The 144,179-nt window shown below is 45.2% G+C and overlaps 1 protein-coding gene across 8 annotated transcripts; it reads right to left on the reverse strand.

Annotated features, from left to right (window-relative positions):
• Positions 1 to 24,080: 24,080 nt before the first annotated feature.
• RBBP8 (RB binding protein 8, endonuclease) lies at positions 24,081 to 94,839 on the reverse strand. Of its 8 annotated transcripts, none has more exons than XM_075585164.1 (19): positions 94,656 to 94,839; positions 78,667 to 78,878; positions 64,304 to 64,346; positions 62,139 to 62,234; positions 61,081 to 61,193; positions 60,425 to 60,503; positions 59,063 to 59,247; positions 55,444 to 55,542; positions 54,739 to 54,845; positions 53,140 to 53,237; positions 51,542 to 52,391; positions 50,410 to 50,536; positions 44,103 to 44,194; positions 41,718 to 41,826; positions 40,522 to 40,695; positions 37,677 to 37,749; positions 33,896 to 33,992; positions 29,804 to 29,945; positions 24,081 to 26,271 (listed from the first exon to the last, which is right to left on the reverse strand). In XM_075585164.1, the coding sequence occupies exons 2-19, from the start codon at positions 78,782 to 78,784 to the stop codon at positions 26,174 to 26,176; spliced, it is 2,700 nt and encodes an 899-aa protein (XP_075441279.1). In that variant the 5' UTR covers positions 78,785 to 78,878; positions 94,656 to 94,839; the 3' UTR covers positions 24,081 to 26,173. The 8 variants fall into 8 exon arrangements, with proteins under 8 accessions (XP_075441279.1, XP_075441282.1, XP_075441254.1 ...); XM_075585167.1 differs by having other exon boundaries at positions 40,522 to 40,698; positions 54,748 to 54,845; positions 94,656 to 94,838; XM_075585139.1 differs by having other exon boundaries at positions 40,522 to 40,698; positions 94,656 to 94,838.
• Between the last annotated feature and the right edge of the window lie 49,340 nt (positions 94,840 to 144,179).

The following is a 144,179-nucleotide window of genomic DNA, read 5'->3' on the forward strand; positions in this document are numbered from 1 at the left end:
ATCTCAATTTTAATGTATGTCTGAAAAACTTGCCGTGCGACGGCGGCCCCTCGCAGCAGGCCCGGCCCCATTGAGGGGCAGCTCTTGTCCCCGCGGGCATTGCTGCAGCCATCAGGGACCAAGCCTAAGAAAGCACAAGCGCGGCTCAAAACTTTCCTGCTCATTGTCAGGAGTGTTCAACAACTGAGACTATCTTCTCACTCTAGCAAACCTAATAGTTAAAGTTGAAGACAATGTTAAGGTTTCAGAATTTAACATTAACTATGACAAATCTGAGGCACAGAACCCATCCCTTAAAAAAAACTACACTGTTTAGCCAATTGAACTTCATTTCAAATATATATTTAAAAAAGTGGTTATCTGTACGTTTATGTAATGCCCACACATAATACACTTACCGTACTGTATGTGTACATTTTATATTACAAATGTGCATATTTTATTATTCAAGTTCTAGAAAAATGAGACAACCACCCATATCTTGCATACTATTTTTTCTTCTAGAATTGTATACCTAGCAAATGATTTCCCTTTCGATATCCCAAGCTGTGCACTTTAATTAAAGTATTTTGCCTGCATTACGCAAATGAGATGTTACCGAACATTACAACCTATTTCCTTACTCTTACACTTACACTTACCCTTGCAAACAAAAATACTTGGGTACAAAATGTAACCATTCCCCAGGAGGATTTGTCCTCCCAAATCTAAGTGCTTTCTAAGTTGACAAAATTGCCAAAACATACAGTAATATTTCTCCATAACCAAACAGACATTAAAAAGTCTGGGACACATTATATTATACTATAGTAAACAAAGACTGGGTACAGCATATCCCTCTTCACATACATACTTCATAACAACAGAAACATTTCCCTAGGGCCAGAGTCTGCAGGATTTAAAACTTAACCACAAGTTTGCTGAATGTGCAGGCTCTACACTTTAACATAGTAGTAAGTTTGAAGCCTATCAAGAACTAAACTCAGAACACCATTTCCAGACTAAGGATTTCTTTATATTCCTGTAGCTATCCCAATACACAAACGGAAAATAAATTACATGTGGAGTCACACTTCTGCCTCTCAACCACATCTGAAAGACACACCACTGCTTCCCAACCACATCTCAAGGGCATACCACTGCCTCCCAACCACATCTGTGAGGCACACCACTTCCTCCCAACAACATCGGCGGGGCTTACAATTACCTCCAACCACATCTCAAAGACACACCACTGCCTCTCAACCGCATCTCAAAGACACACCACTGCCTCTCAACCGCATCTCAAAGACACACCACTGCCTCTCAACCGCATCTCAAAGACACACCACTGCCTCTCAACCGCATCTCAAAGACACACCACTGCCTCAACCACATCTCAAAGACACACCACTGCCTCAACCGCATCTCAAAGACACACCACTGCCTCTCAACCGCATCTCAAAGACACACCACTGCCTCTCAACTGCATCTCAAAGACACACCACTGCCTCTCAACTGCATCTCAAAGACACACCACTGCCTCTCAACCGCATCTCAAAGACACACCACTGCCTCTCAACCGCATCTCAAAGACACACCACTGCCTCTCAACCGCATCTCAAAGACACACCACTGCCTCTCAACCGCATCTCAAAGACACACCACTGCCTCTCATCCACATCTCAAAGACACACCACTGCCTCAACCGCATCTCAAAGACACACCACTGCCTCAACCGCATTTCAAAGACACACCACTGCCTCTCAACTGCATCTCAAAGACAAACCCCTGTCTCTCAACCGCATCTCAAAGACACACCACTGCCTCTCAACCGCATCTCAAAGACACACCACTGCCTCTCAACCGCATCTCAAAGACACACCACTGCCTCTCAACCGCATCTCAAAGACAAACCCCTGTCTCTCAACCGCATCTCAAAGACACACCACTGCCTCTCAACCGCATCTCAAAGACACACCACTGCCTCTCAACCGCATCTCAAAGACACACCACTGCCTCTCAACCGCATCTCAAAGACACACCACTGCCTCTCAACCGCATCTCAAAGACACACCACTGCCTCTCAACCGCATCTCAAAGACACACCACTACCTCTCAACCGCATCTCAAAGACACACCACTGCCTCTCAACCGCATCTCAAAGACACACCACTGCCTCTCAACCGCATCTCAAAGACACACCACTGCCTCTCAACCGCATCTCAAAGACACACCACTGCCTCTCAACCGCATCTCAAAGACACACCACTGCCTCTCAACCGCATCTCAAAGACACACCACTGCCTCTCAACCGCATCTCAAAGACACACCACTGCCTCTCAACCGCATCTCAAAGACACACCACTGCCTCTCAACCGCATCTCAAAGACACACCACTGCTTCTCAACCGCATCTCAAAGACACACCACTGCCTCTCAACTGCATCTCAAAGACAAACCCCTGTCTCTCAACCGCATCTCAAAGACACACCACTGCCTCTAAACCGCATCTCAAAGACACACCACTGCCTCTCAACCACATCTCAAAGACACACCACTGCCTCTCAACCACATCTCAAAGACACACCACTGCCTCTCAACCGCATCTCAAAGACACACCACTGCCTCTCAACCGCATCTCAAAGACACACCACTGCCTCTCAACCGCATCTCAAAGACACACCACTGCCTCTCAACCGCATCTCAAAGACACACCACTGCCTCTCAACCGCATCTCAAAGACACATCACTGCCTCTCAACCGCATCTCAAAGACACACCACTGCCTCTCAACCGCATCTCAAAGACACACCACTGCTTCTCAACCGCATCTCAAAGACACACCACTGCCTCTCAACTGCATCTCAAAGACAAACCCCTGTCTCTCAACCGCATCTCAAAGACACACCACTGCCTCTAAACCGCATCTCAAAGACACACCACTGCCTCTCAACCGCATCTCAAAGACACACCACTGCCTGTCAACCGCATCTCAAAGACACACCACTGCCTCTCAACCGCATCTCAAAGACACACCACTGCCTCTCAACCGCATCTCAAAGACACACAACTGCCTCTCAACCGCATCTCAAAGACACACCACTGCTTCTCAACCGCATCTCAAAGACACACCACTGCCTCTCAACTGCATCTCAAAGACAAACCCCTGTCTCTCAACCGCATCTCAAAGACACACCACTGCCTCTAAACCGCATCTCAAAGACACACCACTGCCTCCCAACACACATCTCAGGGACACACCACTGCCTTCCAACCAAATCCCACGTGCACACCTCTGCTTGCCCCCTGGTCATATTTTTCAGAAGCTCTCCCACTCACTTTTTCAGTGTCTGCGAATCTCCAGAGGCGATATTCCTCCTGTGTTCCTTTCATCCCAGTCTCCCCCATCCCTTAGCTTGATTTAATGCAGCAGGAGGATGGGGTATGTCATGTGTCACTGAGGAGGGAGTAAGATAGGAGGAAATTATGAGGGCAAGAGTGAATGATAGGGTGTGAAGAGAGGTGGGATATGAGGGGAGAAAAATGGGAGGGGGAAGGAGGTGAGGAAAGCACAAAATAGAGAGATAGGGATATTAGGGGTGGGGGGGAGGGGAAGAAAGGAGGATGTGAAGGAGAAAGAAAGATGGGGCAGTGGATGAAAAGTGGTATATAGAAGTGCAACAAGGAAAAAGGAGGGATAGGGTGAGAAAAGGAGAATTGAGAGGTGCGTGAGAGCATGGGTGCTCAACTCCAGTCCTTAAGACCCCCCCAACAGGTCAGGTTTTCAGTATATCCCTGCTTCAGCACAGGTGGCTCAATCAGTCCCTGCTTCAGCACCAGTGGCTTAATCAGCTCAGCCTGAACCTTTGATTGAGTCACCAGTGATGAAGCTGGGATATCCTGAAAACCTGACCTGCTTGGGGGACTTGATTGAGGACTGGAGCTGAGCACCCCTGGGTTAGAGGACTGGGGAAAAAAAGAGGTACATGCTCAAGATGAAAAACATTATTCTAGAGGCAGCTATCGTTGCTGTTATCCACACTCAACTGAGCAAGTAAGGTGCAAACACAGATACTTGTTCAAGTACAAATTCCGCCTGCCTGTTTTTTTCACCTATTGATTTTTTTACAGAATTCAAACCCAGGGGTCCTCCGTAGCGATTTTTAATTCTCAGTTCCCGAGATACATACAGTACCAGTTTAGTTGACAGTGTTTTCTGTTCTTTAAAAAAAAAATGGCTGCCAAACTTTGCGAGTACCCCGGGCAAATAGGAATCTACAATGGCTGCAGCTTCCTATTGCACGACTACAAGCGCCATATTTGAAAATGTAGGAAGTAAACTGGCAACTGAAATTGTAAGTATCTGGGCAACCGGTGGTTCAACTCCAGTTTGAATTGTGTAGAAATTATCAGTGGGTAACAGGCAGGGTCGCCACCTTGAACTGAAGGCCAACCCGAAGAAAATAAAAAATTTAAAAATTCACTTACTTGGCGGCGTTCTCCGGCGACGTCTCCTGGCATCCTGCTGCAACTGCCCCTCCAACTGCAGTGAACATGGCTGCGCAGCATCAAATGACGCTGCGTTGCCATGGCAACGAGACGCTACGTGACGTCATGATGCGACGCAGCCTCCCGTTGCCATGGCAACGCAGCCCCATTTGACGCTCGCAGACGTGTTCCCCACAATTGGAGGGGGGATTGTGTAAGAATACCGGAGACGCCACCACAGCACGCCGCACCCCGCCACCACCCAAAGATTGACGGGCTAAACCGTAGCCCGGAGGTAAGTGCCTGAAACTCAGAATCTCCGGGTCAAACCCGCAGAGGTGGCAACCCTAACAGGGGAGGGATTGCTGCTTGAACCTTATTTTTTGTTATTAGAAATGTAAGATGGTCTGTATCTTCTGGGCTATCTCTCCTCCCTGTCATGTAACACCTAGCAGTCTAGGTTATGACAGGTTAATCTATGGGATTTTTGACCCCCCTCATGCCCCTCTTATGAGTGACAGAAGTGTGGTGGTGACTCATGGCCTGTGTAAGCCTATCTGGTATAGGTATAGACCATGAGCCCCCATGTGGTTCCTCCTAGGAGGGAGTGGCAAATTTAGTCAGACCTGCTCTGGAGGAGTAAGAGAGCAGTAGAGCTGTGAGTCTCTCCCATCGCGGGATGAGCATGCTCCCCCCCAGCCCTGTGGCTGGGGGAACATATGACTTGAACCACTGATGCCCTGTAAGATATGGGGCAATCACTAGCCAGAGACCTGGGACCTCTGAGACTCTGCATCGCTGTATGGAACCATCTGCAGTGGGTGCCTGCCAATAAAGACCCTTGTTCATTACACTCCTGTCTAAGTATAAGTCCTTGGGCAGGAGGGAGACGTGTGCAATAGTGGGGGCTGATCTCTGGACACCCTGGTGCCCACTACGGCTGGAGGCGCTAACACCATGAGAACTACAGAGAAAGAACCTAAGCCTGTCCTGATCTCCATACCAACGCAGATCAAACGCAGCTCTCCTGATCCTAATAGGTATCCGCACCACACACAAGGTAGCAGAAGCTGTGCATCTCCCACTGGGAGTAAAGCTGACCTTGGAAAGTAATGCTTTAATGATTTTAAATACTTTTTTGGAAAGTGCTACATTACATCCAGAAAATATAATCTCTCAACGTTCTGTTTGAATTGTTCAAAGAAATCATATGTATTCTGAAATAAAATTAAAATATTTCCTCTTTTTACTCTAGCTTCAAATAGTTTCTGTAAGCACTTTTGCAGATAGCACTGGGGCTGAGCTAATCTCCCAGTGGACATTGAACAGAGTGATCTGCTAAGTGTCCTTTACACTGCTGGTTTAATTTATACTTTACAGCCTTCGTAAATAGCACTGTTTTCTTTTACTTTGCAATGACACTTTTTCTAATGTTCTTTTCAGTATATAGTTACATTCAGTCTTACACGCATACAGTATTCTCCAATTTTACCAATTTCTTTCACACAATAAAAAAGGAATATTATTTTATTTCTGATTAAATATCCATATATTATATTGAATATTAGAATAATTACTCTGTATGATTCAACATCTGCTTTCTCTTTATCACTCACGACTCACGATAAGTGCACATTTATTTCCCCAAAACAACCAGCATTGTGGTTGGTGATGCTCGAATGTGGGGGTGGTATAACTGCATGAACTCTGCCGTCCTCTGTGTGACCTAGGGCTCTATGCAGTAAGGCCCGAAAAAGTGCAATCGCCAAGGGTACCTTATTGGCATGATTTTTGCGATTTCTCCTCTCCGTATGCAATAAGTGCCGAATCCCTTCTGATTGAAGCAGAAAACATTTGCGCCCACTCTGCCGTTGATTTTCCGATCACACACAGGTGTATCGGCGTGCATGGCGGGGTGCTGTTAGGTTCGCCAATTAAACTTCTTGCTAAATCTGCCGAAGCAAGCATGTTTTGGATTGAGCGGCCCATTTAAAGGCAGCGTGTACTGTTATTCTGTCTCTGTGTTGTTGGGAGAGAGAGAGAGACACACAGAGCTGGGCGATTTATATATTTCTGATTGACTGACAGAGTTGTTGTGTATTGTGAGAGGTTTGTCCTTTGTTGTTTTGTTTACATCTTTGTCTTGTTTTCAATTTGTAAGTGTTCGGTGCGATTGACTTTAAATTTCTTTTCTGTTCTTTGTGAGTGCTAGAGGTATGGCCGCAAGACGTGGGAAGAGTGATGCTGGTGTGAGTGGTAGTGGTAGTCATGCGAGTACGCGTCTGAGTGAACGTAGGGTTCCGGGGAGTGCTGTTGTTGCGAGTGCGAGTGGTGATGCTGTGAGTGCGAGTGGTGTTGCTGGGAGTGCGAGTGGTGTTGCTGGGAGTGCGAGTGGTGTTGCTGAGAGTGCGAGTGCTGCTGGTGGCTCTGTTGCTGGTGCTGCTGGGGTGTCTGGTGGTGGGGTGGTTGCTGGTGACCCGCTTTTGGAGTCTCTTCCATTGGAAGAAGGAGAGTCCAGTCAGCAGCAGCCAAGCTCTGGGCTTGCACGTATTCGGAAGAAACATGTGGAGCGGCCACGTAATCCTCGGTTCAATGAGCAGGAAAACATAGTTCTTGTCACAGGGATTCTGGAGCACTATGACTGTCTGTATGGCCATTTACTAGGTAAGTCTATCTTTGCATTCATTCTTCAAATACATGTTATCCTAGGTCATGTGAGGTGTCTTAATATCAAAATATTATTCCATAATATCTTTAAATTCAACTTAATTGTTACACACATATTCATTCATGCTTTAGAACGACCATAACAATCAGTCGATAAATGTTGCCAAAGTTCATACAATATTCATGCAAGCTTCCTTACATTTCTATGTTTACACGTAAATGCTCATGTGGTACACATATTACACCTAAACCAGCATGTTTGGTATCTCTTGGAACAGCTAGCACTTTAGGAAACTGTTCGTTTTTATAATAAGAATTAAGGTCATATATGATGTATGTATTTCTAGGGCGGACAAGTTCAGCATCAAAAAAAGAAATGTGGAATCAAATAACATTTGCTGTGTCTGCGTGTGGGAATCATGTCAGGGACAGGAAGAATTGTCGGAAGAGATTTGACGATATCAGGGCAACATTAAAGAAAAAAATACAAGCACAACGAATGCATGCTTCTGGCACTGGAGGTGGGCCGCCAGCACAACCTCTCATCTTAACACCATTGGAGGAGCAGCTCCGGGAAAAATTCCTTCCCGTCGTCGTGGAGGGTTTGGCCGGGGACAGGGATATCGGAATTTATTCGTCTCCATTTCCACCAGGTGACAAATGTTACTGTACTAGGCGTGTCGTAGGTTACAATTCTTATCTATATTTCCGCTGCTACTTATACTTTCTTCCCAATATAAGCATACCTACATATATATCTGTATATATGTCTCTCTATATCTATCTATCTATCTATCTATCTATCTATCTATCTATATATATTAATATCTAGTTGTCCTACAAAAATAACAACTTAATATATAAGGTGGCATAGAGTGCTCATTTGCATGTCATTTCCCACAATCCCTTGCTGCAGTGGAAGTGCTGTATGTTGGCCGATGATGGGGAACGACAGGGTTGCACACCTTTCTACGACATGCAAATGAGCATACAGTAATATGTACTCTTGCTGTAAAAATATATATATAAATAATTGTTTGATAATCTAAATAACACCTATAAACAGGACATTACTGCCTCATCAACTCTTGTATGGAAGATAGTGCATTTAAAAGCGAAAATACGTCAATTGCAGTAACACATTTCGTTATGTTTAATAAAATTTCCTTTTTTGTTTCATTTCATATACAGAGAGCATAATTAGGAACATGTAGCATATGTTATTTAATTGTGCTCATATGTAGCTCACTTCAGATTATTTTTTCGCTCATGTACCAGTGTGTGAAACCTGCTGCAATTAATATGTAATCACAGCATACACGAGAACACAGGGGGTGGGGTTGGGCACCCAGCCAGATAACAGGGTCATGTTACGGTCAACTTTTGGAGACGCCATACAGCTGCTATAAAAAATATATAAGCTCAGGGTGCTGTCACGTGTTGGGGGAGGGACTACAGTTCGTACAAGCTGCCAAGCTAAACATAAGTTCATCACATTCATTTGAAATGGTAACTCTATGAAAACTTTCACCCACCAGGCCACTATGTATGAAAACGTACGTAACTCATTCGTTCACACATATGTTCTTAGAACCTTATATGATCGGCACATTATCACACCAGTAGCATCTGTGAGCGACACACTGCATGTGTTGTTGAGTGTCAGCCACATTGAGCGCTACACCTGCTTCTATTAATTGTTCACACATATCCATAAAAAAAACATGAAACATTTCCACTATTACGTACTGAATTTTACGCATAGTCAACTTTGCTGTCATGGTAGGGATGTACATTATTATTTTTATATTACTACACAAGATATGCAGTGGATGTCCAATAGAACACTTAATTGTACAACGCATTCCTGCATAAAAATTGTATGTTGTATGGTATTTACCAAAAAAGTGCCAAGTAGCCTCACATGTACATTGATGTTTAAATGGATAATGTGCAGGTTGCCAGAAAAATCTTTTCTTTTCATTAAGTGCTGCTGTTATTTAGCCATAAATACTCCAAATACACAAACTCTATGTTAATTATGTACACATGTCAATTAAAATCTTATGTTATTCTTCAATATAGTTGATCCTGGAGCTCATGTGTCACCTCACACTGAACAAGTCTCCTCACCTGGCTCATCCAGCTCCTCATCAAGGCTGGAAGGTGAGTGTATGAGGTGCAGGACATCTAATGTGTACATTTCTAGATGTTAATTTGCCATGCTAAATAAATGCCTTTCACATGTATTTAACTTCACATCAGTTATTGACACAGAAAATGTAGTTTCTAATGACAACATGTATTGTGTGTGATGTAAACTATCAGCTAGGAGTTGTGAGGTTACAACAAACTTTCATTCATTCTTCTTTCACAGTGAGTCGAAACATAATTTTTACTTCAAGGTACATTTTAATTTGACACAACAGAAAACTTATGGAAACATGTTATGTGTTACACTGTGAGAACAACTCTCATTATATTGACAAACAACAGAAAGTTCCATGGCAGGTCATACTGTCTTCATTTATTTCTAGAAGCTGATGTTGCCAATGAAAGACAAATTCAATCAAGTGTCCATGAAGATGTTCCCACTCGACGAGTAACACAGCATCCAAGTCCTCCTGCTCGTGACACCTACTCAGCTATTGCAGCTTCTGAAGAACGAATCTTGGGTGAAGAAAATCATCGCCATTCAGAAATGATGTCAGTGCTTGAAAGGATGATGTCACTGCATGAAAGGATGCATGAAAGGTCAATATCAGAAATGTCACAAATTAAAAAAGTCATCATCCAAGTTCCTAAAGAAATCCAAAATGTAAACAGGACATTACAGTACAAGCATGTCACGCTGCGCTCACCACAAACAGGACGGAAGACCGCGGGGCTGAGGTGGGGATAGAAAGACACCGACCCACAACCACGCAGTCCTGTCCGGAATGCGTAGTCCAAGTCATACCGCGTCGTAGGGTTGGAGAGGTCAGGGTAGTCAGGGTACTTGCCGTGATCCGGGATTGGAGAGTAGAGGATAGTAGATTTCCGTAGCCAAGGTCCAGGGTAATAGAAGGTAGAATGATCGAGGGCGAAGCCGGGTTCAAAGTGCTGGAGAAAGTAGGAGTCCAAAGAACAGCCAGGTTCAGGTATCAGGAAACAGACAGGTCAGGCCAAGCAAAGTTCAAGCAACACAAAACAGCAGCGGTGAGCACAATGCATAAACAGGAGTTTATGCTCAGCAAGGAATGCCAGACAGGAGCAGGTATATATGCAGGGAGGATCCAATTACATTGCAGGGGTGTGATCCGGTCCTCCAATGGTGTCCGAGCAGCATAATTAGCAGCATAATTAGAAACAGCCTGCAGGTCATGCTTTCCTGGTGATTGCCTTGGTTGCCGAGCAACCCGCGCGCGTGCGCGATGCGCGTCGCGGAGCGCTGACGTCACGCGGGTGGACGGCCGAGTTCCCTCCCAGTGGGAGGTGCTGGCAGCTTCTCACTGAGCGTGCGTGTACTGCCCTAGCCGTGCGTGTGCGCATAGGAACGCCGTGTGACGCATCAGCGGGGCGGTCCGTGACCGGAGTAGCTGCGGATGTGACAGTATCCCCCCCTTGAGGGGAGACCTCCGGGCGACACAGAGATGGTTTTTCCGGGTACCTACGGTGGAAGGCATAAATGAGACGGTTGGCATGTACCTGACGATGAGGAATCCACTCTCTCTCTTCCGGGCCATAGCCTCTCCAGTGTACGAGATATTGCAATCCTCCTCTGGACATCCTAGAGTTGAGGATAGTCTGTACCTCGTATTCTTGTTGACCCTCTACCAGTATAGTTTGTGGGGCTTTAGGTTGCCCCTTGGAGGAAGAGTCTTGTAGGTATGGTTTTAGAAGGGAGGAGTGAAAAACAGAGGGAATTCTCATAGATTTAGGCAGTTCTAGCCGATAGGCTACTGGGTTGATCCTTTTAGTGATGCGGAAGGGGCCAATGAAGCGTGGTGCCAGTTTGGGTGAAGTTACCTTTAAACGAATGTTTTTGGTGGATAACCAGACCCTTTGTCCTACAGAGTACCCTGGGACCTCTCTTCGGTGACAATCCGCTTGTCTCTTCTGTAGTCTACCAGCGTGCTGTAGGTTTAGATGGATCTTCTGCCATAAGTCTTGTAAGTGAAGGATCTTGTCCTCTGCGGCCGGGACTCCAGACTTCGAGATAAGAGAAGGGAGCGCAGAAGGATGGAACCCGTAGTTGATCATGAATGGTGATTGTTGAGATGATTCATTCCGAAGATTGTTATGGGAGAATTCTGCCCATGGAAGAAGTTCTGCCCAGTCGTCTTGAGTATCAGCAACAAAACACCTTAAAAATTGTTCCAGAGACTGATTGATGCGTTCAGTTTGCCCATTGGTCTGGGGGTGATAGCCTGACGAGAAATGTAGTGTGACGTCCAGACTCTTACAGAACGCTCTCCAGAATCGTGAAATGAATTGGGATCCTCTGTCAGATACTATGTTCCGGGGAGTACCATGTAACCTGAAGATCTCCCTGATGAAAACGTCAGACAACATAGATGCGGTGGGTAGGCCTTTCATGGGAATGAAGTGTGCCTGTTTTGAAAACCTGTCCACCACTACGAGTATGGTGTCCATGCCTCTAGATTTAGGCAACTCAACAATAAAGTCCATAGATATGTGTGTCCATGGACGTTCCGGGATCGGTAATGGATGAAGAAGACCCGCAGGTCTGTTGTGTGGCGTCTTGTTCCGTGCACAAATAGCGCATGAAGATACAAAAGCTTGTATGTCCCTCCGCATATTGGGCCACCAGAGCGTGCGTTCGATGAGCTCAGTAGTTCTTTTGGTGCCAGGATGACCAGCTGTCTTGGATGAATGTCCCCACTCCATGACTCTCCTCTGGTAAAGAAGTGGAGTGAACAAACGATCTTCTGGAACCTTGAGTCCTGCTGGGATGTTGTTTTGAGCCTTGGTAATATCAGGCAAGGCGCTGAAAGTACTGGCTGCCACAATGCAAGTGGATGGAAGAATGGTCTCCTGCTGTTCCACCCTGCTATCCTCTACCAGGAACTGTCGAGACAACGCGTCGGCTTTAATGTTCTTAGAGCCTGGGATATATGAAATGAGGAAGTTGAAGCGTGTAAAGAATAAGGACCATCTTGCCTGACGAGACCCGAGTCGCTGTGCTCCCTCAATGTACAATAGGTTCTTATGGTCTGTTAATATTGTGACAGGCGTTTCCGTGCCCTCCAGTAGGTGTCTCCACTCCTCCAAGGCCAGTTTGATCGCGAGGAGCTCCCGGTTACCCACGTCATAATTCCTTTGGGCGGAGGAATTTTTTTTAGAAAAATACGCACAGGGGTGAAGTGGAGCTTGAGGATTCTTTCTCTGGGAGAGTATAGCACCTGCTCCTATATCGGAGGCGTCAACCTCTAAGGAAAATGGCAATGAAGGATCCGGGTGTACCAAGATTGGTGCTGAGGCGAATGCTGTCTTTATCCTCTCGAAGGCCTGGAGAGCTTCGTTAGACCAATTAGTAGGGTCAGCTCCTTTCTGAGTGAGCGCCGTGATGGGTGCTACTACCGATGAGAATCCTTGAATGAACCTCCGGTAATAGTTGGCGAAGCCGAGGAACCTTTGGATAGCTTTGAGGGAGAGAGGACAGGGCCATTCGAGTACAGCTTTGACCTTGCTGGGGTCCATAGCGAGTCCAGTGTCCGATATAATATAGCCGAGAAAGGAGGTAGATCTTTGGTGGAAATGGCATTTCTCAAGCTTAGCAAATAAGTGGTTCTCTCTTAAGCGCTGCAAGACTTGTTTGACGTGAGTGGTATGTTCTGGCATGGATCTGGAAAAAATCAATATATCACCCAGGTATACAATCACATGATGGTCCAGAAGGTCTCTAAAGATGTCATTAACAAAGTCTTGGAAGACCGCAGGAGCATTGCACAACCCAAACGGCATAACTCGGTACTCGTAATGCCCGTCGCGAGTATTGAATGCTGTCTTCCATTCGTCTCCTTGTCTGATTCTAACCAGATTATAGGCGCCTCTGAGATCCAGCTTGGTGAAGATCTTAGCTCCTTGGAGTTTGTCAAACAATTCTGTTATTAACGGAAGAGGGTAGCGGTTCTTTATGGTAAGCTTGTTGAGACTGCGATAGTCTATGCAGGGTCTGAGAGTTCCATCCTTTTTCTTGACGAAGAAAAAACCCGCCCCTGCAGGTGATGAGGATTTACGAATGAACCCCCTCAGAAGATTCTCCTGGATATATAGTCTCATAGCCTGAGTCTCAGGTATGGACAATGGGTATGATCCTCCTCTCGGGGGCATGGTACTGGGTAGAAGATCGATAGGGCAATCGTACGCATGATGTGGCGGACGTTCCTCTGCCTGGCGTTTGTCAAAGACGTCGCAAAACTCTTCATATATCTCCGGTAGCTGTATCCTGTCAGGATCCGTGAGTTCCAGACCTGCCACCGATTTAGGAGTAGCGATGCAATGTTCCAAGCAATAGGAACTCCAACGTAGAGGCGTGGACTCTGTCCAGTCGACGACTGGATTGTGGATCCGAAGCCATGGGAGTCCCAGAATAACGTCCGTGGAGGGAGTGTGGATAATATCCAGTGTTAAGGTCTCGGAGTGAGCGTCACCGGTCGAGATTTTAAGGGGCACAGTTTGCAAGGAAATGTACGCAGGTTGCAAGGGTCGTCCGTCGATGGCTTCAAGGGCTACCGGTCGATCTTTGGGTACCAACGGTATTTTATTCTTGATTGCGAAATCTTGGTCAACGAAGTTTCCCCCTGACCCCGAATCCAGAAAGGCCCGTGTCTGTACTGTGAAGGTCTCACCGGATATGGAGATGGGTAGGTAAATCCTAGTAGAGGGTTGAGGAGGGGGAAAGGTTGCAGTACCCAGCGTGATCCTCCTTATACTCACTGGGCTTTGGCGTTTCCCGGTTTAATGGGACAGTTGAACACCAGGTGTCCGTTATTGCCACAGTAGAGGCACAAGCCTGCTCGTCTTCTCCGTTGCCTCTCAACAGGTGAAAGAGTAGTCCCTCCTAGCTGCATGGGTTCGTCTAGGATGGGAGTTGTGGAGAGTAGAGGGCCTATGGTGGAAAAAGAGGAAGATTGTATACCTCGAGGGTGTTTGTTCTTTTCCATCTTTCTCTCTTGTAGACGCTGATCCATGCGGATGCACAGGCTTATCAGATTCTCCAATCCAGCAGGGCGATCAAGAGATGCCAGTTCGTCCTTCAGATGTTCGGACAGACCCTGTGAAACCCAGTGATTTAGAGTGGCGCTTTAACACAGTGCAAGTGATCTAAAAAAATATAAAAGTGGTGAAACTGAAAAAACTCTCAACCTTCCAGGGAATATACACTGATTCCCTCGCAAAACGTATGGATCCAGGGGGGGGGAAGGGAGCAGGATCGTCAGGAACACCCAGAAAAAAACATATACATACAGATCATGGTGTGGTATGAAAATAAATATGAGTCAGAACTCTGGAAAAACGTGGCTCTTATGAATAACCTACTTACAAGAAGTAGGAATTTAACCAGCGTTTGTATAGGTAAAGATGAGTATATTGGCTCTTCTACTTGAGATCGCAGACTGCAGCAGACTAGTAGTTTAAATGGTATGCCTGCTGGGACTTTAACTTTCACAGTACAGCAGTCGCATTCGTTCAGAGAAGAGAGGGAAACATAGTGTTTTACCAGGTAACACCAATTTTTATCGTAGTAGCATAAAAGATATGTACTCACAATATATCATGTGAACACAGTCACATAAAGGTATCTTGAGGGCAACGGCGGCTCGGCAGATGGAAAAAACGAAAAGGGTCCTCCACTCCACTCAAACTTCCCTCCGCGAGGGTGCCCCCTCGTCCGGTGCCGATGGATGGCGTCTGTCGTCACTTCCTGGCCTGGTGGTGACGACTTCCGGTACGGGCGGGAAGATCGGAAGGTTGGAGGGCTCGCCTGACCGCAGCTGCACCTCTGGGGTAGGAGCAGGTTGACAGACTGCTTCCTTCCTTGACTCGGCTCAACGCGTTTCACTGCATCCGCAGCTTCCTCTATTAGGAGGGAGAAAGACCACAGTGGGTCTATATCCAGCAGAATGAGGCACTTGCAAACTAGGGAAGTGGGGAGGGGCGGGCTTAAAACCTGGGAAGGAGGAGCCACTAACCTCCACCAGCTGGAACATTTCCAATATATATACGATGTCTTTTATACTATTATATAAATCTACTATATATTTCTGAAAGTGTCCTATGTGTCCGGGTCTGTATGTGTCTCCCTGTGCCCCTCCCCGTGTCCCTAGCGGCAATCTCATTGGACCTTGGGCCAGGCCAATGAGATTGCTCCCTTGGGCCGCCCGCCCCCGCACACCTCTCATTGGCCTGAGGCGGAGTGAAGGGCACACACACACACACACACACACACACACACACACACACACACACACACACACACACACACACACACACACACACACACACACACACACACACACACACACATCACTATACACACACACACATCACTATACACACACACACTCACACACACAGACACACATCACTATACACACACACACATCACTATACACACACACACACACACACACACACACACACACACACACACACACACACACACACACACATCACTATACACACACACACACACACACACACACCACTATACACACACACACACACACACACACACACACACACACACACACACACACACACACACACACACACCACTATACACACACACACACACATCACTATACACACACATCACTATACACACACACACACACATCACTATACACACACACACACACACACACATCACTATACACACACACACACACACACACACACACACACACACACACACACACACACACACACACACATCACTATACACACACACATCACTATACACACATCACTATACACACACACACACCACTATACACACACACACACACACACACACACACACACACACACACACACACACACACACACACACACACACACACACACCACTATACACACACACACACACATCACTATACACACACACACATCACTAAACACACACAACCCCCCCACACACACTGTGTTACATACATTAGCGGGGCTCACAGTGTTAGCAGCACATCTCCCGCTCTCTTCCCCACCGGTCCCGATGGCTCCGCCTCTTCCTCCGCCTCTCCCTGTTTCCCGCGCTTTCACCCCCCCCCCCTCCACGTGGGAGCTGCCGGACGGGTGAGGGAGCGGCCGGACGGGTGAGGGAGCGGCCGGACGGGTGAGGGAGCTGCCGGACGGGTGAGGGAGCTGCCGGACAGGTGAGGGAGCTGCCGGACGAGTGAGGGAGCTGCCGGACGGGTGAGGGAGCTGCCGGACGGGTGAGTGAGCGGCCTTCACCTCCCCTCACTCCACTTCCCCTCCCTTCCACCTCCCCTCCACCCCCCCCCTTAACCTCCCCTCCACCCCACCTCCCCTCCACCTCCCCTCCACCCCCCCCTTAACCTCCCCTCCACCCCCCTCTTAACCTCCCCTCCACCCCCCTTCACCTCCCCTCCACCCCCCCTTCACCTCCCCTCCACCCCCCCTTCACCTCCCCTCCACCCCCCCCCCTTCACCTCCCCTCCACCCCCCCCCCCTTCACCTCCCCTCCACCCCCCTCCACCCCCCCCCTTCACCTCCCCTCCACACCCCCCCCCTTCACCTCCCCTCCACCCCCCCCTTCACCTCCCCTCCACCCCCCCCTTCACCTCCCCTCCACCCCCCCCTTCACCTCCCCTCCACCCCCCCCTTCACCTCCCCTCCACCCCCTCCCCTTCACCTCCCCTCCACCCCTCCCTTTCACCTCTCCTCCACCCCTCCCCTTCACCTCCCCTCCACCTCCCCTCCACCTCCCCTCCACCTCCCCTCCACCCCCCCTTCACCTCCCCTCCACCCCCCCCCTTCACCTTCTCTCCACCCCCCCCCTTCACCTCCCCTCCACCCCCCCCTTCACCTCCCCTCCACCCCCCCCTTCACCTCCCCTCCACCCCCCCCTTCACCTCCCCTCCACCCCCCCCTTCACCTCCCCTCCACCCCCTCCCCTTCACCTCCCCTCCACCCCTCCCTTTCACCTCTCCTCCACCCCTCCCCTTCACCTCCCCTCCACCTCCCCTCCACCTCCCCTCCACCTCCCCTCCACCCCCCCTTCACCTCCCCTCCACCCCCCCCCCTTCACCTTCTCTCCACCCCCCCCTTCACCTCCCCTCCATCCCCCCCCTTCACCTCCCCTCCATCCCCCCCTTCACCTCCCCTCCACCCCCCCTTCACCTCCCTTCCACCCCCCCCTTCACCTCCCCTCCACCCCCCCCTTCACCTCCCCTCCACCCCCCCTTCACCCCTGCTTCACCTCCCCTCCACCCCCGCTTCACCTCCCCTCCACCCCCCCTTCACCCCCGCTTCACCTCCCCTCCACCCCCGCTTCACCTCCCCTCCAGCCCCGCTTCACCTCCCCTCCACCCCCGCTTCACCTCCCCTCCACCCCCGCTTCACCTCCCCTCCACCCCTACCTTCACCTCCCCTCCACCCCCACCTTCACTCCACCCCCACATTCACCGCCCCCTTCACCCCCACCTTCACCCCCACCTTCACTCCCCCCTTACAACCTTCCCACCACCTCCCCCCCTTCCCACCACCTCCCCACCACCTCCCCCCCCCTTCCCCCCTTCCCACCACCTCTCCCCCTTCCCACCTTCCCACCACCTCCCCCCCAGCCCCCCACCTCCACCCTTCCCACCTACCCCCTCCACCCCCCCTTCACCTCCCCTCCGCTCCGCCTTCACCTCCCCTCTGCCCCCCCTTCACCTCCCCTCCGCCCCCCCTTCACCTCCCCTCACCATCCCCCCCCCTCACCACCCATCCTCCTCACCTCCCCTCCGCCCCCCTTCACCTCCCCCCACCACCCCTCCGACCTCCCCTCCCCTCCTTCAATGCCTTTCGTCCGCCCTCCTGCCTCTGCCTTTCGCCCACCCGCACTTCTGCCTTTCACCCGTGCACCGCTCACACCCCTGCGCCACACAGCCACCGCACGCACTCAACACACACCCGCCACTCGCCACACACCCGCCGCCTCACACCCTAGCAGGACCCCGACCCACAGCCAGCACTCACTACCCATGCGCCACCCGTACTGAACACCCACCTGCCGCCTCACACACGCTCACACCCTAGCAGGACGCACGCCTCACATTTTCACATCACTTATGTCACCAAAATATACATTGTACTGTGGTGTGTTTACAATAAACCATTTTTATACAACATCGTATTACATTTTATTCCATCTTTCTTTTCAACATTATTATCCAACCTTTCCAACAAATAGCCACCATTTATAAATAATACTACCTATTACGCATTTACATCCCGGGCAACGCCGGGTCTCTCAGCTAGTATATATATATTTTCACTTGTAAGATCCCTGCGTGGAGACCTATGTGGATGTTTCCCCCTAATCCCCACCCCCCATTCACCCTTTTCATTTTCTGTAGCCTCCTTCCCCTTCCTTTTAAGTTTTGAAAAATAATAAAACACAAGTTTAAAAAAAAAAAAAAACAATACAAAAATATTCTTAATATCCACTAGAGGGCCCCAAAGATTTACAAAATCAGCCTTCACAGTTCTTTACAGTAAGGGCAGTTAAAATGTGGAATTCATTACCCATGAAGACTGTGATGGCAGATACAATAGATTTGTTCAAAAAAAGGTTGGACATCTTTTTAGATGGGAAAGGTATACAGGGATATACCAATAAGTATACATGGGAAGGATGTTGATCCAGGGATTAATCCGATTGCCAATTCTTGGAGTCAGGAAGGAATTAATTTTTCTCCTTAATGGGGTTTTTTGTTTGCCTTCCTCTGGATCAATAAGTAAGTATAGATATAGAATAAAGTATCTGTTGTCTGAATTTAGCATAGGTTGAACTTGATGGACGTACGTCTTTTTTCAACCTCATCTACTATGTAACTATGTAACTATGTAACTATGTAGTTAGTTGCAGGCTTAAATTTTGTTGTTTTTGTATTTATATGCGTTGTTTTACTGAACTGAGTTTTGTTTTGGAATATTGCACCTTCCATTTCTATTTATTCTAATTGGAGTATCTATTTTTGTGTGCACTACCACCCTTTTTGAGTAGACAATGACTTTAAGGTATATATGTTCAGGGTTGTCATTTTCTTTCGGAGTGTTGAGGCTAAAAATTCTATCTGCCTTTTTTCCCTTGTCATAGAAGAGTTGGTTAATCCTCCTCATAGCTTTCTCCGGGTCCACTATTAGGACCTATTAAAGTTCTAGTCTAGTAGTATCAATAATGGTGCTTATGGAGGGGTTGGGGGAGCTCTGATCAGACTTCTTCTTCAGGTTTTGTCAATTTATCATTTAGGTTTCTGACTTTCATCTTCTTCCTGTGTTGCTATACTTGCCTCTCATGGTAGCTTTGTGTACCGCATATACAGTAATGTGCCTAATGAAACCTAATTATTATCGTTCAGGATAAAGTATTGGATAAGGGCATCTTTCACGGAATTGCTGCTCTTGAGGACTCCAAGTAGAAGATCATTAATACGCCACCTGGAGCTTTGATTGCTTATTTGATACCTTTTAGCAATGTAATCACTGGTACATGGTTTGAACAAGAAAAATGGTCTATGTCGGCTTTTATGTTACAGGCTGATTCAAATGAGTATATAATCAATACGTGTATATTGTTTGAGAGGAGCCGAGTAGGTTGGCTATCTTCTTGTCGTGGGATTTGCTAACCTACATTAATCAATGAGAGCACAGTCCTTCAGAGCTCTCCTCATAGTTTTTGGTCGAGGTTACGCTTTCACAGATCAGGTAATTTGACCTCTTGCATGATCTAGAACAGGGGTGCGCAAACTTTTGGCTCTGCGCCCCCCCCTTACCTTGTATCAAGCATCAAATTACACCGCAGATCATGTGATGTCACGTGACTCTGCGGCGTCATTTGATGCCACGTTGGCTGAAGCCATCGGAGTCAAGGTAAGTCAATTACAGAGGCCTTGCGCGGTCCCCCGGCATTTAATTTAAATGCTTTGGGGAAAAGCGTGGGGGCCTCTATAACCGCCTGGTGACGTTCATTCACCCTTTCACACCGCCGCCCCCTCCAACCCCCCCCCCCCCAAAATCTCATGCACCCCTGGTCTAGAATAGTGTTTAGATCCCTCCTGAAATGAGGTGACCTTTCCTGTGCTGCTTTCTAATGGGGAAGACCTTGTTGAAATAGTGGGACTGGCGTATAAGCTCACTAACGTGATCTCTTCTGGATCTACCTTCCCCACCATGATAACATTCTGACATCTCTATCCACTTTCATGTAATGTAAATTGAAGGATATACTCGAACTTAGAAGAATAGCTACTCTGGCTTTATGTATTGCAGGAGCCTTCTTCTCATGGGGTGAATTCAAAACGTTTACATTCAGAGTCACCACAGTTACATATGTATTTCTAGGCATTAGTCTAAGCAAAATGAGTCTGTCAGATCAGCACTAGCTAGAAAAGCTTCTCCTGGTGAGTTGGTCGCCTATATGCAAACAGTTACTGTATCCTACCCATTCGGTATGGATGAAACGGAGAGGAATTGGTAAAAATAAAATAAAAAAGGGAATTAATGAAAGGGAGTGTGAGACCCGAGAACGTGTCGGGCCTTCAACTCTGCACTTGGGAAGGGATATTGTTTGTATACTTTAAAGGGCAATTTGGGGCCCATAACAGATGAAGAAATCCAAAATGTCGCACAGAGAGGTTGGCTTACATACAAAATCATAATGTAATTCTAAGGCTCCTTTGGGGTTAGAATTGAAGTTTACAGGAGAAGCACAAAAATACCGATTTCTGCGTGAACTCACACGTGGCCATGTGAGTATTAATGTTATATTCCCTTTTATTTACTAACCACCCATTCTCATCATTTATTTAGAACATGAGGGTCTTTTTCATTGAGAGTTTCCTTATGTGAAGAGGACAAAGACACCTCCTTAAAGATCACACTCACACCTGCCCGTGAGAGTGTTTGCAGTCTTTTTCTGCTTTTGATATATATACTCTCAACCATTGGAGTCAGGCATTGTTATAATTATTTGTATTGTCCCTAAACATTTGTTTTTACTCTCATTCATTTACTCTGAGGGGGACACCGCAATTGTGAGTTGCTGGTAAACTGAAGAGGCCATTATCTGGATCAGAAGAGAAGAAATACCACCCCAGGAGAACATAGAAGGAAAAAAAAAAGAAACCTTGATGTGACAGCATTTGCACAAGGCTGTGTAAGTGTTTGTTATTATACACTCCACCATCCCCACGTTTACCAGTTCGGGAACTTATATTGTCGAGCTCAATCACTTTGAATTTGTTACCCCTATCATCCCTCAACCTGTGCTCCCCCTTTTTTCTTGTATTTCTGCACCATTAAGGATCCTGGATAGATCCTATTGGGGTTTGAGTCATAGGAAGAGACTACGAAGCAGATGGGAACCTTATATACTTTATAAGGTCGTGATGCTCTGAAAATAATTTGTTATTTTTCCCATATATTTCAGTTTGTGGTATCTCTCTTTGCCACTGTCCTGTGAGCCCAGCAGGAATTTACAAGCTGACAAACAACTTTTGTAAAACAGTTAACACCATCAAACTCCTCAAGTATACACTTAAAGGAGCAATCCATGCAATATCCTACTTGTGTGATTAAAAATAAAAAAAAATCAGTTCTGTAGTATTAGAGAATAATTAATGCATTTTTAAATGAGTTTTAATATACCGAGCATCCTTTGATTTCTATAGCAGGTTTAGCACATCTCCCCAACAGTGCACAAGATCTTTGTAACACTTTCCTGTTTGTGATCATTTGTTGCTAATATTCCCAGCAGTTTGAGCTGAAAACTGTAATAGATAATGTTGCTTTAGTAATATAAGAATACATTGTAGCTGCTGAGTTACACTGACTGAAGGATTGATTTGAAACAAAGGCAGCCATTTAGTGAACCCTGGGAAGCAGGATTTTTCTCATCGATCACATGGAAAATCAATCGATAGGCAGCTTAGGAAATTAGTTTTCAATAAAAGATAATCAAATGCTGTATATATTAAAACAAAAACCAAAAAATATATATATATATATATATATATATATATATATATATTAACCTCGTTGAATTGCTTCTTTAACAAGATATAAAAGAACGTGAACAGTAGAACCCTGTACCAGGCAAGGCAGGTGTCAGATGTCCCGGCAGTGAGTGGGAAGTTGGTGCAGATGGTCATGCCAGGGTCAAGAGTGTTCATTATTTTCAGGTGGGTACTTGGGCCGCTGCTTTCCACAGATTCCATTCTCACGTTTTTGGCAAGGCGGTTTCATCCCCTTAACTTGGATAAAGCCGGGTCTGTGTTGTGACGTCTGAAGGTGTCAGGTGGGTCCTCCTGCCCCAGGAGAGATCTAAAATATGGGCCTTCGTTCAGAATCCTCATGGTAACGGATTTGCCATTATGCGTGGCCTTGAGACGAAACAGGAAGCCCCAACAGTATCAGACACCTTTGCTTCCTCAGGGACCTTGCGAGATCTCTGAACTTTCTCTGCTTCAGTAGTTACAAGCGCAATTTTGCTGAAAGTGTAGTTTCGTGCTCTTGATCTTATTTGTAGTTGCAGTTCTACTTTTATTCAGTATCTCTTCTTTCACGGAGAAATAATGTTGCGCTACAATATCTGAAGACCCATTTTGAACAAATGATTTCCCCTAAAGTTCATCTGGCAAAGACAAGTACTAACCGTTAAAGTATTCAAGACCAGCGTCCTATATGAGCAAAAAAAAAAAAAGAGATCACTGAGGCTACGACTCTGAATAGCTGGGAACGGTGAGGCACCCAGTGAGAATAACGCCATGGGGCCGATCAGCTGTTGGAGATTTCCCTGTTTTGGGTGGATGGCCCCCTTGCTTCGATGGTGAGCGGCATAGAACGCCGACAACAGCGGGTGCTTTCCAGCACACAAGCCATCGGCCTATGGAGAGGGACGCCTGCACCATCCGAGAGGACGTCCAGTGTGATTAACAGACGTGGAAAGTCTATCATGCCACCCAGCCTCCTGTTTATTATACCCAAATCCTTATATTCCCTTTTATTTCTGTACGTGCACATCTCCCCATCCATTTTTACCAATAGACTTGCTCAAATTACTATGCTGTGAGGTCCTGCACTTTTTCTTCTCTTTTTTGCTCATATAGATGGCGATGCCCTGACATCCCTTTATGAACCAGCAGCAGATCCTCTGATTTCCATAGGGACGTTTGAATTACTTATAAAATGTGATAAGCCAAATTGGTACAGTTGGACCCTGCAAATACGGCGGTACTGCAAAGGGGGGCTGAGTCCGCGCATGCGCAAAAGGGGGAACTCTGGGACGGCGTAGGAGGTAAGAGAGACGGAAAATCGGCGGTGGACATAACAAATGCTATGTTCCGCTTTTCAGCGGCGGCCTGGAAGGGAACCCGCCGTATGAGTGGGGCCCTACTTTTGATGTTCCCACTGTAGTTAACTATGTGTTTGTTGTGCTTAATACTGCATTTTTTACACATTGGGTCAGTCTCAGACCTATCACTAAGTGTTTAGAAAATTATATATTCTAATATTAATATATACATTGTGCGCGCTTTGGACAGCTTCTTGTCCTATATGTCAAACAAGGTAACCATTCACTGTTGGCTTCAATTGACATATATGGAGGCATTGTATACTGTACGAAATGTGATGACACGAGGGGGTAAGGCGTGCCCTTTAAAGGAACCTATTTTTCAACTTGTGCACACAAAAGAGAGAATTGTCACCCACGAAAGGTTTAATTGACCTGTTTTATTATTACAATTAGAATATCACAACTATAAAAAAGGGAAAACAAAATTAAGCTTTCATTAAGTTATCCAGTGCAAAACAGAGCACCCTACTTGTTAAAAAAAAGGTGCTAAAACCCCCCCCAACAGATTTCCACATACAAAGGAAATATACATATTAAATATTAGTTGTGTGCAGGTACTTTATTTGGAGATATAGAATTATCCATTGAACCCCCTCGCTTGCTGGAGGGATTTGCAACAGCCTACCCATTCATCACAGATACAAAACACTAGATCTTTCAGCGGTAGAAATCTTTGGCCCATATGCACTCCCAACCCAAGACATCCTAAAGCTTAGCACACTCTAGTGCATATGGGCCGCTGCAGGTTTGGTCAGAGTGAAGTGTTACTACTATGAAGAACATGGTGAGGATTTAGAGTAGGGGTCTCAAACTCAGTCCTCAAGGGCCACCAACCGGCCAGGTTGTATGGATATCCCTGCTTCAGCACAGGTGGCTCATACAACCTGGCCTGCTGGTGGCCCTTGAAGACAGAGTTCGAGTCCCCTGATTTAGAGTAATGCAGTGTCCTCTACAGCATACAGTCCTGTTTTAGGCAGTGTTTTTTTCAACTTCAATAAAATAAGACATTTGTGTCACTAAATCTAACAGATTCTTCAACTCTAGTGGCACACACCAATCCTACAGTTTAACAAATATCACAATGACCTAATTTGACAGAGGTGCCAATTTTGAGATAACGGGGGAGATATAGCAGTGAAAATTGCAAATAGAAATTTGTTTGGACGCATGGCTCCATTTTCTGCTCGCATTTGCGTCAAATGTAGGACACTTTCTTACATCCGATGCAAATTGTTGGCAAGAAAGGTTTATGCCCCCTCAGACCCGGCGTATTTTTTTTTAACGCAAATATAAAATACAAGTGACGCAGAGTTTGTTGCATCCCATTACAATATGTGCGCCAGGGAACAACTCCTACCGTCACTCCACAAATCACAAGCCGACGCAAACGGCACAAAGCTTGGAGCAAAGACCGATACATTGATGCAAAGAGACGCCAAATGAAAAGGACGCAATTTGCTTCAATTTTGCTATGGTGCACCATCCCCAATACTTTTACAATTTCCGCTTTTTGTATAATGCAGGATCCCTCAGACTTCGGGCATTAGTGGTTAAACAGTTTACCTATTACAAAAGAAGTGGGGACTAAAAGTGTTAAAACCCCACATTATCTCTGTTTTAGGATGCCGCTAATTTGACCGCATCATATGGGATGTATCAGACACACTGTATCGCTAATCTGCGATTTTAATTGACTTCTATAAAGAATGGATGTACACGCTCTCAAAGAAATGCAAACAGCTTTCATAAAGCCGAATCGCTACGACCTCTATGCAAACTCAAGGTAGGTTGCTGTAAAGTTTATTTCCGTGCTATAGCTCAGGGGTGTGCAAACCTTTCCCCCCCTGCCTGCGCACCTCCCTCCCCCCCCCCCGCCACACCCTTGGCTCCGGCGGCAGATGACATCACGGTGCCGTGGCAACGAGACCCGCAGCGGCATGGCGACTCGTCACCCGAAGCCAAGTTAAGGGAATTTACAGAGGCCCAGCATTAAAATTAAAGTTCTTGGGGAAGAGCGCAGGGCCTCTGTTACCTCAGGCCGCTGCACCCCCTAGTTTGCACACCTCTGCTTTAGCTGATCATAGCGATTCATCTTTAACTAGATGAGCGATACTGCTGGCATGATCAGAGTTTAGCTAAACCAGTGTGTTTCCTAGCAGTGCATCCCAGTCAGAACAAATGGATTAGGGATAGCCAACTAATATCGGTGTGTGTGTGTGGGGTGTGTGTGTGGGGTGTGTGTGTGGGGTGTGTGTGTGGGGTGTGGGATTATTCTACAACTTGGTCTAGATTGGGTTCTCCCCGAAGAAAGGGTTAGGAAACATCGGCTGTGCATTGCATATCCCTTCAGTAGCACAGCGGTTAAAATGCAATTTTGTGGTATTGGTTCAAATCAGATTTAGCCGTTCTCTGACTAAATACATAAAATTATAAAAACTTTGCTGTGCGATCTAGATCTTCTGTTCCTTGCCCTTCGGAGAAAACATTGCATTGTAAGGTTGCCTTCTTCGTGGGCGCTGACAAGGAGAGAGTTCTTCTTTGATGTAACCTATAAGAAAAAACCCCGACAAGACATTACTCATTTTATTTTCCGGTCTCAGTAGAGAACCTGAATTCAAAGTATCACATTTCAAAGCTCAAGGACTTTCATTTGACTTGAGAAGAATTCAAGCAGCCAGCTTGGTTGTGGAAATTGACAGCACATTTCTAAAACTCATGGCATGCTTCATTAGTGCAGTGAAAACTTGTATTTTTTTTTACCCATGGATACACTAAGGCTGAGTCCCCTGTGCCGCTGAGCGCGCTCATGCTTGAGTGGTGATGTCACAACTCTCCAAGCATGAGCGCCGGGTGTCCTTGCTATTTCGCAAGCGCGTGCGCGGGGCGTTGCAGGAAAGCTGAGCGCAGTTCAAAGTCAGATTTTTTTTGTTTACGCAAGCGCCTAGCATGGGTGAGCGTCCGTGCCTGCTCCACGTGAGCAGAGAAATAAAAATTGAAATAGCCAGAAGCAACCTCTCCAAGCACCGTGCTGTCAGCGCGCTCAGCGGCACAGGGGACTCAGCCTTAAAGCTGCAGTTGTGTGTTTTTTTTATTTATTTTTTTTTACATTTATTTTTTTACTTCAATAGTTTCATGTGTGCAATCTCTAGTTAGCTAAAGAACTGTATAGCTGCAGTTCAATTCGTTCTCCATGTATTGTTAGGTCGAAATTTGGTGACATAATTAGTGAAGGGATCTGTTTATATTCTGCTTGTCTGTCAGTGGAAGCTCATGAATATTCATGAGCATTCCTGCACTGACAAGTGCTAGAGGGAGGGCAGGGCTGACAAAGGGGTGTGCCAGGGCTTGTGACAGGACATGAAGGGGCAGTGCCTTAGCAAATGGCTGTTAAAATAGAATACAAGAAAATTGGTCTTTCAAAGTTGTTTTTTTAAAAACAGAAAATGCTAAAAGTATTTTTTCTTACTACAGAACTGATTTATTAAAAAACACACACATGCAGGATATTGACTGAACTGCAGCTGTAACAATGAAGATAGAGATTTAACACAGATCAAACAGTGCTAGTAGAAGAGACTGGAAATTAAGCCACAGATATGCAAAGCTAGTGCTTTTAGGAGGACGTTTGATTGAGGTTAGTGTCAATTGACACTGCCCAACGCCCAAAACACCCGTCTCATTCTTGGGTACCTTTTAAAAAGGCTTCTCCCACCTTTCTTCAAAACCATTTTTACAACCAGGCAGCACAAATAGATGAAAATATACCAACTTCTTAACCTGTAAAGCGCCTGTATGACGGTCACTGCACATCACGAAAGCACGCATGCTTGCCTGGTTTGCTCATATCTAGGGGATACGTTGATCAGGGGCAGAACTAGGCCCCGGTGCAAGTTTTTTTTTGTTTTGTTTTTACGAAAGGCCCCCTCTCCTACCAGTAGAGCAGATGTGGTGACGGAGGGAGCCCACCCAGGCAGTGACTGTGGAAATCGAGCCTGACTTCTGTTGGTGGCCAACTTACGTGTTAGGAACATCCTCCACCACCACCTTTAAGGTCCCGCACCACAGGTAGGGGGTGTGGAGAGAGGGGGGCCCTTTAGAAATTCCAGAACAGCGTTCCAGCACGTGAAATTTGGACCCATAAAAGGTGGTGGGCTCTAATGCAGCCAAACTGGCTGCACATATGGGTGTTCTGCCACCGACTTTGATCCTGGCTCTCGGAGAAGAGAGGCTGCGACCAGGACAGAAGCTTTATTCCTCTGCTCCTGGAATCAGGGAGCGACTCATTTAATTGCTCCACCAAAGTGTCCCTAGTGCCGTAATTCCAGCTCTGACATGGCTAATCATTAATTTATGCTTCGTGTACAAGACGTCATCATACAATAGTACAAAATACTGTAAATTAATTTTGGAAGGGACGGCTACTTTACAGTGCAAACAATCTGACAAATCATGGTCACTGTGCACAAAAAAAAATCCCCAATGATAAAATACAGATATAGCAAGGGTTATTGCTACCGCTGGCAAGTTACAGAGGGATATGTTGGGATATTCTGCATTTTACGTGCCATTGAATCCTATGGATACTAATATAGTCTGTTATGAATAATTATAGGCTAAAGCAGTAAAATTCAGGGCATTATTGAAAACTCTGCTCTCTGATTGGATGATGCCCAGAATAATTTAAGCACCAGAATGAAAACTGCACAATGTGTTTATTTCCAACCAATCAGCTTTCAGAACAGCTGAAACAGGGCAGAGCATTCGTCTGATTGAAGTAACAGCTCTGAGACAGGGCAGGGGATTGGTCAGGACGTATCAGCCAAGGGTTGACTCCTCCCCCTCCCGAGCTGACTGAGATTTTCTGAGCAGATTCAGTTGAATTGGGGTGGGGGGAGTCTGCAAAGCAAAGAAGTAAGTGGCTGTCTGCAGTTTCTTTGTGGCTGCAGTTTGTGTGTGAGTGTGTTAGTAGCAGTGTGTGTGTGCTGTGCTGTTGTATATCTGTGTAGAGGTGCTGTGTGTGTGTGTGTATAGAGCTCCAGTGTGTGTGTCAGTAGCAGTGTTTATGGGTGTAGCATGTGAGTGTAGCAGAAGAGTTTGTGTGTAGAGCTGCTTTGTTGTGTGTGTAGAGGAGGTGCTGTGTTGTGTGTGTGTATAGAGCTGCTGTGTGTGTAGTGGTGCTGTGTTGTGTGTGGTGTGTAGCAGCAGTTTGTGTGTTGAGCTGCTGTGTGTGTGTGTGTGTGTGTGTGTGTACACAGAGGGGCGGCAGTGTGTGATATAGATATCTGCAGTGTAAGCGTATATAGAGGTGGTTTCATGTATTTACCATTTTATTTTAATTAAAATCTATTTAACTATACAAAAGTGAATATAATTATGAAAAACATCTACATTTAGCCTATAATAGTAAACATCCCTTCAGAACTGGGCATTACTGGCCAATAATGCCCTGGCTGGGTTAAAGTCCCTCGGCTTCGCCTCGTGCCTTCAACTCTTCCAGCCAGGGCATTATTGGCCAGTAATGAATGCCCTGTTCTGAGGGGATTATTACTTAAGTAAAATAAAGCTTGCTGCATCTGTACACTGAATTGCTGTGACGGGGACTCCCCTCCTGCAGCACCAGAGATGGTCTTGGGAATCGCAATGTCAGGGGGCACAAACAAGGGTTGTCATTTGGTAAAAGCAATGGTACTTGGTTCAAATGTTTGAAAGGCCATTATTTGGAGGGAAGTGGGGAATGGTTATTGTATTTTAATTAAGTAAAAGTAACCTTAAGCGTGACAACTTAAGGACGGTCGGTATTTAAACATGTCAAATCCCGAAATGTTTGGACTGTACAGTTTCCAGTTGCTTTAACATTACAGAGAGAAACTGCAGTACCTCACACAAACAGCCTTCTAAAGCTTAACTTGCTCCATTAGCCATGTTTATTTGTGTAAGAAATTGTAGTGCTCGACTTTCCTCAGTTACTCAGTGACCAAGATCAGAGAGTGTGGCAAGATTACATTTATCCCACAAAATGTGCTCCTTCGTCCACAAGTGACCATATTGAGTGTGGTCTTCACTGCATGTACCCTACTTACCTCTATCCTTGCAAGTCTGAGTGGAAGGAAACCCAACCTCCCAAAAATTCTCTGGAGTACTGGGTGGGATGTAGCGAAATCGGTGCCTGGAGCACGAAGCCAGCTTCTTTGCTCGCTCTTCTTCTGGAAGATCGGCGTAGTACTAACAATACACAGTACATAAAGCGATTAGCAAGGTTTATCTCTGAGGAAGCCCACCAAGTTGATCCAGCACTGTGCTTCTGGAGTTGGACATGGAATACGGTAACACTCCAGGACACCACCGGTGACGCACCCAGGGTCATATTAGCACCACTGGTTATGCGATAAGCTCACCAGCGGTGGTTACCATTTCACATGGAGGTGAACAAAACCGTAGCAAAAAGGGAGTCAAGCACACCAAAAATAAAAAAAGATCAAAAGATGGCAAAAAAAAAAAAAAAAAGTAATTTAATGACTATAGAAAGTCATCAGGGATGAAGGTGTATGTTGACACCGAAATGTTGGATGCAACCTTGACTATAGTCATTAAATCACCTTGTTTGCTATCTTTTTGTATTTTTGGTATGCTTCACCCCCCTTTTGATCATGATTGTTATTCCTTGACTGGATCGCTTGTCATAGCACCCATTCTGTAATTTTCTATTATCTTAGACGCCTCGAATGGGGCATCCCAAGTAGCTTGACACGATTTCCCCATTTTATTGGTGAACAAACAGTGCCATGTTTATTATTCTGTAATTGTTCTAGTACATGTGACACCAATTTAAATGTACCATAGCTTCAGCAAGTCAGAAACTAATATTGCCAATAACTTATTCAAAACAGCAGTCCCTCCTACTCAGGGATGTTTGTTTTTCCTTTTATAGTACGAAGAATTAGTGCAGTGTTTCTCAACCAGGGTGCCACAGCCCCCACGAGAAACATTCTGCTAGCTTTGTGTGTGGAGGAGGGAGGCGAGCGCTTTATGTGAGGGAGGAGGTAAAGTGTGTGTGGAGAGGAAAAGCGAATGGTTTGAGTAAGGCCTCGGCCAAGCTTCCCGCTGGCGTGCTGAGGCTCAGGGAAAGCGGGCGCTTTCCCTGGCCTTGCGGGTGCTTTCCCTGCGCACCGTCAGGGGGCGGGCCGGTGACGTCACGGAGCTGGTTCGCCCTCATTGGGCGAACCGCTCACGTGACCGGCCCTGCGCGCCGGCAAGCGGGGAAATCTAAAATTCTGGTAAGACCTACGCTTCCGCGCGCTTGCGTAGGCGAGCCCCTACTAAAGCCGCTCTAATTGCGGCTGTAGGGGCTCAGTGCTGAGCGGGAGCGCGCCTCCGCCAGCAAGCAGCAACCATGGACGAGGCCTAAGAGACGAGTGGTGTGGGTGGAGGTGTGTACACACACACACACGGAGTGCAGTATTCATAGGAAGCTGTGTGAATGTCAGGTGGTAAGTAAATGTGATGTGTGTGATGGGTCTGTGTACGTGTCGGCGAGTGCAATACCGCCTGCTACATTTGCATTCGTGGGGAGGGAGGCAAGGTAAGTGGGTGCGAGTGTGGAATATGAGAGAAGGTGGGGTGATTGTGCAGTCTGTGATTGAGAAAGTGGGTAAGTGTGCTATGGAAGAAGAAGGGGGAATGCAGTGTTTTGGAGGGAAAAGGGTGTGTATGAATGGGGTGTGGTGGGTTTGTGCATATGAGCAGGGCGAGTGTGGTGGAGGGGTGAGTGAGGTCTGATAAGCAGGGGCACTCGAGATTTTAAATATCTATCCTCCAGGTGTGCACCTGCTCAAAAAAAAAGTCGAGAACCACTTAACAAGAGTTGTCAGGGAGCAAAAAAAGGATTGTTTCTTATAACAGGGAACCTCTGGGACATGGAGATTTCCCGGTCCATATAAACTATTCCCTCTTGTGTGTGATCCAGTTAGTGCAGGGAATCCCTTTACAATGGGCAGCCTTCCCCCCACACTGACTGTTCAAGACAGCGCCCACTTTTACTTTAAAAGCAACAATCCCACCAAAAAAAAAAAAAATCACATCCGGAACCATAACAACCTGATGGATCAGCACATGATCCATTTCAAAAACATTTTGCTGGGTTTTCACCTGCTCATTCTTTCACTAGCATTCGTTGTTACCATGGCAAGCTCTGTTGTCTGCATGAGTGTGAATAGCAGTGGCCATTTTAACCTCCCAGGGAGCAGAGTTTCAGCAACTGATGCACTATATCCAGAATTACAATTACTAAAGCATGTACACAGGGGAGTCCTCGACATTCACAATAAAATATTTTCAGTTACTTTACTGCTTACAGCAGCCCATAGATCTCAGGTGAACCACAAAATAATTAGAAATGAGACACTTATCTTCTAATTTTTGTAATGTATCACATCAAGAAGATGCGGAACTACATTTCTTTACACAAGTCAGGGAATCCTAGAGGCGCAATACTTCCTTAAAATACTTTATTTTTCTCTATTTAAAACATACATACTGGTGGACCGGTTTCAGAGCCAGTGCGCCTTCACCATGGATAAAAACAATACAAAAATCAACGCTTTTTAAATATATCCAAATTGTACAAAAATACATCAAAATGTGCTATTTGTTTGCTATTGAATGTCCGTATAATATCTCACAATTTGGTTTTAGAAGTTATGACTCCCATTTTGTATAACTGTACTGATATCCCCCAGCGTCCAACTCCTTGAGACAGTGATTATTAGTTTTTAGGATATTTTAATAAAAGGGATAGCCATGGGATCATCATTTGCACCAGATTTGGTAAATCTAATGATAGATTTTATTTGAAGCTCTGTTAGGTTCCAATTAACACATTGTTCTGTTCCTAGATTTATTGAGTAGCTTTTGGAAAGGTTCAATTGAAGATATTATCTCAAGAAGCACTTTGTAAATGAAATGTTGACTTTTAAGCCAACATTCTATTCATTTGTAGACATTATCTGTTAACAGTGGAAATAATTGACATTTCACCAATTATCAAAACCTACGTCAACTGCATTTTCCTTTTAAGATTGAATTCTTTCCATCCATCTCATCTATTAGATAATATACCAGTGGGGTCATTAAGTAGAGCTAAAAAGGTCTGTGATACTCATGAAGAATTTGAATACCATGGTGAAAACAAGGGGTTAATGATTGATCCGTTTATTTAATAATTTTGAGACAAGCAGGAGTTTATGTTAATTGTTCTATTGGGTGTGTTTAAAAAATATTGAATTTGTACTTAATTTGTCCTTGATGAAGGTTGAAACCAGTTGGCCAGCATGTATGTTTTTAACCCTGTGGGTCCCTTATAGACGTAGCTACGTCCTGGGGTCTGGCACTCCGGGGTCCTGATAACATAGAAGCTCCATCCTCAAGGCCCTGCTCGTTTTGCTAGGGGAGAGAACGTTCAGTGCAGAACGCGATCTGTCACTAAGTGGAAGAGAACGTTAAGACTCGACCCCTCCTATGCCATCATCAGTGACACAGCGATGACGTGATCGCTGGAGAGACACCCCACCGACACTCAAAGGATTAAATATGGAATAAATACAAATCTTTAAAATAAGTTGTGTCTCTCCGGGATCCCTTCCCCAGTGTAAAGAAATATATCAGATGGAGACGATAAGGCATGCTTCTTTCCTCTAAATGTTTTGGGGTTTACCGGATATCTCCAGAATGAAAAAAGAAAAAAAAAAGGTGGGATTGCTAAAACGGCAACAAAAAGGACTTTGCAATTGTAAAACGAAAGGAGACCTTTATTTTTCATGACGAGGGGAGCGGATTGCTGCTATAAGCAAGGGGCCTCCCCAATGTATACCCCATGAGGGGTCCACGGCGATCATGCGGCAGCTCTTATGTGCAGGACTGATTAAAACTAAATAGGACTGCTACTAGTTTAGTGGGGCTGCCGTTTTCCCTGTACAATGTTTACGAGGAAGTGAAAATTGACAGCTTCATGTCCGGAAACATGAATTCTACGGTTGAGGGACTGAAAGAAGCTTAAGGAGCCTGCAAGGTACATGGACATGGTCATAAGTGTTTTTACTGGTTGAGAGATTTCAGTTTTCCATTCTGTACAAAGTACTGCATGTCTATAAATATTTATTAGCGGCCTGTTTACTTACTATTTCACATTCCTTACAAGTGTGTCCAAGCATTTTTCTTCTCTCTTCTTTGTTGCGCACAACCTCAATATGAGGAAAATCCACTGCAGGCTTCTTTCTGAAAGTTAAATGAAGTAATTGGTTGTCAGTCAAACAATGGTCTGTTTTGCTTATTCAAAAACTCTATACCAACATCTAATCTTTTAAATAATCCAGGAGCATGCTTTTTCTTGAATACAATTTTTTTACTCCTATATTTTATTAATTCAGTCTGAAGAAAGTTTTCTAAATAGTTTAAATCTTTTTAGAACTCCTGCAAATGACTAAATTCTTACATTGTTTTGGCAAATAAAAATATCACTTGTGAGCACATTTATGTCTCAGGCATGTTCACAAACCTCCCCTTCCCTATCATCTCTTAGCATACACTGCGGTTTCCACTGCAGCCAGGGATTCTGGGTAATGACATGCAAATAAACCCTCACTGTGCATTATTTTATCCATTTTAACATGGATCACTATAAGATCATGCCTGCCATATTAGTTTTTTCAGCACAGCCTGGGTTATTAAAGAAGTGCTTTGCCAGTAAAGCTACTCACAGACAGCCGTTTTGACCCTGTGTGTCTCAGTGTGAGGATGGTTTACTGGCTTTGCAATGTGAAGTACAGTAGTGGTTACAACCAGCTACAAATAAATGTAATGCAAACTTATAGCGATATAAGAAGCAAAAAGTGACGCAGTGCTCATTTTGCATGTCATTACCCAGAATCCCTGGCTACAGGCAAAGCAGTGCATCATAATAGGGGAACGGCAGTGTTGTTGACCTGTGAGACATGTGAATGTGCTCACAAGTGGTATTTGTATTTTCTGTACACTGTACGGTGGAGGGTTTGTGTCACTTTTTTACTCGCCATAACGTCCCTTGCTACATTTTTAAAAAATGTAGGGAAAAAAAAAAAGAGAGATTTACAGACTCTGGAGCCTCCAAATCGTTGGATACTGTTGTACATTTTTACAATTGACATTTAGCCAGGCAATTTATTTGAAATAAAGGAAAGTGGCCAAGACTTAAGAAAAATAAAGTCTGAGGGGGTATTTATAAGACTATATAGAATGAGGCGAGTGGCATCCTAGCTACTAGTCCAGCAACGTGAGGTGGCTAATGTGCAATTTAGTGACAGCCGTGTAACGCATTCTCTGCTATTTTTATCGTTTCAATGCACCACGATTTATAATTTAGTCATTTTTCAAGTTTCAAATCCAAAAGAGCAGCAAACGATACATACAGTACCAGGTATAAAAAATGCACAGATGCGCACCAGGGATTAATGAAAGGTAATTTATTAAAAATGTACACAATACCTGAGGGGATCCAACCCCACCTCAGAAGAAAAGCTAAGCAGCTAAATAGCTCAGTAACACCAGAGAGAACCTCTAATGGTAACTAAACCCTAAGCTGCACAGCATACAGTTTACAATAAAAATTCATATGAAATAAAAACATGAAAAAAAAACCATGAAAACAACCTAACGATTTATAGTGAAACCGCCATAGGATAAAACAACTGGCAAGGGGAGACGGACACTCACACTGAGACAGACAGCAGGCTCGCGGTGTCTGCAAAGGATCCGGATCTCGGCACCGCGAAGATGGAAAACACCGCTGCTGTCTCCTGTAGGCTCCGTCACAGCTTGCAAGCAAACACGCGCAGGATGACCTGTCGTGACCTCTACGCGTTTCGCACCACGTGCTTCGTCAGGAGGTCACGTACAGCGTCATCCGCACGCATTTATGGGCGGCAGCTAATTGGATAGGACGGCCCCCTGAAAAGAACACCCTTTGTGTGCCTGGTTGCTACGATCTTGGAGTAACCTCTAATGAAGGATACTAGGCAACAGGGTGTATTAGTACTCATATAGGGGATGCATGCATAGTATAAAATTCATCATTACATACACCCTTATGAGAATATACAAGAATGTGACCTCTTACACCATATACACCATATACATTTATCACCATGTTCCGTTAATACTGTTAATATAGTATGTATATAGACATGGTGTAAGAGGTCACATTCTTGTATATTCTCATAAGGGTGTATGTAATGATGAATTTTATACTATGCATGCATCCCCTATATGAGTACCAATACACCCTGTTGCCTAGTATCCTTCATTAGAGGTTACTCCAAGATCGTAGCAACCAGGCACACAAAGGGTGTTCTTTTCAGGGGGCCGTCCTATCCAATTAGCTGCCGCCCATAAATGCGTGCGGATGACGCTGTACGTGACCTCCTGACGAAGCACGTGGTGCGAAACGCGTAGAGGTCACGACAGGTCATCCTGCGCGTGTTTGCTGGCAAGCTGTGACGGAGCCTACAGGAGACAGCAGCGGTGTTTTCCATCTTCGCGGTGCCGAGATCCGGATCCTTTGCAGACACCGCGAGCCTGCTGTCTGTCTCAGTGTGAGTGTCCGTCTCCCCTTGCCAGTTGTTTTATCCTATGGCGGTTTCACTATAAATCGTTAGATAGGTTGTTTTCATGTTTTTATTTCATATGCATTTTTATTGTAAACTGTATGCTGCTTTTTAGCTGCTATTTAGCTGCTTAGCTTTTCTTCTGAGGTGGGGTTGGATCCCCTCAGGTATTGTGTACATTTTAAATAAATTACCTTTCATTAATCCCTGGTGCGCATCTGTGCATTTTTTATACCTTGTTTTTCAGGGTGCCCTCCCCCCTTCTCAGGGGGGTTCACCTTCAAGTAGGAGCTTCTGGGGAGACGCTCTATGTGCATGCTGCAAAGGGACTATCCACATTTCTATACAGCACGAGCGCTGAATATCCTGCCTTTTCTACTTTCAAGATACATACAGTACCATTTCACACAAATGACTGCAGGATTTCCTAACGCTAACCAAAATAAGGACCGAAAGCTACAGTCATTTTGTAATTGCAGTAATAAACGAATATTTTAAAGCACCCCAAAACATTAAACACAAGTACTTTTAAAATACGTTGTTCTAACCAGTTTATCTCAAACGACCGGGTTTTGAACTGCGACTACTATAGGTTATTTATTTATAAAATGTTTTACCAGGAAATAACACAAAAAAGGCACCATGGATTCTATAAATGCAATCATTTATTGAAGCCAAATAAAGTGGCTGTCACAGCAGTGGCCACTCCTTAATACCTCTCGTTTTCAATTATGTCCTGGGCCCACCGTTATGATGACAAATACATGGTTACATTAAGTGAACAGTATAAAGTCATTGCATGAACAGTTTAACATTTTGTCTTAGGCGTACAAAACAGTTACAGACCAGATTAAAATGTAAGACAGCTTTAGTTTTTTAAAGCTGCAGTTCAAGCTGCCGTTTAAAAAAAAAAAAGATATATATTTTTCCCATTCAATGTGTGCATCAATACAATCTGCACACTGACAAGTGATTAGCTGAGCTGCAGATCGATCCGTTCTCCTGTAATAGATCGCTTGCTGAGGGTTATTTAATTCAGTTCTTGCACAGCATTTTGGGCAATGTAGTCCTGGAATATGATTGACTGGGCAGTTACTAGATACAATTGGTTCACTGCTAGAGAGAGGGCGGGGCTCAAGAGCCAGAGCCTATCAGAAAGGGAAGGGGCTGTCACTTTGGAAATACTTAATACATTAGAAACATTGAAAAAGTCTTTAAAACATTTTTTTTAAATGCTACAAGTATTTTTTCTCATTGTACAGAACTGATTTATTAAAAAAAAAAAAGTAGGATATTGCTTGAACGGCTGCTTTTAGGTTACCTTTCAGCACTCTGAAAATACGGCTCCACAAATGCCTTTTGCTTCTGGTACACCTCTCCTTTACCTTCATTCTCTGCAAGAATTTAAAAAGAGATGGCTTTAGAACAAGGACTTAAAAATGTATTGTACATTATAATTCACACAAAGCTTTGGGAAATGGACTCACCAAATACAGTAGAAGATTCTTTGATCAGGACTTGGCCACTAAAATGTTAGAACTGGAAGTCTGATAACATTCTGTCTGCACCAGGTCCTAATTATACCTAGGGATTCCAGACTTGGGGTGTAACCGTAAAACTCCGCTGCCTGATCATCTTGCACGTCCGGTTAAACCCGATCAACGTTAAAAACAAAACATTCGCATGAAGCATCATTTCCTATTGGGATCTACCTCTTGTAGAAGCCCACCACAGGTAGGAGGGAACACGGGAGTGTATGGAAAAAACTAGAGAAAAGTTCACAAATGAACACCAAATTCAAATTGTGTCCCCTTTTATCCGAAAATCATTAAAACAGAGAAAAAAACATTTAAAAAAAAAAGAAAGAAAACGGAAAAAAAAAAGAAAAAAGAAGCCCAAAATCTAATTTCCTAATTATCCATCCACAGGGGAATATATTCTTACATGCTTTAAAGCCAGACCAGAACTAATAAAGGGAAATAATCAATTTGTCACTTCTACAAATCAGTGGTAACATTTTTTTATTTTTTTTAAGCCGAAATCCTAATATATAATGTAATCTAAAAAGTTATAGCTCTGAGACGACTGTAGCCAAGTCCCCTTAGACTACTAATTCTCTGGCCCCTCTGTAAGTCCCAGTAAAGAGTGGGCAGTGTTGGGAGCAAATCCTGCAAGGTTGTATTGTTATATGTGTGTTACCTAATAAAGTTCAGGAGTAGCCTGGTATTACAAGGGGGCCTATGACTGATAGGAGGCCAGCTTACAAGCTACTCCTCTGGGAAGGAGGGGGTTTCCCTCTAGAGGGTAGAGTAAGGGTTCTGGGAGTTAGTTCTGTGCTGCCCTCCCTGCTATGAGAATGCAGCAATAAGTCTCTCATGGACAGTAGTGGGCTGAGGCCTTGCCCTGTTAGGGGGTAAGGTATGCCGTGGAGGGGTGCTCAGATCCTCAAGCCCAGGGTACTGTGTTCAGGGAATGGAACCTGTAATATCTATGATGTGCCCAACAAACCCCAGTTATACCCTCTCTGGTGTGGTTTGGAGTGTGAGACCATAAGAAGAGTTGCCTATGATGTTCATGCTGGCTGCACCAGGATCCTCTAGGGCTGGGGGCGCTGCGCTGACCGAAGAACCATCCCCAATAGCCAGTCCTGATGCCTCCCTATACCACTGCGGACATCTCAGGCCTTCTGTTCTACCTCACAGTCCCTGAAGAAACGTTCCGTTTCGAAACGTGTAGGACAAGGTTTACTAGTGTTCTAGCCTCATACTAGCACCCTACTGCGCGACTTTGACTGCTTGTGAGTGGCGCCGAAATCCCCGTAGTGACGTCACGATCCAGGAAGCGCTTCACACGGAGGAGAGTGCTGGCGCCCAGCTGATGCCAAAGACTGCCCTGCTGAAGCACTGCAGGAATCAGCATCTCCCAGGAACAGCAGAGGTTGTGCACCAATTTCAATAGGACCCTGCAAAATCGAGGACAGCAGCAACACTCCTGCAAGGACACCCTTTCTGGTCTCCGGAGGCGTTGGGTAAAATATCCCGAAACTGCTCGTTATTATTGTATTTGATGTACGCAAAATACTCACCCATTTATTATATATGTCAATAATATTTTGTAATGCACTATGAGCGTTGTGCGCTGTGTCTTTTTTGTATCCATAAACCGGTAGCTGTATGATCTCACTTAGGCTGCGCTTATAGTGCCGGCGACGTCGCTTCAAAACAAATGCATTGCCGCCGTCGTGTGTGCTTATAGTAAGTATGGCTGCAATCGGTGGAAGTCATCTCAATTTGATTTTTCCAGGGTCCGCAGCCTGACGTCGCCGGCACTATAAGCGCATCCTAAGGGTGGGGGAAAAGGTGCTGCACGACTATTAGTAGTATGTTTAGGAAAAGTGGGAGAACGGTAGCAGTGCAGATCACATACTACATACACCTGTTTAAGAAGTGGGGTTGCCTCACACCACTGTTAAAGCCGGGTCAATTTTTGTTATTGCATAACAGTTGCATCATACCCCACTCATATTTTTATATGAAAATCACTAACAACTAAGAATATTACCCTTCTCTTTGAACCCTCCTGTGAATTGCAATTAAGGGCCAAGAGAAGATGACTTCTTCAGTACAACCAATAGACTATTAAAGTTCTTTGGTTGGGTGCCTAATAATTAGTTATTATTAAAATAAGTTAAATCTATTTCGTGTGAAAAAAAAAAACAAAGAACAATGGTTTCATTCATGGGAATGTGAGTACTGTATTTACCATGTACAAATAAATTAATGGTAGAGAGATGAGTTTTTGCATGTGCCAATTTTAAGACAGAAGTATTGTGTAGCCCACTTAATCTCACAATGATCCTGGATGTCAAATTCTACATTCCCAAGATTACAAAAATAAAATAAAAAAATAATCTACTCCATAAGCATTCATCTTCATTTTCCGATCTGGTACTTGTCGGCCGGCAGGAGCTATCCGATGAATTAAAGCTAATCACCCTAAAAATCTTCACTAAATCTGATCTCAAGGTGACTTCTACCAGCGCCCCGACTTGCTCATGTCAGACTGCAAACTTTTGAGGAAAGATCTTCTGCGCGCCCACAGACTCAACTAATTACTGTGTGAACAGGTTCCAAAAAAGAAAATCCGATGGAGTATTAGCTACTGACCTCTTTCTTTTCCCGTTTTTGTGGTCAATTTCTGTTTCAGTGCAGACACCTCATCCTCTTCCTCGCGGTCAAACCTCTGGGAGGGATGCTTTTCTTCCAGGTACGATGCATACTCGCCACACTCCGTCTTGTCAAATATTTCCCCAAAGCTGTCATCCCGCTCGCTGCTTTTTTCTGCTGCAGAAAATAACAATCAATCACTTAATCCTATTGCTGCTAGTACGCACGGAATTGCAGGCCATATACAGGCTGTACAAGGGGTAATGCACAGTATAGGAAAATGATGGACGTCACAAGCGATAGCTTTTTCTTGCACTCTATTTTGACAATTTGCTCACACAAGTCTCTGGGGCGTGATTATTAAGAAACCTGTAGCATTGCCAGAGGTCTGAAATGATCAACACTGAAGAAGAGTGAAAAGAAAGCAGTGCGACATTAGATTTCTAGTACATCTTCTCACCAAGAGGTCGTACTAACCCCTATGATACAGTGCAAACAAAGTACTCGCTGCCTTACACAGTTATAACTGGCAACTCACTGCACAGAATTGTTGTTAGTGACACTAAACACATCATTATTTTTAATTTCATGAAAATGTATGCAATTGGCATGCCAAGGTCTAACAAAAAGTTACCATACTAGATCAGCTTCTGCTTTTCCCCAGACTGTGGCTTCGTAAAGGACTCCTCGTTAAAAAAAAGTAATTTAATGGTATTTTTTAAACGCCTTGGTAGCTAGCGATCCTGTGAAAGGCATTCCTGGTTAAAAACAGGGTGTGTGTTTGTTTCTGAATGTCTGAGGATGCAGAGGGCGTCCAAGCACCAGATGGGACTTCCGGTTGTTGCGACTGAAGATATTTTTGTACGGAAGTAGTGAAACTTAAAACATGCAGCTCCTCTGAACTAATGCTACCTTAAATAAATGACTGGAATGGAACAAAATTATATTTATTTCCATGCAACCAGAGGATAGTTAGGACAAAAACACTGATGTCCAGGTAAGATACTGGCTCTTACAACGCAATCGTTTTCTCGCCATCTGGCCAATGGGTGCTTAATCCCAAAAGTTTGTACGGTGCTGGATAAACATTTAAGAAGAAAAAAAAAAAAAAAAAAAGGGTCCCACATTACTGTACAGTATGTGAATGGTATGATAACACATATACATACATACATTACATACATACAGTGACTTACTTGGACTACCTATGTCAATCTTCTCTTGCTTTTTCACCTTGGATAACATACTTTCACTAACATATGTGTAGTCCATATCATCGATCTCTTGCTTTGTCGGGCTCCCATCCTGACCAAATAGAAAAAGGAATTTGAGATTTTTAGAGATCTTTTGCAATAGAGTTTAGCCGATTTATTGTATGACTGCATAATGCACAAAGTGAAAGCAGTGGCTAACTGGACATATGCACGTATATTTAATCAATAAATTCAAGAAATACATCACTCAAACCAATGGTCTGAAGCAATTAACAGCACACAAACCGTGAGTGTTCAGGAATTTTATAATATAGTCCAAAAAAAAAAATCCACCAACTCTTCGGTCCTGAGGAAAGTGCTTTGTACAGGACCGAAAGTTTGGTTTTTGTGGACTATAATCTCAACACTCAAGATTCGTGTGCAGTATTCATTTCTTCAGCCCATAGGTTTGGACACACACAATAATATTTAGGGAAAATATATTATATTAAACTTCTCCCCTATATGTTTTGGGGCTGTGTTCAAGTTGGTACAATGGTGCATATATGGTGGCAATGCATCGCGATTGCTGACCTACAGAAACAAATCTACTTCTTTATTGATATAGTCCCAGGCTTGTCCTTGATTCTGGGCCGGCTCTGCTTAAAACCACCACTTCTCAATGTTTAAAAAATAAATAAATAAAATGACAAGTCGCCCAATCTGCTGCAATGCCTCCTTACTGAAGCGACCAGCTCTACATTTAGCTCAAATCGAGAGAGGAGGATACCAAGAGATGGCCAAGGAGAAGCCACCGAGCTTCATCAATGTCCTTTCCCAAACATAGGCTTGGGGCCACTGATGTAGAACAATCGCAGGAACAAAAAAAGTAAATATTGCTGAAAAGGTAAATACGACCTAATAACTGATCGTTTTATTATAATGACCCTTGAGGTCTTGCGACTTTACTTATTCCTCAACTATGACTAGTGGTCTCTTAGAATATTTTTTTTCTGAGAACTTATATGTCCATAGGGAATTAGAAGGCCATTCCTGTTTTAATACATGGGAGCAGTTTTCGCCCTCACGGCAATGCAATTATCTAACCCAGGGGTGAGCAAACTTTTTATGCCGAGCCCCACTTTTCACCCATGAAATTTCTCGGGCCCCCCCTGCCTGATGTAATCAAAATCACATGAGAAAAAAAAGCCTTTATTAAACGGTATACAATGTAAATACAAATATATATAAATTAACAGCTCGCGCTTGCAAAATTAGGCTGTGTCCACTCTGCCACTGAGAGCGGTGACATCACCAACTCTCCAAGCATGAGCACAGGGTGTCCAGCATAATTTTGCAAGCACGAGCGGGGGGGCATGGATCGGGGCTATTTCTGTGTGGCTGTGTATGTGTGTGCGCGTGACTGCTGCTGAGCGCGCTTCAAAGTCAATTTTGTTTGTCTCCCGAAGCACCAAGCTTTGGAGACCGTACGCCCCCCAGTTTGCGCACCGCTGCATTTAATCACAAAACACATACACACAATCACAACACAGACACAACACACTCTAATATCACAACACACACACAATCACAACCAACACAGGCACAAAACACACACACCACACACAATCATAAGTCACAGACTTTCACCTGGGGGAGGAAGTACTACTGTAAGCCTGCTCCTGTCCCCCATGCTGCGGAAAACTGGGACAGGTAACACAGGAGGAGGAGGGGATGTCTGTGTGCAGGGAAGGAAAGCCCCGCCCCCGCAGCAAGGCCCCGCCCCCTCTGCAAGACAGAGCAGAGAAGCAGCCTCAGCACGGAGCTTCTGGCCGCCCGTGCACAGCTCTGCCCGCCCCCAGGTTTCCCCGCACGCAGCCCTCGCCCCCCCTAAATAATCTTGTGCCCCCCCAAGGGGGCGCCCCCCAGTTTGCGCACAGCTGATCTAAGCTGCCGATGGATCCGTTCTCCTGTGATTGATCGGAACAGATCCTGCTTCCAAGGGTACGCAATATGGCTGCCTGTTTCCAAAGAGGAAGTGGTGTGGCCTCCTTAACAGTAGCCATAGCAACCCAAGGACGCTGAATAGATAAAAAAATCATTTAAAAGGCCGAAGTGGAGAAAAATTGCAGTTCGTATCTAATATACACAGCCAATAAATGTTATAAATGAAATGCTGCTTCAAGTTTTAGATTTATTTTCTCGCTCTCCTCTCTTACCCCAATAACTCCCCGCGTAAACTCAAGGGCACTAATACCTGTACAGCGTGTTGATTAATCCGTTCAAAATTCCAGACTTCTCTTTTTTTCTGTACCTCCTCATATATGTTTTAAAATAACAATTTGAAATAAACAAAAATGTGTTTAATTGCATGTTAGTTTTTTTTACCTTGGTGTCTATCATAGTGACGTCCATTTTGTACTGGGAAAGGTCTGCCCCTGGATCAATGCTCCACTGCATGTTATCCAGAGAATGCTTGCCTAACAAAATACAAAATAATCATTATTGCAAATTTTGTGTTTGTATTTTAAAGAAAGACACTAAACAAATAGGATAATCTAAACACAAAAGATAAACTTTTGTTATTTTAGTACATTAGGGGGGAAAAAAGGGGAGGGGGCAAAACACGGCATCACCCACATCTTCAGTGAGTTCTCACAGCAAGTATTCAATGTAATGTTTGTGTATGAGGAGGCAACGGTGATCTTCCTATAGGAAGAAGTTGTCAGCACCATCCTTTATAGGGGTTTGTGAGGTGTCTCCAAGGGGTTCGCCAAAAAAGAAAAATGTAATGGTAGATACTAGGCAGGATAGTGGGTTCCTGAGCCTGTGTGGGGACTGTGCACTTAGTAGGCCCCAGACTGCACCATAGGGTGGAGTGGGTATAGCTGTTGATCACAGCAGGAGCTTCCAAAGTAGCTTCCCACAATGCTTTGCATCCACAGCAGCAAGGCATTATGGGGTGTTACTTTGAAAGCTCCAGCAGTAATTGACCGCTACACTGTCCATGCGGTCTGCTCACACTGAGGTGCAGTTTGGGGGCTTAAGTTTGTGTTACCCCCACGAGCTCAGGACACTACTGACTCGACTCGGTCAAAGAGTTTTATTAGCAATAGTCTGATGAGTAGGCAATAAGGTTTTTTTTAATTAAGTGTTTGTGGAATAAGCATTTTCCAGCAGGGGGTGCACAATGTACAACATTTACATGTAGCATTACAGCTACTTTTCAAGGGCTCTTTAAAATACAGAGCACAGAGACATGCTGAAATGCACCCACTTCTGGTCAACCTTATCCAATGCTTACTCAGCGTAACAGGATATCCATGCGGGAAGAGACGCGTCCCTTGTCACGGAACACTTGCACATCAGTATTCTTCTCACAAAGCGTACAATGTACAATGTACGCTATTATTGCAGTTGCTAGCAATTGGATGGACTAGTAACATATTACAATGGGCATGCTTTGGATATCAGGTATAATGCTCTATTTAAATGCTGGTTCTGGGGTCAGAGGAAAACAAAAAAAAAAAACAGTATTAACGTCACTCCGTGCACAAATACTTTACTGCGACTGAACATTGAAGTGTTAGATGAAACTTCACTGTGCCCTATTAATGTACCAGGTAAGGGATGATCTGGCAGAAGCGGTAGGCCAGGTCGAAACGGAAGTGGAGCCCCTGTCTACTTTTGTTTCCATCAGCTGGGGGGCAGTGGCGGCCATGTGATCACAGCTGAAGCGATCACTACCGTAAATGCCAGAAGATTTAGTGCTTACCGCTGGCGTGCTGAGGCGCAGGGAAAGCGGGTGCTTTCCCTGGCCTTGCGGTTGCTTGCCCTGCGCGCCGTCAGGGGGCATGCCAGGGGCGGGCCAGTGGCATCCAGAGCTGGTTCGCCCTCATTGGGTGAACCGCTCACGTGACCGGCCTGTCGCACCGGCAAGCGGGGAAATTTTAATATTCCCTAAGACCTGCGCTTACGCGCGCTTGCGGAAGCGTAGGCGAGCCCCTACTAAAGCCGCTCTAATGGCGGCTGTAGGGGCTCAGTGCTGAGCGGAAGCGCGCATCTGCTTCAGCAAGCAAGCAGATAACATGGCCGAGGCCTTAGTCAACTTGGCTTAGCTAAACATTTTACTTCACTACTATGCGGCCATGTGCCCCATTAAGCAACATTTTTGCTGTTGTGACATAAGCGAACCACAGGTGTATGTTAGTACTAAAATGTGGCCTGTAATAGGCCTACAAAACAGCTCATGTATATCATAACAGTGAAATCAACAGAATGATAATACAGGTAAACCCCGTTATAACGCGGTCCTCGGGGTCCACCCCGTGTCCACCGCGTTAGTAACGGGGTCGCGCTAATTAAAAAAAAAATGGCCGCCGCGCGCCTGTTCGGGAGGGAGGGAGGAGGGAAGGAAGGAAGAGGTGTCCGGAAGCCCTACATGCGGGCCACATGCCTCCTCCCTCTCCCTCCCTCCCAGCCCCCTCCATCTCCCTCCCAGGGCAAAGGGCCGTGCCTGTTAATTTAATACAGTACAGTATATGTTAAAAAAAAAACTGCACCGGCACTGGTCTCCCTATCGACAGTGCCGGTCTGCCGGAAGTCATCAGCTTCGGCGCGAGAGGGAGGCCCGGGGAACAGGTGATCAGCCGCCTGGACCCCCGCAGCACCAACCCCCCCATCCCCAGCACCGTCACCTCCCCTCCCCCAGCACCATCACCCCCCCTCGCAGGACCGGGCCCTCGCCCCGCCGTAGCGCAGGGTCGTCCTGCCACTCCGCCGCAGCGCAGGGCCCCGCCACCCCCACACAGCACAATGACGTCCCACCCCCCGCCCCGGGCCGTACCGCCAACCTACCCCCACCTACCTGCCCCCCGCGCTGCACCGGGCCATCCCACCAGCCCCCGCAGCATCGGGGGCCCCCGCAGCATCGGGGGCCCCCGCAGCATCGGGGGCCCCCGCAGCCATCACCCCCCTCCACCGCAGCACCACCCCCACCGGCACGCAGCGCCCCCCCCCCTGCAGCCACAGGCCTCACCAATCATCCCCAAGGTAAGGCTGATTTATGTATATGTGTATTGGGAGGGGTGTGTGTGTGTGTGTGTGTGTGTGTGTGTGTGTGTGTGTAGTGTGAGCAATGAGCAGTGTGTGTGCAGTGTGTGCAGTGTGAGCAATGAGCAGTGTGTGTGCAGTGTGTGCAGTGTGAGCAATGAGCAGTGTGTGCAGTGTGAGCAATGAGCAGTGTGTGTGCAGTGTGCAGTGTGAGCAATGAGCAGTGTGTGCAGTGTAAGCAATGATCAGTGTGTGTGCAGTGTGTGCAGTGTGAGCAATGAGCAGTGTGTGTGCAGTGTGCAGTGTGTGTCAGTGTGAGTGCAGTGTGCAGTGTGCAGTGTGAGCAATGAGTAGTGTGTGTGCAGTGTGTGTCAGTGTGAGCAGTGTGTGTGCAGTGAGCAGTGTGTGTGCAGTGTGTGCAGTGAGAGTGTGTGCAAAAAAAACCTAAAACGCGTTATAACCGAATTGCGGTATAACGAGGCGCATTATAACGGGGTTTACCTGTAGTTACATAGCAGATGAGGTAAAGAGCAATGAGCAGTGTGTGCAGTGTGCAGTGTGCAGTGTGAGCAATGAGCAGTGTGTGCAGTGTAAGCAATGAGCAGTGTGTGTGCAGTGTGCAGTGTGTGTCAGTGTGAGTGCAGTGTGCAGTGTGCAGTGTGCAGTGTGAGCAATGAGTAGTGTGTGTGCAGTGTGTGCAGTTTGCAGTGTGAACAATGAGCAGTGTGTGTGCAGTGTGTGTCAGTGTGAGCAGTGTGTGTGCAGTGAGCAGTGTGTGTGCAGTGTGTGCAGTGAGAGTGTGTGCAAAAAAAAACTAAAACGCGTTATAACCGAATTGCGGTATAACGAGGCGCATTATAACGGGGTTTACCTGTAGTTACATAGCAGATGAGGTAAAGAAGACATACATCCATCAAGTTCTACCTATGCTAAATTTAGACTACAGATACTTTATCCTATATCCATACTTACAGTATATTGGTCCAGAAGAAGGCAAACAAAAACCCGTGACATATGATCTCTCAAAGGGAAAAACAAATTCCGTCCTGACTTGCCAACTATTGGCAATCAGATTACTACCTGGATCAACATCCTTCCCATGTTTACTTATTTGGTATATTCTTGTATACCTTTCCAAAAAGATATCCAACATTTTTTTTAAAGATATCTATTGTATCTGCCATTACAGTCTCCATGGGTAATGAATTCCACATTTTAACTGCCCTTACTGTAAAGAACCCTTTCTTTTGTTGCTGGTGAAATCTCATTTCCTTCAACCTTAAAGCAGCAGTTCAAGCTGCCGTTTAAATTATTATCATCAATACAATCTGCACACTGACAAGTGATTAGCTACGGTGCTGATCGATTAGCGAAGATTCGGCTTGGGGGTTCACTAAATCACAGTCAGTGCTGCAGATGAGTACCCATGATGCAAAGTTCTGTGTGGAAGATCATGTAACCAGGTAGGCACTAGATACAATTGGTGCACTGCTAGAGAGAGGGCAGAGCTCAAACAGGGGTGTGCCAGAGCCTGTTTCAGAAGAGGAAGGAGATGTGACTTTGTAAATGGTTGCAATAGAAACAAAATTGTGTGTTACATTAGAATACATAAAAATGTCTTCAAAAATTGTTTTTTTTCCTCAAATTTTTTTTTAAAAAAATGCCACAAGTATTTCTCATAGTACAGAACTGATATATTAAAAAAACAAAAAAAAACACGTAAGATATTGCTTGAACTGCAGCTTTAATGTATAACCATGTGCCGTAAGTACTGCCCTTGGGATGAATAGTTTTTTTTGAAAGCTCGCTGTATTGTCCCCAAATATATTTGTATATAGTTTTGATATCCCCTCCTAGATGTAAACAAATTTAAAATCAGCCAGTCTCTCCTCGCAAGTCAGATTTTCTATCCCCTTTATTAATTTGGTGGCTCTTCACTTCACTTTTTCTAGTTCCATCAGGTATTTTATGGAGCGCTGCCCAAAAGTATACTCCATATTCAAGATGCAAGATTCAATTTATACAGTGGCATAATTATGCTCATTTCCCCCCATCCCACATTTACTTGCATTTGCAGCTGCCCGACATTGGGCACTATTGCTAAGCCTGCTGTCTACAAGCACTCCTAAATCCTTCTCAATCATTTAATGTGTAAGTTGCCTGTTTATTCTTGCTTCCCAAATACATAACCTTACATTCGTCTGTATTAAACCTCATCTGTCATTTACCTGCCCAAGTTTCCTGTCTATCCAAGTCCTTCTGGAGGGAAATTACATCCTGCTCTGATTTTACTACCTTACGCAATTTAGTGTCATCAGCAAAAGATGGAGACTTTGCTTTCTATGTCAACCTCAAGGTCATTCATAAACAAGTTAAAATAAGTAACAGATAAACGATGTGTTTCAGAATCAGAACACTGTTCTTCTAACAACTTTTCTCAGCATTTAACATCGCCTTACTAGTGCAATAATCAAACTTCTGATGGGCATAGAATAGAAAAGAATATACTCTTGATTTAGCACTACAGATTACAATATTAGCATGAGCGAACATTTAAAAAAAAATAAAAATAAGAAGTGTTTCTTTAACTTATTTGAGGGGTGCATTTTGCAGTCTTTTGAAGTGTGTGTTGCTGGTGGTAACGTCACCATGTTTTATTGTTGAGCATGTGCAGACATTTACTCCCACAATTAATTTTTATGAACAATTTTTGTTTAGGAATTTGTGTACAATAAATGTAAATATGTAACAGAGTGCTCAGTGGGGCCTCATTTTTTTTTTTCCCCCAAAAAAAATTATATTTAGTTTTGAGTTCTGAGCAACGCCTGCATTTAGGGATTAGATTACCCTCTGATCATTTTGGACAGAACGTAGTTTTTCTTCTATTTTTGTTTCAACTATGCTGCTGTGCATTATAACACAGAACAGCATTTATTCCATCACAACACGAGCACAGTGCACAGCTTAGGAATGGAACACAGTAGGAATGGAACACAGAGTTCGGTTCCAGCTGTTACAGATACACTGATCCTTTCACCTCCTGTGTGTCAAAACAGTTCTGTTCTATTACTCATGAGGTGTAGACAACTGTTCATTTCAAATCCCAAACAATAAAGTAGTAACTGCCATGAATGGTACTAACTCACAGCAACTTGAAAATATGGGTTAATAATAATAATAATAATAATATGTTCTTGTATAGTGCTGCTAGTTTTACGCAGCGCTTTACAGAGACATTGCAAATGTTTTATTCTGCTTAACAAAGAAGAAAAAAAAGAGGAAATCTTTGAAACAATACAGAGCTTAACACATTTTCTTCACACTACTTTAATCATTGTTTATACTGAAGCACAGCAACAACCAGGTTATTCATTTTTTAAGCCAATGGATGTTGCCACTTAAACAGGTCTTAAAAGGCATCCTGCTCAGGGTTTTTCTTTTAAACCCTCCAACTCCAAAGGACCTCCTGGTTCTGGAAATACTTATCATCAGGGAAGGTGCTACAAGTAGTGTCCCCGCAAGGGGAAACAAAATGGCAGTTTAAATCTCCCGCAATACATGGGCAAATAGGGACCCGCAAAGGGGGGGGGGGGTTCAGAGGGCACAGGAGAGAAGCTCTGCTCCTTTAAACCCTCTCTCTTACCTTGCTCATTATGCAGTGATATGATTTTGGTCAGCATCATACTGGGGTTTGGTTGGAGCACAGATGCCAGCTCACAGCCTCTGTGCACTGGTCTAGTTTTTCTTTTTGGCTCATGGGGGCCTCCAATCTGAAAGAAGGTATGAAGCCCATAACAAAGTGAACCACAAGAGAAGGCTACAGCATAAAGTTAGACGATGTAGCAATCAAGCAACACACACTAAGGCGAGTTGTCTATTGCACCATTGTCGGTAAATAAAAAATGATATTTGTTGCCTTACAGCCCATACTGATTGCATGTTAACAAATGTATGTATCGATCCCCTTCTTAGAAGATAGTGTGACTGCCAGTGTATCCCGATTTGATGAGATCTGCTAGGCTGCTTGCATGACTGGTGGCCCACTTGAAATTAATAGAAACTTTGTCTCCCCTTGAAAGGAGTAGACTATTTTAATCTTTAAATGGCCCACTTTGCTTCATGCTTTTGAAGCAAAGTGGTTTCAGGCTGCAAAATGGTAACAAACCTGCAGTGCCTGCAGCCAGTGCTCCTTATTAATCCACTTATCTCAAAGCGTCACTTCTTACCAGGTAATTCTGCTGTGGAGGATTTTCCACTTGAAGTGGTAGTGAAGGAACATTTAGCATTGTGACTGCACGTCTGCACCTCAGAATGGCGACACATGACTACCACACATAGAGGGTTATTCCTTAAAAAGCTCAAATCGGGCTGATCGGGGCAATATAGCATGAAAACCACCACTGAACCCGATGTGCGTTGCCGTGCGAAAGTGCCCCCCACTGGCATGATCACAGTTTAAGGATTAACCCCAAAGTACATTAACCCAGGGGGGGGAGGGCGCAAACTGAGGGACGCAACATTTTCTACAGGGGGGGGGGAGGGGTGGGTGCCGCGATTACAGAGGCCCCGCACTCTTCCCCACATTTAAATTGGTTGCCGGGGAGAGTGTGGGGCCTCAGTAACGGCCAATTACCGTCTCTCTCTGGCTTCTCCTGACGGGTCGCCATAACTACGTGGCGTCATTTCGTCAAATGACAAAACGATGACCGTGGCCAAGACTTAAATAGTTTGCGCACCCCTGCATTAACCAACACACATATAGAAAGTTCATCCACCTCCAAGTCTTCAAAAAGCTGGCTGTCATGTTCAGCTCCTTTATCTCCATGCGTGCTGAAGGCATAATGATCCCCCTTAATTGGGACAAGTGCTTTCTCCGGCCCCTCATGCTGATGGGGATACTCGCTTGAGTCTCTGTGTACAAAGGAGCTTCCCTGAAAATTCCTGAATGCAGAGGAGTTACTTTTGGGGACCGGCTTCAAGGCTTCCTGTGAAACAGCTTGCTTCCCTTTGTTTGCTGTGCCGTCATGACTTCTCTCCTGAGGGTGCAGCCCTGCGAAACGATCAGAGAGGTCTAGGGGCTTGTCCAGAGAGCTCTCTCTGGTGCCTGTGCTAGTGCCGCTTTTGAAGGGAATATTATTTTCCTTATTGAATGATGTCGTCTCACAGCTGAACTCGCCCTCGTTCTCTTGCTTCTTCCTCTTCACACACCGGCTTCCTGCCTGCTTATGCAGCTCAAGCCCGAAAACGTCCTTGGCCACCAAAGATTCATTTGTGCTGATGACACTGATGGTCGATTCATTTGGGCTCCGCTTCAAGGCAACCTGCCTGCTGCCTGAAGTCTGGCTAATTGCAGAGTTAGTGTCGGTCCCGAGGCGGAGTGGAGCCACCAGGGCCACATCCTCCGATTTTGTCTGCATTTTGTGCATTAGGAAATCCGATGCTTTGCTATGATATTGGGTCTTCAAGCTACTTTTAATTCCGAGGTCCAGGAGAGAAGGAGAAGAAGAACTGGTGTCCATTTCTGTGTTGCTCCCCATGTTTGCAGTAGCCGCCCCAAACACAGGAGAAGATTGCTGCGTGGCCCATACCATGTCATGATGATTACTTGGAGACGCCTCTGAATACCTGGATAAAGGAAAAAAGCAACAGTAAAATCAAGCCAGACTCAGCTCATGTGCTGATATTCAAGGCCTGGGCAATGTGAAGTATACATTTGCTGATGCGATCCTTATATTTCCTCAAGTATCTCTGTAGAACAACTACTGAACCCTTTTTATTTTATTTTTTAAGCGCTCTTCAAAGACTGGTCCTATTTGAATGATCTCCAACACGGGTTAATTAGCTAAATAAATGATCCAAGGAAACATCTACATGTGATGTAAAAATGCAGATGGAACAGAGCATAATAAAAGGACGGTACTGTATTACCCTGCATCTAGAAAAGAGGTGCTCAACTCCGGCCTCAATACACCCCAACAGGTCAGGTTTTCAGGATATCCCAGCTTCAGCACAGGTAGTTCAATCAGAGGCTAAGTCAAAGACCGAGTCACCTGTGCTGAAGCTGGGATATCCTTAAAACCTGCCCTGAGAGGGGGGTGGGTCTTGATCACTGGAGTTGGCGCCCTTTTGTGGATTTGGGCCTTCGCGTTTGTACTCTTGTTCCTGCTAAAAGCTGAAGGTGGCCCACATCTACAGTGTGGCCTAACCCATTAAGTTAGGAAGGGGATAACTGCATATTGCTCGGGGTTTGCAAAGAATTGCAGGCCAACAAGGGGGCAATTAATACTCAAACATTTTTGCTACTATTGTTACTTTTTCATTGACTAGTCATAATCGCGGTACAGGTGTAAGGGTATCATCACACTGCACTTACTCAAGCTGGATGGGTCTCGGGGAGTGTTCTTCATGCTTCTGAGGCACAGATGTTATGGTAGCATTGCTTCTAGGATGACCGAATACATTCTGGGATTCCTAAAAGCACATGTCGAGGCCACACAAAAAAATAAATAAATAGTGAAAGGTTTTCATACTACACTTTATAGATTAATTCAAGACCGAGATTAAAACTGGTCAAATACCTCAAAAATGGTTTGTAGGGCAACCACCTGTATTTTATTTCTATCAAGTTACAACAAAATAAACTTAATCTGATATACATCTTCCATCTCAAACTTCCGGTTCTATAAGTTTAATGCAATCATTTCAATGGGAAGTCCATGATTAACAAACAAAAAGTTGATCCATCAGATATTTTACTTTTCAAGCTGTTAGAATTAGTTTCTTTCCCAACATTTTAACAAACAAAAAGAATCCATGAAATTACCTTAAAAAAAAAAAAAAGAAGCATATTGTAAAAAAGTTTTAATGATATTTCCGATGCAACTTTACCTTATTATCCTATTACAGTGATTGTATTTTGACAACCTAAGCAATTAAAAGGAGTGCATAAAAGCCTCACGTGACCCTCTGTGGATTTTATTCAGCCCGAGGCTACATGTTGCTCACCATTAGTACATGTGTGTAACGCAGTGGTTCCCAATCTGTGCGCCGCGGCGCCCTGGTGCGCCAAGAGGGGCGCCGCGATTATCCTCCCCACCATCCCTCCGATTATCCCTCCCCACCATCCCTCCTTAATGCCGGCCGGGCCGCAGGGGATTGGCTGCAGGCCAGAGGAAGCCGGGGGCCGGGCTTCCGCTTTGTGCAGAGCACACAGTGAGTGTGTGTGTCTGCCTTCCTGCTCCTGGCTCCTCTGTCTGCGCGGTGTTCCGTCCCCTTCTGCCCCGGGTGATAGGAGAAGGTGGGGGGAGTTGTACATTTGCCTGTCCTGGCGGTGGGTGCAGGGGGAGGCAAGGAGCCGCCGGCACGGATTTCCTGCCTTTCCTCCTCCCCCCCGTCACTCACATCCGTCGCTGCCAATGCTCTCCACTGTGTGTGTGTGTGTGTGTGTATGTGTGAGTGTGTGCGAGAGTGTGAGAGAGTATGTGAGTGTGTGTGTGTGTATCTGGGTGTGTGTATCTGTATGTGTGTGTGTGAGTGTGTGTGTATATATCTGTGTGTGTATCTGTGTGCATCAGTGACTGTGTGCAAGGAGCTGCCTGCACGGATCTCCTGCCTTTGTCAGATCTCCTGCATTGTCAGAGTTATAAACTAAACCATATCAAAAATGAAAGAAAAAAATATATATTAATGAATCAGGAAAAATAAAAAAGGATTATTACCAAAAGGGACCTCTTGCCCATCCCAAGCCCCCACCCCGGTTGTTTGTTTTTATTTTTTCTCCTTTTTGACTATACCTATTAATATTGTTAAAACTGTACTAAAGATACAGTAGTATCACTTTTTATTGTTTTGATTATGGTGGGGGCTGCTTCCCCTTCCCCCCTATCCTTTTTTCTGTACCCACGCCCTTCCCCCATGTTATCCAAAAAAGAAATAAAAACTGTTTGAAACAAAAAAACACAACTGTGCTCACATCACTTACAGACTCCTCGTGTGCATCAAGACCAAGTGTCTCTGCAACAACAGCAGCCAAGTTGAACACCGGCTTCTCTGCAGCAAAGCCGCCTCTTTCATGTCTAGCTGTTTAAATAATAAAAAAAAAAGGAATACAATTGCAGACCTGAACTCTTATTCATTGTGTCACCCACTTTACCATTGCCGCACTCATCGTCTTAAAACAAACATCTCTTTCAATAGGATCGCCCTGTCACAGTTTAGAAATGTAACTCACGACAGCACCATTTCAATCAAGACTCGAGAAGTGAAGCAAATGTTATGCATGGAGCAGATGATACATTTGTTATTTCAGACCCTTGTTTTAAAGTTTGAGAGCTTTCAATTACAATTAGTGGGTAAGAAAAGCTCGGGGAATACATTTACTTGACCAGGCTGTTTGTGCTTGTGGGACACACAATGCAGTGGATGTTTTTACGCTTGTTTGCTTGAAATCTGTGACCTGAAGCAAAATGTTACAAGAACCATCCCAAGGACATGAATTCATGTGCACATCAGCAATGTGAAAACATCTGTGACAAGTCTAAAAGACTGCAGCAAGTTAAAGCCAGGCTAAACAGGACTGCATTTTACAACGTGCTGTTGTATGTGGTTGAAGTTGAACAGAACTGGTAGCATTTGGTAATACTTTTAATGTAACCGTGAATAATAATAATGCGCTTACTTGCAAGTGGAGACAGTTCTAGGTCACATGTTTCTGCTACCAAAATATCTTCTCCTTTTCTAGTATTTGCTTGGGTGGAAGAAAGTCTATTTCCAGAATCTACAAAACCCCCAAGGGAAAAAATAAATAAAACACAAGATTTATTCACTTGCACACTTTTAATATAGGAAACACTTGTTTGCATGTTATGTTTTAGATTATAATAGTCCCTAGAGCAGGGGTGTTCAACTCCAGTCCTCAGGACCCCTGCCAAACCCCCACCAGCTCAGGTTTTCAGGATATCCCTGCTTCAACACAGCTGGCTCAATCAGTACCAGCTTCAGCACAGGTGGCTCAATCCATCCCTGCTTCAGCACAGGCGGCTCAGAGGCACAGTCTTTGACTGAGCCTCTGATTGAGCCACCTGTGCTGAAACTGGGATATCCGTCAAACCTGACCTGTGGGGAAGGGGGGAGGATGTTGAGGATTGGAGTTGAGAATCCCTGCACTAGGCAGATAATGATCAGCCAATGCAGCATATTACACATACACAATAACAAGTGTTTTGCACATACAGGCTTAATATAGAAAACTACGCTTGCCATTTTCATCATTTGGCTTCTGGCGACGCGTCACACCGCCGGCTGAATCCCGGTAAGTGGAGTGTTGAAGGGGCCTCACGCGATCTACCGGCATTAAAGGCCCGGGGCCTCTGCAACCACCCACGCCCCCCCCAAATAAATCTCCCGCCCCCACCCCCCCAGTTTGCACACCCCCGGCCTAACCAAACCAATTTCTTATTTTAATCACTTGTTTCCATTTTAATGGACACACAGCTCAACATAAAGACAGTGTAGAAACAAAGAATTATGTACAATAAACATATACATAAGGCAACATCTACCTCTAATGTGTCATTAGGACTCATGGGGCATTATTTTGCCAAGTGGTGCTAAACCTTTGGGCTTCTCTTATGGCCCGAGCAATTAAACGGCCCTTAGAGATTAGCACTGCATCATTAACTTGGTGCTTGAGGTTGTGGTGGCACAAGTCTTTACCCGATCCCAGCAGTAAAAATCACGGGGGGTTGATGTGTTTTTTTTTTTTTTTGTTTTTTTTAAATTAACTGAAGATGTTCAAAATGATGAAATACATTGTCAAAGCAAGCAATGCATTTTTCTGATCAATTTTAAAATGAAAATCATGCATGTCTGTCCAACTCAAACACATGCCTAACGCAAACAGAAAGGGCCCCTTAAAAAAAATCCATATATTTTCTGGTTATTTAAATATTTCCATTTTTCTATCATCGTTTTTTCGGAGGGGGAAGGGGGAAACCGAATACATATTACAAAGATTTAGCATTTCAATACGCGTGTGATCGATATTTGTTTATGTAATCTTTTAAGAAGTTAAGTGTGCTCTGGAGTAATTGGAAGGCTAAAGCCTGTAATTGTCGTGTGGGGGAGAAGCTAAATCAGCCCAGGCTTTGAGCCCGCCTGCTGCAGCGGGCTGGTCATTCACAGCCGAGCTTTGCTTTAAATATCAGCATTTCCCAGGTTCTTTCACTAGGTGCAAAATCAGAACCTACCCTCCACCTGTCTGCCTCACATTAGTATGGGGCTCCAACTCTCCACCCATGTTGGGATGTTGCAGCGAGGAATAAGGGGGGCCCTGGGGCTGTAGAGAGCTAGGGGTGCAGGCTCAACCAACCTTTCCATTAGCAAGGCAGTTGCAGCAGCCCAATTCCTGCCACCTCGCTGTGCTCATGTGAGGATCGCGCTCCCTGTGCACACAGTAACATGACGTGCTTGGTGCATTCTATTGGCCCAAATATGGTATTGAAAAGGTAACCCAGGCAAATTGCCATTTCACACAAATCTAGCCGAATGCTTCTGGGAGTCTCAAAAAAAGGATGTCCTCCAAAAAACAGACATCTGGTAACCTTTTCTTGAATGAAAACCATTTTAGTGCCCTTGCGATGTACCACAAAACCTGACGAGCACTGGCTCTAGAGTGGCCTTTGTGATGTGCCCTGAATGTGTCTCTCTACACCTGCCAACCTTGAAAATGTTTTCAGGGTGATAATGATAGTAACTTACAGTGTGTATGTATATCTCACACACAACGTACATGCATACATTTGCATGTGTGTTCATATGTGTCCCCGACATTGGGGTAGGATATTTCCCAAAGCCCCACTATGTATTTATGTGCTGGTTTTTTTTTGTTTAGGAAGCAGAGAAGCTCTCCAGATCAAAATGAGAATGGGCTTCCTCTTCATCTTAGGTTACTTTGCATGCCAATCTCCATGATCAAAACACAGGATGGTCACAGGGCGTCCCTACCCTGTACTAAGAAATGGAAGGGTGGGAGGGCGCATTATATGTTGAAAACTCACAGGCCAATTATAAATATCACAGAGGTTCAGACAATTTTATTCCTACAAATATATTGATACTGTTGGTTGATAAGAGTGCACAGGCCACATCCATCAAGGGGACTTCCATATTTCTGCGAGTAAAATTAATTCTGGTGGGTCTTATGAAAATAAACTCCCTGAACATGTTGCCTCAACATTTGCACGTACATTGTATTTAAACACTTTTACAAATCCCCTCAGGCATACCTGTATTCCTATAAACATGGGATCCTCCCGGATTGACTTTGGAAATGCCCTCTGTCACTTAAGGGTACCCCCATATTTGTAGGACTGACGTTCTCCTTGGAGGGGAGGGCGATCACAATTCACCCCCACCCTGGCGCAGGAGACTCAGACTACATTTTCATTGCATCTGTCATAAAAAGGATGATCTACATGGCCAGATTTGTATGGCAGTTCAAAGTGACCCATCCTAAGATTCCTCTATGAATATAGAATTGTACCTTTATAATTACAGTGACTCAACAGTGATTTACCCAGTAAAACAGCACAGTGTCAAAATCTGCAAAGCTATAAAAACAGGCTCAAGACCTACATGTTTTTCTAGGCATTACATTAATTAACCACAACCGGTCTGCATTTAATAGCTACAGTACCGTATATTTCCTTGTGTCTTTTATAACCATACATTTTTCCCCCTTTATTTTTCCTTTTTGTAACTGAAGTGTTTAGAGTCCCATTGAGAGAAAAGCTCTATATAAGTTATTAATATTATAATGCTTCTTTGGCATCCACACCCGTTTTTCATGTAAAAATATTAACTAAAACAGAAAAAAAAAAAAACGTATTAAATGTCATTTTCCAAGAGTCTGCAAAATGGCGGTATAGGCCGTGTGTGACACGGCTCCTCCAGACAACTTTTGGCTAGCCATATTACATACCGTATTGCAAAGTTTGGCCATGTGACCTCACAGATCTAATTCTTAGGCACAAAAAAACAAATCTAGAATTGTTTTTCAATTATGCACAGCGCAACAACGCCAACTAATTTTTTTTTACTTTTCTGTAAATAAACGATTTCTGGTTTGCTAGGGCCAGCAGTGAAACAGAAATTGAGGTTTGGAAATATTATTGCAACAATTTGCAAACCCCTGTGGCCACGCAGGTGGCAAATACCCATTGGTATTGAAGGGGTTACTGAACCAGCTACAATGGAACCAAAAAGGCATTCTGTGGAATAACCCATTGCAGACTCACCATTAGTGCAGTCAGACACCCCTATTCCTTCGTGTGCTTGTTCTGTGTATCGGATGTGTCTGTTCTCTTTTCTTCTCCGCATTCGGCTGACCATGGACAGGGGAAAGGAATGGATTGGAGAGTCGGGGATAACACCGTCCTCGCTGTCTCCTCGATCTGCCGGTGGTTCTTCATTTACATTCTGCCTAGAGTTCAAAATTGTTGGACCATTAGTCATAGAAGCATAAACATATACCCCAAGGATGAAAAGAGAAAATCTCCAGCAGTGAGCATTAATGCGACACGCCGGCTGCATATTGTGGTGTGATCATGCCATGAAATTCTCACATCGGAGCCAAATCACTTCTCTCAGGTAATCCGATGCCATGCAACTCGGGTCAACAGTAACATCTCAATAATGAGCTCAATATTCCCACGTAAAATGTTACCTTTCCACGTTTACGGAAAATACTTTGGAACAGGGAATTGCAAGGGCTGGATTTTGAAATTGGATAAGACCAGAGCCCAAATCCATGCGACACTGAGCAAGTCACTTTATGTCCAAAGAGAATTGCAGTACAGTATGGTTTTCCATCATTATCCGATAAAATATTTATCAATGGCTTTTAGAATCACACTTAAAGCACTAAGAGGTGGAGACACCAAGTACAAATCCATTCAAATGTTGCTCTTGTACAGTGGTTTTCAGCATCTTAAGAAGACTGGACTTGATTTAAGTGGACTCAGTAGAACCCCGTACAAAAGTGCACTGTGGAACCTCTTCTACACACTCACCCTGTGTACACAAAAACACCTAGTGCTGTACTGGAGCTTCTATTTTTCTAAATAATCTAGCTGCTTACTATATTATATATAATGTATTACATTCTAACATGTCATTACAAAATAAAAATGATGTAGGTCTTGAGGAACAAAATATTTGCCAATCAGTTTTTTAGTTCCACACCTACACAGAAAAGGAAGTCAAGATAAATGAGTTTGTAAGAACATATAGTGTATCCTTTTCATGAGAATACCTGAGAATGTCTTGGGGGAATTCACAACATATTTTCAGGATGTAAAGGAAAAAAGAAAAGTTAAGAAGAAAGAAGGAAGCCCAATAAACACGTCGGCTTATAACAATGGAAACACAATCTCAATCCAGTTTTGCAACAGGAGTTTGTCTGAAGATGGTTTTGGCAGCCACTTAAATTGAATAAATACCCTTAAAATATAGGAAAGGATTTTGTAACTTTATCCCCAATTACTGCAATTACCGCTCTGTATCATTGTGGCCTTTTTGAGAACATAAAAAGAAAAGAAGCTCGGTATTGCCTGTGCTTTCACAAATAAAGGGAAGAGGACTTTAAGTATTTAACTCACTCTGTCGTCTTCTTCTGCATGTGCTGAAGCTGGTCTGAAAGCCTTTTATTCTCATCCTGAAGGGTGTTCTTCTCATTCACTGCAACAAGACATCAATGAACATGTCCAACAAAATCACGTTATGGAAAAAGAGAATGACTGCAGTAAATTTAATGATGGAACCAAGATTAAAAATGACTGCTAGAAAAACTAGGTTTGGGTTGGGGGGGGAAATGTACTGAATGTACATGCACCGTACAGTGTGCACGATCTTGGCACACAATGAGAAAAAAAACCCAGTACATTATAGAGTTGATCTGTATAATCTTCCCCCATCTGCCAATTTTTGCAAATCTCTTGGGCACCTTTGACTCACTGGTTATCAGAGCATGTTGTCTGCGCTATACAAGAACAAATGAATGAAAGCATTTATCTGAAAAATTAGGTTCTCCATTTAAAAAGAAGGTGCTGTTTTTGCCCCAATGAGAAGGATGAATTATGATACTAACAGTAAAACTAGTGCATGCGTGATCTAACATCAAGAACTAATAAATGGCCCGAATCTTCAGTGGCCTATTAGCAATGAATACTAGGTAGACGGCAGTGGGCAAAATACTGTCTTTTTGAGAGGCACAGCTGTGTATAAATACATGCAAAACATAAATAAGAAGTCTTACTGAGCTCTGTAATGAGTTTCAGATTCTGCTGTCGGATATTCTCAAACTCCTGCTGCTTCTTCCTCATGTGCTCTTCTGTTACTGCACACCGGTCACACAGTCCTGCCCTGAGCCTGGCGGCAACCAAGTGGACACAATACATCATTCTATTATGGCGAGATGGCTTTACTTACAATCCTCCCTCTCTCACACTTTCAATAGATTATAAGCATTGTTGTCATCGGAGCCTGATGTGTTTCAGACCACCTCTCTGCTTTGTTTTGCCACATGGGAAATGGATAAAAACCAAATCCTACACGACTTCTCCCATCCTCCGCCCTCTCTCTGGAAATCCTAACCACGCACCAGCAGACTCCCCTCCATCTTTCAGTCATTTAAAAACTCCCTGGAAACTCACCTATTCACGGAAATCCATCTAGCACACCCCCTAAACCCTTCCCAACAACTCTATTGATACCAGCTGTGCGGCTGGACCAATCTCCATGCTATCTATCCAACATTCACACCCCAAAGACTTAATGGGTGCGGCTGAACCATACTCCCACAATGAGCAGGCACTTTACCCTTTGTTTCAACATTGTCCCTCATTCCCTCTGCAGTGTAAGCTCTCAGGAGCAGGGCCCACATTTCCCTTCAAATCTGTTTGTCCTTATTTGTATGCAACGGTTTATGTCATTATCAGATCTCTGTACCCCCACTGTACCGCGCTGCTGAATATGTTGGCGCTTTACAAATAAAACGATAATAATAATAAAAAAAAAAAAAACGATAATAATAATAAAAAAAAAAAAAAAAAAAGAGTCACTTTTCTCACTCAACATCTTACATTAGGGTTTTATTGGTTTCCTAGTTTCTATGTTCCCCTCCTGCGCCACTTTCTGTACAAACCCCTAACCTAATGGTAATATGTGATGTACATCTTTATTATTCATTAGCCTTGGCTGACCCATCAAGCCTAAAAGCATTTGCCACACGAATTCGTTCCTTTGAACTCCTTTGCCATCACTCACCCCCGTTTTCTGCAGCACATGCACTAAAACGTATTGCTTTTCGCTTACCTGTCCTCTAGCACCTTAATGGTATCATGAAGCGCCTTCTGCTGCTCTCTTAGCTGCTGGTTCTTAGTATAAAATTCTTCCAGCCTTTGTGCATCCCTAAATAAAAGGCAGACAATCTCACCGATAATGATATAATTGGCTTCACCTTCCCCCTGCTACGTTGCCTCTCTAAAAGAGATCAAACAGTGCTAAGGAATAATATGAGTCACTGGAGGTATTGCTCTGAAGATGGAGGGCAACGTAAAATGTAAATTATTAATTGGAAGGGGAAGCAGAGATGACGGGGAAAGCAATACAACAATGGGAAGGATTGTGACAGACAGAATGCAGCATATAACTTTAGGAAACAGAGTAAAAACTGTTACACAGGTAGCTCCCACGGTTCTATGGTAAGGGAATATGGGTTGACTAGGTATGCCAGATTGGTCTGCATGTTGACACTTGCAAAATATAAGAGAGCAATGTGTTGCAGGCCCCATCCTGCAAAAGAAGGGATGGTGTTGCCCTGCTGAAATGATTTTATTTTATTTTATTGTATTTTTAAAACTGCAAACCCGGCTACTTGTATTGTTTTGTTTCATGGTACATTAAAGGTATCGGCATTATTGCCATTAAAAAAATCCATCTTTGCAACAATGCTAAAACGGGGGAAAAAAAATAAAATTAATTAAAAAACACCCAAACTTAGAAATCTAAAATCTCTGCCAACATGATTCTGAGATTGGGAGGATGGATAGAAAAAGGAGGAAGTCAATTAGGTTTCAAATACAAGGCAAATCTGAGAGTGAAATAAAACACTAATATTGTATATAAAAAGTATCATTTTAAGAGTTAAATGGTGAAAAGTTTGCCCACCAGCATGTTAACATGATTACTGCGGGCGGCTTCATGCAAAATGACTGACAATTTGGCTCCATGTTGCATTGGCAATCATGGTCGGTGCCTCAGCCTTTACGAGATCATTAGCTTCAATGAGAAACCTTGAAAAAAAAACATAAGGAGCTCATTGTCACACCAGTTATCAGCGCTGAAATATTAAACCTCAGGTATTCAGCAAGGGTCACAGAGAACAAGAACGCCTATATACAGCTATTGTATCTACAATGGGGTGCTTGTCGAGAGGCTCCAGCAAACAATAATTAAGGCATTTGGTGTGGTATGCATTAAGTCACAACTGCAGCTCGCTGATAATATTCATCTCCCTCAGACGCTACGGCCGAACGGGCAAAATAAAGAAAACCACAATGCTCTGCCCAGTGTGAAAATGAGCAGCAGGAAAAAAAGACTATATATTTTGAGAGTTTCAGATGCATGATCATTTGCATAAGTTATTATTGTACATTTCCTGGCCAATTGCATTGTACAGGTTAGTTGCTGGTTTTGGGGGAGAAAATATTTTTGCCCCAGATATTGGTATGTTACAAAGTCAAAGTAACACAAAGTTTCACTCTACCTAAAACCCCGACCTCCGCAAACAAATGCAGAATATTTTGCCAAGGCAACATTTTGCAACTGCTAGAGTTCAATGGAAAGCACTCACCCTCCAAACATCTATACAATTAGCTCACTGCGGAAAGTTCCTTTTGGTTAGGCAAGAAAAGGGCTGGACGTGTGTAGCAAACGGTCAGTGAGACTCTAGCTCGCTCTCAAAATGAACACAGCATGCAACGTTTTGTTGTACAATACAAGACAGAGTATGACTGCTCACTTCTAAACCAGCCCCAAACCTCAGTACAGAACCAAACACAAATTGTGGTGTAGGCCCCTGTAGCAGTGATGGGATTATGCAAAGGCAGATTTTGGTGTCCGAAAGTACTATATCTAGAGATTCTTAATGGCCCTCCTTCACTATCCTGAGATGTCTCTTCCCAATGCTCGGGGAGATCTCGGCTTTCTTCACAAGAATGGGACCAAAATCGTGTCCAGCACGAGGAAGTGGCTTTATGGGGTATTAAATAGGGGATAATGTTACTATGTATGCAGAAGCTTTTCTTTTCAGTGAAAGTTCAAGGTATCCCCTTCTAAAAAGAGGAGTAAAATGTGAAGAAAAGAAAAAAAATGACGTATAACAAAATTAACCCCTTCATCTCTAGATCCCCAGGTCCCATCCCACTGCAAATCATTCCCCCCTTTAACAAGCATTTGGTGAATGAAGAAATACTTACAAGCATCTTTGGTTTTTCAATTTGCTTATTTTCAGTAGCAGCTCTGGAAAAAAAGAAAAAAATTAAGACATGCAATTTGGTTGTCAATGTGGGTTTTGAAGGCATACATTTTTTTTTCTCCCCTTCCAAAGTTATTTATTGGAGTTAAACGTCAAAATCCCTTTTCCCTACAGAAGAGTTGGGAACTTGGGAGTTTGTTTGCATACTGTCCCAACCGGTCGGTTTCAAATTAAAGCTGTCACACAAACTACATTGACTAGCAACCAAATTAAAAGGTAGACCTTTCCGGAGAGATTTTATTTTACAAGTCAGGAAAAATAGCAGAGGGATATATTATATAAACACAAACAAACCAAGAACACCCAGCATTAGTCACATGCCCATTCATTAGTGGAAGTTTGGGCTTCGATATCATTGTGCGTATGTTGTTTCCCTCTGGCCGTTGAAGAAAGTAAAGATAAAAGGCACTACATAAAAAAATATATATATACTTTTCTGGGCACATTGTGGAAGATACAACCTTCCCATAATCCGAAGACAGCTTGTAATAGAGAGTTCTGGTCACCGCACAGGGAGGTTTTTGGACATACACGCATACCCCGCATTAACATACACAATGGGACCGGAGCATGTATGTAAAGCGAAAATGTACTTAAAGTGAAGCACTACCTTTTTCCCACTTATCGATGCATGTACAGTACTGCAATCGTCATATACGTGCATAACTGATGTAAATAACGCCTTTGTAACAGGCTCTATAATCTCCTCGCTTGTGCACAGCTTTGGTACAGGTAGGGAGCCTTTATTGCTGTTCAGGACGTGCTGACAGGCGCATGCGCGAGCTGCCGTTTGCCTATTGGGTGATATGTACTTACTCGCGAGTGTACTTAAAGTGAGTGTCCTTAAAGCGAGGTATGCCTGTACTGTAAGGAGAACTCTCTGTGGGTTTGGAAGTTCAGGCCTGGCTAGATCTGCGAAGAATACATAAATACTGCAGTGCCTGTTCCTTGGAAAGGACTTCAACTTCCGGATATCCCATGCTGCAAAAGTAAGGTCAGTAGCACTACTAGGCAGACAGTGAATTAATCAGCTCTGTAAATCCTACAAACTAACAACGTTCACTTTTGTCCAGTAATCGTTATTCCAGTATGAAAAAACATCTAGCAAAATTACTTGCAATCAAGACTTGCGTAGGCATCTCCCACTTGCCCTTTCATTTTTTTTATTTGCATGTGGTTTAAGTCAAACGCCACATCCCATGTCTAATAACATAATAACCATCTATTTATTCTCTTTAACCCTGTCGCAGTCTGTTCCTGCTATGTGGAGGTTAAACGGGTCCAGGGTCTTATGAAACGTTTCATCAATATCAGAAAATCAATACAAAAAGCTAGAACATACAAAATAAATAAAAAAACAGTTAGGAGTCAACTCAGTCAGGTAGTAATATCTGCGGTTTGGTGATTTCTCCAAGGAGGAGCATTGTATGCATTCAATTTTAATACATCTAAAGAAGGTCACTTTACACCGAGGCAATCTCATCTATCTGCAAGCAGAGAGAGCAAGGAGGTGGTCAAAAAGCAAAAGCTCTCTGGGGAGGGCTGAAGTGGTGTTACAATTTATTTTCTCCTCAATGATCCTGCACAAACCTGCACTCCTAAGCCTTAAAAAACTTCTCCATTAAGCAACAAAAATGTGCCTTTGAAACAAGACCGCCACATTTCAGCTAATCATTCGGAGTAATTTAATGGAACTTAATGTGCTTTTGTGATCCACACCCATGATCTTTCTATCTGCAGTTTAACACACTTTGTGAGACTGGAAGAGGCCGGGGAAGCCTGTGCAAGACAAGGATGCACTATTGGGTGTTTTTATTTTATTGATTTAAAGAACCCCAAAACGCCTTAAGAATTGAATGTTTTACACGGGTGCTAGGTTTTGACTTGTTTATATTACACGCACATGGAGCAGCGCTTTCCAGAAATGTTACCACCAGCTGGAGTCCATGAAAGTATCCCAATGCAGAAATGGAGAGGACCCCCCCCAAACAAACCAAGCTTTATATACCAGCTGTGAAACTGGTGGCAGAGAATTGCTCAGTCTACAGCCGAGAGCACATTCTGAAATGTATACAATATTTTATAATGTACCGTACTCAATTTAAAATTAATTCCGCTGTACTCCAAATGGTAAATTGCATTCTTGTTGCTTCTTAGTAGCAGTTCAAAAGATAACAAAAACTATTGCTAAATAGCTGTGGTATATAGCTTTTTAGTGCAGGAATGTTGGTCATCTGGTCCATAGTACAGGCATTTGAAAGTTTAAAAAAAAAAATGGTCATAATATGTCACAAAAGCAAGTTCAGCAGAACGGTCCTGAGAAAACATGAAGCTTGAGATTGTAGGTAGGGTATTCAGGTTAGTCAAAGCTTGCAGGTGCAACCCAAGTGGTACCTCATTGTAAAATCAAGCAGAGGGAAAGAGGGCAGGCTCCATTTTCTTGCGTATGGAATTATGCACGTCCTAAAATAAATTAAAGTACTTAATATTATTTGATTGACAATAGGCAAAATGTAGCCACAAATTCTTTCCCCAGAGCCGCGGGAAATGCCAGATACATTTCCCATGGCTTCAGTGAAGGGACAGCCTTGGGTGGCGGAAGCAGCAGCATTTTACACAGTGGGTAGCTATCCTGATCCCCAGCTGTGGGGAAAGTTAAGCAAGCTACACCTGTACATAAACACACTATTATGTTTACCAAGTATGAAGAAACTGGAGCATTGCTCCATAAACCGCGGCCAGCCGGCACTTCTGCTCTCTGCAATGCCTCTCAGCATGCAATGAGCTTCCAGGCGCCTCCTTTAAAGGCCAGCCTCCTCATGTGACTACAGAGGCCGAGTATGGACTTGTGGTCGTCATGGTCACCAGCCTAGCGGCAGAGTCTGTGCTGCCTCATGCAGACTGTGAGGGAGATGTCCCTCAGATGTCCTGCTGCATGGAACACACACACACACACACACGTGTGTATTGTGTGTGTGTGTACAAGTGGGGAAGTGTGTGTATGTATATGCGTGTACGTGGGGAAGTGTGTGTATACATGGGGAAGTGTGTGTACGTGGGGAAGTGTGTTGAATTATGTGGGTGGGAAAGGGGGGAAATGAAGTATGGTAAGGGAGAAAGAAATGAGTGTGTTGGGGGACAGGGTGAGAGGGGTGGTTGAGTAAGAGATGAGAGATTGAGGGGAATTGTGCGAGAAAAGGGGGAGGAATTGAGTGAAAGGGTGAGAGAGAGGGGAAAGTAAATAAATACACAGGAACAAGCATATTTTGATGTATTTTCCACTTTTTACCCAAGGGTGGAGTGTGCAGTATATGTGTGTCATGTATGTGTGTGTGTGTGGGGGGTGTAATCATATTCATGCATGTGCTGTGGCTCTCAAAAAAAAAAAAAATGCGACCAAAATATTTTAAGGTTTTTCTTCCTTGAAAGGTTGCAGACTCCTGGCCTGAAAGGTGCTCAGCTACACTATTATGAGCGTACAGGGAGAAAACACACAACAGCAGTTGGGAGGTTTTTGAAGACAGCCTCACACACAAGAGGCGCCAACTGCGGTTGTTGACCAACCTCCCAAACAAACATGTAGCAACATTGTATACAAAAATATGTTGACCAAACCACTCACCGTGGCTAATCCTAAGTGAAATATAATCATAAAATGCATGGGGCATCAGGGAATGGACGTATAGATACAAATGGTGATCGACAGGGATCACAAAAGGTCCCCAAATATTGCACTCCATGCAGATGAGGAGTAGTGGGACTGTATTGTCCATGAGAATACAGTCCCCACTACTCCTGCTTAGGCCTCGTCCTCAGATCGCGACGGCGTGCGTGGCACGGACAAAGAGATGGCCCTCTCTATGGGGCCGGACGCAGTCCGCGCGCGCATGCACAAAGAGATGGCCCTCTCTATGGGGCCGGACGCAGTCCGCGCGCGCATGCACAAAGAGATGGCCCTCTCTATGGGGCCGGACGCAGTCCGCGCGCGCATGCACAAAGAGATGGCCCTCTCTATGGGGCCGGACACAGTCCGCGCGCGCATGCACAAAGAGATGGCCCTCTCTATGGGGCCGGACGCAGTCCGCGCGCGCATGCACAAAGAGATGGCCCTCTCTATGGGGCCGGACACAGTCCGCGCGCATGCACAAAGAGATGGCCCTCTCTATGGGGCCGGACACAGTCCGCGCGCGCATGCACGAAGAGATGGCCCTCTCTATGGGGCCGGACACAGTCCGCGCGCATGCACAAAGAGATGGCCCTCTCTATGGGGCCGGACACAGTCCGCGCGCGCATGCACGAAGAGATGGCCCTCTCTATGGGGCCGGACACAGTCCGCGCGCGCATGCACAAAGAGATGGCCCTCTCTATGGGGCCGGACACAGTCGCGCGCGCATGCACAAAGAGATGGCCCTCTCTATGGGGCCGGACACAGTCCGCGCGCGCATGCACGAAGAGATGGCCCTCTCTATGGGGCCGGACACAGTCCGCGCGCGCATGCACAAAGAGATGGCCCTCTCTATGGGGCCGGACACAGTCGCGCGCGCATGCACAAAGAGATGGCCCTCTCTATGGGGCCGGACACAGTCCGCGCGCGCATGCACGAAGAGATGGCCCTCTCTATGGGGCCGGACACAGTCCGCGCGCGCATGCACAAAGAGATGGCCCTCTCTATGGGGCCGGACACAGTCGCGCGCGCATGCACAAAGAGATGGCCCTCTCTATGGGGCCGGACGCAGTCCGCGCGCGCATGCACAAAGAGATGGCCCTCTCTATGGGGCCGGACACAGTCCGCGCGCGCATGCACAAAGAGATGGCCCTCTCTATGGGGCCGGACACAGTCCGCGCGCATGCACAAAGAGATGGCCCTCTCTATGGGGCCGGACACAGTCCGCGCGCATGCACAAAGAGATGGCCCTCTCTATGGGGCCGGACACAGTCCGCGCGCATGCACAAAGAGATGGCCCTCTCTATGGGGCCGGACACAGTCCGCGCGCGCATGCACGAAGAGATGGCCCTCTCTATGGGGCCGGACGCAGTCCGCGCGCGCATGCACAAAGAGATGGCCCTCTCTATGGGGCCGGACACAGTCCGCGCGCGCATGCACAAAGAGATGGCCCTCTCTATGGGGCCGGACACAGTCCGCGCGCATGCACAAAGAGATGGCCCTCTCTATGGGGCCGGACACAGTCCGCGCGCATGCACAAAGAGATGGCCCTCTCTATGGGGCCGGACACAGTCCGCGCGCGCATACACGAAGAGATGGCCCTCTCTATGGGGCCGGACACAGTCCGCGCGCGCATGCACAAAGAGATGGCCCTCTCTATGGGGCCGGACACAGTCGCGCGCGCATGCACAAAGAGATGGCCCTCTCTATGGGGCCGGACACAGTCCGCGCGCGCATGCACAAAGAGATGGCCCTCTCTATGGGGCCGGACACAGTCCGCGCGCATGCACAAAGAGATGGCCCTCTCTATGGGGCCGGACACAGTCCGCGCGCATGCACAAAGAGATGGCCCTCTCTATGGGGCCGGACACAGTCCGCGCGCGCATGCACGAAGAGATGGCCCTCTCTATGGGGCCGGACACAGTCGCGCGCGCATGCACAAAGAGATGGCCCTCTCTATGGGGCCGGACACAGTCGCGCGCGCATGCACGAAGAGATGGCCCTCTCTATGGGGCCGGACACAGTCCGCGCGCATGCACAAAGAGATGGCCCTCTCTATGGGGCCGGACACAGTCCGCGCGCATGCACAAAGAGATGGCCCTCTCTATGGGGCCGGACACAGTCCGCGCGCATGCACAAAGAGATGGCTCTCTCTATGGGGCCGGACACAGTCCGCGCGCGCATCCACGAAGAGTGATCACATTTTGAAAAGACAAGAAAACGGTCTTTTGGCGCGGCAGGCGAGTGATGGCCACGTCACGGCGGCGGTTCTGCCATTGAGGGCGAACCAGCCACGTGATGTCATGGCCGCACCCCTGCCACGAGTGATCTGATGACTTCAGATTGCTCGGGTGAAAGTCGTGCGCAATCATTGGGGCCGTAGCCTTATCTGCCTTGAGTGCAATATTTGGGGACCTTTTTGATCCTTGTGGATCACCATTTGTATCTATACCAGCAACATTGTATGAAATGTTACCAGTGGTTTCCCCAAATATCTCTGCAAAGCTCCAATGGCTCCTACTAAATGAACAGGATTTATTTATAACATGTTTTATCAGGAAGTAATACATTGAGAGTTACCTCTCGTTTTCAAGTATGTCCTGGGCATAGAATTAAGAAGAGATGTAACCATGTATTATTTAAGTGAACAAGATATACATTATATACAAGACATCGCATGCACAGTTAGAGATAATATATTTTATAGGCGTATGTAACAGTTACAGACTAGATTAAAATGTGAGAGAGCCTTAGTTTTGAAAGAACTTAGACTGGTGGTGGCTATGAGAGTCTCCGGTAGATTGTTCCAGTTTTGGGGTGCACGGTAAGAGAAGGAGGAGCGGCTGGATAGTTTGTTGAACCTTGGGACCATGAACAGTCTATTGGAGTCAGATCTCAGATGATAAATGCTGCATGTGGTAGGGGTGAGGAGCTTGTTCAGGTAGACGAGTACCTCAGTATAGGAGTCACCTCATGTGCACATGCGTCTATCAAACATGAGCTAGAAGGCAACAGGGCAGACAGGAACAAATCCGCACTGCCAGGGCAAATCCGTTTTCTAACCAAACAATAATGGTTGTGTTTTGGTGAATTTAGGTATTTAAACAGTAGATCATTGGGAGTTGACAGTGGTCACCAACGGCACATGACGAAGAGCTCGTGTAATGTTCTTGCAGGCCCGCTCTTTGTACAAACAAGAAGCTAGTGGAGTCTGCAAAAGTGTAGTCATGCTCAGTAGCGCGTTTTGCTGAAGCATGTTCATTTTCAGGGGGTGGGGGATCCCAAAAATAAATTGCTGCTGTTATCCTGCTCCACACCCATGAGAAGGAATGAACCTGTACAATGCAGCTCCTGTATGAACAGGCACTCTGTTCCACAAAGTATTTGGGACTGTAACTCTGGCATGCTGAGCCTTTGTTTGAAGAGGCAGTCCTCGAAAGGGCACGTTCATTGTGAACAGTCAGAATTAACACCTCTTATCCGGTCTGCAGAAACTGGTTACTGAACCGTGTCCCAAAACCAAGTGAGGAGCATGTAGTTCACATAAGCCAATGTTTCGTACAGGTTACGCTAGGAATAAATCTACATAGTCTTGCTAAAAGTCAGACACCCAAGTTATTTTACTAGGCGACTAGAACTTGCAGACAGGTCTACTATGTAATAATATAACCTTTAGAAAGTAGATATATGGGCCTTAAGACCAATTCTTAGGATCATTTTGCAAACATGTAATTTGCCAGGCTGATCTAAACGATGCTTTTGTATAGTTAGCACAGGGGTGCGCAAACTGGCGGGAGATGTTTCGGAGAGGGGGGGGGGGGGGGCGGCGGGCGGTTGCAGAGGTCCTGCGCTCCTCCCCAAGGCATTTAAATTAATGCCGGGGGATAACGTGAGGCCTTTGCAACAAAACTTACCGGGATTCAGACGCATCTCCATGGCAACGCGCAGGGTCATATGACGTCAACAGCGTCAAATGACGCCGCGGGTCAAGTGACCAGACATTACGTGACTCGGTGCATCATTTGACACTGCTGTAAGGTAGGAGAGGGGGCACGAGATCGGGGGAGGCCAGGCAGGGGGGGGTGCAGCTTCAAAAGTTTGCGCTCCCCTGAGTTAGCACACAGTTTGGTTATGCAGTTAATGATGTCTTAACCCCTTCAGTGCCCCAATGACATACAGTGCAAGGCAAGAAGAGTGCAACCCCAGAGGGCCTTACGACGTACACCGCCCTCTGCACATTTTGTAGTGAATATACATGATCTGCACCTGCCCCCACCCAGTTACATGCGGAACAGAGAAATGATCATGTGATTGCTCCGAATAGCAGTCACGTGATGCAGAGGTGATGAAGCGTCCGTGGCCATGGAGGTGGCATGACCCTCAGGCACCGAAACGGTCAAAAAGGGTGAAAAAGGGTGAAAACCTCCTTACTACGTTCTGAAAAACACCTTCTAATTTCACCATAACTAGTATTGCTTGCACAGCAGCCGTTCACCTCAAGGCAAAGTTCCTGTGGCAAAGTTTTTTTGTTGGAGTTTTTTAATACCCCAGGTAACCCTTAATTGGGTGGGGTATAACAGTCTTATTTCCTATAAAAAAAAGGCAACATGTATTGTCTGCCTAATCATTCAATGGGTAGAAGAGTTCAAAAAGGAGAGAATGTAGGCACCCCTTTTTGGATGGTCTAGAGCAGGAATGGCCAACTCCAGTCCTCAAGGGCAACCAGAAGCCCAGGTGCAGGATATCCCGGCTTCAGCACAGGCGGCTCAAACAGTGGCTTGATTGAATTGAGCCTCCTGTGCTGATGCCGGGATATCTGGAAAACCTGACCTGTTGGTAGCCCTTGAGGACAGAAGTTGGCCGCCCCTGATCTAGAGGAACATCATAGTCTATAAATCATTCAGAAGACCGAGCACAAGGTACAATATTATTAATGTGAAAAGAACAAAAAGCGCTGCAATCTATAAATCCCTCACAAATGTATTAATGATACATAGCATGCAACCACACAACATAATACAGTATACCAGGGAGAGGTGATCGCTGCGATATAGATACTGTCCCTATTCTTTGCTGCCAAAAGGTCCACGACCCCACAGGTGCCGAGAAAGATTCACACGATGTAGAAAACGACCATGGCACACAAGAAAAGAGAAAGAAGAGGGGGTGGGGGGGGGGGGGGAGAGAAGAGGAGACACAGAGTAGTATGTCTGTATATTTAGAAATCAAATGCTTAGATTGCACTTTGATAAATGTTCCAATATCCTCATCATTGTGTAAGTGCAATCTAAGCATTTGATTTCTAAATATACAGACATACTACTGTGTGTTCTCTCTCCCTCTCCCTTCTCTTGTGCGCCTAGGTCATTCACACTCACTCACACTCACACACACACCAAGTGAAAGAATGTTTAACCTTCCTGTAGGTCTTAATTTTCCTTACCGTTTCAGACCATAAGTGGTGCTAAGCCACAAAACACATTGGAAGTGAATGGACCATCAGATGTCTTTTTGCATAGCACCAAAAATATGGCTTTGTCCTATTCGTTAATGGTGTATTGTGGAGGAGGGATTTAAAAAAAAATTAATCTGTCCACCTTACCGCTGATATAGCGTTCCCCTACCCCCAAATTTTGTACTCTCCATGTAAGGGATGTAAATTACATCAAGGTATCAGAGTAATGTGCCCAGTTAATAATGTTCTTTACCACCCTGCCAGCTATAAATTCACCGATCTCAGAAGTCCTAACATTCTGATAAAGCATTTTTTTAGACATCAGAAAAAAAAATGAAATCCTGTGAAGCATCACGAGTAAGAATTTCAATAGAGAATCACATCAAATCAGCCAAGATTTGTTGGAAACATCTGAAAAACTGTGTTCACTTTTGTACAAAAAAAAGGTAGTAAAAAAAAGGTCTTCCAGGCTAATCCAGATTAAGAAGAGTTCTATTTCCTCGTTCCTGTAAACCTCTTAAACCGTTCAATCTCAAATTTACAAAAAGAGGGGCAATCATCTATCTGTAAGTATATAATGGTATACTTAATTTTTCATTCGTCTGCCCTTTTTGACATCCATTTGGGACTGACACGCGTGAGTACATACAAGTAAATCATGCATGTTCCTGCATGACAGAACCTGAAGTCTGATAATAAAAATAAAAAATAAATTAAAAAGAATCCTATTCAGAGACTGGAAACAGGTTTGCACAATCCTTCTAGATTACTATTCCCAAAGGATGAAATGCCCTCTACACTCTATATCTATCCTTTAAAAGGGGTGGGCATGAGACGTGCGAGTCAGATCTGCACGAGACTGAATGCCTTCAGGTTCCATCAAGAGTGGCCAGTTTCAGCCCCGTTAATAGTGAACCAAGAGTTGCCCGAGTGAGGGCAGAACATTCTGGCGAGCGGCCAAGTGGATCTATGCCAAGAAGCTGCACGGAGAATGGAGCGCTGTTGGAGGGGACCCTCAACGGCTGCAGTCAAAGTGGTACCAAAGCACCTTTGTGAAGTACAGGCCTGCAACACTTTAGTGCATTAAGAACTCCCACCATGTGCCGGCACCATTACATAGGCCCATATACCCAGGATTGGGTGGCCCACCATCAACTGACACATCCGCGCAGTGTTATTGTGAAGTATTACAATATATGCGGCGTTACGAATGTAGTGATCCTTTGTTGAGGATCACAAGGTTCCTAATAAATGGCACCAGTTATATCCCACACACCGAGCACTTATTTTCCGCCATCTGACAGTAAACCATGTGTGGCATATCAAGTAGCAATAAAAGGACCCAGGCCCCCACCTCAGCACCAGCTGTCAGTCTCAGGCCTAGGACGCAAGAGGGGTTACAATTATTTTAAATGATTCCTACAGGTCACTCAGACATTTTCTTGAACTTTTTGAAAATCCCTGTAGAACAACAAAACAGAACCAGATGAAGATTTAATTCTTATTTCACAGTTCACGAGAGTAGTGTTGTACCGAGTCCTAAATGATACCAGGTACCATATACTTACCTGCAGCCGACGACGGAGGAATAATGCTGCGGAGGGTGGAGGAGGACGTCGTGGAAGCAGCAGACATCCTCATTGCAGTGGCAGCAGAAGACGTCCTAGTTGAGCCGGTGGGAGGTGCTGGCTGTCCAATAGGAACGCTCCTGCTCCGGTCACATGGTTCCCACCGGCATCAGCTGTGTGCTGTGTTCCGCTGCTCCCACCCGCTCAACAAGGCCGTCTTCTGCTGCTGCTCCCACTTTGTCGCCGCAGTCGTCCTCACCCTCCGCGGCAGGCAAGTCTTCACATCTTCAGCTGCTCTGAAATTGCCCTTCGCCGGTTCCAACCCCCTGCTGCCGGATCCGGGTAGCTGAAAAAGCACCGGGTACCCAGTACATCACCACTTTAGAGCAAGACCCAATAGGAAGTGAAGAGGAAACAAGCAGGGCATTCTGGGAGGAGAAAATGCAACCTCCCCGATACGGTGGCAATTCCAAGAAATGTGGCATTAAAAAAAAAAAAAAAATTTTTAATTATTAAAGCAAAAATACTACCCCTTCCCCCCCCTCCCCACCCCCATTTTTATATGTAAATCATGTGACAATGTATAATTTTACATGCTTACCTAAGCTGCAATTGTTTGGTGCTCTGTTATAAATCTGTAAAAATCCTGATTGTGTGCCTAACAAAATGTCCGCCTTCTAACTTTGTGCTGCAGTCTGAAATGCATTCTATTATTTATAAAAAATGTTTTACCAGGAAGTAATACAGTGAGAGTTACCGCTCGTTTTCAAGTATGTCCTGGGCGTAGAGTTATGATGACAAATTTATGACGACAAATAAATAGTTACATTAAGTGAACAGGGTATACATTATATACAAGACATTGCATGCACAGTTAAAGATACGCCTATAACATATAGTATGTAACAGTTACAGACCAGGTTAAAATGTGAGACCGCTTTAGTTTTGCAAGAACTCAGACTGGTGGCGGCTGTGAGAGTCTCCGGTAGACTGTTCCAGTTGTGGGGTATATGGTAAGTGAAGGGGGAGCGGCCGGATACTTTGCTGGACCTTGGGACCATGGACAGTCTTTTGGAGTCAGATCTCAGATAAGTGCTGCATGTGGGAGGGGTGAGGAGCGAGGAGCTTGTTCAGATAGATGGGTAGTTTGCCAAGAAAATATTTGAAGGCAAGACAGGAAAGGTGAACTTTGCGCCTAGTCTCAAGTGATGACCAATCTAGTTCTTTGAGCATTTCGCAGTGATGTGTGTTGTAGTTGCATTGGAGGACAAAGCGGCATATTGAATTGTAGAGGGTATCAAATTTGCTAAGGTGAGTTTGTGGTGCTGTGCTATATACCATGTCTCCATAGTTTATAATTGGCATTAGCATCTGCTGTGTGATACACTTTCTGACCAGCAGACTTAGGGAGGATTTGTTCCTTTAAAGTACACCTAGTTTGGCGTAGGTTTTGGATGTCAGGTTATCAATGTGCAACCCAAATGTTAAATGGGAGTCAAACCATATGCCAGATATGTGAAACTAGTGACAGGGGCAAGGATGGTATTAACGTTGCTTCTGATCCGAAGCTCCTTCATTGGAAGCTTTGGAAATTTAGCCTTAGTCCCAAATGCCATTGTTACAGTCGTGTCAGTATTTAAAAACAGCTTGGTTTTGGAAAATCCAATTTTCAAGTCTCAAAGAGTCAGATTGAAATACATGTCCAATGTTGGAGAGGCTATGGCTGTGTGCATATAGGATTGTGTCATCTGCATACATGTGTATTGAAGCTCCCTTACAAACTGTAGGACGATCATTGATGAACACTGAGAAGAGTAGGGGCCCCAGAACAGAGCCTTGCGGGACGCCACAGGTGATATCCAGGGGGTTAGAGTTAGAGCCTGAGATGGACACATGTTGGGATCTACCCGATAGGTAGGACTGAAACCAGTTTAAAGCATGCTTCCCTATTCCAGAGCACTGGAGTTTCTTTAGCAAGGTAACATGATCAACAGTATCAAAGCCTTTACAAAATCTAGGAATATATTACTAAGTGCAACACATTATTGTTACAGCTTTCAGTGCAATAGACAGTGTGCTGTTTGGAACAGAGCAAATAGATCCGTTTGTGATACTTTGTTGATATAGATATGTTTAAAAAGTGTGTGAGAGCGTTTCAAAAAAGAGGAAGTGGATATGACTTTCTAAATGGCTGCTGTAGCAATCAAACAATGATCAGTTTCATTGATTACGATTACATATGATGTGCTTTGCTGATATTAGATGGAATTGAACCTTTAAGGGGGGGGGGGGAGAAAAAAAGGGTCCTTTACAATTTAGACCCCTAGAAGATGCTAACCGCAGTTTAACCTTTTATATGCCTGAGTGTATCTCAAGTCTATCTTCAACTGGAATCCTTTCCTACCATGTACAAGCCTCAGAGAAAGATCTCAAGTGGTTCATTTTTGTACACTGTCAGACGATCTCATTTTATACAGAGAGGCACCAAATGACAACGTCATAGGCAAACAAGAAAGTGGGCCTTCAAGCAAAATTTTCAAACCACCACACCCATTCCCTATTTGTAACATGCTGTTGAAATACATATCCCGGAATTATTGCGTACAAAGCCCTTTGCTGCTATAAAGCCCCAAAACTGTCATGCACAAAACTGCAATTGCAAGAGATCAAGTTTTGAAGTTGCAATCGTTTAACTGGGAGCAAAAAAAAAAAAAAAAAAAAAAAAACTTGAACCACTCGATGGTTCAGTCTAATTTTCTCACAAGTCTGCTATTGTTGTACTTTTTCTATCTACCTTCAGTGTTGCTCTCATTTTTGGTTAATATATTATCTTTAACATTGGTGCTCAAGGTTAAGGCCGATGTTTTAGCATCCATGAGAAAATAAAAATACAAAAAAAAAAAAGAAATTCAACGGAAAAAAATTGGAAATCTTTATAATGCACGTGAATCAAGATAAAGAAAACAAAGATAAGAAGGAACTGTGTTAAAAGTTGATTATAGATGCATAGATCTATTAATATAGATTTATAAATGTAAATAAAAACATACTGTCCCTTTTATGGACTAAGGCATGGGTACGCAAACTGGGGAGCGGGAGATTTTGCTGAGGGGGGGGGGGGGCGCAGGCCGTTGCAGAGGCCCCGTGCTCTTCCCCAGGGCATTTAAATTAAATGACGGGGGAATCGCATGAGGCCTTTGCAACACTTTACTTACCCAGATTCAGCCGCTATGTGACATGTTGCCATGGCAACACTGTCAAATGACGCAGTGGGGTCATGTGAAGTCACACACGCCAAGTGACATGACCCCGCAGCGTCATTTGACGCAACTCTAAGGTAGGGATTGGGGGCACGGGCGACACAGCAGGGAAGACAGGGGGGCGCAGCACAAAAAGTTTGCGTGCCCCTGGACTAAGGTACCATAGCTGCCTTTAAGTCCCAGGTGTCATTTAAAAAAAAATTGACACAGGCACACCTTTAGTTTGGAATTCTTCCGTGATAAGTGATCACATTCAGTGAAACTGATGAGGTTTTTTTTTGTTTTTCTTCTGCACAGCAGGGAGGTGTGAAGTGTCATCTAGCACAGAAATCTGCTTTACTTAAAAAATGACTGTACCTTGTAATTCTTTATCGTGGCATTCCTTCAGTTTAGACCACAGCTCCTTGAATAAGTCACCAGTGGCGAGACTTTCAGTAGAGCTCGGGCTCCCACAACTACCTCCAGAGATGTTCATCTTGAAGGACGTATTGACCTTTGATCACTTTGCAGGTTTGTTTATGGTTTTCAAATCACATAGCTATGTGCTCCTTACTGAAAGAGGCCGAGGCCTGAAACGGCAGATTGACAGCACATTAAATACACGAACACAAAAATATCTGCAGCCAGCTACAAAATTCCCAGGCATTTTAAACAACAATTATAATTTATTTCTCAATTACTGTCAATCATCTCTATCTGTGTTTAACCTGGGAAATGCATACTGAGCCATAACAAGTGAGACAGGTGATCAAGTAGAGGGAGGAATTGTGATTCTTTTCTTTCATGTAAAATGGATTTGGCGTGGGTTACAGCTTCTGGATGTGGCCAGAGACCAAGGGTTCAAATAAAACATATCGTACATCGGCAGACATGTATGCGTGTGCATATTTACTTGTTAGGAAGCAGCGACTTCTTCAGTAGGTGTAACTGAATAAATAAGGGGGGGGGGGGGTTTCTTTCACAATGAGGAGCCTCTTTAATCAGATCAAAATACTGGTTTAGCTAAATCCACCAAAGGCATAATAAGATAACAAGTACAAGGAAATTGAAATATACTTTAGGTAACTGTTATGGGACTCCCTCACATACTCCAAATTTGTTACAAAAGTTTTAAAAATAAGAATTTTGGATCCTTGGGTTCAGTATTAAATGACAAACTATACCATATAACAACAACAACAACAACAACAACATGTTCTTGTATAGCGCCACTAGTTTTACATAGCGCTTTACAGAGAAATTTTTTTGACACAGCCCCTGCCCCGTAGAGCAGGGGTGCTCTAACTGTGGGGCGCAAGATTATCTGCGGGGGGGGGGGGGGGGGCGCGGGGTTTACAGAGGCCCTGCGCACTTCCCGAAGGCACTTAAATCAAATGCCAGGGAAGCGGCGAAGGCCTCTGTAAGGCCTCGGTCCCGCTGCGCTCGTTGGCGCGGGCGGCGGGTCGCGAGTTCCCCACCAGCAGGGGAATCCTCGCGAGCCGGTCCCGGTCCCCACTGGCTGCACAGAGCACTACACGCTGTCGCGCGTCAGCCGCTGGAGACACCAGAGAATGGTGTTTTCTAGCTTTGACGCGTGACGTGTGTGGCTGTGAGCCAATGGGGAGGGGAGGCTTCGGGAGGAGGAGAGGCTTCGGGAGGAGGAGAGGCTTCGGGGAGCGGGGAGGAGTGTGGAGGGACAGCAGGTGAGTGCCTTTCTCTGTGTGTGTGTCTGAGTGCGTGCATGCCTATCTGTGTGTGTATGTGTGTGCCCGAGTGCGTGAGTGCCTGCCTCTGTCTGTGTGTGTGTGTGTGTGTATATGAGTGCCTGCCTGTGTGTGCGCGCGTGTGTGTGTATGAGTGCGTGAGTGCCTGCCTGTGTGTGTGTGCGCGTGTGTGTGTATGAATGAGTGCCTGCGTGTGTGTGTTTAAACTTACCTTCCAGCTCCAGCCCGAGTCCGTGGAGGGAGGGGGGGGAAGAGTAGCGGGTCCCTCCGCTCAAGCCACGCCCCCCCTCCCTGTCAAACCGCCCACCTCCCGCCCACCTCCCGCCCACCTTCCGCCCACCTCCCGCTCCCTACAGACCGCAGATCGCGGTCTGTGTATCTCAGCGCACCGCCTGTCAGCAGCGCAGGTGCGCTGACTCTGGGAGCGGGGCCTTAGCCTTAACCTCACTTACCTTGGTTCAGCCGGCTTCTGGAGATGCGTCGCCATGGCAACGTGGCGTCAAATGATGCTGCGGGGTCATGCGGCTGGTTCGTCCTCATTGGCTGGACCGCCGCTGTGACGTGGCCAGCGCTCCGTCTCCACAAGCAAAGACAAAATCCTCGTCTTTGCTAAAATGTGGTCGCGCATTGTGCCGGGGCGCGCAGGCAACTACTGGGGCCGGCCCCATAGAAGGCCATACCTTGTGTGCGCAGCGCACGCCGTTGCAGCCACAGCCACAGCGGGCCTAGCCATAGAACATTAATTGCATAACCATGTTAAGCCAATGGTGCAATGATGCTTTGCATCAGAAGGGTGGGATGCATCCATTTGCATCTGGAAACAGTGCTGCAGAGTGGCTACGCTTTCGTTAATCTCTGTGCTCAACAGATCAACATATTTAAGAAACTCAAACAGCAAGTTTCATGCATCTGCTGCAGCAAATGAAACAAAAAAATGTATTTTATTTTTGCACTATGGTATGGAGACAATTGGCTTAACATGTTTATCATATCTGTATCCTAACTGAAGTTAATTAATTTGACATATTTCCTTCTCCCACATCATTTGAGCTGCATTGGTACCTTATTAGTGTGTCTACTGGAAGATCATAGATAAACAATAGTCAGTGCATACATATGTCATTATAATAATGACATATGTACATGACCCCAACTCCCATAAAACAATTCATGGTTCTGGTGTACTTCACCATATTAGCATCGACTCTGACACTAGCTGGAAAATATGATCGTTTATGGGGGTAATATTTGCTTGCTGGTAACGTTTCATGAACCAAGAAATGCAAGTTATTTTCTTTGGACATGTTCTTGATGGGGACTAGAACTCAAACATATCCTTCAAATCACTTTTAGATACATCAGTCACTTCTACAGGCTCAAATCACGTGTCATTACAAAATACAATGTTATTACCCCTTTGTACCCAGCAACTGCCCCTACAGGCTGCTATGGGATCGCTCACAGATCCCACGACACACAGCATCTGCATAAACTGCTCTGGGCTCTCCATATACATGGTAGTTGTCCTTGCAGGCTACTATAAAATTCCTCTACACACAGCAGCCTTCCCCATAGGCCACTATATGGGATCCCTCCCATAAACTGAGCCCCGTTATAGCATAGTAAATAGTGACAGAAAGGCATGCAACGCGTTGCAATCCCTTCTAATCAATAATGGTTATAACGTCCACTGAAAATACCAGTACAATGTTGCCATCCCACCCCCCTGGCACTTACATTCTCCCCACAGCAGCAGCAGCAGCAGCAGCATGCACACTTTACCCCTCACTGACCCAGCCACACTCTCCACTAGTGAGAAGGGGGAAGGGTGCGAGGAGGAGTATTACCATAAGCAGCTCGGTGCTACGACAGCAGTGCAGCGGCTGCGATCAGGGCGCAGCTCCTCTCCCGCACAGAGCATGTGAACAACGTGAGCTTGGGGGGGCGCATCATCCTCTCACATCCGGGGAGCAATGGTTCAACTCTCTCCTCCTGCAGCCTGTTCTGTGCAGCAGATCCTCTCACGGCTGCCTGTGCTGTGTTATTACTGTTCAACAGGTCCTCCCGCTGTGTCTCAGGCGGGAAATACAAAACATACAGGAAGTCTGCTGCCTTTTACTTCCCTTCCTCTGAACTCTAGTAACCCAGACACTGTGCAACTGAACAAATCATTGTTTTATGTTACTAAAGTCTAAAAAGGTGCGTACCACCTGAAAAGGGAATTGTTTAAAAAACAAACAAAATAAACCACACATCTTCCTGTGTGTGATAGCTGCAGGCTGGGTGTGTAACTTTAGTATCGTATACAGCAAATAAAAATACCAGTTACTATATGGAAATTTCCAATGATTGCAGCTTGTTAACTTGGGATGTGGAGAACAAATAGGCAAATTATATATATACACACACACACACACACACACGGTAAAAAAAAGTGACTAAAACCCTCCACAGTAAAGCATAAAGCAACTATAAATATTCCTGTATATTCATTTGCATGTCTTAGACAGGTCTGCAACCCTGTCTTTCACCATTATCACCCAGCAAACAGCACTTCCACTGCAGCAAGGGATTCTGGGAAATGACATGCAAATGAGCACACAGTGCCACCTTTTATCTCATGTTCACATTACATGAGCAACCCTTAGTCAATGCATGCTGCTTTAAACACAGCTTTTAAGCAAGGACTTGGGAGATGCAAAGTCAGTTTTTTTTTTTTTTTTTTCCTCACGAGAGGGTACACCCTCTCGCTCATCGGATCCCAGTCCACTTCAGTGGATAGGGAGCTTGCCCTTGGACTGTCCAACCGAAGTCAGACCCGCCCTCAGTGCCCAGTTTCCCTGGAGGTTTCAGCCCGAAAGCCTAGGTCTCCAGGGACATTGATGCCTTCCTCCGTTAGGATTCAGGACATCCGTCTCTTCCTCCCTCTGGCCCGAGGCCCGCAAGGGAGTTCACATCATATCCCCTCTTTCGAGGGTTGTGCGGGTGCACCCCAGCCCCGAAGGGCTGGTTGTTCGAATGCCATCCCCCCTTAGCCCGAAGGCTCAGGGGTTCTGTGGTCCGGGGCCTGGACACCACCTCTCAACGAGCTAGAAGGCCAAATGCTTGCCACAGAACTTTCCTACTGGAGCTCCATGTAGGATAGTACTGCATTTGGTCATAGCTGTGCAGGTCGAGAGGAGCACTCATCTCGCCTTGATCTTAGCCAAAAGGCCGAGTCATGCCAATCATGCCAGTATGCGGGAAGCATACTGGATTTATGAATTGAAGACACTCACCGAGGGGGTTAAATATAGATTTTGAATTGAAGGCTTTTTTATAATCTATTCCTTCCCTGTGAGCTCCATCCATTATTTATACATTTTAGTCTTTTTAATGTTTTAATGTTGTATTGTTTTGTTTTATTCACTTATTGTATGTATGTCTAGGCAGGCTTTCTTGTATGCTACCTCCATTCTGGCAGTCATGCAGTTAACTCACTGCCAATTGCACCATCAACCAATTGGAATTGTGGACTGCGTGTATATAAACTATCCTGATTCAGGGGTAGCGACATCCCTTGAAGAAGTGCGCGCATGCGCACGAAACGCATTTGGGAGGATATCGTTTTTAGAAGCAATTTGATTGTATCTGGAGTTGGGAAGCGCATTGCCCGGCCGGAGGTGAGGGGGAAGATCTATACGCGCAGAGCAGGAGAATAGGAGATCGGAAGGAGGGTAGAGCGTGACGTCACGTCCGCTCAGAAGCATCTTTGTTCCTGCATCTTTGAAGCTCTACACAGCATCTGCCACACGTGGGGACGCCAGAGAGAGAGCTCCGGTCGCCATCTTGGATTCACAGAGAGTGTTTCCAGTCCTGCTGCCTAATAATATCTTTTATTCTGTGAGTAGGGCAACGATTTTACCCCCCCCCCCCCGGATTGGTGTGTGACAGCCATCCTCCAGAATCCTGCATTAGTTGTTAATAAATAGCTTTTTTATTATTTTCAGTCTGGCTTGTTGCTGTTGTTAGTCTGTCTTGTATGTTTTATGTTGTTAGTGTTATATGTTTTTATGTCCACATTGACTGACATACTGCACTATAATTATCTCTTTTTATTTTTCACATATCACGATACGTCTTGGAGAGAATCCGTACTTTGCTCATCCACCATCAATCACCAAAGGACTTTGATTTGGACTTTTCATCATATGGTTTGAATTATTCTTACTATCACTTTTGGCGCCGACATTGTCTTTTTTCTTTTCCAGGGTCTAAGACATGCAAATGAGTGTGTGTGTGTGTGTGTGTGTGTATATATATATATATATATATATATATATTACACTTTTGGATTTATTGGTTTGAGTGATTGTACGTAACGATGCAGGTATTTTTCTTGTTTTAGTAAAGCTGTGATAATACTTGCAGTAATGCCTGGAAAAGATTTTGACCTTGCCAAATTTCAAATGCTAATTATGTGGCTCGGTGTCCTGCTCCTGTACATAGAATGACACTGCTCAAGACTCCTCTAGCCGCAGCAGCCATCTTCCCCGTTCCGTTGCTGGATATAGAAGTCTCCTCCAATCTCACATTCAACTACTTCCAAGTCACAAAATGTCTGACTCTAACTACACTAACTTTCAATCTTTTTGGAAACTAAACAAGGGAATGCCTGCGAAAAGAAAAAACCTATACTAAATATAATACGGGTACTAATTTTAAATAGAAAAAGACATTGCTGCAAAAATGTTTATCAATATAAAAAAAAATGCTAAATGCAAATTTTTTTCAAATAGATAATCCTTTAGATGATGAAATATAGATGAGATAACAACTCTTTAAGTTGGCTTGCAGAAAACAATTAGATGTTGATTTTGAATACAACTGAATGGCTTTTTCCTCTGGCCTTCAACTCCTCCAGTTATCGGCCAATAGAGCACTGTTCTTTGGGGATTATTAATTATCATTTACTGTAGGTGAAGGGAGAATGACATCTGGTAGCCTTGGCAATTAGCCAAATAGGGCGTCATCACCTTCAGGGACTGCTTACCATTGTAATATATGTATTCCTTTGTTCCCTATTTCATTTTTTATATTGTCTGTTTGGAGGTGATGAATAGATCAAAGGGGTTAGCTTCACCCGTCAAATGGTAATGATTTGTCCACATTCTAGGTTAGTTATAGCTAGAGTTGTCCTGGATGTTTTTAGAGAGTTCTCAGGGGGCAGGGGGGAGAGTTGGAATTTATTTTCCAGGGCATTTCTTAAGGTAAAATATTTGGCCCCCCATGCTGCCTCCCAAGAGAGACAGCAATTACTATGTCTTACTTGGCTGGAAATGTTAAATACTTAGGAGCCAGACAGAATTTTTAGGAGCCAGCGTTTTGTTAGGCGCGTGGGAGGCAGGGGGGCCTTCCAGCTGTCCCACCCCATCCGTCAACTGCTCTGAGTCACTGTGTGTCAGTGTGTATCTGTAACCAGTGTCGGATTTCCCACTAGGCCGATAGGCGGCAAACTTTTCGGGCGCAACATGTGCAATCAACAGATGTAAGGGGTTGAAAGGTAAATGTGTGCGTCATCAACATAGAGGTAATATTTGAACCCTAGAGATGTGATAAGGTCTCCTAGAGAGTGTGTGAAAAGAGAAAAGGTCCCAGGACAGAGCCCTGGGGGTACCCCCACAGAGAGATAGACAGAGGAAGAGGAGGTGTTAGCAAAATAGACACTGAAAGTACAATGGGAGAGGTAAGAGGAGATCCAGGATAGAGCTCTGTTACGGATACCAAGAGTATGGAGAATGTGAAGAAGAGGGTGGTCCACGGTGTCAAATGCTGTAGGGTGGTCGACTAATATTACTGTTCAACAGTTTGGTTGTTTGATTGGTATTTTCATTTCTCAATAACATTTCTGTGGCATACTGTTCACCACCACGCAGCAGCGGATTTTCAAATCTGCCGCCTCTAGGCACACAGCTGTGGCGGCTGCCTCCTTCCTGACGCCCTCTTTCTCCTTTCCGTATTGCAGTGTCAATTGGTGCCGTGGACGTCACCAACATGCCGTTGCATGGCTTCGCGTTGCCATGGTAACGCGGCGTCATGACGTAATTTGACGCCGCATTGCCATAGCAACGGGACACCTTTTACGACGTCAAGTTGGTGAAGTTTGCGGCGTCATTTGACGCTACGATTCGAAAGGAGGAGGGCGGCCGCCACTGCTAATTGCCTTCCCACTAGGCCCGATTGACCTGAGAGTGCAGCAAATGAATATGGGGGCGGACATTTTTGCTGCCCCCAAATTTTGCCGCCCTAGCCCCGGGCCTAATGGGAAATCCACCACTGCCACCACCTCAGTTTAATTGTATATTTCTTTGTTGTTAACTATGATTGGGCATGTTGGTTTGGGGAGTCAGGCCTCCACGGTTCATGTTTATTTCATCTCCCACGTGGACACCAGTGGATGATAATAGTTTGAATTCCACACTGGAACTCAATAACTGCTGAAGCTCCCAGGAATCTAAATATTGCTGCAATTGCAAAGCCTATATTGTTGGTTTTCTGGTTAAATATATTACTGTTCCAGCTCCTCTTTGCCTATACAGTATAAATGTAAGTGTCAAATACGTGATGGATCTGCTATAATATAGCATTCCACCCATATCTGAATTTATAATACCATGGTGCTTTCCGTAAACCAAACCTCTTCTTTTTTTTCTGAACCCCAAGGTAATTATTAGAAAACAAAGCGATAAATAAACAGCGGAGAAAATACACGGTTCCTATTACTGTCATGTGAAATTGTCAGAAAATCCCTGCAGTAATTCATGTTTTCTTTTCTTCTTTATACATTCTCTGAGCATTACTGGACAAACTGGAACAGCATGTTGATTTGAATATGAGTAAATGCACACACCTAGACAGTAAAAGTGTGGGAAAAAAAGGATACTCTGGCATTCTTGCAAGTAAGCAGATTTAAGAGGGTTTTTTTCCACTTTCATTTCTGGCTCTTATCCCCTATAGCCCTTAAAGTGACACCTTAAACGATGTGGTAAAATACTTATCTAAAAACAACTTTGTCATTGTTAAGATTTAACTGATCATTACAATAAAGGTGTTGTTCGCTGGAATCAAATATTTCTTATCTACTTGATAGTAGTAAAGTTTAGAGAATAAACGTGATCGGTAAGCGTGTCTTGGTTATTTTTTATTTCATGTTTACTACGCGTTTTATATTGAAGCACTACAGTACCTCAATCTCTTCCCATAATTATGAGTAACCTTAACCACTTCCTTAAACATATTTGCATTACTCAGACAAACAGTAACTTGTGTTAGTAATTGTGCATGTCTGAAGAAGGGACCTTTGTGATACAGTATCTACTGCAATTGTTATCATAGTGCTTGGCTAGGTATCATATTCCATACGCCATATTTTTCCACCACTTTGATCCTTCCAATACCGTGCATGGCAAAAGTAATTAAAATGTTCACTTTTAACATATATTGTAGCTGGTATGACAAAATAAATCAAAAGAAAGAATTTCTACCCTTATCTACATAAGAGATAACGATGAACTCCAGATGTTTCTTTTTTTACACATTACAAAAAGAAGTCAAATATTTTGCAAAAGAAAGATAATTCCAATGATGAGTGATTTATCATCAGAGTTGATTTTGTTGCTGTTATTTATTTGTTCAAATTTTTGTCAGCATAGCTAGAAGAATTCATCTGCGTTCGTCCTGGATCTGGTATATTCAAATACCTGAAATATGCATATCAAATCTTTTTAAAGCTTTCTGCATTCAAAGTGTTTGCGGACACGACAGGTGTCTACCAAGGCAGCTTCTCACATAAAACAAACACAGAATGTATTATATATATATATATATGTATATATATATATATATATATACACACACACAAACACAAAAAAGAAAAGAGATATGGCGCCACCCGAACCTACTAAACGTATGAAAAGGCAAACAGTGATGAAAATCTATGTTGTGTAGGACTGATACATAAAATATAATAAAAAACAATATGATAAAAAATATATGTATATTAAATAATAAACAAATTGAAAAAATATTGTCCTGAATAAAATGCAATACAAATCCAAATGTAGCTCCACATAGTCCTTCTGTGTTCTGATTGGTTGAACTAACTATAAGTATATACTTCACATCTATGTTGTTATCCCCTGACAAAGTCTTTCGAGATGAAACGCGTAGGGAGTGTTTTGTGGACGTAATATTGTCCAGTTTTAATACATACTTGCTATTTCATTTACGGGACTCTTCACATTTGGTGATTTATACCTATCACAGCCATTATTTTGCTATCCCTGCGGGGGCTGCTACTATCTATCCGGTGAACCCTGTGACGTCATCGAGTTCTCGCGGGATTTTGATTGGAGACTCACTGCAGTGACGAGGGGCCTGGAGTGGGCGGCACTCCTTACCTCCTCCGGTACACGGAGTACTCTGTGGAAGCTGCTGAATTCTCCCCATATCGGACGATCTTACCGGAGTGGCCTGGTTCCTGCATTCTGGCTGGCGATTGAGTATTACTCATAACTGCTTGTATTCCCGTTATGTTTTTGAGTGTGTCTTTTTATACATTCAACTCCACATACATTTTGTTAACTTTACTACGCTATGAGTGCGCCTGTTTTCTGTTTGTTTTTATATATATATATACTGTATATATATATATATATTCGTTTTTTTCCCACAAGGGGATTGGATCCACATGTTAAAGATAGCTTTGGGCAGTCTATAAATGTGGCTTCCCAATTTTTCCCAGGGTGATTCTTGAATTTTAATCCATGATGTAAAGATGCAAGACTTTGTTCCAGTACAGCAGCAACCAGTCCAGGAGTGAATGGGTTAATATCCACATAACCACAGGACTTTTAAAACCAAGGCTGCATTTCTGGTGCTTGCAAGCAGAGGACAATTTATTTTGTTCAAAGGACAATTTCTTTCATTCCCTTATCCCAGTGAGTGTTGTTTTAAGTGTATTCTGCAGATGTCGTGTGTTTGTCTATTAAGGAAATAAATCACAATTTATTTTGCAACTTGTTCTGTTCAATCAAGTACCCAGAAATATAAATGTGTTGATAAAAGTTTGTGTCATCGTGACAAGCTTTTAAAAAACCATTTAATATATGCTTGTCACGAGAGAACAGCACATATACAATAACGGGGCCAGATTGAACAAGACTAGGATATAGTAAACTGAATGAGTTTATTTCCTATGAGCAGAACAGACAATACATCAAGCAAATAACATTACAGAAATATTTACACTTACTGGGGTTGGACAAGGAGATATTCAGCCGAATAGCAGCTCCTTAGTTGTTATAGGTCATAACAAGCACGACAAGCAACAAGCAACAAGCAATATATATATATATAATACAAAAACATTGGTGTTGTAGTTAGGGGGAGGGGAAGTTACTTCATTCAAATGTTAATTGAAATTAGATATTGGTCAAAACAAATTTAAAAAAGGGAAAATTAAGCAAGAATGATGCTGACAACACACAAAAGGGAACGTCTTTATACAAGAAACCTATAAGATATTACATGAGGGTCACATACAGAAATGTAACAAGAGGAATGAAACAATATTGGAAACCTATAATGTGGCATGTTATGAGACGGGACTGTGATTCCTTAAAATGTATAATGCGCTGTGAAAAAACTGTAGAAAATGTTGCCTGTGATTGATGTGTGTAAAATGTTTCCAATACAAAATAATAATAATAAAAAAAAATCTTTCTGCATTCTTGCTATGGTGTCCATCATGTAATATATCCTGCCACACCTATATACACTCTCTGTGCACTGTGACATGTGCAGGAATGTGTTCTAAACATACTTTCATTGTAAAACAACAGGCCACAAAATATGCCTGACAAATACACAGCATTGCAACATGGTCAGTTCCTAGTTTAATACCTAGGCCTATTATTTAAAGTGAGAGAGAATGGACTTTTCAAAGGATATATGGTAATATTGCCTGAAAAGTCATTCTGCCATAGTCGTTAAGTAGCACTGGCAACTCCAAACTGTGCTAAAAGAGTTGTTTTTGTAAACTATTTAGTCTGGTCTTTGAAATTCATTCTGATAAGCAAATTTAGCACTCAAATGAGCAGATCTAACCAAATGAAGTGTTCACAAGTTATTTATCAATGTGCGGGAGAGAATTTGACAGCTTAATTCTTGCAAATCTCTTTTACATTCTTCTGAATAGCGAAATTGCTAAATCACCAATAAGAATGTCTATAGATATGTCCTGCCACTAGCAGAATAGATATTGCGTCAAACAACCCACAAATATCACAAAACGTGCATGCAAGTTACTTCTTTTAGTAGCAATATAGTTGCTTAGATAATTCTTATGGAACAAGGACAGAACGCCCAACATTTATCGCTATTAACAGTCTTCCCTTTTTGGGCGAATTTGCATTGCTCCTCTCATAGTTTAATGCATAATCTCCTATGTATTGAATCAAGTCTATAATGGGAGAAAGGGCAACCCTTTCTGTTCTATTGTCTAAGGAGTTAAAAATTGTGAGCACCTCCTTACTCCTTCTAGACTGCGTAAAATCGAATCTATTAACGGTGTTGGTGGTCACGTGGCCAATCGGGAACAGTGTTTCATACAGTATATGTTGGGCCTGCCCTATAGTTCATCAGTTTTGGAAAGCACGTATTGATTTTTTTTTCACCATTAATCTAGGAATGGACATTGCATTAGTTCCATATTTGGCAATCCAGTTAATAACATAGATCCCTCTAGAAAGCTTACGTTACTTTCACATTTTCAGTGAAGCCCACTGGACAAAGCCTACTCAACCTTCTACAGGTCCTTGACCAAACGAATCTGGGCTATCATACTAATGGAGACATTTACAGTACACATTCATTACTGTCTTCGACTGAGCCACCTGTGCTGAAGCAGGGATATTCTGAACCTGAGCTGTTGGTGGCCCTTGTGGACTGGCTTAGACATTTACACAAGCCTATCATGCTGCTACTGTTATACTGGTCTACATGCTGCTACTGGTCTTTTGTTATAACCATTTTTAGACATTTCAGCTGCCTCCCTTTATCATTACACAATGCATATGTATGATTCATAAAACAGCGATATAGTGGAAGCGCTCACAGGTCTATTAAACCGTTCAAGAAGATTGCCTGTCTTGATGATTGAGATTGTGGAGACTGGGATTATTACCAAATTAGGAGATTTTGTTTTTGCCACACCTGGCATGTGACTTGTTTGCTGTCCAAATAGTGTCAGAAACAATGGAGATGAATTAGTTCTTTGCTAATAAACTGATTTATCCCAACTGTACATAAATTCCCACCTATTTATTTGTCACCCCATGACTGCTAGTGGGGGTATCCACACCAATGTCAACATCAGTTTGCATGGGATTGCAGGTTCCAGTAATGGATGGTAATGTAATCGAGTTAAAATACATTTTTTGGTTGGTGATGCAACCTTACTGCTTGTCGTAACCTGCGTAACCTGGTTTGAGTCCACCAAGTGAAGATGCAGTTGACGCGGTTAGAATAAATGATGCTACTAATTGTTTTTTCGAAGCCTTTTACGTTTTGCCCAGATTTACTAAACAGTGCTAAACCTAACAATACCATTCTCTTCCCCTGACATTCTTGTTCCTATCCTTACCCCCTTATCTCCCCTGCAGATTGTCTTTCCAATGTATTGATTTATTGGCTGCTTTAAACTGCCCTATGGGCCACATCTACACAGTCCTGAATCATTTGATTGGAAAGGAGAAAGTAAACCCAAATTAAACAACAAAAGGGGGGGGGGGGGGGAGGGGGTTGGACTGACTAAATGGGACCACACCTTCAGAGAACATGCAGGGAATCCTCAGCACATTTTTGCTGCACGTTTTGAACATCGCAGCTTTCAAAGGGGGGAAAAAAAAAGAACAAAGTTATTGTTGTTCTGGTACGGCTGGGTACATTGATAATCCCAAGATTACACAAAGTAGCTGTGGCAGCGGCAGGAGTTGGGCTCAGAGTCTGCTATCCAATGCTGTGAAGGCATCTTCCCAGTGATAGGGATGCTTTCAGCTCTATTCTAATGAATGGGACAAAAGTCCTCTCCAGCACTGGGAAGATTTTTTGACTTTACTGAATATTGATTGGAGGACTAAGTTTTCTAGGCCACAATAAAAGATTATGCAGGTGAACATTTAAAAAAAAAGTATCAAAAAGCGTTTGCCCTTTACTCGTTTAAAAGACAATATGCCACTTAGCACTGTGGTTCTTAATGTCATGTTTTGCTTTCCCAAAGTAAGCTACAGAAATACTCTTTTGCTCCATCTACTTTCTCTACAGCATATTGCACTTTGCAGTCACTACCCTCAAAAATACTCTCTTTCGCTTTTCCACACGCCGTTCGAAGTTGCCTTTTCATATAGCGTTGCTATAAATATGCTATGCTTGGGTAGGTGCAATAAAATATCACTTTACAGAACGTAGCTTTGTTAGGGAAAAATCTATATTTCAGTCATCATAAACTGTGACACACCGCATCTGAATGTCAGTGCTACCAATACCAATATGTGTGAATAAAGCGCGATACCACGTGTGGAGGCCTATTTCCTGCGGATCATTAAACACATTTTAGTAAAAGCTGAAATACTGAAAAGCTTTTTCTGGGAAAACACCTGGAAAATGACATTAAATTTGCGGTTTTCACATTAAATAATCCACCGAGGTGTTTGATTGCTGTGTAAGCCTAATACCCGACTACTGTTTTCTGGAAAGATGTTTCTTCCATCACGGCGTTGTTCCAGCATTTGAAGCAACAAGACTTAACTATATTTAAAAACATATATATTCTAAAAACGTATTTTTATTCTTAGCAGGGATCCTCATCTTTTGTTTGGATGTTAGAGGTATCTTGTATTTTGGGGTATTTTGAGGTATCTGGTGATGGCACAAAAAAAATGGCTCTTCAAATCCATAGCAAATAATAATTTTATTGCTTAATTAATACATTGGGGCCTTTTTAGCACACTATTGGCTCACAGAAATCTCATTTTAAATTGTGCTTGGGTGCGTCTATAGACTAACCTTACATTTCACAATCTGCGCCATCAGCATACAAAATGAGTGTTTTCAGTTTTTTTGGCGCATGGAAATGGACTGTGCAAAGCGTACAGATGTTAATGTGATGTACTAAAAAGAATGTTTCTGTGCCAAATAAAAGTACAAACTGCGTGAAAAGCGTCCCCCTAGTTCGACTTGGCATATGCTTAGAAGTCTGTTAATAGATTGTGCAGAATGAAGTTGCAATGTACCACCCAAAAATGTATTTGATGCAGCACCGATGTTTCATTACATAGGATTACAACAAATATTATTTTCACAGCATGTCTATTATAAAAATGACTGCACTAATAATTGATATTTACCAACGCTATGTACAAATAAAAAAATACTAATTTCTGTTGCAATTTAAATGGTATCAGTTAGGTATTCCACATCACGCAATGCATCACAATTCATTTCAAACAATGAGCTTTGCATCATTTGTAGGAAGCGGTCATACGTACGATACACGTTTTATGAATGACTTTTACGCGCTAACATTTTGATGCACAATTTCTCCCGAAAATATTAGTAAATCGGTCCCTTTGTGTTTTAATGCAAAATAAATTAAAACACGGTATATTTTGAAAGGGTCTAAAAATGTTTTAGAGGGATTGCTTTAAGTTGAATACTCAACTAATTCAAGAAGATTGTGTTGAAAGAACAATGACTTTTGCTAATTGCTCATTTTGTGTGCCCTTAGTATTTGCTATTTTCCTATGTGTTTGGCCTCCATAGACTAGATCCCCCAGCCCCTGTCAATGTAAGAATTGTCCCAATGTAGTTGTTAATTCAGCATTATGTTGTGGAGTATGGTGGGTGAAAAGGGCCAAAGAGTGAGAAGTTATTTATTTATATTTAGAAAAATTTGATATGCTGATTCCAATTGTCCTGAGCTAAAGAATGTTCCGGGACACCCGGGCATGATAAAACCTGCCTTCATTCCTTTTTATTCAGTTCAGCAAGTAGCATAAGGCTGAAGTCCCAGAGTTAATCAATTACCTGACAATGTACCCATTATTATGCAGACATTTGTCTTCAACCTCAGTCATACACAAGTTCATTCACCTTTCTTTCCACAAGAATTGAATTTCAGTCAGAAGTGCCACATTTAGATTGAAATGATACACTCCCCAATTTATGGAGACATGGTTATGTTATGTAAAACTCATATACATCACCCATCACTAAATATATTGGGCAAAAATAATAGTGCAGGGACGTACAGACAATAATAGCAAATTGGCAACAATGTTGCATTGAAGTAATGTATTGCTAAGCGTAACTCGTTATTATACAGAAGTGATGGAAGGTAAAACCTTGATACCATCTGCTGTATGTACACTATGCATTATATATTTCCAATGTACTCATGCCTAAATATCCATAGACCACTACTGAGCGATACCCCTAAATAATTGTGCTTTATAGTAAAGGGTCAATTAAAATTCCATAGCAAAGGCATCTTCTAAAAGTGGCAGTAACAAAATCCCACCAGGGGAATACAAGTTAGAGACTTACCGTTTTGCTTGAATTTGAGATATATCTGTGTTCCTGCTCTGGGATGCTGAGCATTTGCTGTTGTCTTTTCCCTGCAGCCTTCAAATAAGGGACCGGGGGAGGACTACACGCTGGACCATAGTGGGGAAGCTGCCGCCAGTGTGCATGCGAGCTAAACGACACCTTAGATATATGCAATGTGCAATGGATATCCTAATATGCCTTTCATTCAACTTGCTGGACAGGTTTCTACATTCTGTGTAACATGGAATGATACCAGAATTTGTTGGCACAGAAGGCAGTCAAACCGGTTTCTCAGTCAACCAGGAACAAGTCCAACCAGTCTGCATCAAAGGCCAGAGCAACATGCTGTAGCTCAGCGCCCGCTAAGCTCCATACACTTCTGTGAATGATTCATTCCTCCGTCAACTCCCAACAAATGGGGAGAGAATGTTGTAGCCTGCAGCAAAATAATTTAGCAGGCTGTGGGGGAGTGGCAGGCACCCGTGTCAAGTACAGAAAGATCCTATGGATATTATTATTATTACAATTTATATAGCTCACACCCTGCCTGCAGAGCCGCAGAGTACAATACATGATGTAAAATTGGGAATAAAAGTGCGGGGGACGCTGACACAAGGCAGTAATATGTGCAGCAGGTATACATTAGACATATACTTTGGTAGGATAGAATCCCAGCCCTAGAGGCATATGTTTCTAGAGGTGTGATGGGAGACAGGCTAAAGCACACTCAGATAAAGCCCTGGGTATATATAACCTCAATTGAAATAATGAAGGGGTCATATTTTTAATACAAACCATTAGATCAAAATTCAAGTGATAGGCCTACTGTACGTCAGGTCCTGAGAAGTCCAGGACGGTGATACTGAGAACGAGAATATGAGGCATATGTATCAATTGAAAGAAAATCTTCTTTGCCACACAGCATTTTTTGTACTTAATTCTGCTTGCTACAGCATCCAATTGTAAAACATACTGGACACCTAACAAGCTCCTATTGAACCCCCAAAATGACCACAACATATATATAAGCATATGAGTGTCACAGAGGAGTGCTACTGAGCATGGCAATATATACTTAAAACCAGAGACAGAACATAAAACACAGACAAAGCTCAGTTTTTAGCACATCCAGTGAGACTCATACATGGTACAGTGCCTAAATATATATGTATAAATATCTAATAAGTAAAATGGTCTTTTAGTTTGACATTTTTGGCCAAAATTGTTGTAAGCCCCTGAGCCAACGCCAAGGCAGACCACATATCAGGGGTCCCTAACGCTAATATAAATTCTTAATAACCTGTGTAATAACAGGAAGAATGATTTATAGTAAATCTGTCAATATTAGTTGCAAAGTTCTAAGTCTGACTGAAGCTTTTATTAACCTGTACATTACCAGGAAAAGCACTCTGTATTAGAGATGTCACAGCCAAACTGCAAGCAGGCGAGTTCCCCTGAGTGGAAGATGCTATGGAGTGAGCCCATAACCATTTAAATGTGGGAGGGGGTGAGCTTAAATTAGGAAGGAGGTTGCCACCCTCCAATCAGCCATGACTAGCTGGACAAGAATTGTAAAACATACTGGACACCTAACAAGCTCCTATTGAACCCCCAAAATGACCACAACATATATATAAGCATATGAGTGTCACAGAGGAGTGCTACTGAGCATGGCAATATATACTTAAAACCAGAGACAGAACATAAAACACAGACAAAGCTCAGTTTTTAGCACATCCAGTGAGACTCATACACGGTACAGTGCCTAAATATATATGTATAAATATCTAATAAGTAAAATGGTCTTTTAGTTTGACATTTTTGACCATTTTACTTATTAGATATTTATACATATATATTTAGGCACTGTACCGTGTATGAGTCTCACTGGATGTGCTAAAAACTGAGCTTTGTCTGTGTTTTATGTTCTGTCTCTGGTTTTAAGTACAGCATCCAATGTAAGAAGTTTACTAATCACATGTAGTGTATGTAATAAAGACCGTGAAGTTTAGTTCACATTAGACCTAGTTGAGATTTTTTTACGTAAAGCGAAATAACGATAGGGGTTCAGAAATAGGTATATTCCGTCGTCATATGTTTGTGCCATAAATCCTCAATAACTTGCTATTGACAATCCCCAAATCCTATTTGATGGTTAAGGGGTAAAATAGCTGTAACGTACATTAATACTGAGAAATACAGACTGAAAATATCTTTTTTTGGGTCACATTTACTGCAAACTTGTCTTGGTACCTAGATACCCGAGCAACTATGAAACCAACACTTGTCCACTTTTACATACTAAGGAGAGCAGTTACAATCATTGCATTATTCATTTATTTTTTATTTGATTTATAAAATGTTTTAGCAGGAAGTAATACATTGAGAGTTATTTCTCGTTTTCAAGTATGTCCTGGGCGTAGAGTTAAGATGACAAATAATACATGGTTACAAATACATAGTTACATAAGTGAACAGGATATATACATTATATACACAAGACATTGCATGCACAGTTAGAGATAATATATATTATAGGTGTATGTAACAGTTACAGACCAGATTAAAATGTGAGACAGCCTTAGTTTTGAAAGAACTTAGACTGGTGGTGGCTGTGAGAGTCTCCGGTAGATTGTTCCAGTTTTGGGGTGCACGGTAAGAGAAGTAGGAGCGGCCGGATACTTTGCTGAACCTTGGGCCATGAGCAGTCTTTTGGAGTCAGATCTCAGGTGATAGGTGCTGCATGTGGTAGGGGTGAGGAGCTTGTTCAGGTAGACGGGAGACTTGTCCAGAAAGTATTTGAAGGCAAGACAGGAAAGATGAACTTTGCGCCTAGACTCAAGTGATGACCAATCTAGTTCTTTGAGCATTTCGCAGTGATGTGTGTTATAGTTGCATTGGAGAATAAAACGGCATCTTGAATTGTAGAGGGTATCAAGTTTGCTAAGGTGGGTTTGAGATGCCGAGCTATATACTATGTCTCCACAGTCAATAATTGGCATTAGCAAATGCTGTGCGATACGCTATTGCATGATACAATTATAACAACAGGCACATTAAATTATCAGGAGTGTATGGATGGCAGCATATTAAATGACCTTCTTTATTGTTAAATAAGCAATACAGTACACGGTTTGTTGCGCAGAAGAGCATGAAAACAATAAGAAATTCAGGATAAATCTTATATTATGCTGAAAGCTAATTGTGTGTACATTATATGTATGTAAACTAAACACGTTACCACTGGACATGAACTAGTGTTGAGTATAAAATTCTATAAAAGTGCATTTGATTATCTATGTATCTTCCCATGCAAAGTATATGGAAAAAGTTATTGTAATATCATCTCATTTGATTGCTGAATGAGTAAGCAAAAAAAGCCCTTCCTAGACAAACACACCCTGTCTGTACCAAATAAACCAAAATACTACAGATTCGTACATGATCTGAATATTGCTGTTTCAACATTTCCCTTCATGCTTTAAGAGCTCCACGATGAAAAGAAAAATGGATTTGTAGATTCTTTCCAAACTATTTTTCAAGTATGGATAATTAGCATTGTGCCACAGGGCACAGTATATGTAGCGCTACTTTTGACTAATGTGTTTAAAGCACCAGGACAATGGGAGCAATAGCACAGCAGAAAACTTGCCTCGGCTCATAAGAACTCACCGTGTTGCCCTGCTGCATCACTGCTTTCCTCCTAAACAGCCAGTAGTGCCCCAAAATGGAGACCTCTATTTAACCCCATTGAAATTGTATGTGTTGCAAGCGCAGACTAGCAAAAATACAGCAAAAAAGTAACTTGTTTGTTGTCTACCATTGTTACATAGTTACATAGTAGTTACATACTTACATAGTAGTTACATAGTTACATCGTGTAGATGAGGTTGAAAAAATACATAAGTCCATCAAGGAAGACAGATGTAGATGACAGATATGTAGCCTATATTTCTATTTACAGCATATTGATCCAGAAGAAGGCAAACAGAAAACCCCAGTGAATCATCCAATGCTGTATCACAAGGGGAAAATGTAATTCCTTCCTGACTCCAAGGGACGTTGTGGTGTTTTTGCCGCTCTGGCATTCACACACATACAGTATGTAGCAGCTGTTATTCCACCTGCTATCGCACAATAGTGTGTTAGCGCTGGTGCGGGTTGTTCTGTGATTTTCTATTGTTTTTGGGCAATGCGAAACAAATGGAGCGGTAACCCAATTTTGCACGTTGCGGTGCAATAACGCCTGTGACAATGTGGTGCAATAGCGGAGAAGGCAGCTGGAAATGGTATTTCTCACATGTATTGACATCATTCCCCCTCATTTTTTGGAACATCAATGAAACAATGAGGTCTGAGGAAGCAAAAGCCCAGTCTGTCGAAAACCATACATGAAACTTATGTCAACTATCAAACGGGAAAGGATTTTTATATACAGTAATGTCTCTGATCGGCCTTCACAAACACCTGCGTAACCACGCCACCAGCAACATGTATTCATAAGGGGACTTTATTAAACTCATATTCGAAAGAGACAGACCCAGATTACCAGATCTCTGAGGAACTCGTCTATCCTCCAGGAAATGTGTTCATCTTTCCTGCCAACATTGACTTCATCTTCCTTTCTGAGAATATATACTGGTTTGAGGAGAGATTGATAAAAAAAATTGACAGTCTTCCGCCTTTCCCTCCCCCTACCTGAAGCTGTCACACATGATGCAATGTGATGTCTGGAAAGGCGAGAGGGGACTGAAGCTACAGCCTCTTCTATCTGAAATGTGAAGAAACGGAGGAAGCCAAGAGCTGGCAAGTATGAGAGGATGATCCTATAATCCTTTTGGGGCAGGAGATCCTGACTTTTATTAGTGTCAGTGTAATCTCAATGCATTCTAGTGGAGTACAGCTGATGCAACTTTCTTGGGGCAATACGTTTAATGTAAGAGGGTGTTGCTTGAGAATTGTAATTGGCCTGTGTACTGGAAGTCTGTGACTTCACAGGGGGTGATGCTTATCGATGTCTGTGTTGATTGGAGGGCAATTGTGTGCAGATCAAATTGACTGGTCTTAAAGAGGTACTCCTGGCGACACTTCTTGGATTAAAAAAAAATAATAATATATATATATATATATATACTTTTGAAGCCGGGGTCTTCGGAAGGGAACCGCGTTAGTTTTAGCTCCGCAGATCCCCTGCTTCCCGAGATACTCACCTCAGAAGAGGTTCTAGTAGCAGTCTGCACAGGGCTAGTTGGGGTTATCAATATGGCGGCTGAAATGTCCAGCATCCTGTGAGCCAATAGGGACCCGTGACAACCTTGCAGCTTCCTATTGGCCAACGTGATGTGTGGAGATACCGGCAACACCTACGGAGGTAAGTATCTCGGGAAGCAGAAGATCTCTGGAGCGGAAATCAACGCGCTTCAGTCCGGAGACCCCCTGCTTCAAACCTATTAAAAAGTGTTCATTTAAAGGGGTGAGCCCTCAGAGAAGTGAGGGGTGAGCCCTCAGAGAAGTGAAGTGAACTAATGATAGTGGGATGTTTCATTTGGCTGAGGCCTTTTTTTAATCCAAATCTGACATCAATATGTTAAAAAATAATGACGTTCTTATGCAAGTATGGTGATCTGGGACTTGGAAGGGTTGATGAATGTCACAGGCATGCTGCATCATACACTGTATTATGTCAGAGAAAAGGGAACCCTTTTTATTTTTCATCATGTTTTTCAGAAAAATCCCTCAATTTTCATGAAAAGATGGGCAATTATAGGTCTCCCACAGTCGATTATAACATTTAAGAATTATTTGATAATCGAATAAATATTCTTTGGAATCGGTGACGGCGTGATGACCTCATCAAGGGCATAGTTGCAAAAGGGTGTTTAGCTAAGAAGATAAGTGCGTTATAAAGTGCTTGAGACAGAGCAAGAAATATGGTCCAAAACGCTGACATAAAATGTTTCCTGATAAAGGATGGTCGCTAGGAGGGCTGAGAAAACGAAATCGTAAAACAACGTTATCATTCAGGACTGGGAGCATCTGGCTCAACGTGTTATCGATTATGAAATCAGACAGGGGCGTTCTCGTCTTTGGGAGTGCGTTTCAGCAGAAGGACAACATTTTGAACAAACACCTTGACCCATACTTTGAACTCAGACTTGATAGTAATCTTAGTGTTTCAGATTAGATTACAACAGTTAAAGACATCTACGAGCTACGAAGGAAAAACAATTTCTCATTTAATGAACATAAACCTACCGCAGTGTATCTGGTACTTGTTGACATAATACAGTGACATCAATTTAGTTAACACCCATATAGTTATGGGATTATCTGTAACTCCTTCTCCCACAAAATGGTTATTACGTTAAGGACCAGGGCCGCCGACAGCGGGGGGAGAACCGGGAAACGTGTCCCGGGCCCGGCGGCTGCGGGACGTACTGTGAGGGAGAAAGGGGGTGGCCCGGGATTAAAGGGGTTGCACCCCATTGGCCATCTCCTGACCTCACCAGGGAGACAAGGGGTTAACTGGGCTGAGGTCCAGAAATGTGATTTAACCCTTGTTATGACATGAAAATGTATATTCCCGTTCCCAAGCTTTATTGTAACATCTGGTTTAATCAGTGTCTGCATCACACACACACTAGGATCCATCCGGGAGTACAAGGGTTAATAGTTCTTTAGTAATTATAGACCTTTGTGTAATTTTCCCGCCTTTTCAGGCACCATTTTGCAGGGTCCCATAGCCCGCCATTGGAGCTTCATGCGTTTCAATGGCGAATCTTGCTGTTTTGGTCCTGTTTCCTGTGAAGACCAGCAGATGGCGTCCGAGAGGAACAGCGGCGGTCTCCCATTGTAAGTCAATGGGCTCATTGACTTCAATAGAGATTCCTCGAAGGAGCTTTCCAGGAACAAGTTGGCTGCCGTCCAAACTGCAAAACCGCAAAGCGGATACTTTTTCTATAAGAGAGCTTTGATCACTTAGCAGTCAAGTTCAACGACAAGTGGCGTGGGAATAAACAGTTCTAGAGCACATAGAAATAAAATTCTTTTTGCCCCTAGTTCCTAGACCTCCCCCCACTCGACCACAACCGGGTCCCCGAATCCTGGACCCCCGATAAGGGTCGAACCGAGAAGAGTGGGTCGCGCCATAGGTTCCAATGGCGGCGGCAGAAACGGCTCAAGAAAACGGCAAAGTGTAAAAAGCTGAAATTTGGGAATCCATAGCTCCGGTTCTGGAGGGTCCAGAGGATCAGGGTTTGGGGTATCTGTAGTCACTGCTCCGGCATCGCTGCAGAACCATCCTTGACCATCTTGGACCAACCCGACGGAGTATGGACCCCTTTGAAAGTTCGGGACTTTTCCCATAGACTCCAATGGCGGCCAATCTCCATTGACCGGCTGTGGCGGTAAACCCCCATTGACTTCAACGGCGGCGTCGCCCCGTTGAAAGTCTATGGCGGCGGATTCCCATAGCCGCCAACGGCGGCGGTTTGCCATTGAAAGTCTATGGCGGTGAAGCCCGTTGTTTTCAATGGGGATTTAGTGAAAAACCGTGATTTAATTTACCGCTGAGTTTTTTGTATTAAAATAGGAAACGGTTTAAGGTGTATTTGTGTAACTCTGGTTCCGAAGGTCGTAGCAAGTCGCAAATTGGACCATAGGGTGTCCCAGTTCCGGCATTGAGAACTGGGAAGTTTGGACCCGCTGGACCCAACGGAACCGGATATTTTAATATGTTTGTGTTTTATCTTTAATACTGTGTCCCAAAGCAGGGATAAAACCCAGAGGAAATTCCTTTGCATACCAGGGTTGCATATGGCCAGAGAGGCGACCCAATGTCTAGGACTTAAGTATTGTTCAAAGGATTTTGTCACCCTCACTGTTTACCTGAGGGAGGAGACGGCTCAAACCAGAGCAGTCTATAAGTGTCCCATTTAACCTCACAACAAAGCGTATCTTGCCAGGAATTCCGTTTAGTAGACTGGCTGGCATCCCTGATGTAAATGTGGGGCTACAGAAATGAGACCCCAGAGTTCTAATGCGCATGTGCCAACTAGCAGGGGGGCATGTATCAAAATGTGTTCCCACGTTAATGAGTGGCTAGAGGTAATTGAAGACCAATCACCTGTACTTAATGTAAAGGATAGGGTTACAAAAGGTTTATAAACTGTTGTACACCCTTTATCCTTTGTCTTCTGATATCATCTGAATTGTTACCTGATTGCGAGAGAATTGCTATGCAAGATACTTCTCATCCCCCATCCCCAAAGTAAGTGTAATTCATGTCTTGTTACTGTACTATATCGTGTGTTCACCTATCCAAAGGAATAAATACAATTTATTATATCTAAGCCTCGTTCAGTTCAAACCCAGTTATTTGGTGTAAACTTACACCCTGTCATAGGCTATCGTCACACGTACGTCCGGCACTGGAAGTTGGGCCCAGCCAGAGGCCAGGCCCAATATCTGCGTCTGGGTGCTGGGCCTCTTTTTTGCCGGTGTACACCGGAAGCTGGGGTCGACTTCCAGGCGGGCCCAGCTTCTGGCACACACTGGCAGGGGAGAGGACTGGCATGGGAGATAGGAAGGCCTGGCAGGAGGCCAAGTGTGCATCAGCTTTGGAGAGCCAGGCAACCTGAGGCATCAGACCACCAGCAAGGTAAGTGGGTGTATTTGTATTTTGTGTGTGTGTGTATTGGTTGGTGGGCAGTTATTGTATTTTGTGTTTGGGCAGTTATTGAATTTTGTGTGTTTGTGTGTGGGGGGTTATTGTATTTTGTGTGTGTGTGTGGGGGGGGTTGTATTTTGTGTGTGTGTGTGTGTGTGTGTGTTGGTGGGCGGTTATTGTATTTTGTGTTTGGGGGTTATTATATTTTGTATGTGTGTGGGTGTTATTGAATTTTGTGTTTGGTTAGTTATTGTAATTTGTGTGTGGGGGGTTATTGTATTTTGTGTTTGTGTTGGTGTTTATTGTTTTTTGTGTCTGGGGGGTTACTGTATTTTGCGTGGAGGGTTATTGTATTTTGTGTGGGGGGGGTATTGTATTTTGTGTGTGGGGGTTGTATTTTGTAGGGGGAGGTATTGCATTTTGCATCTAGAGGGGGGGTTATTGCATTTTGAGTGAGGGAGAGAGGGAGAGAGGGGGTTAGGGTACTGCAGGGACAATTATTGTGGGGGGATTGTGTGGGTATCGGGGGGTGGGAGTGTGTGTTCGTGGGGGGGGGGGATAGGAGTGAGTGTGAGGAGGGGGAGGGTTGAAGGAGCAGGATTGAGTGAGAGGGGTGTAATTAAGTGAAAGCAGAGGGGGGCCGAGAGTGTGAGAGGAGAGAGGGGTGGAAGAGCAAGGTGATGGAGTGAGATAGTGGGAGGAGGGGATGTGGAGGGAAGAGTTAGAGAAATACATGGGAAGAGGGGGGAATAGAGGCGGTGGCTCGCAAGGAGGTGTGACTGGCTCGCATGGTCACTGACATGGGAAGGGGGGGCGGTCGAAACTCTAGTCCTGAGCCCCAGGAAATCTGTCGGCGTCCCTGCTATGGATACACGGATTTCAACTCTGTATAAAACACCAAGCTTATGCATGGTATGCATGAGACTTTCTAATTGCCCTTGTGTGCACTCTCTGTTCCTACTTTTTAGTATGTGAAGAATAAAGTTTTTATTTCTTTAGCTCTGGGATGCTGTTTTTTGCTGGCCGATGGCAGTAGCTTGTGTGTGTTTGAAGTCACTGCGGTTGCTGCTCTGACTGCACCTGTATTCACACAGCCCAACACGGACTTTCCCCTTTTCTCAAGATTCTCAATGTTGGAGATGCTGACTGTGATAAATAGTACCCTGACCACAGGTGTGGTAAAGTCCACACAACACTGGTTGAGGTACTTGAGAGACTGAACGAGATTAACTCAGAAATCTTCAGAAGGAAGGGATGCACAACTCTTCTTTGAGTTTCAGTACCCTTCATACTGTACCTACATTTACACCAAATATCCACAGCTCACTACCTACACCAGTGGTGTTCAACCTTTTTTTGGTTAAGGAAACCTATAATTATTGTATATTGTGAAATTCTGGAGAACCCCAACCCTCTCTAATAGCTCGTCTGAGATCAGATGCATTGTAAGGAATCCCAACCCTCTATAATAGCACGTCTGAGATCAGATGCATTGTAAATTCTTCTGTATCTGGTAACATTTTCAAATGAGCTGAAAATTGCAGGGAACCTCTTAGGGATGCTTGGGGAACCCAAGGGTTCATATGAACTCCTGTTGAAAAACACTGATCTACAAACAGTAATTTTTGGTTGGAATTTAAGAGGCTAAAATACGTCAAACAAATGTCACAATCATCACCCAATGTGTTGCTGAGTGAATTCTTTATCTAAACATTTTCAACTATCTTGCTCAAGTGTACAGTACTTGACCTTTGAAATATATATTTATAGAAGACTGTGTTGCAAAAGGACTTATGATTTACCCGGTCGTTTCCACATAGTGAAGCATTTTGGGGGGAAGAAAGTCTGTGCCGGTTTTGTGTCTTTCCTTTTTAAAAAATATTATAGTTTTATAGATCATCTTTTCTCCAGAGGTCTTAGCCTTTGTGGAGTTTAAGCTTGTTTTGCCCTTGCGATAAAGGGTATTAATTATGACAGGAATGATGACTGCTGGTATTCCAACAATACCTGGGCTTTGGGTGTGTGTTAGCAAGCTAGAGCTTGGCTAGGCCTGAATGTTTAGGTTGTCAGTACTGTAATACTAATAGTACCAAGTTGAATTTCATAATGGTGTTCTTTTTGTGTTAACAACACATTTTAGCTGTTCTACCTTCACACATTTAATCATTTCTTCTATATTTTTATTATTTATTTGTGACACTCACCAAAAGCACATATTTAATAACTAGATGGGGACATTGGATAGAACTGAAGAAACATTACTCAATCCATAAACATTGTCTGAATATTTCTTTTTCATGTGCAAATTGACCACTGCTTAGTACAATGTTTAAAACAAGATGACCAAATACGAAATATAGGGGGCTTTCTTTTGCTTGATAGCAAGTGAACCATTTCTGTGAATCTCATGACTAGTACTTATTTTATTTATTTATTTATAAAATATTTTACCAGGAAGTAATACATTGAGAGTTACCTCTCGTTTTCAAGTATGTCCTGGGCACAGAGTAAAACAAATAATACATGGTTACAAATACAGTTACATAAATGAAAAGGGTATACATTATATACAAGACATTGCGTGCACAGTTAAAGAAAATATATATTATGGGCGTATGAAACAGTTACAGACCAGATTAAAATGTGAGACAGCCTTAGATTTGAAAGAACTTAAACTGGTGGTGGATGTGAGAGTCTCTGGTAGGTTGTTCCAGTTTTGGGGTGCACGGTAGTACTGTAATAATTAGTCAAATGTTTCCATTATCAGGGCGGTGCATAGCATACATAATAAAGGTATGTGTTGCTATGTTGCCGAAACATAAGATCACAAGAACTGACCAAAACATTATGGGAAACAACCTTCATGTCCTTGCTAAATTGGAAATATGCATTTGCAATGTTGACAACTGCGCATAGCCTAGGATTGCCTGGAGGGATTTGAAATACTGTAAATTACAAGGGCCCAGATTAACTAAATTCTGTTAGCCTATTTAAGACTGATTTTAACTTAAGTTAACACCCATTAATCATAACGCAGTATTCACTAAAGCAACTAATGTGACATTAACCAGGTTTTACCCCTGTAAAAGGCATGGTATTAGTTGTAACGTATAATGTCCTAAATGACAAACAAATTACTTTATTGCAGCGCAAATTATATTGATCTCATATTCATTAAGCGCTGTCAGGGTTAATGCAGGGATATATGCTACATTACGTGACAATGTGACAGTGCTACCGACGCTAATGCTATGATGTCACTGGTGATGCTGGCGCCTACACGTAGCATGAGGGGGCGGCCGCCCCAAGGAAGTGTGTGAAATACGCCAGGCAGCCAAGATGGCTATTTAAAGACAGCAGAATTTGGTCTGTTCAGATCTCCTCTTGACAAAGGCTGTGTCTCGAAACGCTGAGGATGTCTCAGGTGTTTCGGATCATTTTTGCTATTTTGCATGTCTGCATTTTGTTTCATTATGTTAATGTGATTTTTGTACCTTTTGGACAATATGGAAATACATTGCTTTTTTTGTATATCACACTTGAATGCAGACTCTGTTTTCTGACTGAGTTTCTTTCCATGACTTTTGCTTTATTGATTATTGGGGCTGCATTTTGTTTGGTGGGCCTTTTTCTTGGATTTTTTGCACCTAATATATTTTGTAAGTAGTTGTTTATATACATTTGAGTGCACCATCAAACCCCATTGATTACATTATTTAAGGCATGCCTAACTCTGGCGTTACTCCCATACCTGAAATAGAGCTTTTGCTGGAGGGGCAGAGAGAGCGAGAGAGACATACTGTAGGCCTAGTTTCACAAAGCTCTGTTATTAAGTTAACGCGGTATTAAGTGCTAACGGGAATCTTTAAAGCACAATAACACAGTGTTAAGTGCGGTTCTCAGCTGTAATGGAGCTCTGCGTTAGTGCTAATCATATGCAAAAGTGCTGTTACCTGTAAAAAACCCTATCCACAGAGCTCTGTTATAGTTACCACAGGGATTTAACAATGTATTACTTAGATCAGGGGTACTCAACTCAAGTCCTCAAGCTCCCAAACAGGTCAGGTTTTCAGGATATCCCTGCTTCAGAACAGGTGGCTTAATCCAGCGGTGCGCAAACGGGGGGTGCGCCCCCCAAGATTATGTAGGGGGCGCAGGCTGCGTGCGGGGAAACCTGGGGGCGGGCAGAGCTGTGCAGCTCCGTGCAGAGGCTGCTTCTCTGCTGAGTCTGCCTGCAGAGGGGGCGGGGCCTGCAGAGGGGGCGGGGCCTTGCTGCGGGGCCTGCAGAGGGGGCGGGGCCTTGCTGCGGGGCCTTCCCTGCACACAGACAAGCCCTCCTCCTCCTGTCTGTTACCCGCCCGTTTTCCGCAGCACATGGGGGGACCTGAGCAGGCTTAGTTACTCCCTCCCACTGTGTGTGTGTGTGTGTGTGTGTGTGTGTGTGTGTATATATATGTGTGTGTGTGTGTGTGTATATATGTGTGTGTGTGTGTGTGTGTGTGTTGTGTATAATATATATATATATGTATATATATGTGTGTGTGTATATATGTCCGTGTGTATATATATGTAGCCCTCTTTCCCTCCTCCCCCCTAAGTGAGATTGAGGTGGGTAGGTGTATCTGACTACTTATCAGTGTGGTGCTGTACCTGTTTGGCAACCAGGAGGACTGAGCTTCCGCCACGGGGAACCTGGGGTGAATTACTCTTAATACTACTATATGGTGCAGCGCCTCCACCTGCGATGGCTCCCAGCAGAGCGGGAGTTGTTCCTCGCAGGACACACACAAATGAACACATACACTGAATGTGAAATAGCAAAGGGCTTTACTGAGTGTAGCCTGGAGCTCCCGTGGCTCCTGGAGACCCCCCTCCCTTGTGGCAGCGCGGTCGCGGGTGCCGACGGACCCGACGGCTGCTTCCAAGGGTGGGGGCTGGAGCAGGGAGCAGCGCAGCTTCCCCCCGCATGCGGCCGGTTGCCGGGGACGAAAGAACTCGCGCATGCGCAGTGATCGTGTAGGCGCAGGTAAGGCCCCAGAGCTAGGGAAAGGTCGCGCGAGAGTAGGGAAGGTAGTGAGAGAGTCACGGCAGCCCCCTATAGCTTGCGCAGGCGCAGGGCAGAGGATAGAAAGCCCGCAAAGCCCTAGCCTACCCGGGAAGGCTCTGAGCAGGGACTACAGATCCCAAGAGCCTCTGTATGCCCCATGTGACACCAGGGAGCCAATAGGGCTTAGGAAGCCTCAGCAGGCAAGTGGATACATTTGGCGGGCTTGGAGCACGTTAGGCAGTCAGAGACCGGAGCAGCCCAAGGAAGGAGGTAGGGTACAGGAGTCAGGGACTCCCTGTACTAGGCCAGCACCCCCAGGGTCTGAGGTAGCTAAGTACTCCAAGAGAGAGAGAGTGTTGCCAGGGACTGCTCTAGAGAGAGGGACCCTGTCACTCAGGATAGTAAGTTGGAGCAGGGGAGCTGTGAGGGAAGGAAGGGTGCGGGGAGCGAGTGCAGCTCCTGCGGCCCTATAGGTACCCACACCCCAGGTAGGCCCCAACCCCCCACTAGGGTAGTGGGTAATTGCTGAGGGAGGCCCAAGATAGGGACGCTGCCCTTAGTGTTAGAGTGCTGCCTTGTCAGAGTCACGGCTGTCAGTGCTGTGAGGTCTGACAGGCAGGCACCTTGTTGCGCAGCACGTTGGCTGCCAGCACCCAGTGAGCTACAGCTTGCTGCTGTAGGCGCTGGGACTCGGTAGGTAGTAGTGAAGTTGAGGGGACTTGGTTAGTTAGGGGAGTGGGACAGGTCATTAACCCCCTGTAGGCCCCTAGGAGTTTCCCAAAGCCACTGCAGGTTGCTGTGCTATAGGGACGGCCTATAGTATAGTGCGTGCCACTTAGATAGATAGGGACACAGCGGCTGCTGCTGTTCCTGTGAAGCGGTTCGGACCCACGTTGGGGTCCACAGAGACTATTCCAGAGTGAGACCGCCCTGGCGGTCCGCGTGCCTGGAGTTCGGTTGGAGGATCAGAAGGAGTCATCGCCAGACTGATCCTTTGTGAAGTGTTGCTGACCCGAGCACCGGAGTGCTTGGCAGGTACCTACAATCATACGTGCACCACCGGGCCCTTAGCTTAAATTGTGACTGCGCAGTCACCCATTGACTCTCTCTGCAAGAGTGCGGGACATTGGGTGGGGTTCTTTGGACACTGGGTGGGATCACCTGGTGTTGGGGAAGCGTCCTGCGAGACGTCGCTGTTAGTGTCTCCTCGTGAGAGGGACACAGGTTATTATTGATGTGATGATGTCTTCAATGCATGTTAGTAAAGGTATTAGTTAATATAAATCACCAATTGTGGTATTGATTGTCCTGCGAGGAACCACTCCCCCTTTGGTGGGAGCCATCGCAGGTGGAGGCGCTGCATCGTAAGTGAATACCCCTAGTATAATTGCCCCAGGTTCCCCGTGGTGGAAGCTCAGCCCTCCTGTGAGCCAACAGGTAATGCACAACACCGAGTAACACTATATGTTTCCTGCACCCCCACACAGTATCTGCGATTGGGGGGGGGGGAAACCCGTTACATGAACATAACATATATCTTACACACTTATACTCTAACGCTCATATAACCTTAGTGGCTCGGCCACTCTCATCAGGAGTAACGTCTCCGTCCCCTCACCGCGTGCCCTACACACCGTGTCCATGTATAGTACTATATTGGTATAGGCTGAGTCCTTTGGCCACTTAGCTAGTGTCCCCAAAGCGTTATGCCTAAGGCGGGATTACAGCCTGTTGACCGGTGTTGGTGCACTTGATGTAATAATACCTTCCGGTCACTGCGGTGACCGGCAACAACTTCGCAAAGGGTCAGACGAATCAGCGGCCTGCCTCCTGGGTCTCAATGTCCAGCCGTCTGATCCCAAACGACTCGCCACAACCGCAACTCTCTGCTTTGTCCCTAACTGGTACTCAGTAAGGGTGATGCTCACTACCACTATAGGGCGTCCCTGCAGCACAGCAACCTACGGTGACTTCAGGGATTCTCCTATGGGCCTGCGGGGAAGAACTGTCCTATCCAGGCGGGTCCCTGACCCCCTGCACCCACACTACCTCTCCCTTCACCTCCCGGATCCCCTCTCACTAGCTTCTCCCTAATACCTGCAGCAACCACACTGCACTCACACTGTACCTGCAGCAACCGCACTGCACTCAACCTGGTACCTGCAGCTACACTGCACACAACCTGGTACCTGCAGCTACACTGCACACAACCTGGTACCTGCCGCAACCGTGCTGCACACACACACTGTGCCTACTTGTCAGCGCTCACAGCACTGCCAGCCGTGACACTGACAAGACTGCACACACACCTAAGGCAGGGTCCCTAACCTAGGGGCCGTCCCTCAGTACCTACCCACTACCATGGTGAGGATTGGGGCCTGCCTGGGATCTGGGGAACTACCTTACCTGGTGTAGGAGCCACTTGCTCCCTACACTCTTCCTTCCCCTTCCTGCTCCTAGCTCCAACTGACAAACGTGGTCCCCGCAACTCCACATAGCCTTCCTCCACAGGAGAAGCTGCAAAACCCTATTTGCTGGCTGGCTGCATGTGATGTGGGTGAAAGGGCAATCCCTAGAGGCTGCTAGGAGTTGTAGTCCACTCAGGACCTCTGTAGCATTGGGATTGCTCGTGCGCTATCTTTACTGCGCACGCGCGATCCTGTAATGGCTACCGTGGTGTTAAGGGGGCTAGAGGGAAGCCTGCTACATATATACAGTATATAAAAAAAAAATAAAAATGTAGCACCAAAGTATTAATAGTGATATACTTAATAGTGACTAAAGTGTTAATTAAATTGAATAAACTGAGCTGTGTAATAAATGCAGGTGTAACTATTTCTAAAAACTACATAAAATATCAACAAAAATGCATAACACAATATACCACAGAATATATAAAAAATGTAAAAAGTGCAAAAAAGTGCAAAAAGAAAAGGAAAAGAGTACAACCAGTCCTTTTTAGATCAATCCATGAAAAATTGTAGATAATTGATGCTGGTGTGGGGGTCTCCGGCTGCTCTCAAATTAGATGAACCACATCCAAGATACCTAGAAAAAAGAAAGAAGAGAGAGCGCACGCCCCATAGCGTAATACTGTTGATTTAATATTAAAAGGGGAAGGGAAGGGGAGGGCGGGGGGGGAGAAATACACTCACAGGAGTAAAATTCAATTAAAACATTGTGTGAATAATTCACCACCATCCGGTCTCTACACTGCAAACGTCCACAGATCTTGGCTCCCTCAGGGCTGCGTGGAGATGAAAATGTTCACAGGAGGCCAGTGGTGTAGTTCGCCGAGAAGAATTCAGTCCTTATGGTTCCGTATATCGCCTCTTCCATTTGGATGGCTACAGAGTGAATCTCGTGCTTCCGTACTGCCTCGTGCGCGTGCAAAACGTCGTAATGACGTAATTGCGCAATAGAAATCCCTGACGCGTTTCATCACCAGAGGGCGACTTTCTCAAAGGGCTGATACTGGGTGGACAAAGCTCTCTTGTGAGTGTATTTCTTCCCCCCCCCTTCCCTTCCCCTTTTAATATTAAATCAACAGCATTACGCTATGGGGCGTGCACTCTCTCTTCTTTCTTTTTTTTATATATATATATATATATACAGTATGTGTGTGTGTGTATATATATATATATATATATATATATATATATATATATATATATATATATATATATATATATATATATATTTATATATATATATATATATGGACTGCAGTGTGTGTGTTGGTTGTGATTGAGTGTGTGTTGTGTGTGTGTGTGTGTGTTGTGATTGAGTGTGTGGTGTGTGTGTGTGCTGTGCCTGTTGGTTGTCTGTCTGTGTGTGTTCTGATTGAGTGTTGTGTGTGTTGGTTGTGTGTGTTGTGACTGTGTGTGTTGTGATTGAGTGTGTGCTGTGTTGGTTGTGATTGAGTGGGTGTTGTGTGTGTGTGCTCTGTGCCTGTTGGTTGTCTGTCTGTGTGTGTGTGTTGTGATTGGGTGTGTGTGTTGGTTGTGATTGAGTGTTGGTTGTGTTTGTTGTGATTGGGTGTGTGTGTTGGTTATGATTGATTGTGTGCTGTGTTGGTTGTGATTGAGTGGGTGTTATGTGTGTGTGTGCTCTGTGCCTGTTGGTTGTCTGTCTGTGTGTGTGTTGTGATTGGGTGTGTGTTGGTTGTGATTGAGTGTTGGTTGTGTTTGTTGTGATTGTGTGTGTGTGGGTGTTGTGATTGAATGCAGCGGTGCACAAACTGAGAGGGGGGGGGGGCCCGGGCGTAAGATTATTTAGGCGGGGGGCTTGCGGCAAAACCTGGGTGCGCAGGCAAGAAAGATGTGTGCGCGCGCGCGGGCGGCCAAACAGAATAGAGCAGGTGGCGGCCACGTGATTCGGAGGTACGGGGGAGGAGCACGCCCCAGCGCTGTGATGTCAAACCCCCCTCCTTCCAGTGTCTGCCCGACAATAGCGCTGTGTTCCTGCTCTCCTCCGCTGGCAACCTGCTTCGCTGCGATCCTCTGCGAGTGAAAGGGTCGGCTGCCACTATATCAATCATACTATGAATGTACAGAAATAATAATAAAAAAGTGTAAACACCTCCCCGCTCGTGCTTGCAAAATTATGCAGGACACCCTGCGCTCAGGCTTGGAGAGTTGGTGATGTCACCGCTCCCAGCGGCAGCGTGGACGCAGCCTAATTTTGCAAGAGCGAGCTGTTGAAGTATGTAAGTATTTAGGCTGCGCTTATAGTGCCGGCGACGCGACGTCGCCCGAAAACAAATGCATTGTCGCCGCCGCCGCGTGCGCTTATAGTAAGCGTGACGTGGCAACGCAATTTTTTTAAGCCGGCAATATTTGATTTTACAGGGGCTGTCGCCTCATGTGACAGCCCCTGAACCAATCAATGGCCTGGTCGCCCACGCCGCCGCAAAGCGAAATACAACTTTCGCTAGCGGCGATGGGTGACATCACGGGCCCTATATGCGCGGCCTTAGACATATTTGTATTTACATTGTATACCGTTTAATAAAGGGTTTTTTTAAATGTGATTTTGATTACATCAGTCAGGGGGGGCCCGAGAAATTTCATGGATAAAAAGGGGGCTCGGCATAAAAAGTTTGCTCACCCCTGGCTTAATCAATCCCTGCTTTAGCACAGTCTGCGATTGAGCCACCTGTGCTGAACTGGAATATCCTAAAATCCTGACCTGTTGGTGGGGCTTGAGCACCCATGATTTAGGTCATATACCTAAAAGGTGGGGTTAAATCTGTCAAGACCCTGAAATATGGGTATGTATGTATGTATAGCTTTATTTATATAGCGCCAAAAGTGTACTCAGCGCTTCACAAAGAATACAGTACAGGGAATTATAATAATACAATAAGCGCAGCAAAATCAGACAATAGGAAAGGAAATCGGCCTGGTGGGTTTAGGGGCCAAGCCCCCTGCAAGCACATTAGTTATCTGCAGGGGCCCCTTGTGAGTCAGGAAGTACAGAGAGGGGACGCCGCCTTTGCTGAGCACTGAGGGGGTGGAGCCTTGATCAGGGGGCAGGGCCTCAGTCATGGGGCGGGGCATTGGTCAGCGGGCAGAGTCTCAGGGAGAGCAGTGCAGAGCTTGAGCATGTGACTGAGAGGTGAGGGAAGGGAAAGATCAGGGAGAGAAAGACAGATGAGGGGAAAAATAGATGGATATGCCCATATTAAGGCATCCTACGTAGGGTGACCAGATTTTCAAAATGAAAAACCGGGACACAATAAAAAATTATTTATAAAACAAATTACATCACGTGACGCACCCCGTTGCCATGACAACGAAACACTGACGTCAGGCGGTGACAAGTTGCCATGACAATGTGGCATCACGTGATGCCTCGGCACCATAATGCGTCCCGTTGGTGGGGGCTGCAGTGTGTTTCTGTGTGTATAGGAGGTGGGCCCTGCAGTGTGTGTTTGTGTGTATATAAATAATGAAGACATTAATTAAAATTAAAATAATTAACAAATTTAAATTAAATAAATAATTAATTGACAAATGAAATAAAAAAATGTAGGCATTAATTAAAATTAAGACTTTTAAAAATGTGACCTTCCTGACCTTACACTTTGCAAAATAGGGTCTCGTGCTCTCCTCGTGGCAGTCAGTGACATCACTGCCATGCAGGGCTGCAGACAGCTTTCCTGGGGCCCAGGAAGAACGTTTTTACCGGGGCCCTCTACCCACATTTCGGCGGCCTTGCGAGAACCCCCCCTTCTCACACAACTCCTCACACTCCCCAGTCACCCATTCCCCGCCCCTCTCACCCACTTCCCCCCTCTCTCTTACACCCCCACCCCCATTTATTTTTCTCCCCTCCCCACACTCAACCTCCCTCCCCACAATACGTGCACACACAGTGACACACACACACACACACACACACACACACACACACACACACACACACACACACACACACACACACACACACACACACACACACACACACACACACACACACACACACACACAAAGCCCCCTCCTCTCCTCATACCTGCCCCCTCATACTTCCCCCTCTCCTTATATCTCCCCCTCTTCTCCTCCCCTCATACCTCCCCATATACCTCCTCTCCTCATACCTCTCCCTCCACATCCTTTCCTCATACCTACCCTCTCACCCCTCCTTATATCTCCCTCCTCATACCTTCCCCATCCCTCCTCATACCTTCCCCATCCCTCCTCATACCTGCCCCATCCCTCCTCATACCTGCCCCATCCCTCCTCATACATGCCCCATCCCTCCTCATACCCACCCATTCCTGCCCCATCCCTCCCAATTCCTGCCCCATCCCTCCTCATACCTGCCCCTCCCCATACCTCCCCCTCCCCTCCCCATTCCTGCCCCATCCCTCCTCATACCTTCCCCTCCCTTCCCCTAGCTCCTCATATCTCCCCCTCCTCATACCTTCCCCTCCCCTCCCCTCCTCATACCTTCCCCTCCCCCTCCTCATACCTTCCCCTCCTCTCCTCATACCTTCCCCATCCCTCCTCATAGCTTCCCCATCCCTTCCCCTCCCCTCCTCATACCTTCCGCTCCCCTCCTCATACCTTCCGCTCCCCTCCTCATACCTTCCGCTCCCCTCCTCATACCTTCCTCACCCCTCCTCATACCTTCCCCACCCCTCCTCATACCTTCCCCACCCTTCCTCATACCTTCCCCACCCCTCCTCATACCTTCCCCATCCCTCCTCATACCTTACCCATTCCTCCTCATACCTTCCCCATCCCTCCTCATATCTTCCCCATCCCTCCTCATACCTTCCCCATCCCTCCTCATACCTTCCCCATCCCTCCTCATACCTTCCCCATCCCTCCTCATACCTTCCCCATCCCTCCTATCTTCCCCTCCCCTCCTCATACCTTCCCCTCCCCTCCTCATATCTTCCCCTCCCCTCCTCATAACTTCCCCTTCTCATACCTTCCCCATCCCTCCTCATACCTTTCCCATCCCTCCTCATACCTTCCCCTCCTCATACCTTCCACTCCCCTCCCCTCCTCATACCTTCCACTCCCCTCCCCTCCTCATACCTTCCCCTCCCCTCCTCATACCTTCCCCTCAACTCCTCATACCTTCCCCCCTCCTCATACCTTCCCCTCAGCTCCTCATACCTTCCCCTCAGCTCCCCATATTTCCCCCTCCTCATACCTTCCCCTCAGTTCCTCATATCTCCCCCTCCTCATACCTTCCCCTCAGCTCCTCATATCTCCCCCTCCTCATACCTTCCCCTCAGCTCCTCATACCTTCCCCTCAGCTCCTCATATCTCCCCATCCTCATACCTTCCCCTCAGCTCCTCATATCTCCCCCTCCTCATACCTTCCCCTCAGCTCCTCATATCTCCCCCTCCTCATACCTGCCCCTCAGCTCCTCATATCTCCCCCTCCTCATACCTGCCCCTCAGCTCCTCATATCTCCCCCTCCTCATACCTTCCCCTCAGCTCCTCATATCTCCCCCTCCTCATACCTTCCCCTCAGCTCCTCATATCTCCCCCTCCTCATACCTTCCCCTCAGCTCCTCATATCTCCCCCTCCTCATACCTTCCCCTCAGCTCCTCATATCTCCCCCTCCTCATACCTTCCCCTCAGCTCCTCCTATGACACACACACAGACAGACAGGACACACACAGACAGACAGGACACACACACAGACAGACAGGACACACACACAGACAGACAGACAGGACACACACAGACAGACAGGAGACACACACACAGACAGACAGGAGACACACACACAGACAGACAGGAGACACACACACAGACAGACAGGAGACACACACACAGACAGACAGGAGACACACACACAGACAGACAGGAGACACACACACAGACAGGAGACACACACACACAGACAGACAGCACACACACACACAGACAGGATACAGACAGGAAACACAGACAGCGCACACACACACACACGCACACACCTACCTCTCTCTAACTGAGAAGCAGCTCACTCCACCCGGTACTAAGCCTCGCCCCCGAGATCCTCTGACCTTCAACCAATCCCCTGCTTCTACTCTCTATGTCCACCCCCCACCCCCCTCCGGCATTCTAACATGAAAAAAATACTACCCGGCTGCCGCATCCTCCTCCTCCTCAGTGCCGCCGCTCGCTCCCCCCGCGTATCGCCGCGCACCCCCCCACCCCCACGCATCGTTGCCGACTCCCCCATGCACCATGGAGAAAAACCGGGACATTCCCGGGACGGACGGGCAACCGGGACAGCCCAACAAAAAACGGGACTGTCCCGGAAAAAACGGGACGAATGGTCACCCTATCCTTATGGCACAAATACATATAACGTAGTTGGTTTGGGCTTTGAGCTTGCTATGACTGTGCTTGCTAAGTCTGTGTGTTTCCCAACAGCTAAACAATACATGGTTAACTCACAACTTTAGGGACAGCAAGGGAAGGTAGGGATGGCTTTATAGGGAAGGAAAGAACAAGAGATCAGAGCCTGAGTGGGAATGGAGGATGAGGTTTTGCTTCAGTTTCAACTCCGCACAGGCCAGGGGTCTCAGATTGTGGTTTGAATAAATACAAAACCCTGAAAGTCTTGGATATTCAGATCTGGGGAATCCCAAACCACCCAAGTTTGTGCACGAGGTTTCAGATTCTGGGAATCTTGACCTGCCTATCATTAATCAGCTATCAGGAAGTGCTGGGAAATACTGTACCGTTTTTGCTCCTCTCACAAGTATTGACATGCCTTGTAAGACCTTATGCCAGATGCTTCTCATCTTAGTTCAAAACTCTGCATGAGATTTTTTGTAATGTAAGTTTAGCCCTCTTTCCCTATGCCGAAGGGAAACTACGCGGCAACTACGAGTGCTGCTGTACCTGTTACTCTCAGGAGGCCTAAGTCTCCACTTCTGGGAACCTGGTGTGAGCTCTCTCTCTCTCTGTTCTGTGCAGCAACTCCACCTATGAGGGATCCCAGCTTGGGCGGGATGATTCCTCATAGGACTTAATACTCTCAGCAATTACAATACCACACTATAATTATAACGGGCTTTACTATAATGGCATACAACATACACCACACTCAAATACACAATCAGCAATAGTACAATACAGTAGTACAATACCCAACAACCCTGTGTGGTTCCCCCAAAGTACTGAGGGTGCCCTTGGCACCTAAACACACGGCGTCTGCAGAACAATCCCACACCCAGATATGAGGTAGATCTACCCCCGTTAAGTGTTGGTGCACGGTGGTACCTTCCTGGTCAACATCCCAGACCAGGGAAGACTTGGGCAATGGTGTTGGATCAGGGCCCACGCAGCGGAGCCTCCAACATAAATCCCCTCACGCCTTACAGCTGGTGGTCACGTGCGGTCTCGACCGAATGCCGCAGGTCACCGTGTGGACGTCCGTCCGACGGCATAGTGGTGCAGAGTGGATCTCTAAGAGAGAGAGTCCCTAATTAGGGCCTTCCTTACAATACTCCTCTAAGCAGGGAACAGGGCCTAACTGGGGCCTTAGGGCAAGTCCTGGCCTAGTCCAGGATCTTACTTACTCCCTGGACACGTCCGTCTTCCTTGCTGGCTCCCTCAGGACTGAGACGCTGGCTTTCCGCACGTGGAGGATATTCTGTTCTTCCTCTCCTCTGAGCCCTATTGGCTGGCCTAGCCCCATGTGATGTTCCCTCTCTCACCCTGCGGAGCCGTCCTAAGATGGTCGCCACACTCCTGGTACTGGGCATGTGCGCCTCACCGCAATGCGCATGCGTGTCTCGCCACAATGCGCATGCGTGCCTAACAACATGGCCGCTCCCACACTTCCGATCGCGCGGAGCTCCGGATCCCAGGCAGTGGAGCAGTTCCCCTCTCACCGAAGGTAAGAAGTGTGACTCAGCTACATTAGTCTAAGGCTGCGGTCCCAGTAACTGCCACAGCGCATGGCGCGGCGTGCGCTGTGCGTGTAAGCACCGCCCCTCAATGGGGCTGGGCCCAGTAGTCACCTTCACGCTGAAGGTGCAGCCGCGCCGTACTGCAAGGTTTTTTACAACTCAATGAAATTGAGTTTAAACCTTGCGACGGAGGCGTAGCCACGCCCCCACCGGCAGTTCACCCAATGATGGCGAACCAGCCGCGTGACGTGATGGCCACGCCCCCGCAAATCCCCGACCACGCCCCCTCCCATCGCAAGCTCTCTCTCTCCTGGAGACCGCAGATCGCGGTTAGCGCTGTGCACGCGCAGCCCCCCCCCCCGCCGGGCGCGTGTGTCACAGTCATGACTGGGACCGCAGCCTTACAAGAGGAGGGAGAACTGTATACTGGAAATAGCAACAGTCTTTTTTTTCATCTTGTCAGACTTTTTTCATCCTGTCAGACACATTAAAAAATAAAATCTTAATACACCTTCTTCTGAATATTAAAACGAGGGAACTGTGGTGTAAATTATAAACAAAACTAAACAGCAGCTTGTTTTTTTAATTTTTTTAAATAGATGTGACAATATTGATACACAACCAAATTCCCGCGTTTCTGTTGTGCTTGAGCAACCTAATAGGAAGAGAGAGAGAGAGAGAGAGTAATTGTTCTGCCACATACAAAGCAAAACAGATCAGAACTTGATACATACCCATATAATATACACATTGAGTAATTCCTATTAAAACTTCCCAAATCCCAATCTGCCACACACAGAGCAACATTTGTAGGTCTTCTATGGGGCAGTTTTTCTGCAAAATAGCCTTCATGATGCATCGCTCCCTACAACTTTCTAGAAAGAGGGGCAAGAAGTGCTAACTGAATAACAAGAAACTGCAAACGACTTTTACTTGTAGAACACATTACTGTAGTACATTAAGGTGCGTTGTCAATACTTCAACATTTTTTTAAACAAACCGAGATAAAATGATTATCTTAAAACTAATAACCTTTTATAATTTCCTTATGTCACTGCTACTGGCCTCTCAGAGCATTGTTAAAGAATTAACTGCATTTAAGGCAGATAAGTCATGCAAGTCACTTTATACCAAATTTGTAAGAAACAAATAACAGTGAGACTAAAAATGTCATTCATCGAATGTCTCTTGGTAATTCCTTCTCGTTTTTCATTTGTTAACTTTTGTCCAAGTCTCGTTAACTGATTAGTTACGAGAAGGTGCATGCAGTGCGTTGTTCTGCACGTAAAAAGGACAACACTAGTGCAGACTATATGGTACTGGTCGGACAGGACACCCTGAGAAGAGGGCAACACGGAAAAGCCCTTAACCTGCTAAGAGATTGGAAGAAAGTGGTGATGGGAAAATGAGAGAGGCCAGGGTAGGTGTATAGGGGGTGCAAATGCAGACATAGGAGAATTGCTGGAGCAGGACTGGAGCGAATATTAGAGAATGTAAGGGAGCAATATACATATAAACATTACAGGGAAAAGTGCACGGAGGTTGTCAATGTAGACATATAGGGATTACCAGGACAGGAATGAGGACAGGCGTAGAAAATAAAGCCAGTTAGACCAAACGAGTATAAGAAGTTGGGGATCTTTGATTGACCTTTACTTACACTTTCTTATTTTACTTTTGCATTAGTATTCTCTGGACTGTTGTTGTAACTGACAATTCATCGAGAACCTACATTAGTGTTTTTCAACCAGGGTTCCTAGGAACCCTTGCGTTCCTCGGACACCCTTAAAGGGTTCCCTGTAATTTACAGCACATATTAAAATTGTACCAAATACAGAAGAATTTACAATGCATCTGGTTACAGACGCGCTATTAGAGAGGGTTGGGGTTCCTTACAATGCATCTGATTTCAGACGCGCTGTTAGAGAGGGTTGGGGTTCCTTACAATGCACCTGATTTCAAATGCTCTATTAGAGAGAGTTGGGGTTCCTTACAATGCATCTGATCTCAGGCTCCTTATTAGAGAGGGTTGGGGTTCCTTACAATGCATCTGATCTCAGACGCTATTGAGAGAGTTGGGGTTCCTCAGAATTTAACATAGGGTTCCTTAACCAGAAAAAGGTTGGAAACCACTGACCTATTTTGTCCAGACAGCTTACACAGTATCACACTTTCTGAAAAAAATATTAAATAGTGCCTATGTGAATCATTCTATCATTTTTAAGGCTTGTATTTTGTGCAAAATGTTTCAATACGAAATACAACTTCAGCACAGCTGCTACTCTGCAAGACACACATAATTGCATGTGCATTCCGTGAGGTCAAGTCAAGGACAGCTTTCCAATGCTGTGCCAGAAAGGTAAGGTAATTGTGTTGTGGTTGCTGCAACTCAATCCCTGTTCATTTGTTAATCAAACTCCAGCACCTGCTGGTGGTTGGTTCTTTATCACTGGTAACGTGCATTAAAAGATAAGGTGGGTTTGGCATTTGCAGTTCTTAAAACATGTAGAATTTCCAATCACTTAATCTTAAAACGAATTGGGTATAATTAAAGATTAGTTCAAACATTAATATTGACTAAGCAGTGCTGTGCCATAAGGTACTTTCCGGTCCATTTAGTTGGGCTCGACCGTTGTATTTCCGTGTCACAAAGTGTTTTATGCTATAGCACCACTTAGTAAATATGGCCATACATGCTGGAGAAGCTTTTAATATGGTGCTAGTTGATCTATTTCAGGCCCCAACTGCAGCTAATTGGTTAGTGAGAAGACCCTGTTGTCTTCCCTGGCACTTGATTAATTATGTAAGTCCAGGTATGCCATAGCTTTAATGAAAACATACAGAGCATTCACAAAAGATGGAAGAAAAATGTATTATTGAGCTTGGCAGGTTAGGCCAAATCTCCTCCCAATTTAACAAGCTTTGTGCTTTAATGTAAGACACTAGACACATCAGAAAAAACATTGCCACAAGGCTGATGACAGCAGCTGCCAGCGCACCCTGTACTGAAAGCAAGTGAGGACTTGATGTTAATTTTATCTTCCTGGTTTGTTTTAGTAGCGTCAGTGACATGCCTCTACCAGCAAAAGCTCAGAATGCATTCCTCAAAGCAGTCATTCATGTTTTGGCTCCTCCCACCACCAACAATCAATTTATAATCATAGTTGCTATTAAGGATTCATCAATAAGTTAACAGAAAAAGAAGAAAAAAAAGCACTGCAAAATAAGGGAAACTGGAGGCAAGATATCAAAAATATCAAAAAGGTTTATTGAGGCAGCAAGTGATAAAAATGATAAAATAAGGAACCTCTGATGCGTTTCCCGCCTAGCTGACGCTTAATCAAAGAGTAACTCCTTCAGTCAAAAGGGTTGTTTTTATTGTAGCTCCTCCACCGGAAGGGCCGACCTAACCAATCGCCCTAGGTAAACGAACCACTGGAACGGGAAACAATTCGGAAACACCGAAACACCGAAAAGATGGCGGCCCGTTGATAAGGCAATCCCGTACAATAGAGGCACAAAATACACATAACAAATTATTAAAAGATTATATCATAAGAAACCAACAATACTGACTCACAACAACCTTAAAAAATATAATAATAGTATGGATAATAGCACCGACACACGGTGATGCGTCTTCATTTATTATTGCTTTTTATTGCACATCATCGTGACTGTCTCAAAGTACAACATTACATAGGATGCAGCCCACTTCTTCACACATGCACCTGAAAAGAGGGCTGCGCCCCCTGAAATGTTGTGCTGGAAACAGTCACGTTCTGCAATATAAAGACGTGTGTGTATGTGCGGCGGAGAACCTTTCTATTTATTGATGAGTATCTACAAGAGCAGCATTGGGATGCTATAAACTCCGGCACCACAACCAGAAAGGCTGCCAGAGGATCTTCACAAAAGTGAGAATTTATTATATTCATGCTATTATGGATTGGCATGTCCGTGGTTTGTAATCTGCGACTCGCAAATAGGGGAAGTGTCCAGATTTCCCAAATCCAGGTCCCTGTAACACTCACTTACTGGGCTATTTGAAAAAGAAACTGAAACACATCATTGTCACATCATGCCAATGCATCATTTTGATGTCAGATTGTCATGGCAACGCGTCGCCATGTGATGTCGCGGACGAATTTGACATTGGGTCACCATGACAAAGTGACGGTACAGGAGGAGAGCTGCTCACCATTCACTCCAACACACACACTTACCTTGGGGTGAGGAGCAGTTCTGCTGGTCCTGGGACTCCCCAGTACTGCAGGTGCTCACGGAGCTGGAGAGCCTCTGACCACCGCTGCTGTGGAGCCACAGCACCAGCCAAAAGCACTGGCTCACCGTACCGCACTGACCCACCGCACAGACCAATCGGCCCACTGGGACAGCCATGATCACCCGATAGGGCAATCTGCCCATTGTTATGGACCACGGCACAGTGATAATGCAGAATTTCCTTTATGAAACTTGCATCGCTGACTGTGATGTACTTGCAACGAAATATAGTTACCTAGCTCAGGGGAGCGCAAACTTTTGCTGCTGCGCCTCCGTGCCTTTCCTCCTCTGGTGCTCACGTCCCTCCCCCCTTACCTTGATGCAGCGTCAAAAGATGCAGAGGGCTCATATGACGTCACATAACGTGACCCGCAGTGTAATTTGACGTGTGTGACATTACGTCACATGACCCGCGGCGTCATTTCACGTTGCGTTGCCATGGACACGAGTCCCGACGCCGGCAGAGTCAAGGTAAGTTTAGAGTTGCAGAGGCCTCATGCAATCCCCCGGCATTTCATTTAAATGCCTTGGAGAAGAGTGCAGGGCCTCTGTAACGCCGCACCCCCCCACTTTGTGCACCCCTGATCTAGCTTACTCTTTATCTTTAGTAAGTTGCATCCCATGGAGGAAAGGTTAGGCGGTGCCCTGCATTCGAGAAATGATGATGACGGAAGCTGGATCGCTCAAAAAATAGAAAAATAGTTTATTGGATCTTCCGCAACATTGTAGCAGCAAACAAAGACCTTTACAGGAACCTCTGAAGCATTTCGCACATGTCTGCGCTTTTTCAAATACTTTAACTTTCACTATTTTATTTATTTATAAAATATTTTACCAGGAAGTAATACATTGAGAGTTACCTCTCGTTTTCAAGTATGTCCTGGGCACAGAGTAAAACAAATAGTACATGGTTACAAGTACAGTTACATAAATGAACAGGGTATACATTATATACAAGACATTGCGTGCACAGTTAAAGAAAATATATATTATGAGTGTATGAAACAGTTACAGACCAGATTAAAGTGTGAGACAGCCTTAGATTTGAAAGAACTTAAACTGGTGGTGGATGTGAGAGTCTCTGGCAGGTTGTTCCAGTTTTGGGGTGCACGGAAGGAGAAGGAGGAACGTCCGGATACTTTGTTGAGCCTTGGGACAATGAATTGTCTTTTGGAGTCTGATCTCAGGTGATAAGTGCTGCAAGTGGTAGGGGTGAGGAGCTTGTTCAGGTAGCTGGGTAGCTTGCCCATGAAGAATTTAAAGGCAAGACAGGAAAGGTGAACTTTGCACCTAGACTCTAGTGTTGACCAATCTAGTTCTTTGAGCATTTCGCAGTGATGTGTGTTGTAATTGCATTGGAGAACAAAACGACAAATTGAATTGTAGAGGGTGTCAAGTTTGATAAGGTGGGTTTGAGGAGCCGAGCCATATACTATGTCTCCATAGTCAATAATTGGCATTATTTTGGCATAGGTCTTGGATGTCAGAGTATCAATGTGCATCCCGAATGTTAAGTGGGAGTCAAACCATAAGCCCAGGTATTTAAAACTAGTGACAGGTGTTAGGGTGGTGTTAGCGTTGGTTCTAATCAGGAGCTCAGTCACTGGAAGCTTTACAAATTTAGTCTTGGTCCCAAATACCATTGTTACAGTCTTGTCAGTGTTTAAAAACAGTTTGTTTTGGGAAATCTTGTATGCATGTGCCCATTTCACGTCCCGATCTACGTCTGACAAGCGAGAGATTGAAGGAAACAACGCTGGGAGCAACAAAGGCAAGGGAAGAGTGCCCTCCCCTTGACCCTCCCTTTGTTTCTCAGACAGAAAACTCCCACCCTTGCCCAATATAGGCCAGCCAACTGTCACGTGTGCTCACCACAAACCGGACTAGACCACGAGGCTGAGGTGGGGATGTATGTAACCGCCGTCCTACAACCGCGGTGGCAGGTCCAGATTGCAGAGTCGGTGTTGGTAGCCGGGTCAGGGCAGGAGAGTGTAGGGTATTGGAGGTACTTGCCGTAGTCAGGGGTTGGAGAGAGTGGAGTAGTCAAAGTCTGAAGCCGTGGTCGAGGAGGGGGAGAGTAGAAGTCCAGTTGATGAGCCGAGGTCCAAGGATGCCAGAGGTCAGAAGTCCGGGTCAAAGCTAGGGTCAAACGAAAGGCACAAGAACAAGATAACACAGCAATGTTAAGCAAGGTTGTAGCAAGCACGATGGAACGAAAGTCTATACTCAGCAATCAGCATAGGGCTGATTGAGTATATAAGGGAGCAAGAGCCAATGAGAGAGTCCCAAGCGATGACGTCAGACATATGTGGAGCACCGATAGGAGGAAGCAGGATATAGAATAGGTGTGGTGCCACTCAGGCGAGTATTGCGGTCAGGTGGAGCTGTACGTGCGCGTGCCCATGAAGCGCGGGGTCGTAGGGTGTGACGCGAAGTTTCCGTAGGTGGTGCCAGGGGCAGACCGCGGCGGCGCACGTGCACGGCTGAGGAGGCGCGTGCGTCAGTAGGTGCGGTGCGCTATGCGGCCAGGAGGCGGGGTCTGCGCACGCTCCCCACAGCGGGCAAAGGGGCGTTCGTGGCGGCCGGTGAGTGGAGCCTCCGTGTGCTCCTTACACCAACCTCCAAACTGACCCTGTCCTATAATTTAACTCTTAAAGGCCCAGTTCTAGCCTCTTCTAACCTAAGTCATATAGCCCTTTTCCTAAAGTTTAAGGGCTTCTTTATTAACTTAACGTGCATTCAGACTTTACATTCAGATCAGCTTTTCCAAGATGCTTTTCATGCCTTCTACATGAAAACTCAGAAAACTGAGAAACGTTTAGGTAAGTTAAAGCATCATTTGTGAACTAATGTGAGCTCCAGATCCCCAATAACACCTCCACGTTCTCCTGCAACATCTCTAACCACAATCTTTATTACCCTGTATGTGCTGTCAGTCAACAAGGAAATAGCATCATTTCAGAAAAAAGAAGGCAGGAAACAGGAGATGATTTCTGTATTATATTTAGTAGTGACATATAGCTTATGGAACAAGCTATACATTTAAAAAACATAATGAGCTCTATTTACTCCATAAAACACCATCCAGATGTGGAAGACCTCTTACAGCTCATTGACGTAAATGGGCTGTAAGGTGTATTCCAACACCAGAAGGATTCTTATCGTTAGTACCGTTTAGTAAATATGGGCCAATGTTTTATTATCAGTGGTTACAAGAGCGAAAAACGATCTAAAAAAGTATATTCTAATGTTATAGAGTGAGTATCATAATGATCTGCAATGCACATTTCCGACAAAATCCAACCTACCCAAATCTTCCCTGCCCACCGCACACTCTTCTACCCTCTACCTTTTTCCAACGAGTAGTCCCACCTTCATTTTCCCTTTGCAAATTATAAAACAAGGCATCTTTTTAAAATCCCACCATATTCCCCAGGTTTTTCCCTGTTTTATATATCCCATTCAATTGCAAGATCCCCCAATACTATGTTTGGGGGCATGTAGTTTATGCTATTGTGTTTTATTTGCCACATTCTGCGCTACAGAATATTTTTTTTTAAAGTAAAAGGTCTTTATTACTATTGTTATTAATAATATAACTGGTCTTTTTTCCCCAAATGGCTGAAACTGTTTGTAAGGTAGCACATTTTTTTGCAGATATAGAAGAAGGACCTCATAAAAGCAGTTATTAAGGCCCATCAGTCTACAACGGGTTACAAAAGAATTTCTAAGGATTTGGGGCTTCACTAATCCAATGTAAGACAGATGAAGAAAGTACAAGACCACAGTTACTTTACCCAGGGTGGTCACAAAGAGCCCCAACGTAACATCCAAGGATCTGCTGGCCACTCTCACCTTGGCTTATTTGAGTGTTCATAACTCAACGATCAGAAAAAGACTGAACAAGAATGGTGTTCATGGAAGGGTAGCCAGGAGGAAGCCACTGTTCTCTAAAAACACCACTGCTGCCTATCTAAAGATCGCCAAAGATCACATAGATGATCCACAAGACTTCTGGAACAATCTTCTCTGGACAGACGAGTCAAAAGGTAGATCTTTTTGGCCTAGGTGAGAAACGTTATGTTTGGCGAAAACCAAACACTGTGTTTGAACAGAAGAACCTCATCCAAACCGTCAAGCATGGTGGTGTGAGTGTGATGGTTTGGGGCTGCTTTGCTGCCTCAGGACCTGGATGGCTTGCCTTCATTGACACAACCATGAATTCTGCATTGCATCAGAAGATTCTAGAGTATAATGTCATGACATCCGTCTGTGAGCTGAAGCTGAACCGAAAGTGGGTCATGCAGCAAGACAATGATCCTAAACATACAAGCAGATCTAGAATGGCTGCAGAAGAAGAAGTTCCACATTTTAGAATGGTCTAGTCAAAGTCCGGACCTAAAGCCCATCGAAATGTTGTGGCGAGCTGCCCATGCAAGCAAGCCCTCAAATGTCACTGAGTTGAAGCAGTTCTGTAAGGAGGAATGAGCCAAATTTCCTCCAAACCGATGTGAGACTGACCAGCAGTTACAGGAAATGTTTAGTTGAAGTCATTGCTGCTCAAGGGGTGCCACCAGGTACTGAATCTACGGGTTCACATACTTTTTTATTCATGGATGTTGAATCACTTGTGGATAAATAAATGTTGAAAAAGTATCATGTTTTTGTGTCGTTTGTTTGATCAGCTTATCTTTATCTATTATTAGGACTTGGATTAAGATTTTATAACATTTTAGTTTTGAAATATGTAAAAATCCTAAGGTGTTCAGAAACGTTCTCTCGCCACTGTATGAAAAACCTGTTCAACTTTTCTGTAACCCTTAACGTTAACTCTATTATTTAGCTTGTCAATATGGTGGAGTGTTACGCAATTGGCTTTGTCTTTATGTGTTCTCATTCGCCTATGTATCTATCACCACTTCTGGGATACATTTGCACCACCTACCATATTTTTACTTTACACTTTAAATGAAAACATCAACTTATTTACCCATTTCTAGAGATCTCCTCATCCATCCCTCTCACCCAGCGTTCTCGTTACCTTATGTCCAGTCCTGTTGCCTTCTGTCAGACCCCTTCTACCTGCATCCCCTTAGGCCATGCCCAGAGCCTTCAGATACTTTCCATTGGGGATGCACAGTGGAGGTCCTGTTGTTGCTCGTATCCTGGTCCTGACGGGGATCCTCTGCCATTGGTATTCTCCGATTTGGATGGTGTAGTCTTCCTTTTAATCTCTGTCTGACTGCGGGATGGAGGAGATGGATCCAAAATGGTGCTGTTGTACCCAGACCTGCTGGGGCCTGTATGTAGGGCTGATCGGCTTGGGTGCCCTGCCACAAGGATCCTGTGCGTGGGACCCATCTCTCTGTTTCTTGCTTCCTGTGGGTATCCTATCTTGTTTAGGACAGATTCCCAGCGCCCTCAGAAACGGCCCTGTTTCCTTCATAGATCTGATATAGAGATGTTTATTGTCTTTTAAAACTATTGTCTTTTAAAACTGAGAGCTTAAACGGGAATCCATCTATATTTGATCCCCTCATATAGCAGCATGCTCATCAGGGGTTGCATCTCCCTTCTTTTTAGCATTGTGGATCTGGCCATGTCATGAAATATTTGTAACTGTGTATCCTCGAACTCCACATCCCCTTTGATTTTTATTGTGTTGATTATTTCCTCTTTTGTTGTGTACTGATGGCATTTTATGATTACGTCTCTCCTCCTCCCTGTATCACTTTGTTTTAGTCCTAGTGCCTTGTGTGCTCTGTCAAGGTGCATTTTCGCCTCCAACATTGTTGGTACTAGCAGAAGAAACAGACTCTTTAGATATATCTTTAAGTCTTCATTGGCAACCATTTCTGGGATATTTCTGATTCACAGATTTTGCCTGCATTCTCGGTTTTCCAAATCTTCCACCGTGTTGGCGATCAACGAAGCCATCTAACATGTTTATCATTGTCTCCTCCTTGCTAGTCTCCCATAGCTGGAACTCCTCCATTTTGGTTTCTAGTGTCGCTGTTCTCTGATTTATTGTCGCCTATTCTTGTTTCAACTCTGTGACTGCCTTTTGCAGTTCCGTTTGGAATGGGGCCATGATGTTTTAAATTAGGTCAGGTCTTTTTTTGTAATTCCCGGTTCTTGTTCTCTATCCAGGTTTGAATATGACAGCACGTGTGAGGAGAAGCTAGAAGAATCGCCATGTTCCTTCATTACCTTTGGCGGTCCACATCGCTGGAAAAAACCCACCACTTCTTAAGCCTTTTGTTGTTTTGGCACTTTTGGTGTTTTTTTGTATCTCTTAATGGTAGGGCATTTGTTTTCTGTATGTTTTTATTTGTATTGGGATGTTATCTTAATATATAAAATTGAAATTTGTGGGGTTGTTGCTAGATGTGGTGAATCTGATTGGTCCGTGGGTCTGTCACTCAGCCTCTGGCCAATCAGATTGGTCCGTATCCCTACCCCGCCCCGCACGCCTCTTATTGGCCTGCGTGGCTCTATGACGTCACCCAACTGCCACTCTCTTCTCCTCCTCACCCGCAGCTCACCTTCCCCCTCGGCCTCACCCAACTGCCACACACACGCACAACCACCCAGCCACTGTCCTCTTCACCCAGCTGCCCGGACCGCCGGCTCCCCCCCCATCACCCCCTCACCCATCACCCCCCCAGCTCACCTCCCCCCATCACCCGCAGCTCACCTACCCGCCGGCTCCCCCCCCATCACCCTCCCCCCACCCGCAGCTCACCTCCCCTGATTGTGTGTCTCTGGCTGGCTGATTGCGTGTCTCTGATTGGCTGCCTCCCCCCTGGAACCGCACACACTGACTGACAGACGTGCCGGTCCCGTGACCCGTCCCGCCTGGCTGCTCCTCCCCTTCCCTCTGGTCCCCTTCCCCACGGCGCTCCCTTGCTTGGGCAAGCGTGGGGAGGGAGATGGGCGCGGGGGGGTGTGTGTGTGTGTGTGACACTGTGTGTGTGTCTCACTGTGTATGTGACATTGTGTGCTGCGCAGGGGGGGGGGACCAGAGCTGCGCAGGGGGGAGCAGAGCTGCACAGGGGGCGGACCAGAGCTGCGCAGGGGGGGAGGGCCAGAGCTGCGCAAAGGGGGGCAGAGCTGCGCAGGGGGGGGGGACCAGAGCTGCGCAGAGGGAGGGGGGGGGGGCGCGAGACTGGAGTTGCGCGCGGGGGGGGGGGGGGGGTTTCGGAGACAGGGGAAGCGGAGAAAGACTGGAGGAGCGGAGAAAGAGACAGGGGGAGTGGAATGAGGAGGGAGCGGGAAATTTTAATCCCGGGTCTCTTAGCTAGTCTGGTATATTGCGCTTCTCACCGGAGCTCCACTCCTATGCGACTATTCAGTTTGGTGCCATGCATGCACCACCCAGCACCTTTGTTCTTTTATCCCTAAAAAAGAGACCTTGCTGCGCGGTTTACTGGTTGCCTTACCTTGCAGACCGGTGCAGTTCTGGAACAGCTCTCCTGATGTTTGCTGTAGCCTGGATTCACTCACCAAAGCTATACACACTCCCTCTGGTATCTACTGCAGCTGTGCAGCCTATCATTGCAACCTAGACTTGCATTCACTCATTGGAGCAGTACCTTCACACCCCCGCTGGGGATTGGCCCGCTGGCCTTTAAGTACTGCTTCCCCATAATGCTCCATGCCGAGCATAGCCCTTACCGGATGTCACCAACTGTTCTGCCACAAGCTCTTGCTTGTTCTTTTGTGCTGAAGCGGAGGTTTCCCTTGCGTCCTTCAGCTTCCTGTTCTCCTGTGCTGAAGCAGAGGTTTCGTCCCTGCGTCCGTCAGCTTCCTGTTCTCCTGTGCTGAAGCAGAGGTTTCGTCCCTGCGTCCTTCAGCCTCCTGGATTCCTGCACTGAAGCGGAGGTTTCGCCCCTGCGTCCTTCAGTCTCCTGGATTCCTGCACTGAAGCGGAGGTTTCCCTGTGTATCTACAGCTTCCTGGTTCCTGGGGCCTACTCTTTCCCTAATCTAGAGAGGCCGTGTCCTGGTTCCTGCGCTGCTACAGAGGATTCCCTAGCCCGCTCAGGACTCTTGCGCCGTCGCACTGGTTTAACCGTGCAGCTAGGCGGTGTGCTACTCTGGTCTGCCTACCACCTCCTGAGACCAGTACCATGGGTCATGGTCGCCGCACGCGCAGAGTCATACCCCGAGCTGATAAGCTGAAACGGGGTCCCCCTGACTACCTGTTGCCGAACTCCTGCTTGAACAACGTTTACCCTGATGTCTCCTGTCCTGACCTTGGCTTGCCCAACGACGATGCTGTCTTCTCCTCTCCTGATCTTGCTACGTACGACTATGAACTGCGAAATCCGGATCAGCCTGCGAGGTTTAAGGTCGGTGCTTTTACAACCCTACCTCAGCCACGCGGTCCAACCCGAGTTTGTGGTGAGTACAACCGTGACAGTATGCTCGGCCCCACAAACTCAGACCGTCCTGTGGTGAGGGTTGGTAAGTTTCTGTCTGAACTCCTGTCCCGGCCCGCAGACCAGTCCCAGTACCTATGCGAAATACTACCTCAGATGAAAGATCCGTTTATGTTTGAAGGTTTAACCCCTTTGCAAAAAAAATGCCGTAAGGATCTCTTTTTGAAGGCTTATCGCCTCAAGGACTTAAAACAGCTTCTGGCTGCTAGTATTCACTTCCCTGATTCCCCTTTATCCTGGGATAATGTGAACCCTGTGAAACTGGCCAACGCCTGTAATACACTCCATGCCCTGGCCTTATCATTGGACATTCACGTAGTACCAGAGGATCCTGTCCTCATGTTTGCTCACGTACAAAAAATACTCTGCATACTTTCCATAACATTGGACATTTGCATAAGAGAACAGGATTCCCTCCTCGCCAGCTGCGCTGACGCTTGGCGGCCCCGCTCTGCTGCCAGTCCTGTCGCTAAACCTGGGGACATACCTCCCTCTCCAGGAAATGACAAAACTGTCCCACTAGAATTGCTCCCCAACGTAGTAACTACCACGGTCCCTAGCCCTAATTGTTTGCCCGGGTTCCCTGATTCCAATGATATGTCTATTGTAACCCCAGCCAATCAGGCCTGTGAGGCTTCCCCGTCAGAGAAAGAATCCCTAAGTTCTGTTCCCAGGGTCAATTCTGTATTAACCCCTGTGGGTCAGTTCTCTGAGTTTCCTTTGGTAAATCCCTGTTCTCTGTTAGCCATGGTCACGGCTCTAGCTCCAGAGGAGAAATCCCTTGTCTTCCCCAATTCAGAGAGAAGTCTCCCTATGTTCTACTCTCAGGTATGGTCTGAATTAACCCCTGTAAATTCTTGCTGCCTCCAAGTTAATGCCTTCGTTTTAGCCTCAGAGAGTGAGTCCACAAGTCAGACAGCAGAGGTTGCATTGAGGGATTCCCATAACCGTACGGATTCCTTAGAAATTCTTTGCTATAAATCCTATGCTTCAGCTCAAGTTTCTGCAGTCTCGCCTCCGGAGACTTCAGCTAAAGTTCTGGTTCCTGTAAAATGTATTCAGGAATCAGGTTTTTCCCTAAGCTTGGTCGCAGAGTTCCTACTCCCGGGTATTTCACTGAACCAGCCTGTCGCCCAGAGAGCGGTGGTCCCTGCTTCAGCGCATAGTCCCCACATTGTGGAATCTGCAGTCATTTCTGGTTTCCCAGACAATCCTTACCAAATACCTACTTCAGAGACCAGTACAGTTAGGTTTAACCCCCGTGTACTGTCTGTGTTCTCCTCCTCTCTAAGTTTAGGATTAAAAGCACACAGTAGTCTGTATGTCTCTCCTGGGGTTCATGTTGTGTTCCCAGGAATGTTTGCTGACACACGGCTTTCTCTCAAAAGTGACGCTTTTTCATATATACTAGTAAGAAGCCTGCACACTGTTTCCCCTCTCGCTGAATTGTGTCTTACTGGCCCTGAGACTCTGAGAGGTAATGATTCTCCTTCAGATTCTGAATATCTTCCTACAATGGTTATCCTGGCTGGGGGTCCCCCTGATTTCTCTGTCCAGGCTAATCCTTCAGGGTTCAGAATATCTGTAATCACTCCCTTAGTACTGTCTGAGGTTATCATGCATATATTACAAGTCTTGGGGTTTAAATCTGAGCTATTTAGCTGTCCTGCCTTTGCTGAAACCCAGTCCCTCAGTACTGTGTCTAAATATGCCCCAGCAAACATGGGGTTACTCTGGGAAGAAATTAAAGCTCCTGTCTTAAAGGGTATTTTTTCTCACATGTCCAGCAAATCTAGAACCTCAGTAATTGTTTCTAAGTCACTTATCTATACATCTGATTTTTTCTCTAATCAAACCCAGACACCCTCACTATCGGTTAGGAGTCCTGGGATCAGAGATTTTGCACTAGAAAACACACCTATTCCTGTTTTTGTCAGGTTAGGTACCCCTGGGGTTAGGGCCATTGCAGTTTCGGAAAAGACTCCCTGTACTCCTAAGGTGCCTGTCATTAAGAGTTTTCATAGTTCATACTTGCTGCTTGTTGATTCTCAGGTCTCTGTCACTGAGGTACAGACTTCAGCTTCTGATGTTAGCTTCCCTCCCGCCACTACCCTGGCTCTGCCTTTTTCTCAAGCTCCTGATATGAAAATTCCAAGGTCTATTCCTGATTCACTGACAATACTATCTTCCAATGAAGATTTCCCAGTATTGGAGAGCTCTACTGTTGTTTGCTTCTCTACTCCTGCTAAACCATGGTTTTGTCCCTCAGAATTTTCGGTTGCCCGTTATTTCCTCTCAGTTGGAAATACTCTGTACGTATCCAAAGATTTCGGTCCCTATGCCTGGTTTACTGCTTGCCTTGTCACCTTCCATACCATTATCAGGAGAAGCTTCCAACCATTACTAACCATTACCCTATACCCTTACTAACCATTACCTGGGAGCCTTCTAGAGGAAAAACTCCTCGCAAATTCCAACATGCAGTGGTCAGCCAAGACTTTTTCGGTTACAAAGTTCCTCCTGGTGTATTCGATCAACTATCAGGGCCACTGATCCTAGATTCCGATTCCTTTATTAAAGACTGGGCTTTCAGTGGGGGTTCTTCTGCCGTTTCTGCTCTGGAACTCTCTGGTTCTTCACAGCCCTGGATTTCCAAGACATTTTGCGAGGCGAGCCATGTACCAAGGATGTTTCTTCCATCTATCTCATATCCTAGAACTGTACTCACCAAAGAACTGCTCGTTTACGGATGTCCTTTCCACCTAAGGAATTTTAGGAACAACTCAATGTCCCCAAGACCCATGGATGGCCCTGTCTGGCCGCAGTTCTCACCGGGGGGTGGGGGTACACTAAGGACTAACCACGAGTCTCTGGACCACGACTCTAACCCCAATCCTAGACGGTTCAGCAACAATTCCCGGCCCTCCAACTCTATGAGTGCTCATGTTCGCCCGGAGGTCTCACGTGAAGGGGGGGATACTGTCAGGAATCCGCTCCGCGGTTTACTGGTTGCCTTACCTTGCAGACCGGTGCAGTTCTGGAACAGCTCTCCTGATGTTTGCTGTAGCCTGGATTCACTCACCAAAGCTATACACACTCCCTCTGGTATCTACTGCAGCTGTGCAGCCTATCATTGCAACCTAGACTTGCATTCACTCATTGGAGCAGTACCTTCACACCCCCACTGGGGATTGGCCCGCTGGCCTTTAAGTACTGCTTCCCCATAATGCTCCATGCCGAGCATAGCCCTTACCGGATGTCACCAACTGTTCTGCCACAAGCTCTTGCTTGTTCTCTTGTGCTGAAGCGGAGGTTTCCCTTGCGTCCTTCAGCTTCCTGTTCTCCTGTGCTGAAGCAGAGGTTTCGTCCCTGCGTCCGTCAGCTTCCTGTTCTCCTGTGCTGAAGCAGAGGTTTCGTCCCTGCGTCCTTCAGCCTCCTGGATTCCTGCACTGAAGCGGAGGTTTCGCCCCTGCGTCCTTCAGTCTCCTGGATTCCTGCACTGAAGCGGAGGTTTCCCTGTGTATCTACAGCTTCCTGGTTCCTGGGGCCTACTCTTTCCCTAATCTAGAGAGGCCGTGTCCTGGTTCCTGCGCTGCTACAGAGGATTCCCTAGCCCGCTCAGGACTCTTGCGCCGTCGCACTGGTTTAACCGTGCAGCTAGGCGGTGTGCTACTCTGGTCTGCCTACCACCTCCTGAGACCAGTACCATGGGTCATGGTCGCCGCACGCGCAGAGTCATACCCCGAGCTGATAAGCTGAAACGGGGTCCCCCTGACTACCTGTTGCCGAACTCCTGCTTGAACAACGTTTACCCTGATGTCTCCTGTCCTGACCTTGGCTTGCCCAACGACGATGCTGTCTTCTCCTCTCCTGATCTTGCTACGTACGACTATGAACTGCGCAATCCGGATCAGCCTGCGAGGTTTAAGGTCGGTGCTTTTACAACCCTACCTCAGCCACGCGGTCCGACACGAGTTTGTGGCGAGCACAACCGTGACACTTGCATAGACTAACGAGCTCTGAACGAAATCACCATAAAGAATAGATACCCTCTTCCTTTCATTCCCGAGCTACAGGAACACGTAAGAGACACCATGGTCTTCACGTAATTGGATCTCCTTGGGGCGTATAATTTGGTACACATATTTCCTCCTGCATATTCACAGACTCTTCTGAGTTGAAGAAGAGGGTGACCTACATGTTTCGCGCTACATGCTTCTTCACCATGAACAAGCGCGAAACATGTATGTCGTGTTCCTCTGTACTTCATGTCTCAATAAACCAAATATTTTTGAACTTTTTGGTCACCCTCTTCTTCAATTTTGATGGGATGGTGGTGCGTTGCTATTTTCCTTTATTTTCCTGCATCTATCCAATGGAATCGCACACCGGAGTATTCCTGCTTCAGCTACTCAACCTTCAGGACACAGTTCCCACGGAAGAAGTGAGTAAAAAGACTGCTCCTTTTGGCATATTTATCCATTAACCCAAGTGGAGGGGAAAAGGTTCAGGAGAAAACTGGTGCACCTTTTATATCTAAGATGTGCTATGATCTGTTTGTTTAAACATTCTAAGTAGGTGCTAACTCCGAATTTAACCAGACCCCTTTTTCCACATTGATGAGTACATACCAAAGGAATACTTCATCCATTTATTGGCTTAAGAAGATTTATTAAGTATATGGTGTTCAAACATTTTTGGAGCCTCAGATATCCCTTTCTGGACTATTATCTATCTTCTGAGTTGATCCTTTCTTTAAGCCGCGTATTACTGTAGTAGCAATTCAAGTATGTGACAAGTTTCTTCACAAGGTCAGGCGAGCTACAGAAAGTGATAGCCTTGCAAGGAAAATACATCGTATACAGCCACATAACTTTGGGATTCGGAGTAAATGCTTATGGTATATAGATATAATCTACATTCCCACTAAGGCATTACGCCTGCAAGTTCTCCAGTGGTACCACGATCTACCAGGGGCAGGTCTCAAAAGTATCACAAAGAATGTTATGGACATGTTACCACAATTACATGTACATGAATTGCTCAGACGTTTTTGGTGGCCGCAGCTCCTGCATGACTCGGCTCAGTACATGTAAGACTTGTGCACGAATGAAGTAAGCATGACAGAGGCCTGCAGGACTGTTACTGCCTATTGACAATCCCTCCAGACTATGGACCAGGGATTCTATGGATTTCATAGTGGAAGTACCCTCATCCGAGGAAAAAGAACAAAATGTCATCAGCACTCAAAAGTAGACACAAGATAAATGGGATTACAGCAGTAGCCTCAAAATATTCATGAGCATATATCCAAAAACATGATTTGATTTATACAGGCATATAAATGTCACAGTGGATAATACAGAGCAGGGAAATCATGAACAATAGTAAAAATTCAAAGGGTGTCGTATGGAATACAAAAATACTTATCCCTCACTATCTGTCACGCTGTGCAGCCCGCAGACCAGGCCAGTCCCCTGTACTGAGGTGGGATGTTGAATATACACACCGACAGCAGAGGGAGCGGGTCCGGGATGTGGTTGTAGCGTGGCCAGGCCTGGGTTAAGATTTAGAATAGTCGTTGTACTTGCCGAGTTCAGGAGTATAGAGAGTTCCGTAGTCAAATCCGTTTCCGTGTCCAAGGGTCTGAGAGGTAAGAATCGTGATGGGTAAGCCGAAGTCGAGGGGTAAGTCAGACAAGCCGGTTCAAATCTGTAGGAGTAAAGACAAACAGGAGCACGACACAGTTTCCAGGCTACACATGAAGCAAGGAGCTATGCAGAGCAAGGAGGAAGTGACAGAGCAGGATATTTAAAGCGGTATCCACCAATCAGGACGGGGGCGTGAGGAGGAGCAGCTCCTGAGAGGCTGGACTGAGGGCTCAACTGAGAGTGCAGGAGGCGTGGCAAGAACTCCCGGGCTGAGCTGGAGGCGGAGGCAGACATGGCGCGCGTGTTACAAGTGCCAGGGATAGATGCGCGCTCTGTAACGCCGCCGCGAGAATCCAAGATGGCGGCTGCGGCGTGAGTAGCAGGAAGTGCCGTGCGCCGGCAGGGGTAGCGATGAGGGGCAGAGGCAGCAGCAGCTGCAGTACTGGTAGTGGGTAAGGAGGGGTCACGTCGCAGGGGACGTGGCCCCCGATTCCTTACACTATCGTATGTTTTGGGATTCCTTTTTTTCCCTGTTCACCAAGATTATTATACTGCTGTTTCTATTTTGGTGGTGCTGTCTGATTAAGTTTAGAACTCAAGCTTCTGAGGGGTTTACTGTCATTTTGACAATCATCGATTCATTTCGATATGAGCTCACTTTTCTGTAATTTCCTCGATTTACCTAAAGCCCAAGGGTTGTCCCAGATCTTCTTAAAAGGAGGTATATCAGATGCATGGTCTTTCCAGTAAGGTTATTAGTTAGAGAGGATCTTAGTTTATCTCCAGCTTTTAGTTTGAGATGTGTTTGCTACTGCGCATTCAAGGCCCTGTCTTCTGGCTACCACCCTCAGTCCAATGGGGAAACCGACCATTTAAACCAGACCCTAGTGCAGTATCTCCACTGTTTCACAAAGGTACATCAATCCGATTGGGCACACTTTCTTAGCTACTGCCGAATTTGTCTACAATGACTCTACGCACACTTCTACAGATACTAGTCCCACCTATGCCTACCATCTAAAAATGCTTTCTTTAGAAGATGAGTGGCCTCCTTTGTCACTAGACTACAGCAGGTTCATTAAGAATTATCATTACGTTTTCACTTTACACATTACTTGGCCACTCGGGCTGACTAAGGGAGTCCCGGCTGCATGCACAAGCTACTTACCTGCTGGCTGACTAATTCTGGGTAACTCAAATCTATTAAAAATTCCTTGAGAAATGTCACCATCCCTTCTGATGGTGTCTACTGTACCTGTAGTTGACAAAGGTGGGATTGATGGTACATTTGTTGAACGATCATGTACATCAGCCTCGAGCGGTTGCTGTTCATGACCATTTACAGCGATACTGGCTCAGAGCCACCAGTGTCTGTGTCCGGTAGATTATCAACCTGCACAGAATGGCAACCACATGCATTGGGAAGTGGACATCTCACAATACGCTGAACTATGGACTCACTCCTATTTGGTGTAAGCACCTGACCTGGTTGCATTTGGAGCAGCCCTGAAAAAGAAGCTGAGGGAGATGAATGGCTCAATACAGGCCTAACTGACATGATGGCAGAATACTGTGGCCTCTTCTGCCTTGTAGGTGACTGATGTTTGCTTCCCCCTGTACTTGGGGCCTGGGAGCTGCTCCCTGGGATCCTTGATGTCCTGGTTCAGGGTGGCCCTCCTAATTCTAAGAGGGATTTCACCCAACTGGCTAAGGGCTGAGGCGCTCGGGAGGACAGGACCTCCTCCTACTGCTGGGTATCTCTGCAGTCCCATGCGATCCTGCATGGCTGTGGTTTCTAGCTCGGCCCAGAGGTGGATGGGATCCTACACTGGGCTGCGGAAGCCTGTGCTGCTAAAGCAACCCCCTCTCCTCCGCTTACGCTGTCACCTGGGACAGCCCATGAAGTTGGGCCGCCTGCCAATCAGTCCCACAATGGCTTGCCTCTCAAAGGAAATAATCCATGTGGCGTTCCTCTTCCACTGCCAGTGCACAATCTGCCCTGGTGGCCTCATGACCCACTGCTCTCCTGGAATGCAAAGACATGCGGCACTGAAGAGACTACAGTTCCTTGAAAGGGAATCTCCAGACTCTGAGCTAGTCCTGCATATATTGGCAGTGAAAGCCTGCCAATCCCCATACAACACAAGCTAACCCCAACATGACAACTAGGGAGGAGAGGTAAGGAGCCTCTTAGGTCAGGGTGTGCAAAGTTTCTGCGATGCGCCCCCCTGCCTGCCAGCCCCAGTGCTCACACCCTCCCCCCCCCCCTTTCCTGTGAACCGGCATCAAATGATGCAGCGGGTCATGTGACATCATGTAACGTGACCCCACAGCATAATTTGATGCCATGCTGCCATGGCGACGCATCCAGAAGCCGACTGAATCTCTGTAAATTGAGGTTGCAGAGGCCTCGTGCGGTTCCCCGTCATTTACTTGAAATGCCTCGGGGAAGAGCACGGGGCCTCTGCAACCACTACGCCCCCTAAAAAAATCCCACGCCCCCTAGCCGCCCAGGTTGCGCACCACCGATTCCTGATGTAGTTGGTATCGGTCCAAGTCCGCTGGGCTTCCCGTGGACTGATACCAACTACATCAGGAATCGGTGGTTCGTTGAGAGGAGGTCCTGGACTTTCCAACTGGTAAAAACCGTGAAATGGGACGAACGGTGTGGGGACTAGCTGTACATGTTATTGTGGTAACATGTCCATAACATGTCATGCTCTTTTATCTCCATCTTGATGTACGTGCAATACTCACCTGCTGATTGAAAATGTCAATTTCATAAATACGAAAATTGGGAGCCACGCCTGCATCGCGTTATAAGCGGATTCGCGTTGTAACGGATCACGTTATAATGGGGTTGAGCTGTATTTGTTACTGTCAGAAGGGGGTCAGGCTTTGGCAATAGTGTTTAAATCATTAAACATAATGTACTAATCTCAAATTATTGTGCCTAGATGAATGTCTTCTCTACTGTACAGTGCTACATATTCACTCTTTTCATGTTATTATCTTTCATCTACTATATTGTATTGCTCTAATGTTTAAACAATCTGAACATGTCATGACTTTCAATATTATGCAAATAAACAGAACTAAAAGAAACCAGACCTTTTTCTAAAAACATTGCTAGGTGCGCCATCTAGTGTAACATTTCTATAATGACCCACTTGCTTTTAAAAGAAACTGCTACAGTATATACAGTATTTTAAGGCCCAGATCCACAGTTCCGTTATTGACGTAAGGCCTCGGCCAGGGTGGCGCTGAGCGGGCGGGCGCGCTCCCACTGGCCGCGATGAAGCACATTGAGGCAATGTGTGTGGCCAGCGTGAGTGAACGCCTGCGCGTGTACGGCGCTTAGCTGCTTTCAGAGCAAGCAAATTTGAATTTGCCGCTCGCAAGCGGGTCACGTGAGCGGTTCGCCCAATGAGGGGCGCCCAGTGATGTCGTGGCCGTGCCCCCAGGCGAGTGCACACCTAGCAGGCCACGAATCGCCCAGCCGAGCAACGCACGAGCGCCCGCTTCCTGCCTGGCCGCAGCCTTACGATGCACTAACTTAAGTTAACACATCGTTAAGTACTAATGGGTATCTTCAAAGGTTAGTAACACAGTTTTAAGTGCAAAACAGAGGTATCTATTACTCGAGCCTCTGACACTGATTTGCGCAAGGTTCGTAAACCTCCACCCACCGTTACAGGTACCAGATCCAAATGTCTGCGGGATATATTAGTCCACAGACTAAAGCCCTGCCATTGGCTGACCAATCCACTAAAAGGGATGTATAGATGTAGTGGCAGTAAGGCATGTACCTACATTATACATCTAAAGAATTCCATAACCAAGAAGCTACAGTACACTGCTGATACATTCATCAACTGCAAAACCCCCAATGTTGTGTATCTGATCACGTGCAGCTTGGCAAAAGATATGCTGGGAAAACTGTGAGGCAGCTCCCTAGAAGGATCCTTAAACATTTCTACTCTGTTAAATGTGAACTGGACACTCCGGTGGCCAGACATGTAAACCGTTTTCACAATAGTAATACACAGTGCCTGAGTTTCAGTGGCATTGCGCTTATGAAGGGTTCCCTAAGAGGGGAGAAACTATTGCAAAACAGATCTGAGTGGATTTATAAATGACGCACTTTAAATCCAGACGGGCTTTCTATTTACCCAATTTACCAACTAAGCTCAATATTCATATTAGCATTATAGTAAAATAACTGGGCTAAAAAAAAATGTTCATGTGCAAATATACAATATTCCCATTGTGATCTAAAAAATGCTATTGCCACTAACAGCGCATATGCACAGAGGTCCGTTAAAGTTAATGAGACGCTGGTTAGGTCATACCTAAACTTGCCTTTACTCACATCCAGACCCTATTTTATGGAGACCACAGAAATGGATGATTTAACTAACATATCATTACTTATGGGTTATTTCCCTGTTCTCTATTTTTAACATTAATTAAACAGCTACTCAGGTTCGGGATGGACGTTAGGCTAGGTCCCCAGTGGCCGCGGTTGCGACGGACTGCGCGGCACACACAAGGTACAGCCCCCGATGGTGCCGGCCCCAGTAGCTGCCTGCGCGCCCCGGCACAATGCGCAATGTGCGACCACATTTTGTAAAGACTAGGATTTTGTCTTTTCTTGTAGCGATGGAGTACTGGCCACGTCACGGCGGCGGTTCAGCCAATGATGGCGAACCAGCTGTGTGACATCATGGCCGCACCCCAGCCACGCCTCCCCATCGTGAGTTTTCTGCAGTCCACCAGGTTGCGCTGTCTCAGGCACCCCCGCTGTGCGCATTGGGCCCTTAGCCTAAATCCGCCTTTTGGGTAAGACAGGCTTAACGCCATGTTATTTGACGCTCATTCAAGGCGGTGCTAAATAAACATGGTGGCAAGCCTATGCTAATGAGATTACTACCCCGTTTTAAGTGCTGTTTTTGGCAAGAGAGTGAATGTTTAAAGCCTCTCCCCTCTCCCATATTTCAGGGTTTGTGTGGAGTAACGCCAACTTTAGATAAGACATGTTTAATGCGAGTCATGTTATGTGAAACAGATGCAGGTCATTGCTAACGTAACATGCTCTTAAGCATAAAGAGATATTTAAACAGCTGTTGTATAACTTCTGTGTATCTGTCCTAAGAACCTTTCTCAACTTGTGTTCTTGAGCAGCGGTGTGCAAACTGGCGGGTGCGCCCTCCCAAGATTATTTAGGGGGGGCGTGTGGCAAAACCGGGGGGCGGGCAGCAGATGCTGTGCGCGGGTGGCCAAGAAGCTCAAGCTCTGAGCTGCTGCTTCTCTGTGCTTTGGCTTGCTGCAGGGGCAGGGCATTCCCTGCACACAGACAGCCCCTCATCCTTCTGTCTGTTTCCCCGCCCCAGTTTGCAGCAGCACACAGGGGACCGGAGTATGCTTACTACTTCCACCCCCCCAGGTGAAAGTGTGTGACTGTTATGATTGTATGTTGTGTTGTGTCTGTGTTGGTTGTGATTGTGTGTGTGTGTGTCTGTGTGTTGTCTGTGATTGTGTGTGTTGTGATTCTGTGTTGTGATTGAGTGTGTGTTGTGATTGAGTGTGTTGTGTCTGTGTGGGTTGTGATTGAGTGTGTGTGTGTTGGTAATATAATATATTATATTAATATTATTAAACCCAATGGGAAGTTAGCACTGCCTTGCATTAAATTAAAATAACATGGCGTTAAGTATGTCATATCTAAAGGTGGCATTACATCAAAAGACACAGAGAGAGTCCTATTATTGTAAAGCACAAACTGACCAAGGTATTTGTACTCCCCCAAACAGTCCTTTATACAACATGTGGAGAGATCGTTGTGAACAGACACGTGACCGCGGCGTCCCTTAACCCAGACGAGGAGTCCTCTATAGCAGGGGTGTTCAACTCCAGTCCTCAAGCCTCTCCAACAGCTCAGATTTTCAGGATATCCCTGCTTCAGCACAGGTGTCTCTTTCAGTCTCTGCTTCAGCACAGGTGGCTCAATCAGAGGCTGATTGAGCCACCTGTGCTGATGCAGGTATATCCTGAAAAACTGACCTATTGGGGGTCTTGATGACTGGAGTTGAACCCCACTGCTCTATAGGACTAAATAAAACTCGAGCAGCACACAGTTCTGTGTTACTGAAAGCACGTTCTTAAAGTTATCTCTTCCTTGTTTTTCCAGTGTCTTTTCTTAACCTTTGCAACCATTGCCCACCTTCTGTCTCTTAGGCTACAGCCCAAGTCCTCCCGGCTGCACGCGTGCCTGGCGGCGTGTGCAGAGACTACAGCTGCGATCGTCAGGCTGAAGGGGAGATCTAGGGAGATGGGGTGGGGGCATATCTGCAAAATTCTTGTCTTCCCTGCCAGCGTTGGCGTCACAGCGCTTTGCGTGCCCCCACACACATGGCCACTGTGGCCTGCCTCATAAAGGGCTGTGCTGTGGTGCGGGGAACGCGCGCTGCAGTGCGGGGAACGCGCGCTGCAGTGCGCACCGCCATGAACACCAGGGACTCAGCCTAACTAGCTTTATCCTAGCTATCAAGCAAGGTTTAAAGAGGCAATCCAAGCAGCTTAAAAAAATCTTTGTTTTAATATTTGCAGCATGTAATTTCAATAAAGGTAATCGAATGACCTAAACTGACGAACAGTTGCTTCTCCCATGATCTATCAGCAAAATCCTGCTTCCAAGGGTTCACTAAATGGCTGCGTTTCAGTTTTAAATCAATCCTTGAGTCAGTGTAAGTCAGCAGCTACAATGTATTCTTATATTACTATGGTAATATTATCTATCAAACTGCTGGGAACATTGGTAACAAATTATCACAAGCAGGAACGTGTTGCAAATATCTTGCACTGCTGGGGAGGTGAGCTTAACCCTACTATAGAAATCAAAGGCTGCTCAGTATATTAAAACTCATTAAAAATTGCATTGATTTGAATTTGAAAATAAAAAAAGGCAGTAAGTATTATCTAATACTACAGAACTGATATACTGCTGCGGCCGAGTTTATTCGAGCATTTGCCCGTTCTCGGCCGCAGCAG

This window comes from Ascaphus truei, chromosome 2, assembly GCF_040206685.1.
Source record: "Ascaphus truei isolate aAscTru1 chromosome 2, aAscTru1.hap1, whole genome shotgun sequence".
Classification (NCBI taxonomy): domain Eukaryota; kingdom Metazoa; phylum Chordata; class Amphibia; order Anura; family Ascaphidae; genus Ascaphus; species Ascaphus truei.

Excerpts from the sequence above, each read along its gene's own strand:
- RBBP8 (XM_075585139.1), bottom strand. The coding sequence starts at position 78,784 with ATGAACATCTCTGGAGGTAGTTGTGGGAGCCCGAGCTCTACTGAAAGT. Across the intron at positions 59,248-60,424 it reads ATGCAGAAGAAGACGACAGA|GCAGAATGTAAATGAAGAAC; the intron begins GTGAGTTAAATA and ends TTTGAACTCTAG. Across the intron at positions 52,392-53,139 it reads CCGAGACCCATCCAGCTTGA|GTATTCAGAGGCGTCTCCAA; the intron begins GTAAGTGCAGTG and ends TCCTTTATCCAG.